The sequence below is a fragment of the Phyllobates terribilis genome, unplaced genomic scaffold (assembly GCF_046119375.1).
Source record: "Phyllobates terribilis strain yellow unplaced genomic scaffold, ASM4611937v1 Scaffold_1__5_contigs__length_1240528914, whole genome shotgun sequence".
Lineage (NCBI taxonomy): Eukaryota > Metazoa > Chordata > Amphibia > Anura > Dendrobatidae > Phyllobates > Phyllobates terribilis.
In genome coordinates, this window is record NW_027362761.1 from 97,529,390 (window position 1) to 97,673,568 (window position 144,179).

The 144,179-nt window shown below is 46.4% G+C and overlaps 1 protein-coding gene across 1 annotated transcript; it reads right to left on the reverse strand.

The window, feature by feature from the left end:
- Positions 1–8,466: 8,466 nt before the first annotated feature.
- On the reverse strand, positions 8,467–120,916 carry LOC141211698 (prostaglandin reductase 1-like). Its single transcript, XM_073664848.1, has 10 exons — positions 120,763–120,916; positions 100,151–100,268; positions 83,742–83,787; positions 78,649–78,708; positions 45,605–45,772; positions 36,679–36,796; positions 23,374–23,529; positions 20,546–20,651; positions 16,464–16,582; positions 8,467–9,627 (listed from the first exon to the last, which is right to left on the reverse strand). Exons 2-10 carry the CDS (start codon positions 100,254–100,256, stop codon positions 9,517–9,519), a joined length of 990 nt encoding a protein of 329 aa, XP_073520949.1. The 5' UTR covers positions 100,257–100,268; positions 120,763–120,916; the 3' UTR covers positions 8,467–9,516.
- Positions 120,917–144,179: the final 23,263 nt, after the last annotated feature.

The window sequence follows — 144,179 nt, forward strand, 5'->3', positions numbered from 1 at the left end:
TCGGGCCTTCCTGGAGTGTCGCTCCCACGTGGCGGTGCTGGGCCCTATCGTGCTGCTGAGCCTCCGGGCGTCTGATGGGGCCAGGAGACCTGCAGTCTCCTGCCGTCCGGTTTCTGCTTCTGGGCTTTCGGTGCCCCACAACCTCAGACTCCGGTGTCCGGTTCTTCTGCGCGTTCCTCTGTGGTGAACTGCCGTGCAGCTCCACTCCCCCGGTCTTTCTTCGTCGACGTCCTGACTTCAACTCTTCTCTGCTCTCCTTACTACTAACTAACCCCGCCTCCAGATCCCAGTTGCTGAGGAGAGGAGCTCCCCTTGCTGGTCTGGAGCCAGGAAAGTGTTGCATGCTAGCAAAACCTGATTAGGGGACCCCTCCTTGCTTCCAGGCATGGCATCACTCCCTTGTGAGGGAGGCAATGCCACTGTGGCAACCGGACTCCTGGGGTGCCACATGTGCACGTTGTGCATTTGGAAGCCCAGGTACTAGATCTAAATTAGCAGCTGGCAACACTAAAATCCATAGACAATATGGAAAGGAGTCTGCTGCTCTATGAGCAGCTGCTCACTAAGGAATATGTGGGGGAGGGAAGTAGTATGGAGCTGCAGGACAGTGTGGCAGCTAGCTGGGTGACAGTTAGAAGGGGGGGGTAGATGGAAGAGTGCCAGGAAGGCTAGTCCTGATCTGGCACACCCCAATAAGTTTGCAAAGTTGGCAGATGAGGGGGGTGTCAGTACAGGGGTAGCACTGCTGTAGCAAGGCATGTCCTCTGAATGCCGGAGGAGTCTCAGCTCCAGTAAAGGGGGAAATAGGAGAGCAGGGCAGGCCAGGCAGGTGCCAGTAGTGGAGGACTCTATTAGGGGAACAGATAGGGCAATCTGTCACAAAGATAAGGATTGTCGAACAATGTGCTGCCTACCTGGCACTCGAGTCCGGCACATCGCTGATCGGGTTGACAGATTGCTGGGAGGGGCTGGTGAGTACCCAGCGGTCATGGTGCAAATTGGCCCAAATGACAAAGTTAGAGGTAGGTGGAAGGTCCTTAAAGAAGATTTCAGGGAATTAGGCTGCAAGCTTAAAGCAAGGTAGTATTCTCTGAAATACTGCATGTACCACGTGCTACGCCAGAGAGGCAACGGGAGATAAATAAGTGGCTCAGGAATTGGTGTAGGAAGGAGGGGTTTGGGTTCACGGAGAACTGGGCCGACTTCTCAGTTGGCTACAGGTTCTACGCTAGGGACGGGCTTCAGCTCAATGGGGAGGGTGCAGCTGTGCTGGGGGAGAAAATGGCTAGAAGGTTGGAGGAGTGTTTAAACTAAGGATTGGGGGGGGGGTTAATTTTATAGGTGGGGAAGATTGTGCCCAGGTCACTATCTGCACTAATAAAGAAATTGGGGGTGGGGTTAGGACAGTCAATATAGTAAGAAGGAATAGAGGTACAGAGGGATACATAAAATGCATGTACACTAATGCCAGAAGCCGCACCAACAAAATGGAGGAATTAGAATTTATTTTGTTGGAAAATAATTATGACATGGTGGGGATATCTGAGACATGGCTGGATGAGAGCCATGACTGGGCAGTTAATTTACAGGGCTATAGTCTCTTCAGAAATAACCATACAAACAAGCAAGGGGGGGGGGGGGTGTTTATACAGTACAGACCAAAAGTTTGGACACACCTCATCAAGAGAATGCCAAGAGTGTGCAAAGCAGTCATCAAAGCTAAAGGTGGCTACTTTGAAGAACCTAGAATATAAGACATATTTTCAGTTGTTTCACACTTTTTTGTTAAGTATATAATTCCACATGTGTTAATTCATAGTTTTGATGCCTTCAGTGTGAATGGACAATTTTCATAGTCATGAAAATACAGAAAAATCTTTAAATGAGAAGGTGTGCCCAAACTTTTGGTCTGTACTGTATGTAAAATCATCCTTAAAACCCAGAATATATGTGAATCTAATGAAAACATAGAGTCCCTGTGGGCGGAAATAACGGGAGGGGGAAAAATAATAAATTACTGATACAGGTTTGTTATAAATCTCCAAAAACAATGGAAGCAGTGGAGAATATCCTCATAAAGCAAATAGATGAATCAGCGACTCAAGGAGAAGTCATTATTATGGGGGACTTCAACTACCCTGAAATACATTGGGGAACAGAAACCTGTAGTTTCAGCAAAGGTAATAGGTTTTTGACAACTATGAGAGCTATGAGAGACAATTACCTTTCACAACTGGTTCAGGACCCAACAAGATGGGGGGCACTGCTAGACCTAATATTAACCAACAGGCCAGACCGCATATGAAATATACAAGTTGGGGGTCACTTGGGTAATAGTGATCACAAAACTTATAAGCTTTCATGTATCCTTTAATAAGATGTGTAGTAGAGGGGTTACAAGGACACTAAACTTCAGGAAGGCAAATTTCCAACGGTTGAGAGATGATCTTAGTGCCATAAACTGGGACAATATCCTGAGACATAAAAATACACAAAGCAAATGGGAGACATTTATTAGCATCCTGAATAGGACCTGTGCGCAATATATACCCTATGGGAATAAACATGCTAGAAATAGGAGGAAACCACTATGGCTAAATAGAGCTGTAAGGGGCACAATAAGTGACAAAAAGAAAGCATTTAGAGAACTAAAGCAAGTAGGTAGTGATGAGGCATTAAATAAATACAGAAAATTAAATAAATTCTGTAAAAAACAAATCAAGGCAGCAAAGATTGAGACAGAGAGACTCATTGCCAGAGAAAGTAAAAATAATCCCAAAATATTCTTTAACTACATAAATAGTAAGAAACTAAAAAATGATAGTGTTGGTCCCCTTAAAAATAGTCTGGGTGAAATGGTGGATGAGGATGAGGAAAAGCCAATATGCTAAATGATTTTTTTTCAACAGTATTTACACAAGAAAATCGCATGACAGAAAACATGATCAGTGATAACAAAAATTCTCCATTAAATGTCACTTGCTTAACCCAGCAGGAAGTACGGCGGCGTCTAAAAATCACTAAAGTTGACAAATCCCCGAGCCCGGATGGGATAATTCCTGCAGTACTCGCGGGTGTAAGTAAAGTCATAGATAGACCATTATTTTTAATCTTTAAAGATTCCATAATAACAGGGCCTGTACCACAGGACTGGTGTATAGCAAATATGGTGCCAATATTCAAAAAGGGGACAAAAACTGAACTTGGAAATTATAGGCCAGTAAGCTTAACCTCTACTGTGGGTAAAATCCTGGAGGGTTTCCTAAGAGATGCTATACTAGAGTATCTGAAGAAGAAGAACCTCATGACCCAATATCAACATGGGATTACGAGGGACCGTTCCTGTCAAACTAATCTGATCAGCTTTTATGAGGAGGCAAGTTCCGGACTGGACCAAGGAAATGCAGTGGATGTTGTGTATTTGGACTTTTCAAAAGCTTTTGATATGGTTCCACACAAAAGGTTGATACATAAAATGAGAACAATGGGGATAGGAGAAAATAAATGTAAGTGGGTTAAGAACTGGCTCAGTGATAGGAAACAAAGGGTGGTTATTAATGGAAACCACTCAGACTGGGTCTCAGTTAACAGTGGGGTACTACAGAGGTCAGTATTGGGCCCGCTTCTTTTTAACATATGTATTAATGACCTTGTAGGGGGCATACAGAGTAGTATTTCAATATTTGCAGAAGACACTAAAATCTGCAGGGTAATCAATACAGAGGAGGACAATTTTATATTACAGGAGGATCTATGTAAACTAGAAGCTTGGGCTCATAAATGGCAAATGAGCTTTAATGGGGATAAATGTAAGGAATGCACTTGGGCAGAGGAAATAAAATGTATAATTATATGCTTAATTGTAAAACACTGGACAAAACGGTCACTGAAAAAGACCTGGGTGTATTGGTGGACGACAAGCTCACGTTTGGTGGCTAGTGTCAGGCAGCTGCTGCAAAAGCAAATAAAATAATGGGATGCATTAAAAGAGGCATAGATGCTCATGAGGAGAACATCATTTTACCTCTATACAAGTCACTAGTGTGACCACACTTAGAATACTGTGTACAGTTCTGGTCTCCGATGTATAAGAAAGACATAGCTGAACTAGAGCGGGTGCAGAGAAGAGTGACAAGGGTTATTAGAGGACTGGGGGGTCTGCAATACCAAGACAGGTTATTACACTTGGGGCTATTTAGTTTGGAAAAACAAAGACTTAGGGGTGATCTTATTACCATGTACAAATATATGAGGGGACAGTACAAAGACCTTTCTACTGATCTTTTGACTCGGAGGCCTGAGATGGGGACCAGTGGACATCTTCTATGTCTGGAGGAAAGAAGGTTTAATCATAATCACAGACGCGGATTCTTTACTGTAAGAGCAGTGAGACTAAGGAACTCTCTGCCGCATGATCTTGTAATGAGTGATTCACTACTAAAATTTAAGAAGGGCATTGATGCCTTTCTTGAAAAGTATAATATTACAGGTTATATATATTAGATTCCTTGATAGGGCGTTGATCCAGGGAACTAGTCTGATTGTCGTATGGAGTCAGGAAGGAATTTTTTTCCCCAATGTGGAGCTTAGTGTTTGCCACATGTTTTTTTTTGCCTTCCTCTGGATCAACATGTTAGGCTATGGGTTGAACTAGACGGACTTAGTCTTCCTTCAACCTTAAAAACTATGTTACTATGTTGCTATTTCTTTGTACCAATCCAATATGCTAGGTGGGTTTTTAAGTTTTCAAAACAGTGGGATTACCGTCCGTGCCGCTGTTAAGCAAAATCAAAGTAGGTCTTTCTTTAGAGTACCTACTGAAGAAGGCAGAATTGACAGGAGAGCCTGCTGTTGGATATTAAACAGGACACAATCACATTCCAAGGGTCAGCCTGCAATGAACCCTTCACCAAATGAAGAGTCTTATCTGTTTCCTCCTTTGTTCATAGCACACACCACCATTCAAAGCAAAGTACTGCTGCGACAGTTTACAGCTAAAAACAGATTGGGACACTCTGCTACAGTCCCAGAAACAACAAAGGTGGGAGACATGGAAGAAGTCTCTCAAGGTCTTAAAACAGGTCCAAGTCCCATATTGTTATTGAGTAAAAGCCCTTTCGGCTATTGTCAAAAGAGAAGTCCACATTTTCTCGGATATATCTACAGGGGTCAAAGCTGCAGTAGCCCATCTGAAAACCTCAGAAGGTGACAAAGTACATTGTGGATTAAAAAAGGATAAAAGGATAAGGAAGCTCATCGCAATGGGTCTCCTCATGAAGATTATGCCTAGCGATGATGGGAAGACTCAAAAGGTGGAAGTCAAAGTGATTCAACAATAGTTTTTCTTTGCCCAGTCACTGAACTTATACTGCTTCTGCCTAAGGAGGATATCACTTGAAGACATTACTATCTGACACAGCTGACGGCAGGGATCATACCCCCAGCTGTGTTACAACGTGGAACATTCACCATTTGGATTATTGGGTTGGTGTAAAGGTTTGCATGTTGCAGCCTCCATTATCTGAAGATTGGTTTCCAATTTGAACTTGGATTGTCCCATTGTGAACCACAGGTCACTAACCATAAATTTGAACTTCATAGTTACATTATTTCAGGTTTCTTTTTCTTTTTCAGGTTACAAGAACGATTGTGGACATCATCGAAGGACATTGTGTCAAGTTAGATTATCGTGAAATCTACAGATTTCAGATGGGGAGTGTCATGTCCCACGACTTGGGAAACATATACAGATGCATCTCACTAACTTAGAATATCAACAAAAAGTTCTCATTGGCTGTAAGCCATAATCACCAACATTAACAGAAATAAACACTTGAAATAGATCACTCTGTTTGTAATGACCCTATAAAATATATGAGTTTCACTTTTTGTATTGAAGCACTGAAATAAATTAATCTTTTTGACGATATTCTAATTTAGTGAGATGCACCTGTAGTATTGGTGGGTTGATATGCACTAAGGTTTGCCATCCCTTTCTGCCTCCCTAGCTCTTATGTCAGCAACCCCCCTTTTTTTCTTCCTCATTCTATGTCAGCCATCTTAGGATGCACTTGGCTTCTGATCTGGTTCAGAAGAGCTCTTTTTTACCTATTGCAGCGGTTATAGCTAGTAATACTGTAATTGCGCATAACTACAAGAAATTAGCTTGAAAAATAAACCTTCTTCTGGAATCTTCATATGCGCTTCCTGCAGTCGAGTTCAAGTGGTCTGATGATATCTCTACATGTGAGTAAGGGTACATACAGAAGCAGCCTAGAAACTGTCTCAAGCACCCTACATGGATCTAAGGCGTAACATTTCTCCTTGTGGAGAGTAACAAGTAAGACTTCTAAGCCATGCATGCTCTTCTGGGATATTAAATACATATGCAAAATGCCTCTTCAGAGGGGAAGAGGACTAGAACTCTAGTGCCACCTATTGGCAGCAGCAATCCTAAAAGTCAATATTGACCTTTTAACAAGGCTTGCCATATGACTTGGGGGTAAAAGTATACCTGAATCTCAATTTGAACCACGGAAAACACGGTCTGGCTTGTCACTCTCCACAAGGAGAAATGTTACCCCTTAGATCCCAGTTTTAAGCGTCTCACCTAGCCAAAGCAAATCTTATGCTTTGAACTAACAAGGGAAGCAGTGTCTGCAAATTGAGATTCTGCTTTGGCTTTTACCCCAAGTCATATGGCAAGGCTCGTCAAAGGGTCGATATTGACTTTTAGGATTGCTACTTCCAATAGGTAGCACTACAGTTTTTGTACTATTCCGCTCTGAAGAGACAATTTGTATATTTAAGCACCTACACTCGCAGCCTAGTTATGGAGTAAGAATATATACTTTCCTAACAGTTGTCTATAAACTAAATCTGCCCCACATTACCAGGCTGTAATTACTACTGGAAAATGATATGTGAATACATATGTCAAGAGAGACGTAGGATTGATACTTTTATTAGCGAGCGAGAAAAATTAAATTTGTAAGCTTTGAGCACAGGGGTCCCTTCATCAGGCAACTTTAGATGTTGTTGTGCTATTCTCATTCATTTGTAAAGTAATACATGGCCTGGATAGTGTCAAAACAGGATCTGCTGACTTTACATAAAAACTTCAAATTGCATCCAGCTATCCTCCTCACCTTCAACTTCTCAAAAACTCAGGTACTGTTTTTGATATATGATATGTACAAAAACTACCTAACATCAAATTTACCCTAAACCCGAAAGCCGTCCACCGTATCTTACATGGATTTCTTTGTAGATGATGGAATAGCTTTCCTTTAATACACACAGTCAAGGACTAAAATACATTCAGATCTGTTCAAACGCTTAGCGTTTTATATCTTATCCCTAAAGAACACATTCCTACAAAAATGGATACCATCCATTGGCTATAGACGAACAGATCTATCCTGAGGAGCAGCCTCCTGAATTACAAAACAGAAGGAGAATAACAGGGTGCTTCTAGTGTCACATACATAAACTAAGAAAATATTCACAGATTTACTACTACTTTCATACAACTTAAAGGAATTTTAGTCAGAAATGTTCCCCCATCACCATTAGACACTGGAACATTCACTTGTAAAAAAAAAATAATAATAATAATACACATATAATAATCTATATACACACACACACACACACACACACACGACCCTTATCCACATTTTACTTAACAAACAAACAGCCCCCATCCCCAGCAGAATTATAAAAAAAAAAATCACTGATGCATTCTCAAGTACATCCTACAATGTGGTGTACAAGGTAACCTGGAGGAACCTATATTGGGGAAATTAAGCAAAAACTACAAATCAGGATGAATCTACATAAACACCCAATGAAAGATCTGGATACATCTGTAGGAAAACACTTCTCTGGACAGGACACAAGTATGACTTTAACCCCATTAAGAGACAGGGTAATTTTTCATTTTTGTGCTTTAGTTTTTTCCTCCCCTTCCTCCAAGTGCCATAACTATTTTTCAGTCAACCTATTCGCATGAGAACTTTGTGGGACAAGTTGGTTTGTAAAATAATTTTTTTTTATTTGTGTCGCCATTTTCTGAGACTAATACCATTTGTATAATCAATTGAGCTTTGTGATCGCTTTAAAAAAAAAAAGGTGACCAAAAAGATAGAACCTTAAAATTGTGACTTTTTCCTCCCGTAAGTCTTTTGTCTTATGTATTGGTTAATTATAATTTGCTAGATCAGACTTGACAAATGTTTTTTAAATAGTTTTTATTTTTACTGTGGAAAATAGGGGCGATTTTTTTTACTTTTTCAGCTGTCTGAGCTTTTCACTATCGCAGATTAAAATTCCCTGTCTCCTTTGAAACGCAGAATAAATCCTACAAAAATAAGAAGATACCAACAATGAATTAACGGTATACCAAAATACAAAGAGAAGTTATTTAAAAACAAAAAACAGAGAAAAAAAACAAAAACAGTAGTATTGAATATACATAATCACTTTATTTAAATCATAAATGATACAGTGGTACTAAAGATGGCAGTGACTGCTGAAGGCACTGGTGACGCAGTCACTTCTCATGGACAAGCCGTGAGGCAAAAAGTCCAGGAGTCAGAGGTCAAATGCCAGGAGGGTACGTCAAAGACAAAGGGATAAGACAAACGGATAGTCAGACGCAAAGGTAAGAGTGTGGTAAGAGTGTGTCAAAGGAAAAAGGGGTAATACAAATGAGTGATCTTTGTTGCCGGACCTTGGATTTGCCTTTTGATTAGAGTATCAGAACACAGAGCTAACACACCACTGAGTAAGGCTACAACTGCCAATAGTCTACCCATTGCCGCCAGCTAAATAGCCATTAATCACTTTGAACAGGTGACATCTGGATGAAACCCCACAGACCTGGCCAGATTGGACAGCTGGGCTGTCACTCACAATACTTGATGGCCCCGCACGCCCTTGATCCCATAGGGCGGCTGAGCTGCCACTCACAGCATCATTAGGACACCGTGAGTGGTGAATCGTGACAGCACCCTGCTGCCATGGAGCCAGTGTGTGCCAACACTGGTGCATGTTCTATTTAAATGGCACTATCCAATTGACAGCAGTGTTGAAATGGCTAACAGCCATGGGACGAAATCAGCTCCAGATGCAGTCTGATGGACACAGAGATTTGGGGTGAAAGAGCTGAGCACTCAACACATGCGAGCGCCCCGGCAATCATGTACATGTATGTGATGTTGCACTAAGGAATTAAAGTCTTAAACCAACATTTTTGAAGTATCGAGAAAAATATTCCATTCCATAAATTCATAAGCTCTTTCAAGATCAGAAATATTCATGATAATCCATTGTGTTGCTGCTGTATTTGATTATTTTATGTGAATATAAAACATGTGATGTGGATATGATAAAGTTCTGCAAGTAGCCAGAAAACCCCAAAACAACAATTTATACAAAAGCCGAAATTTAAACGGATTACTACTATTATGCAATGACTTCCGATAACTAATTTAATGTATATGTGGATGACATTTAAGCTTGTATAATTGCTTTTCCAGTATTCTCTCCGTTGAGCATTCCAATGAATCCAGCCGGCATATTTTCAAAACCTTTAGTGATGTGTTCATGATATTTCACCTTGCCCTAAAAGAAAACAACATCATAACATAATTCTGTACAAATATAGAAGCACATCTTCACTGACAGTAATTGAGACATCGCTGAATCAAAGTTACCAGTTTTACTTTGTATATCCTACAACATTTGTATTATATTTGTTATTACCGTTTTGCAGAACCCCATTAATGAACGTCTACTTCTTATCAGACTATTACATTAAAGTGTAACTGATGTTTCAGGCGAACTTGCAGCAGAAGGTCGGTGTTGGCCATTAGCTTCTCCTCATTTCTCCACAGAATCTTAATCAGCACGGACTGTCATTCCCATCGCTGTATTGGGAAAATCTATCTTCACTGACTACAGATTTTACCCATGAATTCAGATTGAAAGAGGAGTCAGGCTGGAGAAAAAGTGGATTTCTCCAACTGTAATATAAATTACAAAGTGTCTTATCTTCACTTTTCATACTGATTTAGGAAGGGGGGGGGGAATTACATGAAACAATGCCTACTCTTTAAAAAGGGAACTTGTCACTTGATTCATGCTGTCTAACCCATGGGCAGCATGGATCAGTGCTTGGCAGCATGATTGTAGCCAGGTATACCTTCCCTGAAACCTTCTAGCATTTAAGAAAAACTCACTGCTGGGATCCTCAGCATTTCAAAAAAAAAAAATTGGTTTGAAGTGTTTCAGAGAAAAATATACATGGCTGCGATCTTGCAGGTAGGCTCTGATTCATGCTGTCAATGATTTGGGCATCATAAATCGTGTGACAGTTTGTCTTTAAAGAAGCACTCCTCCTCCCATCAAAATGTTTATCCTCTTAATATATTGCAGTCATCATATCATATAGCACTGTATACCTACCATTTTGTCCTTCTACCCATTTACCGTATTTTTCGGACTATAAGACGCACCGGACCATAAGATGCACCCGGGTTTTAGAGGTGGAAAATAGTGAAAAAAACTTTTGAAGCATTCTGCCCATGGATTGTGACAGCTGATGCATGCTGCCCGTGGATCAGCCAGAATGTATCAGACACTGGATGTACGACGTAAGGCTGATATGGTATGTTTTAGTCTTCCGTCTGAAATGCTGCGGCAGAGGAAAACATACCGTACTTTGGCTTCTCCTCTCCTGCTGTCAATGACTGACTGGTCTCTAACTGTACACACACGCAGGAAGAAACGCCGAAAAACAAATGTGGCTGAAGTCATACAGTCAGTATGCTGCCCGATCCACTAGAGGCTTGTATCATGTACTGGCTGTATGACTTCAGCCACGTATGGTATGTCCTCTTTAAGATCCCACAGGTATTGTGGTTGCCTTTGAGGGGCACTATAACTCCCAGCATATCCTGTAGCTCTTATGACATGCTGGGAGTTATAGTTCACCACAGGAGTGGTGCAATGTTTAATGACGTGCTTTTTCACTTTACTTTAAATTTTACTTCTACGTTATAATGCTTGCCTCTCATTCTGGACCCACGATAGGCAGGGAGCGGGGTCACACAGGCGGCTGGGGCTGAGGAGGGAGCTGTGGCAGTGAGGCTGCTGGGGCTGTGGCAGCGGAGGTGGCTGGGGCTGGGGCAGCGGAATCGGCTGGGGCTGGGGCAGCGGAGGCGGCTGGGGCTGGGGCAGTGAAGGCAGCTGGGGGCCGTGGCTGTATGAGCAGAGGGGGCCGTGGCTGTATGAGCGGAGGGGGCCGTGGCTGTATGAGCGGAGGGGGCCGTGGCTGTATGAGCGGAGGGGGCCGTGGCTGTATGAGCGGAGGGGGCCGTGGCTGTATGAGCAGAGGGGGCCGTGGCTGTATGAGCGGAGGGGGCCGTGGCTGTATGAGCAAAGGGGGCCGTGGCTGTATGAGCAAAGGGGGTCGTGGCTGTATGAGCAGAGGGGGCCGTGGCTGTATGAGCAGAGGGGGCCATGGCGATGATGGAGCGGAGTTACCCAGTAACGAGCGTCGGCAGCAGCAGGTTTGTGGGCGCAGCCATGAATTCACTATGGCCGCGCTAGACATCAGGAGGTGGGCGGTCTCTCATCCAGATCGCGCGCTGCAGTGACGTTACAAAGACGCAGGGCCGGTGATGACTGCTCGCTGTGCTGTTCTGTTGCCCCGGCCCTGCCTCTTAGTAACGTCACTGCAGCGCACGGGAGACCGCCCACCTCCTGATGTCTAGCATGGACGTAGTGAATTCATGGCTGCACCCATAAACATGCTGCTGCCGCTGCTCGTTACTGGGTAACACCGTTCCATCGCCGCCCCAGCTGCCACAGCCCCCTCCGCTGCCGCAGCCCCAGCCACCCTCACATCACAAAACTGTACATTCAGACCATAAGACACCGTCCCATTTCCCCCCATAATTTGGGGGAAAAAAGTGCGTCTTATGGTCCAAAAAATACGGTAATTCTTCTCTTTCCCATTTGGTCTATGACATGACGTGATTAAAAACTGACTAGCTGAAACCGTCAAGGTAAGGAGGCTTAGGGTTGATTGTGACTTGTAGGATTGCTGCTTCCAATAGGTGGCGCTATAGAGTACAAGTCCTCTTTTTCTCTGAAGAGGCAATTTGCATATTAAATTTCCCAGAGGAGCATTGCATGGCGAATAAGCCTCTTTACCTTGACGTGCCAGAGCTGGTGTGTCACTCTCCATAAGGAGAAACGCTACCCCTTAAAGCTCTATGTAGAAACAGGATATCTTTTTCCCTGCATGAGTCAGCACTGCAAAAGTCCCTGGCAGAGGGAGGAGGGAGCAGCTGAGTCAGGAGTTTAAGAGGGAGGAAAAAAAAAAAGACCTCCTGTTTCTACATAGAGCAGAGAAAAGAAGAATTAACTGGGTAGAAGAGCAAAAATGATCAATTGTAAGTACACAGTGCTATATAATATGATGATTGCAATATATTAAGAGGATAAAAACTTTGATGGGAGGAGTGCTTCTTTAATTTAACTTCTGTAAAGTGAACTTATCAGGTGTTTTTTTGCTCCTTAAACCTCAGTCAGCTGCATTCATGTAGGTCTTTAAAAAAGGTGTGGAAAACTAAACTGAGCTACAAGTAATAAAGGGTCTTATATGGCTTAATTGAGGTTTCTGAAACCAGTTTTTGATGTCCTTTAGAATAGGGATTGGACATAATTTCACACAAAACCTCAAAAATGGTCTGGGCAAAATTGTTGGCACCTTCAACTTAATATTTGGTTGCACAACCTTTGGATTCAATAATTGCAATCGTTTCCTATAGCCATCAAATAGCTTCTTACACCTCTCAACTGGAATTTTAGACCACTCTTTTGCAAACTGCTACAGGCCTCTCATATTTGAAGGGTGCCTTCTCCCAACAGCAATTTTAAGATCTCTCCACAGGTGTTTAATGGGATTTAGATCCAGACTCATTGCTGGGCACTTCAGAGATCTCCAGCGCTTTGTTTCCATCCATTTCTGGGTGCTTCTTGAAGTAGGTTTGGAGTCATTGTCTTGCTAGAAGACCCATGACCTGGGAGGCAAACTCAGCTTTCTGACACTGGGCACTGCATTGCAACCTAAAATCTTCTGGTAGTCAAGACAGTGCTAAAGGCAGCAAGACAACCCAAGAACATCTTCGTACCTACAGTCAAATACGGTGGAGGTAGGTTTAGTGTCCTTTTCTTCGTAGGCCTCACTCCATTTTCGGTAAAGCACATCATTCTACTATCATAGTCTCATCTATCCATTTTGGCAAACTGCAGTCCAGCCTTTTTATGTCCGTCAGCAGTGAGGTCATCCTGAGTCTCTACCAAAGTGTTTCATTTCATTCAAATGTGGACGGATAGTCAACGCTGACACGGATGCCACCTGAGTCTGCAGGACAGCGTGAATTACTTTGGATGATGGATAAGCAGCCCCAATCAAGTTCCAGACTATCCTGTGTAGTAGAAGGCAATGAACCAACAGGAGAACTCTTACAGGATGTGCCAGAGATGAGGAGAGATTGCCATCTGCTGGCCAGATGAAATCAAGTGGAACCAAGTTGTGCTAGAAGAGTTGAAGGGAGAGCAAATTCAGATGCCGGACCTGATCAGGTGAACCCCAGGAAGGATTTCCTGGATATAGAAGTCCAGACGCCAAGATACAGGAGGATTTGGCGCCAGGCTGAGTGGAGCAGACATGCTCCAGAGGGACCGCAGAGCCCAGCGCGACAAGCCTCAGCCGGAGGCCTGCGCCGCACAAGAGCCAGACACCGCCTGATATGCTCCAGACTCCTCACAGAAATGCCCTGAGTCCTGCACATGTTGGTCAGAGTCAGGACCTGCGCTCCACACTGAATAAGTTCCCAGAACCCGACTTCGCCTGTGAAAAGCCAAAGTCTGGATCCCCTTACCCCAAGGGTGAGAGCTCTTCTCGGCTTGACAGTCGACGGTAGTCTGAGAGAGGACTACGACAGGAGAGACGCACCAAAAACAGTGGAGGGATCGCGCAAGTGAACAGGGCAGTCACTTCCAACTCTCACCTACGGTACCGGGGACAGTTGGTATTAGGATTTCAGGTTGGGTGGGGGCCGGTTTGTGCGTGGGAGGCTAAACGAGATCTGATAGATTTTATCTGGAAGAGACTTGCGGCTTTGAGGGAAGAACCGATGACCCCCGCTAGGGCCATACGAAGAGAACTGGTGGTGACTCCCATGACTGGGTACATCACACTTTACCGTTATTCACCGAAAAGATTTCTTATTGTTATTCCAAGTTGTTGTTTATTACCCTGGTTACTAACCCCCTTGCAGAATAATTGTTATACATATAAAGTGGTTATATCAATCCCTGACTGTTCCCGCCTTGTTGTCTGTGCGTTGCATTCCGGCACCTGTGTTACACCTTCATTGCAACTTTTCATCAATTTTTCTCTGCCATTTACATCCAGGGAGATTAGCTACAGTGACATGGGTTGCATACTTCTTGATTTTGTTGCACAACATGGACGAAGAAACAAAGATCTCTGGAGATAGACTTAGAACCAAAGTTTTTGGTATTTTTCAACAATTGCAAGGTTATGAGGTCCTCAGACAGTTCTCTTTCTATTATGCATGCATAATGCAAAGATTGCATAATGCACCCCCTTTTATCTGGTTTCAGGAGTGGTTTTCATATTGCCCACACCTTATAAAAGCTAACCACCAAAGGCTAAACAGACAGCTGTGAGCTGATATTAATAGCCAAGGAAGGGGCCATAGATATTGGCCCCCTCAGAGGCCAACATCAGTCCTCAGCCGCCCCAGAAATGTCACATCAATAAGATGCGCCAAATCTGGTGCCTAGCCTCGGCTCTTCCCACTTGCCCTGGTGCGGTGGCAAGTGGGGTAATAGGGTTGGGGTTCATATCAGCCTTGTATTGGCAGCTGATATGAAGCCCAGGTTAGTAATAGAGAGGCATCTATAAGACTCCCCCCATTACTAACCCCATAGTAATATTTGAGAAATAAAGACACAGCCAGAAAAAAAAATCCTTTGTTTGAAATAAAAACACAATCCTTTAATAATTCTTAATTTACAAAAAAAAAACTTACCCAACACCCAATCCACTGAAGCTCTCATCTCCTGTAAGAAAACAAAAATAAAAAAACAAGCATATCCGTCACCTGTTCGCCATGATGACAATCTCAGGAGGTCCCACGGCGATCGGAATTTATAGGACAGTCACATCAGCTGTCACTGATGTGACTGCTCTACACTCGTGTGTCAGTGTATAGCCGGCTGTCTTGTAATCACTTCTGGGTCAGTGTATAGCGTCGAGCTGCTGGGAGTGAGGGCACTGGAATTCCATCAGCTGATGAGCCCCGGTAACCTCACTTACAGCACCAGTGCTGCGTGAGAATTTTCTCACGCAGCAATGCAGTAAGTGAGGTCACCAGAGCGTCATCATCTGACTGAACTCCAGTGACCTCACTTCCCACAGCTCAGTGCTATACACTGACTGGAGTGATCGCGCTCCTGTCATTGTATCGCCAGCTGCTGAACAGAGCGGTCACATCTAAGGATGTGGCTGTCCTATTCATGAGATCGCCATGGGACACTTGATATTACCTGGACTACGGTGGATAGGTGAGGATTATGGTGGTTTATTATTTTTTATTTCAGGAGACGAGGGCATGGGGAATTAGGCACTTCGGTGAGTATATGATGGTGTTTTTTTTATTTTTTGCCATGGATGAGGGCATCAGGGACAAGGTGTAGGTGAGTATGATGTGTTTTTTTATTTGAATTTCCCCCCCACACACACACACATACACACTTTGAGAACAGCGGATGAGGGACTACTGCACCCATCCAGCAGTGGCTGAGCTCGCTATTTATTATGACAGCAGGCACCGGCTGATGGTGGCAGTAATCTCATCAGTCGGTGGTAAGCTTTTTACAGCGGGTCACTGTCACAGCTGCAGGATCATGCTAACATCTGACAGCATGATCCCACAGTGCTTTGATCCGCAGTAACAAAGTTACCATCAATCAGAGCCCGTGTTTCCTGTGCTAACACGCAGATGACAGCGTGGAAAACATCCAAACAGTAACACGGACTTCCCGAAGAAGTCAGTGTTCGGGATCCGTGCCCAAACAGTAGGTGTTCGGTATGGACCCCGAACTTTACTGTTCGGGTTCGCCCATCTCTAGTAAGGAACTGTCATTAACACATGAAAGACATTTCTCAGGGAAGAAAATTGGCCATAGCAATAGATAAGCTGCCACAACATATAAACCATATTGTATTCATTAATTCAGTAAGCACAGAATTTTACAATTTATATTTGAAAAACACATACGATCCTCATGGAATTATTTAATAGAAATATTCAAAAAATTCCCTCCCCCAATTGCCAGATATAAATTGTAATTACCTCTAAAATCCATTGAAGGAGTTCTTTTTGTCCTTCTTGGTACCGATTTGCCCAGCGCAACACAATGAAGCCTTCCATGCGGAGTTGCTTAAAAAGCATAGTGGGTTGTATATAAGGCCCTGTAACAGATGCAGACCAAAATGAGACTATAGTTTACTGTATCCTACCAATCTTATTAGGTGAATTACCAAAAATTACCCAAATTTTCATGTTTCAATTCAAAATAAGATCTCCATATTTCAAAGAAAAAGCCTAAATGTGAGAGAAGTTACAAGAAGTCTTAGAGCTCAGGACAATGCTTTTTATAATGCTTTCATTTAATTCCACTAGAAAGGCAGGGGCAGACGGCTGTAGATTCTCTCTTCTGATCAAACTCGCACCAGAGTCTTGCCATGATAAAGGATCATAACTGATCTAAAACACGTAGCATATCTACATCGATTGAACTAGGTAAGGGCATGTTTTTTTGGGGATGCATACAATGTTTAATATCTTATCAAATTGCATATTTTTATGGAGGTGTGGTGGCCAAAGAAAGGCAGTTCTGATATTTTTTATGGGTTAATTATTTTTTTGTTTTGACTGATCAGACATGTGGCGATACCAAAATGTTTTAATTTTTTAATTTCTATATTTTTAAATGGGGGCAAAAGGTGGGATTCAAAGTTTTATATTTTGAACATCTTATCTCCTTGTTTTAGTTCACCCTAGGGGACTTATACTTACGATTGTCCGATCGCTTACATTATCAAATGCAGTACAACGCTGTTGCAGTATATACTGAAAATCACAGACTCCTATGGAGCTCAACCAAGTTGCAGCGATGTGGGCCACTGGCTTACATGGTAACCCCTCAATGAACCATGATCACTGGGGAGTGGATGTTGAAAACGAGTGCGGTGCCTATTAAACAATGCCGTCAAGAGATTGACAGTGGCATTTAAATGGTTAACAGTAGCAATTAAAGCTCAGTTCTGGCTGCTGCTCTTAGCCATCATCAACACACGCTGTCATCACTACAAATCACATACATTACTTGATTAAGCGTTAATGGGTTAACACAACCCTTAACCTTGGTACTGAAAATTCACAATACATTTCTCATGTACAAGCGCTGTATTTTTTTTCTTGACTCATGAAAATCTTCCACTCAGATCGGTTACTCCTGCATCTAAGATGGCCACCACAGTGGCACTGAAGTGCATTGGCAAGGTGTGACGAAACAGCTTCTAACCTTAACCCTAGAACGCATGACCATAAAAATCTACTTTTTCACATACCTGGGGCCTTTTAGGCCCGTCTGCAAATAACATGGAATAACTCAAACAAAAATGACAAACAACTATATACCTGAGGAATACCTAGAGTTTCAAAATTCTAACTAAAGTAATCTTGCAGAAAATAGAAAACAATTAACAGGGCGGGCCTGTGAGGCCCCAGGTATGCGTTCTAGGGTTAATCAGCCAGACGTTTACATTTGTTAATCCAAGAGAAATACACCATTATCTTGTTGTTGACTTGTGAATGTGTGTGTTTCTTTAGCAGGTGAAGGACAGTGACTCAGTGTTTGGGAACAATGATGTATGTGTGGCGCCCCATGGGCTGGTTGCCACAGTAGTGTTGCCTCCTTCACCAGAGGTGATATTACGCTTGGAAGCAGGAGGAGCTCCCCACGTCAGGTAAACCCCACATGCACAGACAGGTTCTGATCCCTGACCTGAAGGGGAAGCTCTACACCCTATTTTGGGGAGCTGCCTTTTCTGGCTCGGGGGAAGAGTTAGTCAGTGAGTGTGAGAGGGATGGGAGAGGGGGAGAAAGCAGCAGAGAGAAGGCAAAAAGTTCTGGGAAGCAGAGAAAGTGAAGAGCTCACCCCAGGCACCGAAGTAGAGGATGACAGAGTCCTGGATTGTACGGGCATGGCACGTCCCGGCAACCGAATCTGGGGGACAGGAGACTACAAGTTTTCTGACCACAAGCAAAGACCAGGAAGCACAGCGCAGAACTAGAACCCAGAGCTGCACCCAAGACGGCAGTACCCATTATAGGTTCGCACCGCCTGCTAGTACGGAGCTTAGGGCAGGAGTGAAGAAAAGGGACCGCGTGATAGCTCACAGGCAGCGGGGCCCGCAAAGGAGAAGCGCAGAAGGCAGGCCTCCAAACCCACCTGATGGAGTGGACTCCGATTACTTCAAGGCTGACTGGACCCTCCTGGAACTAGTGACCAGTGCCCTGGACTCCACAGCTTTTTCTGCAGTAAACGTAACCGGACTGCATTCCTCGTGTCGGTCTTCTTCTTCTGCATCTCCATGCAGCTGAGCTACCACCGCGACTATTATCACTGCTGCAGCCCTGCTCTCTGCACCCTGTTCCCCTGCCGCCATCCTTCATATAAGCTCGCTCAATCCCTGGGGGCCCACTTCATCCCCCAGGGTCCACACAGCAGCGCTGGTCATCCCTGACCAGGCACCACAGGTGGCGTCACATAAAGACTACGAATCCCCTGTAAATACTCCCTTCATCTGCTCGGCCAGGGCCACGGAGCTGGGCCACTACCACCGTGACCTCCCTGGAAGACTGCCGGCCTGGCTACAGAGTACCCTAGGCCCTTATGGCCGCTGCATATGTTACTATGCCAATTACATATTGTACGAATCTTTGCTGGCTAGATTTTATAGGGGGACCCCACGTCAATTTTTTTATGGGGACCCCTGTAATCTAGCCAGTAATGGCTAAACAAACAGCTGTGGGCTCATATTAATAGCCATGGAACATTGTTGGCTAATGGCCCCTTCTGCGGCTACTAATATCAGCCCCCAACGGTCGGCTTTCCCTCTGCTGGTTATAAAAATGAACGGGAGCCAACGTCATTTTTTTTTTTATTTTAGGCTTTGTGCCCATAATTCAGACATAGCAGCGCTTTGGACGCAAATTTTTACTGCGTCCAAAATGTTGCATTCTATTGAACGCAGATAGATCCACATTCTAGTGGTCAAATTTCTGTTGTGGAGACTAGCGACTCCACAAGAAAATTTGACATGCTGTGGTCCTGAAAGACGCACCGCATGTCAGTGTCCACGGGTGATTCTCAGCCTCTGATGCACGCATAGTGGACATTGGATTTTTAGAGTTCCCATCCACTATACTGTAACATCTGGATGCTGCGGGTTTAAACCTGCAGCGGCTCCTGATCGTGGCCACGTACCCAAACTCACCCGCAGCATGTCAATTTCTGTAGCGGACACGCCATTCTCCGCTGCAGATTTTGACCGGTTGAAGTGTCATTATATGCGGTGGATTCACATGTACTGACAACAAAAGTGCGGCATTAGAACACCGCATTTTGGACGCAACATAAATACGTTGTGTCCAAAGCGCTGCTGAGTGCTGACCGGGGGATGTAGTGGCTAGTGAACCAGCTGTGAGATGTTATTTAATGGCCAGGGAAATGTTTGCCTATTGGCACCTTCCCAGGCTAAAAAAACAAAAAAAAAACAGCTCACAGCAGCCGCATAAATTACATGAATAGAAATGCTAATGAAGATTGTGTGAATGGGAGTAGCTAACACCCAGCTCTTTTGTTTGGTGATGTCAAGGTGTCAATCAGACCTTTTCATGACCAAACAAAGAAAAGAAACACACAGACACAGTGTAAACACTTTACTTGAAATACAACAGACACATTCTTTAATCATTTAAATGAACCAATATACTCACCCCAGTTCTTATAGTAATCCAAGGGCTTAAGCAATGTCCCACCAACTTTATTTAGCTCCAAAAATCATTCATTGATGCTCAAAAACGCTTCAAAAAACGCATGCATTTTTTTCTGCCAGGGAGAGGCAAAAATGCTCAGGAAATTTCTGTTTCAATTCCTGAATGTGTGCACATACCCTTAGGCTAAACCACATTTTTCCTGTGTGGTGGGTGAGAAAGGTAGGGAAGCAGGAGGAACGGCATGCCGGTCAGAGTGGAGGAGCCTTCAGAAGTCAAATGGAGGGCCTCAAGTAGGGCAACTGTGCATGAAAAATGTGAAGGGTCACCAAAATAAAATTAAGGTAATTATTTTCTATAGTAAAAAGTACCTGATGGTGGTGTCGCATTATTATACATGGATATAGCACCACACACTGCAATTCTTCCAAATTCCTTCATTTGCGGTAGAGCAGCGTCAGCAAACTTTCCTCCAACCTTCAGTTCAGAATATAGAAGAAAAAGTGTTAATTTTATACATTCACATTTATGGATACATATCTAATGAAATTGTAATCTGAAGAAGCCGTAAGGTTATACGATTATTAATTAGTATTCAGGCTTGTGAATCTTTTTTTAAAGGATCTACCATAGTATTTACCAGTATGTCAATTAATATTTGTCAGCTGACCTATATACTGTACATTCATGATTTTCTATGCAGAGTGACTCGTTTTTCCTTCAGATAAGGCAAGGAATTACAACAGTTTACTGCCCTAGCCATAATTTTAACCCCTTAATGACCCAGCTGTCATGTGCCCCTAACAGCCACGGGTGGAATCGCAATCCACCTGCGGCTGTTAACATGATCAATGCCGCTGTCAAACTCCGACAGCGGCATTTAACATGCATGCGCTGTAAGCACGTCAAAAGACCCGCCTGTCATATGATCTCGTGGATCACCGATGGGTACACAGACGATCAGATGAAGACAAGTTAAATGAAGATAATAATACCAAAGAATTTGTGATTGCAATCATTTTCAGGAAGAAACTGAGTATTATCTGACAGAATTGCAGGGGTGCCAATACTTTTGGCCACCACTGTATATATTTTCACCCCCTTTCGCCCCATTCAAAATTAAAAAAAAAAAAACAGACACATTTGGTATTACTGCGTTCAGAATCGCCAGATCAATATAAAAAAAGAATTAATTTGATCGGTAAATGGTGTAACGAGAAAATACAAAAAAAAAAATACCAGAATTACTTTTTTTGGTCGATGCAACATTGCAATAACTGGCGATCTAAACATTGTATCGATCCTATAATGATATCAATAAAAAGGTCAGCTTGGTGCACAAGTAGTAAGCCATCACCCAGCCCCATAAAAAAAGGCTTTTTGTGTAAGAAAAATAAACAAACAAAAAAAAACTTTGGATTTTTTCTTCCCTTAAAAAAAAGAATGTATACATGTTTGATATCTGAACTCGTAACGGCCTGGAGAATCACAATGGCGGTCAATTTTAGCATTTAATGAACATGGTTAAAAAAAAAAAAACCACACACACACAGTGTAATTGCACTTTTTTTGCAATTTCACCGCACTTTAAATTTTTTTCCTGTTTTCCAATACACAATATGGTAAAACTAATGGTGTCCTTCAAAAGTACAACTCGTCCCGCAAAAAACAAGCCCTCAAATTGCTATATTGACAGGGGGGGGGGGAGGAAGTTATGCTCTGGGAAGAAGGGGAGCAAAAAACAAAAAAAAAGGTGGTAAAGGGGTTAAATAATCCTACCAAGACAGGAGTGGCATGTTGGTGCACATCCCTTTAGCTATTCATGTCTAGATATGTGGGTGCCTATATAGTAATGGAAGTGATGGACATCTAAAATATTCTACAGTTCCCACTTGTAAAATTAAACAAATGCTTACACAGATTAGATGAACATATATACACAGAGAAAGAGTGGAGGGGGTGTAGATCGTGTAGCAGGGTGGGCTCCCAAGGATACAGCGACGATGTGGACAATGAAAGCAGCCAACACCACACTTGCCAAATGAATTTAGATAGAATCATTTTTTGGTTGCTGGAAAAGCAAACATGTTAGCTCATACACACCCAGTCAGGACTGACCGGGACCACTGCGCTGCACCACTCAGTAGGCCTGGAAATAGTGACTACGATGCTATAATTTACCGAGTCGTGCACCCGCCTAGTGCAGTGACCGAGTGTTTACCTGAGACTCTGGAACAATCAAATGAAAGTCAGCAATGGCCTATTGGTAATGCAGCACAGCAGCTCACAGACTTAATGAAATGACTAACACAGTTCTCCCCAATGGTGGGTAAACAAGCACTGTTCAGCCAGAGTTGGCACACGTGGCAACGGGGTGTAAATCTCCCAAGTCGAATCCAGTTATCTATTTAGTTCCGCACTGAACAGTATCACAATTAAGGACATCTTAAGTGCGGGTAAGTGCACATCAAGATTGGATTTATAAACCGTGGTGTTCACTCCAAGAACCCCAAGGGCATGATGGGGCTTTTCCCCAGAACAACTCTGTATACTCCAGTAGATTTCGCTTTACTGCTGTGTTCTCTATAAGACACTGGTGGCTCCTGAAGCAGAGTCTGCTGGACACTGATGGCATCAAGTGGCTGTATCTGCTGGTCTAAGTTTGGTGCCCAACTCCTGTACACAAGTTCCAACAAGAGTCTATACAGAAGTAACAGGGAAAGTAGTGGCCCCTTGTGGCCAATGGTTAGTACTGTGGGCAGCAATTAAACATTCTTAATGTCTATGCAGTGGACTGCCATATACATTGTTATTGAAACAGTGCAACAGCTGTAAGTAGAATGTGAGTGTCATGCAAATGGTTAATGGTGGGTGACAGACAGCGGAATATATTCCCCATCACCTCACATTGGGCATTCCATGTCTATTGCCGATCTCACTGCAGATCTACGCAACAAAGCAAGATGGCAATGGAGAAAAATACAAAAAAAAAATGTGTGCCCACTTACAGCATTAAAGGATTTTTGTCCCTAGAAGCAGTGCAGAAAAAAACCTTCTGTACCCCTACAGAAAATTCAGGGCATATGAAAACATACATACATAGAAGTATAGAAATTCTGAGCTGTAACTCATACTCTATGGAGCCATAATGTAATTGTAATAGGAAATATGCTAAAATATTTTCACACTTTGTACTTACATTATCAAAAAAGCAGTCATAGCCTTCCGGAGAGGCCTTCTTCAGAGCTTCATCCAAGGAGCTCACTGTCTTATAGTTAAAAGCTTCATCAAAACCAATTTCTTTTAAGTATTGGATTTTGTCATCTGAACCAGCAGAGCCAACTACTTTACAACCCTAAGGAGAAAAATTGACAATTAAATGTTCCAATTATAATAGACAGTGGATAATGCACAGATAATCATTTATTAATTTTTTTTTTAAGTCTTTGCTACCATGATTTCCAGTATTAGGTTCTGTTAACACCTGGTTTTTGAATTCCACTTCTGTGTTCTATGCGAGGAGTATGCCACAAAGAAGAAGCGCTAAATTCAATAAGTGGCATGCTCTTCTTAATCATACTCCACGGAGCCCTTCATTAAGGCTGGCATGTGCAACTCCATTCTTAATGAATCGGCCCCTGTGTAATCTGATGCAATGGCCAGACAATTCAAAATCCTCTTGCAAACAGCACCTATCACCCTGCAGAAAGGCCACTCTTAACATAAGAATATAGTTTCTTTAACTAGCCCATAAAACAAACCAATAGTATATTAGACATTTCTTATTGTGCGCTTTGTGGTTGTAAGGTAAGCTATAATGAAATCCCATCAACCCTGCGATCTAATAGTGAAGCAGGATTGCTACAGAGGGTAATGCATCTCCTTGTGGAGAGTGCTATACTGGCGTAGAGAGACTTTAGCCAAGCAATGCTCACGTCCCACTAGTTAACCCCTTTAGTGACCACTAAAAAAAAAATAAACGAAGCAAAAAACGATGCTTTATTATACCGCCAAACAATAAAAATGGAATAAAACGTGATCAAAAAAGACAAATGTGAATAAAAATGCTACCACTGATAACATCATCTTGTCCCGCAAAAAACAAGCAGCCATACAGCTACATCAGCCATAAAAAAAAGAAAAAAAAGTTATAGCTCTCAGAATAAAGCGATAAAAACGTTTATAGAAATAATTTTTGTATTGTGTAAAAGCGGCAAAAAAAAAAAGATATATAAATGTGGTATCGCTGTAAACGAGGAATAAAGCTGCCTTATCAATTTTACCACACGCAGAACGGCATTAAAAAAACAATTTCTGAATTGTTGTTTGTTTATTCTGCCTCCCAAAAATCGGAGTAGAAAGTGATCAAAAAAATGTCGTTTGCCTGAAAATGGTACAAATAAAAACGTCAACTCATCCCGCAAAAAACAAGCCATCACATGACTGTCGGCCGAAATATGGAAAAATTATTGCAAAAACTAGTCTTCGTAAAAAAAAAAAAAAACACGTCTTTTAGTGTGTGACAGCTGCCAAACATAAAAACCCAATATGAATCTGGTATCACTGTAATCGCACCGACCCGAAGAATAAAGTCGTCTAATCACTTATACCGCATGAGGAATGGCGTAAAAACACCAAGGTTACTTATCGGTTGCCGGTTTTTCCTGAACCCATGACAGCACACCATGAGAGCGGGATCCGCTCCACCAAGGACAGGAAACCATATGAAATAAACGGTTGGTACCTCTCTCTCGCTTCAGTTGATTACAGAGCATTGAGAGGACCTCCAGACAAGGTTAAGACACATAACCAACACCTACAATATACAATACATAAGCACCCCAAACAAAGTGCACACCAGGGCGTGAGAAAGAGCAGGAAAACTACGGGTGCAGTCATGGGTTCAGGAAAAAACAGCTACTGGTAAGTAACCTTGGTGTTTTCCCCTCACCCATGACAGCACACCTTGAGAGAATTTTGGAGAATATGAGCACCCTAGCGAGAGACCGCCTGAAGGACCCTCCTCCCAAAAGGTGAGGTCAGAGGAGGATAGATCCAACCTTTACTAATTATAGAAGGTGGATGGTGCAGACCAAGTAGCAGCTTTACATATCTGGTCAATTGAGACGTCTGCTCTCTCCACCCAGGAGGTCGCTACAGCTCTGGTGGAATGAGCTTTAATACAGTCCGGTGACGGAACTCCTGTAGATATGTAAGCTAGACAAATGGCCTCCTTAAGCCACCTAGAAATAGTCCCCTTTGACACCCTGTGACCTTTCCTACTCCCCTGAAAGGCCAGAAACAAGGAGTGGTCCTTCCTCCACTGACTAGTCATGTCTATGTCCTGTAGCAAGGCTCTTCTAACATCCAGATTGTGGAATCTAACCTCCTCGGAGTTTTTTGGATTGCTGCAGAATGAGGGAAGCACAGTCTCTTGATTACAGTGGAATCTGGACACTACCTTAGGAAGGTATGCTGGATCTGGATGTAGGATGATCCGGTCATCATGAATTTGGGTGAACGGAGGATCAACGGAAAGGGCCTGCAGGTAACCCACCCTATGGGCTGATGTTAGGGACACTAGGAGAATGGTTTTAAGGGTGAGAATCTTTGGAGAGATAACCTGCAGGGGTTCAAATGGGTCGCCAGAGAGTGCGTTTAAGATGAAATTCAGGTCCCAGGGAGAAACTCAGAGTCCAAACTGGTCTAGATCTGGAACAGGATTTAAATGAATCTAGAGACCCACCTGTTCCCCACCATGTTGCAATTATACAGCGCCCCTAGAGAAGACACCTAAACTTCAAATGTTCCTGTAGCCAACCCCAGGTCACGCCCATTCTGCAAAAACTACAGGACATCTTTAATTGGAGCTTTATCTGATAATGGAGTATTTAAAATCCAGGAATTTTCCCCAGATTCTGCTATAAATTTTAGTTGTTATGGGCTTTCTACTACCCAATAGGGTGGAAACTAGGGGATCCGAGACCGATATTAGACGAAGCAGGGAGAACCAGGGTCTTTTTGGCCAAAAAGGGGCTATTAGAATTATCCTTACCACCTCCTCCCAAATTTTCCTCACAACTGCCGGAATCATTACGATCGGTGGAAAAGCATAGGCCTTCCTGAACTTCCAAAGGACCTGGAGAGAGTCTACAGCATAGAGATTCTCTGTCGGGTCTAGTGAACAGAACCTATTCACCTTCCTTTTGCCCTGGTGGCGAACAAATCTAGGTCCGGTGACCCACATAGTCTTCCAGCAGATTATCCAACTATCAGGTTTAGGGCCCACTCTCCTTGTCTTAAAGTGTGACGACAGAAAATCTGCCTTGTAATTCTCTACCGCCCTGATGTAAAGAACACTGAGGCATGAGAGATGCTGTTCCGCTAGTTGCAGGATTCTGTTTGCCACTACCATCAGGGAGCGTGATCTTGTTCCTCCCTGGTGATTTATGTAAGCCACTGTTGTCGGACTGTCGGACCTGACCTGGACCTGGTGACCCTGAATGTGGGGAAGGAATGGATTTCTCCACTGCCCACAGTTCTTTTAGGTTCGATGATGCCCCTATTTCGCGACATGCTCAGTGCCCCTGAACTGAGAGATCTGCCAGATGACCCCCCCCAGCCGGAGCCACTCGCATCTGTTGTAATTATATGGTCGACTGGTCTGGACCACTGCAAGCCTGAGGTCATATTTTCCCAGTTTGTCCACCATGAGAGGGAGTCCATCGTCTCTAAGGAAAGAGATAGTCTTTTCCCTAAATGTCCGTTGAAGGATCTCTGTGCTGACAGGACCTCCCACTGAATTTAGGGTCAAGCCCAGAAAGATTTGAGTCCTTGAGAGGGTTAGTTTTGATTTTTGAGCATTTATCAACCATCCCAGCTGATGAACAGTGGTCTTCTGATCTCCCTATTACCAAAAAGTCGTCTAAGTAGGGAACGATCACTATGTTTTTGATTCGGAGAAAAGCTGTCACCTCCGCTATCACCTTTGTAAACACTCTCGGAGCTATCGAGAGACCAAAAGGTAGGGCAGTAAATTGGAAAAGTCTCAGTTCCCCCTGAATGAATAGGGCTTCCCTTCGGTACTTCTGGTAGTCTGGATGGATTGGGATGTGATAATAGGCATCCTTTAGGTTGATAACTGCCATGAAACAATTGTGGTGCAGGAGTTTTACTACCGAGTTCACGGATTCCATTTTGAAAGTCTGGTTCTCCATCAGCTGATTTAGACTCTTGAGGTTGATAATGGTCCATTTGTTTTGTTTTTTTTAATCGCAAATAGGGGGGAATAAAATCCCCTTTCCCTTTGTGAATCCGGAACTTCGTGAAAGACCTGTTTCTTTACTAAATCTAGTATCTCCGACTCTAGGGCTATCTGCTCCTCCCTGGACTTTCTCCTAGGGGTGATCATGAAAGTTCGGTGAGAGATCTGACTGAAGCGTATCTTCAGGCCACTCTTCAAATCCCTGGGTGTTGAGTATTGTGATCTAATGGCCTCCCAAGCTAGGATAAAATGGGATAGCCTTCCACCGACCTCTAGCCTGGCGTCAATGGGAAGATTTTTTAGTACTGGAAGATGGTCCTCCAAACATAACCAGACTCTTTTTAGATCTGGACGCCCATCTTTTTCTTTCTCCGGGAGGGTGACCCCAGTTAAATCTCTTCCTCCGAAAGTAAGTTCTTTGTGTCCCCCGTGAACCCTCGGAAACCTCTCTTCTTGTCGCCAGCCTTCTCCAAAAGCTCATCCAGTTTTTGGCCGAATAAGAGTTTGCCGTCACAAGGGAGGGAACATAACTTATATTTTGACTGCAGGTCTCCTGGGCAAACCTTGAGCCACAGGGCTCGTCTGGCAGCATTAGATAAGTTTGCAGATCTGGCAGAGAGTTTAAACAGAATCCGCTGAGGAGTCAGCAAGGAAAGCCGACGCTGCCTGCATTAGAGGTAGATTGGAGAGGATTTTATCTTTAGGGATCTTTTTATCCTTGAGCTGGTCGTCTAATTGTTGAAGCCACACCATGAGTGACCTAGCAACGCAAGTGCCTGCTACCGCTGGCTTCAGGCCCCCTGCCTTTGCTTCCCAGGTGTGACGTAGGAAGGAGTCTGCCTTTTTATCTAGAGCATCCTTTAGAATGCCCGAATCCTCCAGGGGTAGAGATGATTTTTTGGATGATCGGGCCACAGACCCATCAACTTTAGGAATTTTAAACCAAGACTCAGAGACACTATCCTCAAAGGGGTACCTCCTTTTAGAGTATGAGGGCAACGCTCCCAATTTATCTGACTTCCTCCATTCCCGGTCTATAAGGGTCTGAATTTTAGGGTTCACCGGAAAGGAACGTCTTTTTTCCTCCAGGCCCGCAAACATAATGTCTTCCAGGGATCTGGCTGCTTTCTCCTCCCTTAATCCCATGGTTGAGCTTACAGCTCTGACCAACTTGTCCGTACCCTCAATAGGGAAACAGGGCCTACCATTATCTGATGAAGAGGATGATGAAGCACTGAGACATGGATCCTCTGACTGGGAGGATGAATCATAGTCGAAGGAGATATCCTTATGGGATCTCTTCTTCCCTTTAAGTAAACCCTTCAGGGAATCTTGTACCTCTGTACGGATTATGGACCTCAGATTAGATGCAAAATCTGGAGTACTCTCTGCTATGGTTCTGTTAATACAGCTTGCACAAAGCTGTTTCTACCAATCTATGGAAAGGGGAATTTGGCGTAAGGCACAAACCCTGTGCTTCTATTTGGCGCTACTCTTCTTAGGCTCCTAACGAATGAAGCACATAATAACTTTCCATTACTATCAAGTGACAGTCACCAAGATTACTCACCCCTGAAGTCACAAAAGGGTACCGGATTTGAAGGCTGTGGTGGAACATAAGATGGCCCTGAAGCGTCCGACACCTTACTCCTCCGGCTGCTGCTACGACTGCTTGAGCGGCTGTCTGTGTGAGGCGTCAGACTGATGTTGCTGAGGTGGAGGGGTCAGCTGCTGCTTACAGGGCGCCGCCATGTTGGATCCGGGTCCCGCGCACCCTCCCTCCCTCCTTCCCCCTCCCCCCTCCGTCACCGGGCATGCCTCTCCTAGCGTTCACCGTGCCGTGACAACAGGCGCATCCCACCCGGAAGACGTCGCTCCAAGCATGCGGCCAGCAAGGAGCTTGCAGCAGGGGGAGGGCGGCCGAAGCCCTCCTCACTGCCTGTGCATGCTCAGACACAGCTCTAGGGAACTGTGGATGGCACTTCTGGAGCCTGGAACCCAGTGCACAGGCTGGCGCCCGCTCTTCCACGCCGGAACAGACCCGGGTACAGCATTATTTTCTTCCACAGATGGTTTCCTGTCCTTGATGGGAACCTAACTGAAGCGAGGGAGACGTACTGCCCTTTTATTTCAGACGGTTTCCTGTCCTTGGTGGGGCGGATCCCTCTCTTAAGGTGTGCTGCCATGGGTGAGGGGAAAAATAAACACTATGGTTAGGGTTGTGCTAGGGTTGGGATTTTTTCAAAAGTGAAGAAAAAAAAAAAAAAAAAAAACCACACACGACGATATGGCGACTAGTGTTGAGCGCAAGTGCTCACTACTTGAGTTTGCATCGGGTATGCACAGAGTATCGCGGGTGCTTGATTGACATGCTAGAGTCTCCGCCCCATATGTTTTGCGGCTATTATACAGCCAAAAAACCTTTCGGGATTGCCTGCCATGCACGAGCGATACCCGCATGTTTTTTTTTTGGGTGTCTAATAACCATGAAACATGCGGGGCGGGGACTCAAGCATGTCACTTGAGCACCCGCAATACATGGTGCATACCCGAGTATCCGATGCAAGTTCAAGTAGTGAGCATTTGCGCTCAAGACTAATGACAAATTATTCAATATGATGACCTAATGTTATCAAATTCTGTGTCGTACCTCTGGGTTTCAAATATTCACTATACCCCTTGATAAAATTCTTGAGGGTGTCTAGTTTCCAATATAGGGTCACTTGTGTGGGGGGGCAGAGGGGAGGGGTTTCCACTATTTAGGCGCATCAGGGGCTCTCCAAACGCAACATGGCGTTCAAAAAGTCACAATGCTCCTTCCCTTCTGAACCCTGCCGTGAACCCAAACAGTGTATTTTCCCCACATATGGGGTATCTACGCACTCAGGAGAAATTAAACAGTTTTTGGGATCCATTTTCTCCTCTTACCCTTGTGAAAATAAAATGTGTGGCTAAAAGAGTATTTTTGTGGGAAAATTTTTTTTTTTATTTTCATGACCAAGTTACAGTGGTGGCCAAAAGTATTGGCACCCCTGCAATTCTGTCAGATAATACTCAGTTTCTTCCTGAAAATGATTGCAATCACAAATTCTTTGGTATTATTATCTTCATTTAATTTGTCTTTAATGAAAAAACACAAAAAGAATTGTCCTAAAGCCAAATTGGATATAATTCCACACCAAACCTAAAAAAGGGGGTGGACAAAAGTATTGGCACTGTTTGAAAAATCATGTGATGCTTCTCTAATTCGTGTAATTAACAGCACCTGTAACTTACCTGTGGCACCTAACAGGTGTTGGCAATGACTAAATCACACTTGCAGCCAGTTAACATGGATTAAAGTTGACTCAACCTCTGTCCTGTGTCCTTGTGTGTACCACATTGTGCATGGAGAAAAGAAAGAAGACCAAAGAACTGTCTGAGGACTTGAGAAACCAAATTGTGAGCAAGCATGAGCAATCTCAAGGCTACAAGTCCATCTCCAAAGACCTGAATGTTCCTGTGTCTTCCGTGCGCAGTGTCATCAAGAAGTTTAAAGCCCATGGCACTGTGGCTAACCTCCCTAGATGTGGACGGAAAAGAAAAATTGACGAGAGATTTCAACGCGAGATTGTGCGGATGGTGGATAAAGAACCTCGACTAACATCCAAACAAGTTCAAGCTGCCCTGCAGTCCGAGGGTACAACAGTGTCAACCCGTACTATCCGTCAGCGTCTGAATGAAAAGGGACTGTATGGTAGGATACCCTTGAAGACCCCACTTCTTACCCTGAGACATAAAAAAGCCAGGCTGGAGTTTGCCAAAACTTACCTGAGAAAGCCTAAAACGTTTTGGAAGAATGTTCTCTGGTCAGATGAGACAAAAGTAGAGCTTTTTGGGAAAAAGCATCAACAGAGTGTACAGGAAAAAAAAAGAGGCATTCAAAGAAAAGAACACGGTCCCTACAGTCAAACATGGCGGAGGTTTCCTGATGTTTTGGGGTTGCTTTGCTGCCTCTGGCACTGGACTGCTTGACCGTGTGCATGGCATTATGAAGTCTGAAGACTACCAACAAATTTTGCAGCATAATGTAGGGCCCAGTGTGAGAAAGCTGGGTCTTCCTCAGATGTCATGGGTCTTCCAACAGGACAATGACCCAAAACACACTTCCAAAAGCACTATAAAATGGTTTGAGAGAAAGCACTGGAGACTTCTAAGGTGGCCAGCAATGAGTCCAGACCTGAATCCCATAGAACACCTGTGGAGAGATCTCAAAATGGCAGTTTGGAGAAGGCACCCTTCAAATATCAGGGACCTGGAGCAGTTTGCCAAAGAAGAATGGTCTACAATTCCAGCAGAGCATTGTAAGAAACTCATTGATGGTTACCGGAAGCGGTTGTTCGCAGTTATTTTGGCTAAAGGTTGTGCAACCAAGTATTAGGCTGAGGGTGCCAATACTTTTGTCTGGCCCATTTTTGGAGTTTTGTGTGAAATGATCAATGATTTGATTTTTGCTTCATTCTCTTTTGTGTTTTTTCCTTGCAAACAAATTAAATGAAGATAATAAGACCAAAGAATTTGTGATTGCAATCATTTTCAGGAAGAAACTGAGTATTATCTGACAGAATTGCAGGGGTGCCAATACTTTTGGCCACCACTGTATAAACTTCTGTGAAGCACCTGGGGGTTTAAGGTGCTCACCATACATCTAGAAAAGTTCCCTGATGGTGTCACTTGTGGGGGGTTTCCACTGTTTAGGCACATCAGGGGCTCTCCAAATGCGACATGGCGTCCGCTAATTATTCCAGCAAATTTTACATTTCAAAAAAAGTCAAATGGCGCTCCTTCCCTTCTGAACCCTGCAGTGTGCCCAAACAGTGGTTTTCCCCCACATATGGGGTATCGGCGTGCTCAGGAGAAATTACAAAACAAATTTTGGAGTCCATTTTTTCCTGTTACCCTTGCGAAAATAAAAAAGTCTAAAGTACCATTTTTTGTGAAAAAAGTTAAAATGTTCATTTTTTTCTTCCAGATTCCAAAAATTCCTGCGAAGAACCTGAAGGGTTAATAAACTTCTTGAATGTGGTTTTGAGCACCTTGAGGGGTGCAGTTTTTAGAATGGTGTCTCTTTTTGGTATTTTCTGTCATATAGATCCCTCAAAAAGGGACTTCAAATGTGATGTGGTCCCTAAAAAAAAAAAAAAAAAAAATGTTTTGTAAATTTTTTTAGTGGAAGAATTAGAAATCGCTGGTCAGCTTTTAACCCTTATATTCCAACATTGTGCTGGTGTAGACATGTGGGAAATGTTATTTTATTAACAATTGTGTGACATGACTGATTTAAGGGCATGAAAAAATATAATTTTGAAAATTGCGAAATTTTCTAATTTTTTTTGTCAAATTTCCGATTTTTTTCACAAATAAACGCAAGTCATATAGAAGAAATTTTACCACTATCATGAAGTACAATATGTCACGAAAAAACAGTCTCAGAATCAGGGGGATCCGTTGAAGCGTTCCAGAGTCATAAAGTGACAGTGGTCAGAATTGTAAAAACTTGGCCTGGTCATTAACGTGCAAACCACCTTCAGGGGTAAAGGGGGTTAAGAAACCTTGGCACTGGAAAAAAGTTTTCCTAGACCTGTGTTATATGTAGCAATAAAAAGGAAAACTTAGAAACAAGAGCCAGCTAAAAATTTTCAATGATATCATTGTTAGATTTGAATTCAAAATAAGTAAGAAACAGTTCATTTCATAACTGAACCTGACAACTTTGGAAAATATGTAGAACAGTGTTACATAAACTGAAATGCAATAATATGGCATCGCGTGGTAATGGCTTCGCTGTGCTGCCAGAAATTGTGGCTTTCATCTTAAGTGATGGCATTTGGCCACCAAGGTCATATATTGTATATTATCAGAAAACACCGGTTTACACTGTTATTATATCTCCAAAGTCCACCACAAACTCGATGGCTGTCGGACGGCTCTCCCAGACATAGGAGTGCTCGTGTGTTTTTTGTTGTTTGTTTTATATGAGCGAGCAGCTGTCAGATGTGCGGCAGTGGCTCATCTCAGAGAAAAGAGGCTCAACAGTGCAACATTTCCCCACCAATAATTTGACAATGGCCCTCCTACACATTAGACAGCTGAACCTGTCCATAAATGCAGGTTCAGCAGACACTAGTCTAATGTGTATGGAGGGGACCAACAATTAAGGATTGTTTACAGGTGCCAACCTGTGGCCAGTAAATGCTTGATCCCGATAACTGCATTATGAAATAAACATTAAAAAGAATCTATCGCTAGATCAGAGGTGAGCAGTTTTTTTGCACTTATTTTATTTCCGCAGCTTCCTAGAGTATTGTTTTTATTCAAAAATCCACTAGTCGGTGCCAGATATATGGGCCTTTTACTTTAATTCGAATATTTATTGACTTTATTAAAGCGTGTTGCTCAAAGAGTAATAATGCAGGATACACACACCTTTGCCTTGTGACTGTCTTAGGTTTGTCTTCTGAAAGAGCAGTGCTGACTATTGTATAAATTATACAATATAGTCATATGAATTTTACCATGTGAAAAGCAAGTGGTTTGGAATAAATGATTTCCACAGAGGCAACGGTAATTTAATGTAAAATAAAAAGGGGTATTTTGATCAGCTGCCACATCAGTGTGGTGACAAATGGAATAGTCGCCACACACTTAAGTGTCCATCTCCATATTCTTCTATAGTAGTTAAAACCTGACAGCATCAGAAGTTATTGGAGAGGGATACACAAATGTGCACCAACCCTTACATTCATTCTCCCACTGGATGCCATGGCCGACATCACATGGCAGTATGTGGGTCAGAAGACCCCTGTTCGAGATGTGTGGTGCTCCCATTAGAATGACCTACACCAATGGCCAAAATTGTTTTAAACCTGGAGAAATACAAATGCATTTTTGACATTAAATTACTCAGAATTGTGGTATTGCAAAAAAAAAAAGTTAGTTATATTATTGGAAACATAATTTAATGTAAAAAAAAAAAAATTGTATTCCAGACGAAGCCATTTCAGAGAAACATGCATCAGGTATGACCGTAACTACATATTGATCATTTAATAACTTTATTTATTGGTTCTCTATGGGCACTACAGTGTACACTTTGCTTGGCACATTAGCTACTGACTCATCTTGATTCTATATGTCAAATATCCTTAAACCAAAATGCTTACTCTGATTCATAGAGCACAATTGAAATGTCTGATATTTGTAGGTTCACCCACTGCTTAGTTTTGGATCTATGTTTTCTCTGCTAGCTTAACATTATGTTTGTTTTAATAAAGCATTGGATTTTTTTTTTTATTACAGAAGGTGTGACCTGCAAGTTTTTTTCCTTATACTGTAAGTGTACACCTAAGTTTTGGGTTCATATAGGATATTTACTTATTGCTGAAAGCACCGGTTTTGTTTTTACTAATTTTATGAAGTTTTATAGAACAGCAAAGAAAAAAAAAAAAAAAAGCGAAAAATTGAAGAAAAAAAATATATATATTCAAACTAACATGTCAGTAAATACTTGTGAAACATTAAGCCTTAAAGCCTTCAACCTTCCCATGAAGTGAACCAAGTTTTTCTTGGGCGAGTAGGTGGGAGTTCAGGCTTATAATGAGAAACAGATTGTATTTTTGTTCAGATTAAAAATTGTATTACATTTCTGTGTTACTTTTGACTATCAAGTTTTTTTTTTTGTTTTTTTTTTAAAAAGGGCTCCATAAATTAGCAACGGCGTTAAGATTAGGGATATTTCCATACCAGTCTAGTAGCGCAATAGGGTTATCCCAAAAACACATTTTGCTAAAGCAGAAACATGACCTGGAGCAAAATATAAAGTACATGTTCAAATATAAAAGATTATGCAGTATTGGAAAAGATCACGTGCAGATGATTCAGTTTTGACTCATTTATTTAATTTATGGGGGTTTTTTTTGTTTTTTTTTCCCAGTCTCGTTAATAATACAAGTTGTGCTCACACCTTTTGCTGTTATACATCCCAATATTTCATGGATGATTCAAGGTAGGTATAATGAAATCCGAATAAAATCTTCTCCAATTCTTTTTAATTAGGGCATAATCAGATGGCCATATAAATTGGAGCGAGGTCAGAACACAGTGCATGGACTGGCAAGCGGCTCTCCTGACCAGAGCGGCTGCTTCATGTATTTCTATGGGGCCGTTACTCTTGGGTTGGGAAAGCCACTGGCGGTCTGATCTCGCTTCGATTTATAAGGCCGTCTCTCTGCGCTTTTACATACTTTATACCATAACTATGGAATAGAGACATTCTGGTCTCATTACTAGTGTTGAGCGAATATGTTCGGCATTTCAAATTCGGGTTCGTGTTTCCGACTTGTTCGCCCATGAACATCCCAGATTTGCCACGCAGATAACATCTGCGTGGCAAATCAGGGATGTTCATGGGTGAAGCAGATTTTTTGGTGCGAACAAGCAGGAACCCCGAACACAAACCCGAATTTGAAATGCCGAACAAATTCGCTCAACACTTGTCCTTACAAATGATTCTCCTCCATTGTTCCCCTGTCCAGCCAACATGGGTTTAAGCTTACTAATCTTTTCAATCTTTGAGTGATGAAAGTTGTTTTTCTTGGCATTTTAGCATTCACATCAAATTCTTTCAGTCTGTCAAACCCTCCTTGCACTCAACTACAAAACATGTTGAGACATTCACTTTCTTTGGATTCAAGAATTAAAAGACTGAGTAACAGAAGAAAATTGCCTACCACCACCTGCGATTGTGCTCCTTTTCCAGCAGATATCGGTCTGTTTTTTTTAGTTACCGAGTTTTCTTAGAATTGTCACCAAGGGAAGAATTTCTTAGCTTTTGAAGAGTTCTACCAATTTTTCTACTCATTTCTTAAGTGTATCCTTGTCAAGGAAAGCCAGGTCACACTAACCCAAGAACATTGTGCTTTTTTCCCAGATACAATTCATATAATGGAACATAAATTGTTGCATTAAATTATACATCATGTTGGCTTTCCACAGCTATATAATAATTTTTCTGGTGTTACAATAATGATGCTGTCAATAAAACATCAAAAATGCACTTTACAAAAAAAAAGAAGAGGTGGTTTCCACAATCCTGACCACTAGCATATAGCCAAACACTTATGGCATATCCCAAGGATGTGCCGTATATCTTTAAAACCAAGATTCCTATTTAAGTGTCACAGAAAAAACAGACGTACCTACCTTTAACTTGGCAATCTGTCCCACAATTGACCCGACTGCTCCAGCAGCGCAGTTGACAAGAACTACGTCTCCTTTCTTAGGCTTGCAGATTTCCAAAAGGCCAAAATATGCAGTTAAACTGTTAAAAAAAGATGCAAAATTGTGTTGATAAGTATTCATGTAAATCAATCACTGCAGGTGATCTATATATACCACAACATATGAGATTTTGAAAACTTAATTTAGTGGGATGAGAAAAGTTATTTGAAGATAGTAAAACACAAGGCTAAACTCTATTATTTGGTTCCCATTTTGTGGGGGATTATCCCTTTTATCAAAAGGTATCCAAGCTGTTGCAATTACAAGACAGCTCAAAGCATGTCCTAGCGGCAGCAATTGGGCCGATCATGTCGGGCGAGTCAAGAGTCTCCACGTATATGGAATCAGGCAGTTTAGATTTTTAACCTTGCGTTTTAGGGGAGATAAGCTGTTGCCAGACATGTCCAGCGTTCTTTGTTGTTCCTATACACAGGAATGCTAAGGCCAACAGACATGAAACGTACTACAGTCAGGATTCTGCCCCATTTCTGGTCAAGTACGAGTCTTTCTTCCGCCATCCTGAGCAACTTGCGCAAATACTTAGATTCTCATTCATTTAGGGGTTCCACTGAAGTCAATTAAGACAATGAGCATGGTGGCTCAGTGGTTAGAACTGTTGCTTTGCAGCAGTGGGATCTTGGGTCCAAATCCCACCAAGCACAACATCTGCAAGGAATTTGTATGTTCTCCTAGTGTTTGCATGGGTTTCCTCTGGGACCAGGGAGATGTATTACAGCTGGGATGCCTCTGACGCGCCCCCTGGGCCATGTTAGGCAGCGTTGCGCATGCGGGGAATACCCGGAGCCGGATCTGATAGGGGTAGTAGTCCTCGTGGCGGTGACCCGGTCCGTGCCCAGGGTGTCAAACCAAGTGGCAGAACTTAGAATAAGATGTTATAGAGTTCGACTACGCCACCCGTTGAATGCGGTTATGAAACCGCCGCTGCAGGGCAGACCGCTGAGGCCGGTGGTACGGTTGTGCAGCGTGGATAGTATAACCCCCAACGGGAGGGGTATGGCCTCAGGGCAGCGGACGTGGATGATGGGGATAGCAGAATTGCACGCGGGCACCAGGAACCACTCAGAGACGGTGCGGTGTAGTTCAGGGTCTTTACTGGTGGCAAAGGTAGACCCTCCCAGGAGTACTGGCTAGCGATCGGGGCCTGGTCAGTCTGTGAGCAGATAGGATCTCCCCTGGCCAGGCGGAGTTGTAGGCCTCCCCAACTATTGTACTCTTCCTGGCTACCTTGCTAGAAGTGGGTAGAAGTAGCCCACGTCCCTGAGTGTACCGTGTTGTGCTCACCCGTATGGCCGGTGACTCGGGGCCTTCTGGTAGCCTCCGCTCCACGCCGGCGGTGCTGGTCCCTTGCGTGTGACCGTGCCTTCGGGTTTCTTGGCCAGAGGACCTGAAATCCCCTGCCGGTCGGTTTCTGCTGCTGGGTATGGATCAGTCCCCACAGCCTCGGACTCCGTGTCCGGTGAGATCTCTTCAGTCAGGACGAGCTCTACAGCTTCCAGTCTCTGACCCCTTTTATCACTGCTCCCACAGAGCTCCTGATCTTGCTCTCCCTGTATCTGCTCCACTCCAGACCAGACTGTGTCTCTGTCTGGGACTCCTCTTCTTCCTCCTAACCCTGCCTCAGCCCCCAGTTTTTTATAGGGGAAGTTCTTCCCCTCCCAGGACTGGGCAGGAGGTGTGGCATGCTTAGGGCACCTGACCAGGAGACCTCCCACCTGCTCTCAGACGTAATATTGCTATTACTGTGGTAACCAGACCCCTGGGGTACCACATTCCCCCCTAGTAAAATTTAGTACTCCGGGACTAAACATATTTTTGAAAACATAACAGGGTATAAACAGGAACAATACAATAAGGAAAAACACGTTAGGGTGGTCACGGCGTGTCCGCAACCGGGTGCAGTTTTTGAAGCAATAAGGGTGTCCATTTCACCAAAGAACAGGGAGCCGTAACCAGGTGGGGGTCTGTCCTACCCCGAGTCTTTAGCAGTCTTAGTCCATTCCTGGGTTACGCTCCAAACATATATACAAAGAATTCCGGTTAATCCACAAAAGACACCTATAAACTAACTGGAAAAACATAATTATTTACAAGCAACAGTAAACAGGTAAATACCAATAAAACAGTCTGAACACTTTAGATCCTCCAACGTACTGGCAACTAGCCTCTAGTGGCCCTAGTAGACCTACGGAGCTTACTGACCGGTCCTAAGCTACAGGGTGTAGGAGCTGTCAAAGGTAAGCTGGGCAGCTGTCTACGGGTTCTTTGGCTCACTAGGGGCACGGCAGGCTCACTATAAGCAGAGGGTCGATTCTCCTGGTCTGCTTGCGTGGGGTCTTCTGCCTCCTGCACCGGCTGCTCTTCCAGCTCTACCTGTTTTTCCGTAGGCACTTGGGATGCTGGCTGGAGGAAGGTGAGGACGGGTACCACAACAGCGCCATTTACTTGTGTCCAAGACCGAGGGAAGTCTCCGAGTACAGTACTGACCATTTCTTCCCTTTCCTCTGCGTGTCGAGGGTTTTCTTGATCTTCTTCAGGGTTTCGTAGCTGCTCGGGACACTTCTTCAGGTGATCTCGGGAGACAATGGCTGTGGTTTCTCCTCCATCCTTACTGATTGTGCAGATTTTTGGGTTTTCATGGCTTGATGGCAGTACGGTGTACGGGTCCTTCTCCCACTGGTCGTCCAACTTGTGAAGCCGTCTCTTCCTTTTCAAGACCTGCTCTCCAGGTACCAGGGGAACAGCGGGAGCATACTGGTTGTAAGTCTTCTCCTGTCTTTCTCTTGCTTGACAGAGACTTCGCTCAACGCTCTCCTGTACTTTCCGGTACTGCTGCTGCCTCTCTGTGTCCCAGTCTGCTTCTGGTGAAGTGTCCTCGGGTGTCAGTACTCCCATATCCAGATCAACAGGCAGCTTACCAGGTCTTGCTCTCATTAGGTAAGCCGGGGTACAGTTGGTAGAACCTACAGGGATGTGGTTGTATAGGTCCACCAGATCAGGCAGTTTCTCAGGCCACAGACTATGTTCTTCCAGGGGCAACATTTTCAGAAGGTCTATCACCACCTGGTTCATCTTCTCGCAGAGTCCATTGGTTTGCGGATGATAGGGTGTTGTTCTTATCTTCCGGCAGCCATACAGAGTGCAGAACTCCTGGAAGACTTCCGCTTCAAAGGCAGGTCCCTGGTCCGTCAGCACCTGCTCTGGGTATCCGTGTGGACGGCAGAAGTGCTGCTGAAAGGCTCTAGCTGCTGTTTGAGCCGTTAAGTCCTTGACGGGGACTACAACCAAGAACCGGGAGTAGTGATCCACGATGGTTAACGCATAGACGTAGCCACTTCTGCTGGGGGTCAGTTTTACATGATCCAAAGCTACCAGTTCCAACGGCTGCCTGGTGACGATGGACTGCAGGGGAGTCTTCTGACTGGCACGGTCCTTCCTTCTTAGGTTGCATGGGCCACAGTCTCTGCACCACCTCTCGATGGTTCCTCTCATGCCTACCCAGTGGAACCGCCCGCGCAGCAGGAACTCCAGCTTCTTCCATCCGAAGTGCCCAGCTCCGTCGTGGTATGCCTCCAGTACCATAGCCGCGTCTCTTCTTGGCACCACTACTTGCCAGATCAGTTCATGCGTCCGGGAGTTAACCATTCTACGGCACAACTTCCCCTTGTAAAGGAACAGTCGACTCTTCTCAGCCCACAGTTGCTTGGTTTCCTCCGGAGCGTCTGGGTCAAGGCGAGCATCTGACTGAGTCAGCATCTCCTTCACCAGTCGGACGGCGGGGTCACTGTCTTGCGTTTCCGCCCAGTTGTAATGAGGTAAGGGGTTGAACGTAGCGGATTGCTTACCCCTTACACGGTGGGAATACTGGGTAGTCCCATGACGGTGGAACGCGGGGAGTTCAACTTCTTCCAGTTCCTCTGGATCTTCCCCTACGTCCGGTAGGTTCGGCATTCTGGACAAGGCATCCGCGTTGGTATTGGAGCGTCCTGCCCGGTATTTGATTGTGAACTCATAGTTGGACAGGCGGGCCATCCATCTCTGCTCCAGGGCACCGAGTCTTGCAGTGTCCAGATGTGTCAACGGGTTGTTATCCGTGTACACGGTGAACCGGGAAGAGGCGAGGTAGTGCCTAAAGCGTTCGGTGACTGCCCACACCACTGCCAGGAACTCTAGCTTGAATGAGCTGTAATTCTCAGGGTTTCTTTCGGTGGGTCGCAGTTTTCGGCTGGCGTAAGCAATTACCCGTTCTCTTCCCTGCTGGATCTGGGACAGTACGGCTCCTAGCCCGATGTTACTTGCGTCGGTGTAGAGGATAAAGGGCTGGCTGTAATCAGGGTATGCCAGGATTTCATCCCCCGTGAGGGCCATTTTCAGCTGGCGGAAGGACTCTTCTTCCAGCTTCTCCCATCTGAAGGGCGGCTTCTGGTTCTTGGCCTTCCTGGACTGGCCTATCAGGAGGTCCTGCATAGGAGCTGCCTTTTTGGTGAAACCGGGAATGAATCTTCGGTAGTAGCCTACCAACCCGAGGAACTGCCGTACTTCCCTTACGCTGGAGGGTCTTGGCCATTCCTTAATCGCGGTGATCTTATCAGGGTCGGGAGCCACTCCGTCAGCACTCACCACGTGTCCCAGGTACTGCACTTTTGGTTTTAGCAGGTGACACTTCGACGGTTTCACCTTCAGACCGTAGTTTGCCAGGGCTTCAAACACTTCCGCCAGGTGTTTCAGGTGGTCCTCGTAGGTTTTGGAATAAACTATAACATCGTCCAGGTACAGCAGGACCGTCTCAAAGTTCCGGTGTCCCAGACAGCATTCCATCAATCGTTGGAAGGTTCCTGGTGCGTTGCAGAGTCCGAATGGCATGCAGGTAAACTTGCTAAGTCCCATCGGGGTGGTGAATGCGGTCTTCTCCCGGTCCGCCTCTGCTACAGGAACCTGCCAGTACCCGCTAGTGAGATCCAAAGTGGAGAAGAAGTTAGCAGATTTTAAAACAGCCAAAGACTCCTCTATCCTTGGTAAGGGGTACGCATCTTTGTGTGTGATACGGTTGATTTTCCGGTAGTCTACACACATTCTCATGGTGTTGTCTTTTTTTTTAACCAAGACTAGTGGAGCTGCCCATGGGCTACAGCTATCCCTGATTACCCCAGCCTCCTTCATGTCTCTAAGCATCCCCTTGGCGTGTTGGTAGTGTGTAGGGGGTACGGGTCGGTATCTCTCCTTTATGGGAGGATGGTCTCCCGTGGGGATGTGGTGTTCTACCCCCTTTACTCGCCCGAAGTCTAACGGGTGTTTACTAAACACTCTCTCGTACTCTTGAACCACCCGATAGACTCCCTGTTTCTGGTGTGAGGGAGTGGAGTCAGTACCCAAATGTAGTTGCTGACACCAGTCCTCCATTTGTTGCTTAGAGCCGTTACCTTCCTCTGGTTGAGATGGAGGCAAGGGTTCCACGGCCTGTACAGAATTCTGGTTTATGGTGAACAATTTGGCTAGCGTGGCATACCGGGGCAGGTGTACTTCTCTCTCCCCGATATTTATGATGCGAACGGGCACCCTCCCATGGCGTACATCGACCACACCCCGTGCTGTCAAAATGGTGGGCCTACTGTCTGAGTAGACTGGTTCCACCATTGCCTGGTAATCTCTACCTCTCAGACCAATAGCTGCCCGGCACCAAATCATCATTTCACTTTTCGGGGGCATGGCAATAGGGAAAGGGTCACACATTCTCACGCTACCAATCTCACCACCGGAGAGTTCTACCTGTTGCCGTCGCATCAGTGCCCGGATCTCTTTTTGGAGCACTCGCTGCTGACCGGAGCTGGCGTTCTTGGCAACCTGCTGTAAAATGAGAATCACCTCTGCAAGACAATTTTCAATCACATTAGTTCCTAGAGTTATCTTTGGGTGACTCTCGCGCTTGTCAATGTCCACAATGATCAGTCCCTGTGCTGCCAGTTCGACTTTACCGATTTTAATGGTCACCTCTTTAAATCCGATCTGTGGCACGGGCTGACCATTGCTGGCGATGATACTCAAGTCGTCGTCAGGGTAGCGAGTTATATCCGAGTCATTCCAGTACTGCTTGAAGAGCACGTACGGGATGGTGGTGACCTGTGACCCGGTGTCCAGTAGGGCACTCATAGGAATGCCATCCAGTACCACAGGCAAGACTGGACGTCCTCCCACATATTTGTCACGCCAGTTCGATGGGCCTGGTGATCTTATTCCTAGGGGTTGGCCCTCTACCCCAGGTTGTGCCAGTTTAAAGGACAGTACCTTGCCATATGTCCGGGTTGATTGCAGCGGCGGAAGATGGGTTGTCCGTCCTCGTTGTATCGGTCGCTGGGTCTTCCTCTGGCCGGTGGGGTCCTCCTTGGTCGTCGCCACGGGATATCCTCCGGTCCGGATGCCAGCTGAATCTTCCCTGGAGTAGAAACCTGTAAAGACTGCACAGTTCGGGTTAGCGCAGCAACGCTTTTAGTTAGCTCTTGGACCTGATGGTGCAGGTCTGTATCTGGGTCATTGTTTAAAGCCTGCGCATCAGCTTCCACAGGCCCTGCCGACAAGGGCGCCGTCTCCTGGTGGTAAGTGGTAGTAGGGCGTCTGTGGGTCACAGAGCCACCTGGTGCCGGTTCTCGGAGCACCCGGATAGCTCTGTCCTTGAACTGTGCAAAGTCCAGATGAGGGTCCTGTAAGGCCATTGCCCGCAACTGGGTTCGGTGGGCATTGCAATGTAGACCCTCTATAAATTGTTCAGTCAACAACTTGTCTTCGTTTCCCAGGCCGTCAGGGTCGGCCTGCTTAATGGCTCTCAGGGCCTCTTGTACGTTTAGTGCATAGTCCCTTATATTCTCATGTGCTCGCTGCTTGCACCCGTAGAATCTAAGCTTGATCTCGGCTGAGGTACGGGTATCAAAGGTGTCCTTCAGCCGGGCTAGTATCTCTGCGACAGTCCTCTTCCTCCCAAGTGGCCAGGACTTTACCTCCCTTTGGGCTGCCCCTGTTAATTGAGCCACCAGGATGCTCACTTTTTGCTCTTCTGTGAGGGGGTACACCTGGAAGAGGCTATCCAGCTTTTCTCTGAAGTCAGTTAGGGTATGTGACTCCCCTGAGTACTGGGGTAGCCAGGCTGCTCCCGGGATATAGGGCATAGTGAAAGGCATGACCGCAGCAGCGGTGGCGCTGGCGGTGGCTGTGGCAGTGAAGCTCTCCTCTGTATCCGACATCCTCCTGCCCCCTAGTGGACCGTGGCCTACCTTGCGATGATCCTCTTCCGTAGGCCGCGGCTCTGCAGTGGATCGTCAGGGTTGAGGACCTTCCGTCGCGCTCCTGTGACGTCGGCGTCTGCTGGGCTCCTTCCAGGACCTTACGCAACGTCCGGACGTGAGGCGGAGCTTCAGTTCTCGCGCGCTTTCGGAGTCCACGCCCCTCTTCTTCCCGCGCGGCGTCCTCAAGATGGCGTCCAATGGCGGGAAAACTCCACGGATGGCGGGAACAAGGCAGAAGATGGCGTCGGATGGCGGGAAAACTCCACGGATGGCGGGAAGAAGGCAGAAGATGGCGTCGGATGGCGGGAATCTTCACGACAGGTAAGTTTAACAGTCTTTTTCAGGCACGCAGTACCCGGTGGTTGCGGGCACGAAATCCTGCCGACTATGCCAAAGTTGACGCGCCCCCTGGGCCATGTTAGGCAGCGTTGCGCATGCGGGGAATACCCGGAGCCGGATCTGATAGGGGTAGTAGTCCTCGTGGCGGTGACCCGGTCCGTGCCCAGGGTGTCAAACCAAGTGGCAGAACTTAGAATAAGATGTTATAGAGTTCGACTACGCCACCCGTTGAATGCGGTTATGAAACCGCCGCTGCAGGGCAGACCGCTGAGGCCGGTGGTACGGTTGTGCAGCGTGGATAGTATAACCCCCAACGGGAGGGGTATGGCCTCAGGGCAGCGGACGTGGATGATGGGGATAGCAGAATTGCACGCGGGCACCAGGAACCACTCAGAGACGGTGCGGTGTAGTTCAGGGTCTTTACTGGTGGCAAAGGTAGACCCTCCCGGGAGTACTGGCTAGCGATCGGGGCCTGGTCAGTCTGTGAGCAGATAGGATCTCCCCTGGCCAGGCGGAGTTGTAGGCCTCCCCAACTATTGTACTCTTCCTGGCTACCTTGCTAGAAGCGGGTAGAAGTAGCCCACGTCCCTGAGTGTACCATGTGGTGCTCACCCGTATGGCCGGTGACTCGGGGCCTTCTGGTAGCCTCCGCTCCACGCCGGCGGTGCTGGTCCCTTGCGTGTGACCGTGCCTTCGGGTTTCTTGGCCAGAGGACCTGAAATCCCCTGCCGGTCGGTTTCTGCTGCTGGGTATGGATCAGTCCCCACAGCCTCGGACTCCGTGTCCGGTGAGATCTCTTCAGTCAGGACGAGCTCTACAGCTTCCAGTCTCTGACCCCTTTTATCACTGCTCCCACAGAGCTCCTGATTTTGCTCTCCCTGTATCTGCTCCACTCCAGACCGGACTGTGTCTCTGTCTGGGACTCCTCTTCTTCCTCCTAACCCTGCCTCAGCCCCCAGTTTTTTATAGGGGAAGTTCTTCCCCTCCCAGGACTGGGCAGGAGGTGTGGCATGCTTAGGGCACCTGACCAGGAGACCTCCCACCTGCTCTCAGACGTAATATTGCTATTACTGTGGTAACCAGACCCCTGGGGTTCCACACCTCCATCACCTGAATGCTTCCCAAAAGCTAAAAAAGGATTTCCTTTTGTTAATTCTTGTAATATTGTGCAATTTGTAAAGAAAAAATAAATAAAATAATAATTACATACAACTTACCCAGGCATACCTACTGCTCCAACTGCCAGCGATTTAGGTAGAGCTTCGGGCCATTCAGAAAGCAGCGGATATAATCCTTTGCCATCAGATATAAAGTGTGTTGTCCAGCCACCTTGTGCAACATGATAACCGCCCTTTGGGAATGCAGAATTTTTACTTTCTATTACCCTAGATGAGAAAAAAATAATCTATATGAAATATCCATTCGACAAACAGTTTACAATACCTTATACCAATATTTTCAAAAGAAAAGCACTTCAACATGATTCGCTACCAGGATCAATTTTTACACTTATTGAGGACTGCCTAAACAGCAGATTTTTAGACTGTATAAATACTGTGGGTACTAGTAAAAGTTGTCTCATGAAGACAACCCCTGTACAAGTCCTGTTAGGGCATATGGATATCAGGAGAGTCCTCAGTTTGAGAGCATATTGTATTCAGAGGAAAGTCAACTTGTATGAGCAGCTATGGTTCTGGCGGACTTCAGTTGTCCTTGTATTACGTGGACAACCATTTATCTGAATAGCTGACAAAAGTGTTAGCACTAGTGATGAGCGAGCACTAAAATGCTCGGGTTGAGTAAATCGTAATGCTCGTGTGCTCCACCCGAGTAACACATGGGGAAGACACCTGGAAGCATCTGACAATATTGTTCACACTAGTGGCCTGGTATTCAGAGTATTACACCAGTTTTACAGACTCACAATAAAACATACAAAAACAAAGCTAAAATGGATTTTCCTGCAAAAAAAATAAAATAAAAATAATAATGTTAGGAAACATTCTTTCCAGAGTAATGACTTGTATATAAGGCAAAATAAATAACCTAAAGTGCTCCTCCACACCTTGGGCTATGTTCACGCGTAGTGTTTGATGCGTTTTTGCACTTAGCATTGCTTTACGGGTGAATGTTTTTTTCACCGTCGAAATGTAATTTTATAAATTTTACTACCTTATCTGGCCATGTGGTGTGTGAGACATGATCAGACACTTCCCGTTTCATTTATGAAGTAGGGACTGTGAAAGTCACAAAGCCTATTTTTTTACAGGGCCAGCAGTCGGCCCTCACTATTGTTAGAGGGCCATAAGCCAGCTATGCATAGCCATATATTGCAACTGCAATATAATGTATTCATCTGAGGTGGTCAAATTTTCTTTTTTGGTATATATTCTGTAAAAGTTTGAAACAAGGATGTCCAGCAGGCAGTCCTCACAATTTATATAGTGCCAGCAGGTGGCCTCTACTATTTTGAGAGGGCCAGCAGGCGTCTTGGGGACAGATGAGACCAAGTTAGAGCATTTTGGTAACACATCATTCAACTGTTTACTGTAAATGAAATGGGGCCTAAAAATAAAAACATAGTATTTTTAGTCAAATATGGTGGAGGTCCAAAGATATTTAGGAATGGTTGTGCTGACTCTGGCACAGGGTGCAAGGCATCATGAAATGTGAAGATTCCCAAAAGGATTTTGGTTCACAATGTAGTGCCCAGTGTCAAAGCTGGGTTTGCATCCTAGATCATGGGTCTTCCAGCAGGCAATAACCCCAAACATACTTCAAGAAGCACTATCAGAAATGGATGGAAACAAAGCAGTGGAGAGTTCTGAAGTGGCAATTCCAGCTCCAGAAGAGTCAAGTCTCCCACCACTACCTCTTACATACAGAAGCTACAAAGAAACTGCGAATGGACACATTGAAAATCAGGAAATGTTTTTAAGTTTGATTAATTTCTGTCAAATTTGGAACATTTCCACCAACTTTGATGAATTTCTGTCAAGTACGATAAGTTTCTGTTAACCTTGATTAATTTCTGAATACAGATCACCGTAAAAATTATGATGAGTGCATGGAAAACATCAATCAAGTTATGCACTGTGGAAGATATGTATGCGATCAGAATATGAACACTCATTTCCAGCTGATGATAGCTGCTTTTAGAATAGGGACAGGTGCTGGGTAACAATGGTATCAATATGGGATAGATTTTTTTTTCCCAGCACGGAGTAGAAAATAATAATCCCTGACTAGATGCCTATAAGACTCTATCCCAACTGCTATAGGTCACCCGTACATGAAACTCAGATGAGAGGCAATAATGTAGAATAAAAAAATAGATTTTAACCGGCTCTGAAGAGTTTTTTTTGGTACATGGCAGCACCAAACTGGAGGGATGCAAGCAACCCTACCCACTTTGATGAATTTCTGATTGTATTAAAGAACATGAAACTGTCAATGATTTTTGAAAAAAAAGCAATCAAGTTATTAGATAGTGTAACAGATGTATGCAACCAGAATGAACACTCATTTACAGCAGATGATAGCTGCATTTAGAATAGGGACAGGTGTTAGATAACAACGGTATCAATATGGAACATGTTTTTTTGTTTGTTTGCTTGCAGCAGCAATAGTGTAAGGCAAGAATCCCTGTCTGTATGTGTGTAATATGCATTCCATAGTGTGATATCTCACCCGTACACGAGTTTCAGATAAGAGTTATATTGTAGAATATAGAATAGATTTGAATTGGCCTTCCCATTATTAAGGAGTGGGTCTCCTATACTATTATTGCGTATGCAGTAAGTGCAAGGGCAGCCAAAAATTAGGACGCACTCCAATACCAATTTGAAGAGATGTAGTGGAGGGCCTCAGAAAAAATAAATAATTTTCCATTATTAACCCCTTAACCCCCGAGGGTGGTTTGCACGTTAATGACCAGGCCAATTTTTACAATTCTGACCACTGTCACTTTAGGAGGTAATTACTCTGGAACGCTTCAACGGATCCCCCTGATTCTGAGACTGTTTTTTCGTGACATATTGTACTTCATGATTGTGGTAAAATTTCTTCGATGTCACTTGCGTTTATTTGTGAAAAAAAATGGAAATTTGGCAAAAATTTTGAAAATTTTGCAATTTTCAAAATTTGAATTTTTATGCCCTTAAATCAGAGAGATATGTCACACAAAAGAGTTAATAAATAACATTTCCCACATGTCTACTTTACATCAGCACAATTTTGGAACCAAAATTTTTTTTTGTTAGGGAGCTATAAGGGTTAAAAGTTGACCAGCGATTTCTCATTTTTCCAACAAAATTTACAAAACCATTTTTTTAGGGACCACATCACATTTGACAGAAAATACCCAAAAGTGACACCATTCTAAAAACTGCACCCCTCAAGGTGCTCAAAACCACATTCAAGAACTTTATTAACCCTTCAGGTGCTTCACAGGAATTTTTGGAATGTGGAAGAAAAAAATTAACATTTAACTTTTTTCACAAAAATGTTACTTTAGACCCATTTTTTTTTATTTTCACAGGGGTAACAAGAAAAAATGGACCCCAAAATTTGTTGTGCAATTTCCCCTGGGCACGCAGATACCCAATATGTGGGGAAAAAACACTGTTTGGGCGCACGGCAGGGCTCGGAATGGAAGGAGCTCCATTTGACTTTTTGATTGTAAAATTTACTTGAATAATTAGCGGACGCCATGTTGCGTTTGGAGAGCCCCTGTGTGCCCAAACATTGGAGCTCCCCCACAAGTGACCCCATTTTGGAAACTAGACCCCCCAAGGCACCTATCTAGATGCATAGTGAGCACTTGGAACCCCCAGGTGCTTCACAAATTGATTCGTAAAAATGAAAAAGTGTTTTTTTTTTCACTTTTTCATTTTTACGAATCAATTTGTGAAGCACCTGGGGGTTCCAAGTGCTCACTATGCATCTAGATAGGTGCCTTGGGGGGTCTAGTTTCCAAAATGGGGTCACTTGTGGAGGAGCTCCAATGTTTGGGCACACAGGGACTCTTCAAATGCAACATGGTATCCGCTAACAAATTGTCGGCTCAAATTGTTAGCGGACACCATGTTGCGTTTGGAGAGCCCCTGATGTGCCTAAACAGTGGAGCTCCCCCACAAGTGACCCCATTTTGGAAACTATACCCCTCAAGGATTTTGTTAAGGTGTATAGTGAACATTTTGAACCCAGAGGTATGACACAGAATTTGATAACATTAGGTCATCATATTGAATAAGTTGTCATTAGTCTTGAGCGCAAGTGCTCGCTACTTGAGTTTGCATCGGGTACTCAGGTATGCACCATGTACAGCGTGTGCTCGAGTGACATGCGCGAGTCCCTGCTCCGTATGTTTCATGGTTATTAGACACCCAAAAAAAAACATGCAAGGATCGCTCGTGCATGGCAGGCAATCCCCACAAAGTTTTTTTGGCCGCGAAGCATATGGGGCGGAGACTCGAGCATGTCACTCAAATACCCACGATACTCACTGCATACAAGAGCACCCGATGCAAACTCAAGTAGCGAGCACTTGCGCTCAACACTAGTCGCCATATCGTCATCTTTTTTTCTTACTTTTGAAAAAAATCCCAACCCCATCACAACCCTAACCCCAAACCCAGCCCTAACCCTAGCCCAACCTTAACCCGAGAGTTTATTTTTTTACGCCGTTCCTCGTGCGGTATAAGTGATTAGACGACTTTATTCTTCGGGTCGGTGCGATTACAGCAATACCAGAATCATATCAGGTTTTTATGACTGACAGCTGTCACACACTAAAAGACGCATTTTTTGTAAAATCTAGTTTTTGCATCGCCATATTTTGAGAGCTATAATTTTTCCAGATTTTGGCAGACAGTCATGTGACGGCTTGTTTTTTGCGGGATGAGTTGACGTTGTTATTGGTGCCATTTTCAGGCACGTGACATTTTTTGATCGCTTTCTATTCCGATTTTTGGGAGGCAGAATAAACAAAAACCAACAATTCAGGAATATTTTTTCTTTTTTTTTTTTTTTTATTCTGTTCCGCGTGTGGTAAAATTGATAAGGCAGCTTTATTCTTCGGATCAGTACGTTTACAGCGGTACCACATTTATATAGTTTTTCTATGTTTTGCACTTTTACATAATAAAAGCAATTTTATAGAAAAAGATATTTTTTAGCATAGCTTTATTCTGAGAGCTATAACTTTTATTTTTTGGCTGATGGAGCTGTATGGCAGCTTGTTTTTTCCGGGACGAGATGACGTTTTCAGCGGTACCATTTTTATCTATATTCGTCTTTTTGATCGCGTGTTATTCCATTTTTTGTTTGGCAGTATGGTGATAAAGCATTGTTTTTTGCTTCGTTTTTTATTTTATTTTTTTACCGTGTTCACTGAAGGGGTTAACTAGTGGGACAATTTTATAGGTCAGGTTGTTCCGGACGCGGCGATACCAAATATGTGTACTTTTATTGTTTTTTTTTTGTTTTTTTTTATAATAATATTTATTGATGGGTACATTATATTTTTATTTTTGGTGGATTATTTTTTTTATTTAATTTTTTTTTATATTTTTACAATTTTTTTTTTTTTTTTTTTTTCACTTTCTGATAGTTTTTATACTTTATTACTTTGTCCCACTATGGGACTTTCACTTTTTTTTCTCTGATCGCCTGCATGGCACAGGAATGCAGCACCATCCCTGTGCCATGCAGGCTGTCAGCGCTGGACAGGGAGAAGATTGTTTGGAGATGCACTGCGCATGTCCAAAAAATCTTTCTGCTGTCTGGTGACCCGGATGTTGTCATGACGACATCGGGTCATCATGGCAACATCCTGGAAGCCACGGCAGACAGCGCTGGAAGCCGGAAGAGGAGGCGAGTATCTGCGATCACCTCCCCTTGCCACCACAATGCTGCGATCGACTTCGATCGCAGCATCGCGGGGGTTAATGTGCTGGGAGCGGTGCGTGACCGCTCCCTGCACATAGTACCGGGTGTCAGCTGTGACAATCAGCTGACACCAGGCGGTGATCGCGCCCGCACAGCCTGTGTGCGCGCGCGATCGCCATGACGTACTAATACGGGTCTGGCTCTTAAGTCCCAGGGCACAGACACGTATTAGTACGTCCAATGTTGTTAAGGGGTTAAGGAGTGGGCCTCCTAGATTTGTAATGCCAATGCACTAAGTGCATGGGCTAAAAAACAATTTACCTCTGGGGGATATACAGATATATTTTATGGAATGTTAGAGGTAGGCCTCTAAAAATATTTCCTACGGGCATTATAAACACCCTTAAAAAAATATATTATGTGAGTGTTGCATGATGGCCGCCCTGGTGATATGGTGGTGAAGGATAAGGAAAAGGAGAAGGAGGACAATCATCTGGTACTGTTGAGAAATCTGGCCCAATCCAGCCCTTTTTCATTTTGATAAGAGTAACCTGTAAGCATTTTCAGTTGACAGGCGGATGCAACTATCAGTTAGAATACCCCCGGTGGCATTAAAAACCCTCTCTGACAAAACGCTAGTGGCAGGGCATGCCAGGACCTCCAAGGCGTATAGAGAAAGTTCATGCCATGGGTCCAGCTTGGATACCCAATAGTTATAAAGGCACAGAGGAATCACAGAGAACGCTGGTACGGTCAGCAAGGTACTCCTTCAGAATCTTCCAAAACATTTCCCTCCTTGTCAAAGTAACCCGCTCATGAGGGCCTGAGAAAACTGTCCCAAATCTTTGATAGTGTTCCCATGCCTCTGGTTTGTGTCTCCCTCGTCTGTACTCCTTAGTTGTCCAAGGAACTGTGACCTCTGCCGCCAGCATTGTCAGATGGGAATTCTTTTTTAATAATTCTTCAACAAGGATCTTATGGTACTGCAACATTTTATTAAACCTCTCCACCACGGGAAGGAGAGATAAAAAGATCTCCTTGTAGCATGGGTCTAGAAGTGTGACCACTAATGATGAGCGAATTTGTTCGGCGAATGTTCGAAAGTTTCAAATTCGGCACGAATATGGCACATTCGGATTCATGATCGCAAAGGTGAGCATATTTTCTTAAAATAGGAAAAGTTTGACGAATTTGCGCGGGATCGCGAATACAGGGCAACCACGGCGTTTTGAACAGTTTTGTTAGCATAGTGCAAGTGTATGATGAGCGGTGACATGTGCCAGGTGAGTGTGGGGGCTGTAGAGAGCTTAGAACAGGTCAGATCAGCGGCGCACTGTTTTTTTCCTGTGGAGGGTAATTTTAACTGAGGAAAGAGCGGCCAGCCAATCATAGCGCAGGAAGCATCTACACTGTCCAGACATAAGGGCTTCTACAACTGGCTGCAGAAATCACATGTCCTCTCAATATAAAAAGCGGCCATGTTCAATTATATCCATGTCACTGCTGGAGACAGACGCAGCTCAGTGTTCTCCTGTGTAAAGAGAAATATTAGCTAGATAGATGGGCGCTTGTGTGGTAGTCAGATAGTGTAGATAATTTCTGGCCTGTGTACCTCTGCAACCGTGGGTGCAGCACATTTTTGATGTTCTTGTGCAAGTACTGAGATTCTGGCAGAAACAGAGGGCCCAAGCCATACAATAGTGCTGTGCACCGCTGGTATAGAGCTCCATGTCTCACTATACCTTGAATCTTTTTTTGCACTTGCTAATGTGATCAAGCGCAGTGCACCTTTTTATTTAGTGGGGTTGAAATTGTGCTCTGCACAGTCTGTAGAGTTTCTTATTGCGGAGCACAAAATGCAGGTTTTTTTTCTGTTGCTATTGTGATATTGAAAGCTGTGTGCACTAAAGTTTTTTTAGCGTCAGATACTATTTTAGTGGGAGTTGAACTTCAGGTGGTTTCAGAGTAAAAAAAAAAAATTTATATATATATATATATATATGTTTTTTCTCTTGCTACACCCAGTCCAAAAAATATTTTTTCCTGTGCCAAAAGTCATATAGTGCTATAAGCCAGCTACTACGTCAGTGGCGGTCAAAGTCAGCTGGACGCAGAGCTTATTCAGAGTAACCCAAACATATTTTTTGCTCTGAGTAAAGTGATACAGCTGTCTAGATCTGAGTATGAAATATTTTGGAGCATATATTCTTTGTCATACTGGCCTCATCCACATTCAAAAAAAAAATTTCTTCTGTTCCTAAAGTAATACAGCAGGGGACATCTCAGTTTGAAATTGTTTGGAGAATATCTCGTAGGTTTTATCGGTCTCATGCACACTAACCAATTTATTTTGTCTGTTAGTAACGTTATACGGTAGGCCATATCTTACCTTGTCATTTAGTGTCGCTGAAATTCAGGCGTGTGCTGAGCTATTGCACAGGAAAAAAACGTATTTTTCTTTAGTTAATTGCATGCTCCTACCACTGTATCTGACCAACATGGGTGGGAAAAAGAGAGGACGTGGTGAAAGGGGTAATAGGCTTGGTGTTCAAGGTGTATGTGGGGTATGTGGTAATGTTAGTGAAAGCACTACTGAACCAACACAAACAGGGCCTATCCAAAGACAACTGACAACTTATGTTAGTGGACGACCTACTGCACTCCCTTCCTTTGGCAGCCGCACAGCGATACGCCTTGTTGATAAGACCAAGAAAGAGCAGGTGCTCCAGTGGATGGCAAGCTCTGCTTCCAGTGGCTTCCTCCACCACAACATCACACGCAGTACAGTCCACAGAGGTGGCACCCCAATTACCCATGCTTCCCCCCCGCATCACAACTGCCCAACTGCCCAACTGACTGTAGCGAACCACAGATGGGCGAGTCTGTAGAAATCTTCACCCATTCTACACCATGAGCATCAGAAGTGTACTCCAAACAGTCACAGAGTCAAGGGGAGGAAAACATCTGCACCAATGCCCAAAATTTTTTTTAGCTTGGATTCGGGGCAGGACGAAGTAGGGTCCGAGCAGGTTCCTGACTCTCGTCACCAGACGTTAACCGCAGGGGAGGGAGGTGATCCCTATAAGACTCAGATACCTGAGGCTCATGCGGACTGTACTGTGCTGTCAGGGCAACAAGAGGAGAGGGGTCACTCTGAGGGCGAGGAATGGGATAACACATTGGATGATGACGAGGTTGAAGATCCTACTTGGTGTGAACCCAAAGTCACACAGCCGAGTAGCTCAACTGAGGAGGAGGAAGACGAGGAGGTTACATTTCGCCCTACGGCGCAGACACGGAGTGATGCAAGCACAAGGAGCACTGCATCCTTAGCCACAACCGTGGCTGTGGACAGCAGCGGTCATGGGTCTGCAGCTCGCAGGGGCAGCAAGGGTTGCCTAGCATGGGCCTTTATTGTCTCTGCAAAAGATGAGCCAACTCACATTATCTGCAAACTTTGCAGTAAAAAACTCAGTAGAGGGAAAAACTGCAATGATTTGACTACTACATGCATGAACGTTCACATGCTCAAACAACATTCTTTACGCTGGGAATCTTACCGTGCTGAAATGTGGACCAGCGCACCTCAGCTGCCCCATCAAACGCATCCGCTGCTTCTTCCTCCTCCGTAACCGTGCCAAGTATCATCACGCAGGTCTCCCATCGCAGAAACTCCGGTTCTTTACCTGCTCCAATCAGGCTGAGTGGCAGCCCGTCAGCTGTAACGGAAGTGGCACGCCTGCTGTGTTTGTTTCACCAAGCACACTGCATGTTTCTCAATCCACCGTAACATCTGCACCTCACTCACGCTCCACCAGTTTTTCCCTATACACCATACTCCGCCCCCTCTCAGCACCTTAGCCAGCCCTTGGTCCCGCAGTTGTGGTCACGTAAAAGATTGTTTCATCCTACGCATGACAAAGGATGCCCAATCGCCATTACTTCTCTATAAAAGCTGTGCCTGCGCTATACCAGCAGGTCGCAGACAGCATCACCCGTTCCTTGTCTAAATCTACATGTGCCAGGGTGCATTTCACCACAGACACCTGGATGAGTAAGCATGGCCAAAGGCGTTACATCTCGCTGACTGGGCGACCCTGGTGGCTGTGGGGGCAGGCGGGGAAGGGGCTGCTCAACAAATCTTGGAATCCCCAAGGCTTGCAGAAGAAACCTCTGTATTTCCCACTTCCTCCGCTGCTTCTGCGTCCTCCACCTCATCTAGGGCCTCCACCTGCCCACTCAACCTCTGCCTTAACAAGACACGCATTCCAAGGGTGCAGAGCGAATACACATCACCTTCGTACTGCGTAGTCAGGGCTCACCGTAATCAGGTAGTCTTCAAATTAATATGCCTTGGAGATCGCAGTCATACAGGTGAAGAGTTGTGGGCAGCTCTCCAGGCACAGTTTGAGCAATGGCTGTCTCCGCTGAACCTAGAGCCAGGGAAGGCCGTGTGCGATAACGGTGCAAACCTGTTAACAGCCCTTGGCCGAGGCAAGCTCGCACACGTGCCTTGCATGGCTCACGTCCTCAACCTGGTGGTACAGTGATCTCTCCGCCACTATCCTGGCCTGGATGAGCGGCTTCACAAAGTACGGAAGCTGTGTGCTCACTTCCACTATTCGCACCCTTCATGTCATCGACTTGCATCGATACAGAGGTCTTTGTCCATGCCAGTTAACAGGTTGATCTGCTTTATGCCGACATGGAAGAATTCCACTCTGCACATGTTGCAGCGACTTTGCCAGCAGCAACGAGCTCTGACGCAGTATGTCATGACATATGTAGCGTCGGCGTCCCTGCCTCCTGCTAGGCAGGGATGCTGTTCCCCTCACCTCTCCACTCTGTGCCCGGCGTCTTCCTCCCGCTCTGCTGGCAGCGCGCGCTGCTTCCCGGCCACGGTGCTTAGGGCGCGCGCGCTCCCCCTCTCTTAAAGGGGCCACGTGCGCCGTCCTAAGGAGGCCCCGGCCAATGGCCGGAGGACTTCACCATATATAAGGCACCTCCTCCAAAATGGAGGTGCCCGAGCAATGTTGTTGCAAAGCCTTCACTCTGCTTCAGCCCTCAGGTCCTGTTTCCAGTTACCTGCCAGTCACCTGCCAGATTCCTGCCTGTTACCCGCCAGTCACCTGACAGATTCCTGCCTGTTACCTGCCAGTCACCTGCCAGATTCGTGCTTGATACCTGCCAGATATCCGTTTACCTGCTTGCAAGCCTGCGGTCCGACGGTCTGCCTTCCGACACCTGTCAGTCTGTCTATGGACCAGCCTGCCCGCTCACCTGGGAGCGCTCGTCTGCTACCTGCCTGCTAGCCTACCTGAAGGCTCCGCCGTCACTTGCCGTGACCACCTGCCTGTCCAGAGACTCCTGTCTGCTCACCTGGGTGCGCTCATCTGCTACCTGCCTGCTAGCCTACCTGGAGGCTCCGCCGTCACTTGCCGTGACCACCTGCCTGTCCAGAGACTCCTGTCTGCTCACCTGGGAGCGCTCATCTGCTACCTGCCTGCTAACCTACCTGGAGGCTCCGCCGTCACTTGCCGTGACCACCTGCCTGTCCAGAGACTCTCGCCTGCTCACCTGGGAGCGCTCACCTGCTACCTGCCTGCTAGCCTACCTGGAGGCTCTAACGTCACTAGCCGTGACCACCTGCCTGTCCAGAGACTGTCCCTGTCACTTGCCGTGAGTACCCGTCCTTCTACCCAGAGACTGTCCCTGTCACTTGCCGTGACTACCTGCCCTTCTACCCAGAGACTGTCCCTGTCACTTGCCGTGACTACCTGCCCTTCTACCCAGAGACTGTCCCTGTCACTTGCCGTGATTACCAGCCCGTCTTCCCTGGGAGCCACCCGCTTCCTTACAAGGACCGCCCCCTTGTATAGTTGCTCAGAGGTTCCGCCTCCCAGACCCGTTACAGTTTGCTCGGGCCATGGAATCCGGTGGCACCCAAGTTCCCTCGCTCTCGGACCTATGTCATGAACTTTCCCGTCAGAGGTCCCAACAGGAGTCCATCCTGAGTCACCTGCGGAGTGTCAACTCTCGCCTGGACACTCTGTCTGCTCCACCTGCAACCACCGCTAGTGTCATGACTCGCAACCCGGCAGCGCCGCTGCCCACCAATACCATGGTATCCTGTCCCGGACCCCGGTTTTCTGCACCTCCTCGTTTCGGAGGTGACTCCGCTCAAGCTCGGGGCTTCATAAACCAGTGCACCCTGCACTTTGAACTCTTGTCCCACCAGTTTATCTCCGACCGGTCCAAAGTAGCCTTTATCATGTCCCACCTCACGGGGGAGGCTCTGGCTTGGCTAAATCCTCTGTGGGAGAGAGGAGATCCCCTGGTGTCTGACCTGCCAGCCTTTCTCACGGCTTTCCGGAAAGTCTTCGACGAACCCGGACGGAAGACCTCATCTGCTTCGTCTCTGCTACACCTCCGTCAAGGAGATCTCACCGTGGGCCAATATGCCATACGGTTCCGTACCCTTGCTTCGAAGCTGGCCTGGGATAACGACGCTCTGGTGTCTGTCTTCTGGGAGGGTCTGTCCGGCCATATTAAAGATGAACTCGCCGGTCGGGACATTCCTACCACTCTCGACGACTTAATAACACTTGCCACCCGGATTGACATCCGATTCCAGGAGCGCGCCAGAGAGGTTACCCGTAAGAGGAGGTTTCCACGTCTAGCCCCCACCTTCCAGAAACCCGTCACTCCCTCCGTTACTCCCCAGGCACACTCACCTGAGCCTATGCAGGTCGACCAGACCAAGATGGTCAAAACCCGTCAAGACTTACGCCGTGCCGAGGGGAGCTGCTTCTACTGTGGCAGTAAGAAGCACCGGATCCGTTCCTGCCCAGAGAGGTCGGGAAACGCCTGTGTCTAGGATCGCTCAGAGAGGTCGCCCTAGACAAAAGTAAACCCTCTCCATCTCTGATGCTGTCAGTCTCTATCACCTGCGGAGAGAACCGCTATTTCGAATTGGCTCAACTTGACTCAGGAGCTGCTGGAAATCTCATTTCTCAGTCTCTGGTAGAGAAATACCGCATTCCCACCAAACCTCTGGCCGTACCTTTATCTGTCGCCACCGTGGATGGGGGCCTCTTACCACATCCCATCCAACTCATCACCAAATCCATAACTCTGCAGGTGGGAATGCTGCATTCTGAGAGCATCTCCTTTCATGTTCTGCCTGGACTCTCTCACGCACTCTTGTTAGGCCTACCTTGGCTCCAGAAACATGCACCCGTGCTTGACTGGCAGACCGGAGAAGTCCTTCGCTGGGGACAGGACTGCCATAGGACTTGTCTAGTTCCCGTTCATCCTGCTCGTCCTTCTCCTACCCCAGTCAGTCTACCCGGTCTACCGGTTCCCTATTGGTCTTATGCGGATGTCTTCAATAAAAAAGAAGCAGAGACATTACCCCCTCATAGACCATACGATTGTCCAATCGACCTGATTCCCGGCTCTGCTTCTCCCCGTGGGCGTATCTACCCTTTGTCCGCAGCGAAGACCCGGTCCATGTCAGAATATATTGAGGAGAATCTGGCCCGGGGATTTATCCGGAAATCTACCTCCCCGGCGGGAGCAGGCTTCTTCTTCGTCAAAAAGAAGGACGGCTCACTCCGTCCATGTATAGATTATAGAGGCCTTAACCAGATTACAGTGAAGAATAAATACCCCCTCCCGCTCATTCCTGAATTATTTGACCGCCTGAGGGGGGCTAGAATCTTCACCAAACTGGATCTCCGTGGGGCGTATAACCTGGTCCGTATCCGTCAGGGGGATGAGTGGAAGACGGCATTCAACACCCGGGACGGCCACTATGAGTACCTTGTAATGCCCTTCGGTCTCTGTAACGCTCCTGCCGTCTTTCAAGAGTTGGTCAATGACATCTTCCGTGACCTTCTCTACTCCTGCGTGGTGGTGTACCTGGACGACATCTTGGTCTTCTCTCCGGACCTTCCTACTCACCGGAGGGATGTTCGTCAGGTCCTGCTCAGGCTCAGGCAGAACCACCTCTACGCTAAATATGAGAAGTGCATCTTTGAGCCGACCTCTCTTCCATTTCTGGGCTACATAATCTCTCAGACCGGCCTACAAATGGATCCTGAGAAACTGTCTGCCATCCAGAAGTGGCCCCGACCAGAGGGGTTGAAGGCTATTCAGCGGTTCCTGGGCTTCGCCAACTATTACCGCCTCTTCATACTGCACTTCTCTTCCCGAACTGCCCCTATCTCTGCGCTCACCCGTAAGGGTACTAATCCCAGAAGATGGCCGCCCGAAGCTGAGGAGGCCTTTCTTTCCTTAAAACAGGCTTTCTCCTCCGCCCCGGTGCTGCATCGTCCGGACGGCAACAAGCAATTCTTCCTAGAAGTTGACGCTTCCTCCTCCGGAGCCGGGACGGTACTTACCCAAAAGTCATCTTCCGGGAGAATGGTAACCTGCGTTTTTTTCTCCAAACTCTTCTCCTCTTCTGAGCGTAACTATTCTATTGGAGACCGTGAATTGTTAGCCATTAAGCTGGCACTGGAGGAGTGGCGTTACCTGCTTGAGGGGGCTCTTCACCCGGTAATAATTTACACGGACCACAAGAACTTGGCTTACCTTCAGAGCGCCCAGAGACTTAACCCGCGCCAAGCCCGGTGGTCCTTGTTTTTTGCCCGCTTTGATTTTGTTCTTCATTTTCGCCCGGCAGACAAAAACATCAAAGCTGACGCCTTGTCCCGATCCTTCCTGGTGTCTGATCTAGAGGAGGAACCTAAGCACATCATTGATCCCGCCAGAGTAATGCAAGTGGCTCCCGTGAATCTAAATCGTCTCCCTCCCGGTAAGACGTTTGTAACTGTACCTGATCGGAAGAAGGTCCTACACTGGGGTCATTCGTCTAAGCTAGCTGGCCACGCCGGTCAGAAAAAGACCCTCCAGCTCATTACCCGGCATTACTGGTGGTCTACCCTGCACAAGGATGTAATAGACTTTGTTTCTGCCTGTGTGTCCTGCGCCCGCAACAAAGTTCCGAGACACCTGCCTGCCGGTCGCCTTCTTCCTCTTCCAGTACCTGCTGCCCCGTGGCAGCATATTGCTATGGACTTTATAACGGATCTTCCTGTCTATGCCGGTTGCACGGTCATTTGGGTGGTCGCTGATCGCTTCTCCAAGATGGCGCACTTCATTCCCCTGCCGGGTCTCCCGTCTGCACCCGAACTGGCTAAAGACTTTATCCGCCACATCTTCCGTCTCCATGGCCTGCCCCTCCACATCGTGTCAGATCGTGGGGTTCAGTTCACCTCACGCTTCTGGAGAGCCACATGTAAGTTGCTTGACGTCACTCTGGACTTCTCCTCCGCTTACCATCCACAGTCCAATGGTCAAGTGGAGCGGATCAATCAGAACCTGACCAGTTACCTCCGGCACTTCGTTAATGCCCACCATTCGGACTGGGTGGATCTCCTACCATGGGCCGAGTTCTCTTACAATAATCACGAGAGCGAATCTTCCTCCAAATCCCCGTTTTTTGTAGTCTTCGGTCAGCATCCTCGGATCCCATTTCCCGTCTCCACCTCGGTGGACAATCCGGCTGCGGAATCTCTCGTTCGCGAATTCTCCTCCATTTGGGAGAGTACCCGATCCGCACTCCTTCAGTCGTCCGAACGGATGAAAAAACACGCTGACAAGAAACGCCTGGATCCTCCACAATTCCGTCCTGGAGATAAAGTCTGGCTCTCGTCCAAATACGTCCGGCTCAAGATTCCCTCCTACAAGTTAGGGCCTCGGTTCATCGGCCCACTGGAAGTTATCAAACAGATCAACCCGGTGGCCTATAAATTAAAACTCCCGGCCAACTTACGGATCCTCAAACCCGTGGTACTTAACTCTTTTTCCAAGTCTACAGGTACGCCTCCTGCTCCGGTTTCCGCTGAGAACGAGTTTGAGGTAGAGAACATTCTGGCCACCAAAAGGGTAAGAGGAAAAACCTTTTTTCTGGTAGATTGGAAGGGGTTTGGTCCTGAGGAGAGAACGTGGGAGCCCCGGGAGAACATCCATGCCCCTCTTATCCTTGATAAATTTCTCTCTGGCCTAAAAAAGGGGGGGCCTAAAGGGGGGGTACTGTAGCGTCAGCGTCCCTGCCTCCTGCTAGGCAGGGACGCTGTTCCCCTCACCTCTCCGCTCTGTGCCCGGCGTCTTCCTCCCGCTCTGCTGGCAGCGCGCGCTGCTTCCCGGCCACGGTGCTTAGGGCGCGCGCGCGCGCGCTCCCCCTCTCTTAAAGGGGCCGCGCGCGCCGTCCTAAGGAGTCCCCGGCCAATGGCCGGAGGACTTCACCATATATAAGGCACCTCCTCCAAAATGGGGGTGCCCGAGCAATGTTGTTGCAAAGCCTTCACTCTGCTTCAGCCCTCAGGTCCTGTTTCCAGTTACCTGCCAGTCACCTGCCAGATTCCTGCCTGTTACCTGCCAGATTCCTGCTTGATACCTGCCAGATATCCGTTTACCTGCTTGCAAGCCTGCGGTCCGACGGTCTGCCTTCCGACACCTGTCAGTCTGTCTATGGACCAGCCTGCCCGCTCACCTGGGAGCGCTCGTCTGCTACCTGCCTGCTAGCCTACCTGAAGGCTCCGCCGTCACTTGCCGTGACCACCTGCCTGTCCAGAGACTCCTGTCTGCTCACCTGGGAGCGCTCATCTGCTACCTGCCTGCTAGCCTACCTGGAGGCTCCGCCGTCACTTGCCGTGACCACCTGCCTGTCCAGAGACTCTCGCCTGCTCACCTAGGAGCGCTCACCTGCTACCTGCCTGCTAGCCTACCTGGAGGCTCTAACGTCACTAGCCGTGACCACCTGCCTGTCCAGAGACTGTCCCTGTCACTTGCCGTGAGTACCCGTCCTTCTACCCAGAGACTGTCCCTGTCACTTGCCGTGACTACCTGCCCTTCTACCCAGAGACTGTCCCTGTCACTTGCCGTGACTACCTGCCCTTCTACCCAGAGACTGTCCCTGTCACTTGCCTTGATTACCTGCCCGTCTTCCCTGGGAGCCACCCGCTTCCTTACAAGGACCGCCCCCTTGTATAGTTGCTCAGAGGTTCCGCCTCCCAGACCCGTTACAACGTATAGCTTGGGGCAACGCAGTACGGACTTGGGGCATATCACCTTTGCGGAGTGGGAACAGATTAAGGACCTCTGCACCCTTCTGCATGGTTTTGAAATGGCTACTAAACTGGTTAGCGCTGACGATGCCGTCATCAGCATCAGTTTTCCGGTATACATGCTGGAGCAAACTTTGAATAACCTGGGGCAGGAGATGGTGGCCCCAGAAGAAGAGGGGGATGCGGAAGGGATACCAATGGCTCAAATTTCCAGACTGTCATCACACAGGCGGATGCCAAGTGACGGTGGATTACAGCAATTGAGGGGGTTTGGTGATACCAGTCAAACTGTTAGTGAAGGTGCAAGAGACGAGGAACTAATGGAGGAGGAAGAGGTGATGGGCAAGCAGCTGTCAGAGAGGATGAAGAGGATAATCATCCCCTCTCGTTTGAACATGGTTGGCAGGAGGTAACAAGCATCAGTGTTACACAGCCCACAATACAGCCTGGCTTTGGACCTCCTGGATGAACCAGACATACGAGTGCCTTCTTGATGCACTATCTGTACCGCCAAGGTAGGGGGCGCTGGTGAGGCAGCGGCGCCCGGGTGTGCTGGGCCTTGCGTCCCGGCCTGTGACGTCTCCTGCTTTATGGCGCCCGGGTTCAGAGGGCACAGCGCGGGGCGGGGCGTGATGACGGTTTTTGCTGCCTGAGGCCTAGCTGGCGGCGGTGGAGGCGTGGTGTCAGGTACGGTCCCCTGGGCTTCGGGTCCCGCAACGGAGGGTGAGGGCAGGCTGGTGTTCCCAGGGCTTGGGGTGGTGGCGTACCCATTACCTGCCTCGGTCTCCGTGGCCTCCTCCGCGGCGTCGTCTGCAGCTGCCGGTCCCTCTTCTCCGCGCCCAGCGGTAAGCACTCTGCCCGGTCCCGGTGGGGTCCTCCACTGGCTGCCTTCGTGCTGCCGGGCCATCTCCTCTCTCCACCCGGCAAACACATCCCGCTACGCCCGGACCATCCTCCTGTTCAGGTCTTCCAGCGCTGCGCGCGCACTGCCCGGGTCTCTAGGCAGCTGGGCCAGCAATTCTGTCAGGCTGCAAGGTGGCTCCGCTTGCAGCAGGCTACGGGCCAGGGTGCTGGTGGAGTTCTCTGCTCCCTCCATCTCCGGGTGCAGCAGGTCCAGACTGATCCAGGCCGCACCCAGCCCCTCAGTTTTCTTTCCTATCCGCCCCCATGGGGGTTGGTCTTGGGGGCATCTGCTGACAATCACCTTCAGGGGCAGCCCCCCCACGTCGATGGACATCCCCACTGCTGCATTCATTGCTGGTGGGGGCGGACTCCTCCTTTGGCGCCATTCTGGGACCTGGCCCACGATGGGAGGCGGCTTCCTGCTGTCTTTTGGTGCGCACATAATGGCGTCCGCTCTGCCAGGGTGGGAAAAACTGATGAAGATGGCGGGAAACGGTCCAAAATGGCGTCTGATGGGGGGAATCGGCTCCGGATGGCGGGAAACGACTCCGGACGGCGGGAAACTTCTGGAAATGGCGGGAGACTTCCTTTTAAGGTACATGTGCAGTTTTCTTCAGGCACGCAATACCCGCTTGTGGCGGGTTGGTAATAGTTACATATAGTTACATAGTTAGTAAAGCCGAATAAAGACTTGCGTCCATCAAGTTCGACCTGTTAGTTCTGTAATTGCTAAAGTTGATCCAGAGGAGGCAAAAACCCCAAATGATTTAGCCAATCTTCACCTGAGGAAAAATTCCCTCCCGACTCTGAAACCAGCAGTCAGAATAAATCCCTGTATCAACCTACTATTTTATTTTATTTTTAAGTATATGCAGAAATCTGCCTGGTATCTAGAAATGCATCCAGTCCCCGCTTGAACTGGTTTAGTGAATCCGACATTACCGTCTCCTCACTCAGTGAATTCCATATTCTCACTGCTCTTACCGTAAAGAACCCCTTCCTATGCTGGTGCTGAAACCATTTCTCTTCCAGTCTTAGTGAATGCCCTCTTGTTACCGTAATATCCCTCCTTTTGAACAAATCCCGGGCAAGGTCTCTATACTGTCCCCTAACATATTTGTACACATTTATTATGTCCCCCCTCAACCTTCTCTTTTCCAGGCTGAATAGTCCTAGTTTTGCCAACCTCTCTGGGTATTGCAGTCCCTCCATTCCCTTTATTAATTTTGTTGCCCTCCTTTGTACCTTTTCAAGCTCATTTATATCCTTTCTATATATTGGGGCCCATAACTGAGCACAGTATTCCAAGTGTGGTCTGACCAGTGCTTTGTACAGTGGAAGAACAATGTTCTCATCCTTTGCAGCTATACCTCTTCTGATACATCCCATTACCCTGTTTGCCCTTACAGCAGCGGCCTGACTTTGGGCACTCCAATTTAGTTTGCTATCAATCAAGATGCCCAAGTCCTTCTCCATCTCTGAATTCCCCAATGATTTCCCATTCAGTGAGTACTGGTGACTTCCATTTTTCCTTCCCATATGTATGACCTTACATTTCTCCTCGTTAAACCTCATTTGCCATTTAATGCTCCACCTACCCAGCTTATCCAAATCCCTCTGTAGGTCTGCACTGTCCTCTTTTGTATTAATTGTTTTACATAACTTTGTGTCATCTGCAAATATTGATATTTTACTTTTTATCCCGTTGACTATGTCGTTAATAAAGATATTAAATAACATTGGGCCTAGTACAGACCCCTGTGGTACCCCACTAGTGACGCTTACCCAATCTGAGTATATTCCATTTATAACCACCCTCTGCCTTCTATCCTTTAGCCAGTTAGCTACCCACTTGCAGACATTTTCCCCCAGCCCCATCATTCTCATTTTGTATACCAACCTATTATGTGGCACGCTATCGAATGCTTTTGAGAAGTCGAGATACACGACATCCACTGGTTCCCCCTGATCTACTCGAGCGCTAACCTCCTCGTAGAAGTCAATCAGGTTTGTTTGGCAGGAGCGATTCCTCATGAATCCATGTTGGTTCGGGGTTAATAGATTATTAGCATCAAGATGCTCCATGATTGCCTCATTAATAAAGCCTTCAAAAATTTTGCCCACAACGGACGTCAGACTCACCGGCCGATAGTTTCCGGCGTCACTTTTCACTCCCTTTTTGAATATTGGCACTACATTCGCCTGTCGCCAATCAAGTGGTACAGACCCAGTCTCAACAGAGTCCTTAAATATAAGATATAACGGTCTGTCTATCACATTACTTAGTTCCCTTAGTACCCGTGGGTGTATGCCATCAGGTCCTGGTGATTTGTTTATTTTAATGTTACTGAGGCGTTTCTGTACCCCAGCTTGGGTTAGATTTGTCATACTTAGTGGAGGATTAAGTTTGTCACTTCTCATTTCGCCTGTTAGTTCTTTTTCCTTTGTGAAAGTTGACGAAAAAAATTTATTTAATAGATTAGCTTTATCCTCATCTTTCTCTATGATTTTGCCTTCATCACTTTTTATCGGTCCAATATTATTCGATTTAATCCTTTTACTATTTATATACGTAAAGAACAGTTTGGGATTTGATCTACTTTCCCTAGCAATACGTCTCTCTGTTTCCTCCTTTGCTATTTTTATTTGTTTTTTGCAGGTTCTCGTTTTTTCCATGTAACACATTAGTGCTTCCTTACTGTTTTCCTGTTTTAATCTCTTGAATGCCTCTTTTTTGCTATTTAACGCCCCTTTTACGTTCTTGTTCAACCATATTGGTTTCCTCTTATTTCGGGCCCTTTTATTCCCATACGGTATATACCTCTCGCACTGAGTATTCAGAATTATTTTGAAGGTTTCCCATTTACTATTCGTATTTCCTTGATTGATCCTGCCGACTACGCCAAAAGTTGACGCGCCCCCTGGGCCTGTGCTGTGCAGGGGGATACCCGGAGCCGGATCGCTGGTGGGATGCTGGGGGTTGTAGTCTCCGTGTGGCGGTGACCCGGTCCGTGCCCAGGGCGGTCAAACCAGTGGCAGTCTTAAGTACTAACAATGTCCGACTACGCCACCCGTGGATTGCGGTCAGTGGGGACCGCCGCTGCGCTGCCGACCGCTGAGGCTGATGTTGTTTGCGCAGCCGAGTATGGGATAACTCCCCACGGGAGGAGTATTGCCTCAGGGCAGCTAATGTGGATGATGGGAGTGATGGTGTGAGTGTCCCAGTACTGATGGTGCTGGTGCGGCGATGAAACACAGAGACTTGTAATTGCAGTTTCCAAAGCTTTACTCACGGTTGTTATTCTGGTCACTTGTGCACATGAGGGACCGCCTGAGCCGTGCTGCGTTCACCAGGCAAGGGACTCGACCAACTCCCAGGCAATTCCAGAGCGTGGCACAGGGCTCCCTTCCTTTCCTTTCTCTGGCCGTCCCCACCAGTGACCCACCTTTGTCCAGCTCTCTCGGGCCTTCTCTGGGCACGCTTATCTCTGGGTCCCTGACCCTATATGGTATGCCTTCCTGGTGGATGTAGTGAGGGGTCGCACCAAGATGTGGTAACAGCCTCCGGTTTTGGCTGAGGATTAGTCGCCTCCACCAATTTGGGTTCCGGTACCCTGCTCTGCCAACCCTTCACCCTGTATCTCCTGGGCATATGGGGTTCCTTCTGTCCTCGTGTCTCTGGGCCTTTCTCCTCTGTTCCAGTTCCTTTCTTACTTTCCTTTCCGTTCCTTCTCCTCTCTCTCTCTGCTGTTTCTGGCCTCCACTCCAGGCCTGCCTCTGGAGCTGGGCCCAGACTGAGCCACAGCTCCCTGTCAGCCCTCTCTGGCTGAGCTCCTGACTTCTTCTCCTCCTCTCTGAACTGAACACTGTTCTAAGATGGTGCCTGTGGCACCCCAGGGGTCTGGTTTCCACAGTAATAGCAATATTATGTCTGAGAGCAGGTGGGAGGTCTCTTGGTCAGGAATCCTATGCATGCCACACCTCCTGCCCAGTCCTGGGAGGGGAAGAACTTCCCCTATATAAAACTGGGGCTGAGGCAGGGTTAGAGAGAAAAAGAGTAGAGAGAGAAGAGGAGAAGCAGCTATAGGAAAGAGAGATCAGGAGCTCTGGGGAAGTCGTTCTAAAAGGAATCAGGGGCTGGCAGCTGTAGAGCTCGCCCTGATTGAAGAGTTACCACCGGACCCGGAGTCCGAAGCTGTGGGGACTAATCCTTACCCAGCAGCATAAACCGACCGGCAGGGGATTTCAGGTCCTCTGGCCAAGAAACCCGAAGGCACGGTCACACGCGTGGGACCAGCACCGCCGTCGTGGAGCGGAAGCCACTAGAAGGCCCCGAGTCACCGGCCATACGGGTGAGCACCACACGGTACACTCAGAGACGTGGGCTACTTTTACCCGCCTCTAGCAAGGTAGCCAGTAGAGTACAACTAGTTGGGGAGGCCTACAACTCTGCCTGGCCAGGGGAGATCCCATCTGTTCAAGGACTGACCAGGCCCCGACCGCTAGCCAGTACTCCGGGAGGGTCTATTTTTGTCACCAGTAAAGACCCTGAACTACACCGCATCGTCTCTGAGTGGTTCCTGCTACCCCCATCATCCACGTCAGCTGCCCTGAGGCCATACCCCTCCCGTTGGGGGTTATCCCATCCACGCTGCACAATCCTTCCACCGGCCTCAGCGGTCTGCCCTGCAGCAGCAGCTCCATAGCTGCATTCAACGGGTGGCGTAGTCGTCCAACATCTACTGCTAATACTCAGCCACTCAGTTTGACTCCCTGGGCACGGACCAGGTCACCGCCACGAGACTACTACCCCCAACAGGCCCGGCTCCGGGTAGTCCCCGCGTGCGCAACGCTACACCAAATAGGCCCAGGGGCGCGTCAACTTTGGCGTAGTCGGCAGGATTTCGTGCCCGCAACCACCGGGTACTGCGTGCCTGAAAAAGACTGTTCAAACTTACCAGTGGTGAAGATTCCCGCCATCCGGCGCCATCTTCTACCTTCTTCCCGCCATCCGCGAAGTTTTCCCGCCATCCGGCGCCATCTTCTGCCTTCTTCCCGCCATCCGTGGAGTTTTCCCGCCGTTGGACGCCATCTTGAAGACGCCGCGCGGGAAGAAGAGGGGCGTGGACTCCGAAAGCGCGTGAGAACTGAAGCCCCGCCTCACGTCCGGACGTTGCGTAAGGTCCTGGAAGGAGCCCAGCAGACGCCGACGTCACAGGAGCGCGACGGAAGGTCCTCAACCCTGACGATCCACTGCTGAGCCGCGGCCTACGGAAGAGGATCATCGCAAGGTAGGCCACGGTCCACTAGGGGGGGAGAAAGATGTCGGATACGGAGGAGAGCTTCACTGCCTCAACCCCCGCCAGCGCCACCGCTGCTGCAGTCATGCCTTTCACCATGCCCTATATCCCGGGAGCAGCCTGGCTACCCCAGTACTCAGGGGAGTCACATACCTTGAATGACTTTAAAGAAAAGCTGGATAGCCTCTTCCAGGTGTACCCCCTCACAGAAGAGCAAAAAGTGAGCATTCTGGTGGCCCAACTAACCGGGGCAGCCCAAAGGGAGGTAAAGTCCTGGCCACCTGGGAGGAGGACTGTCGCAGGGATACTAACTCGGCTGAGGGACACCTTTGATACCCGCACCTCAGCCGAGATTAAGCTTAGATTCTATGGGTGCAAGCAGCGAGCACATGAGAATATAAGGGACTATGCACTAAACCTACAAGAGGCCCTGAGAGCCATTAAGCAGACCGACCCTGACGGCGTGGGAAACGAGGACAGGCTGTTGACCGAACAATTTATAGAGGGACTATATTGCAATGCCCACCGAACCCAGTTGCGGGCAATGGCCTTACAGGATCCTCATCTGGACTTTGCACAGTTCAAGGACAGAGCCATCTGGGTGCTCCGAGAACCGACACCGGGTGGCGTTGTGACCCACAGGCGCCCAGCTATCACTTACCACCAGGAGGCGGCGCCCTTGTCGGCAGGGCCTGTGGGGGCTGATGCGCAGGCTTTGAACAATGACCCGGCTCCGGACCTGCACCATCAGGTCCAAGAGCTAGCTAAAAGCGTTGCTGCGCTAACCCGAACTGTGCAGTCTTTACAGGTTTCCACTCCAGGGAAGATCCAGCTGGCATCCGGACCGGAGGACATCCCGTGGCGTCGACCAAGGAGGACCCCACCGGCCAGAGGAAGACCCAGCGACCGGTACAACGAGGACGGACAACCTATCTGCCGCTGCTGCAATCAACCCGGATATATGGCAAGGTACTGTCCTTTAAACTGGCACAACCTGGGGTAGAGGGCCAACCCCCAGGAAAAAGATCACCAGGCCCATCGAACTGGCGCGAAAAATATGTGGGAGGACGTCCAGTCTTGCCTGTGGTACTGGATGGCATCCCTATGAGTGCCCTACTGGACACCGGGTCACAGGTCACCACCATCCCGTACGTGCTCTTCAAGCAGTACTGGAATGACTCGGATATAACCCGCTATCCAGACGACGACTTGAGTATCATCGCCAGTAATGGTCAGCCCGTGCCACAGATCGGATTTAAAGAAATGACCATTAAAATCGGTAGAGTCGAACTGGCAGCACAGGGACTGATCATTGTAGACATTGACAAGCGCGAGAGTCACCCAAAGATAACTCTAGGAACTAATGTGATTGAAAATTGTCTTGCAGAGGTGATTTTCATTTTACAGCAGGTTGCCAAGAACGCCAGCTCCGGCCAGCAGCGAGTGCTCCAGAAAGAGATCCGGGCACTGATGCGACGGCAACAGGTGGAACTCTCCGGTGGTGAGATTGGTAGCGTAAGAATGTGTGACCCTTTCCCTATTGCCATGCCCCCGAAAAGTGAAATGATGATTTGGTGCCGGGCAGCTATTGGTCTGAGAGGTAGAGATTACCAGGCCATGGTAGAACCAGTCTACTCAGACAGTAGGCCCACCATTTTGACAGCACGGGGGGTAGTTGATGTACGCCATGGGAGGGTGCCCGTTCGTATAATAAATATCGGGAAAAGGGAAGTATACCTGCCCCGGTATGCTACGCTAGCCAAATTATATACTATCAACCAAAATTCTATACAGTCTGTGGAACCCTTGCCTCCATCTCACCCGGAGGAAGGTAACGGCTCTACGAAAATAATGGAGGATTGGTGTCAGCAACTACATTTGGGTACTGACTCCACTCCCTCCCACCAGAAACAGGGAGTCTACCGGGTGGTTCGAGAGTACGAGAGAGTGTTTAGTAAACACCCGTTAGACTTCGGGCGAGTCAAGGGGGTAGAACACCACATCCCCACGGGAGACCATCCTCCCATAAAAGAGAGGTATCGACCCGTACCCCCTGCACACTACCAACACGCCAAGGGGATGCTTAGAGACATGAAAGAGGCTGGGGTAATCAGGGATAGCTGTAGCCCCTGGGCAGCTCCACTAGTCTTGGTCAAAAAGAAAGACAACACCATGAGAATGTGTGTAGATTACCGGAAAATTAACCGTATCACACACAAAGATGCGTACCCCTTACCAAGAATAGAGGAGTCTTTGGCTGCTTTAAAATCTGCTAACTTCTTCTCCACCTTGGATCTCACTAGCGGGTACTGGCAGGTTCCTGTAGCAGAGGCGGACCGGGAGAAGACCACATTCACCACCCCGATGGGACTTAGCGAGTTTACCTGCATGCCGTTCGGACTCTGCAACGCACCAGGAACCTTCCAGCGATTGATGGAATGCTGTCTGGGACACCGAAACTTTGAGACGGTCCTGTTATACCTGGACGATGTCATCGTCTATTCCAAGACCTACGAGGACCACCTGAAATACCTGGCGGAAGTGTTCGAAGCTCTGGCAAGTTACGGCCTAAAGGTGAAACCCTCCAAGTGTCACCTCCTGAAGCCAAAGGTGCAGTACCTGGGACACGTGGTGAGTGCTGACGGACTGGCTCCCGACCCTGATAAGATCACCGCAATTAAGGAATGGCCAAGCCCCTCCAGCGTAAAGGAAGTGAGGCAGTTCCTCGGGTTGTTAGGCTACTACCGAAGGTTTATTCCCGGTTTCACCAAAAAGGCAGCTCCTATGCAGGACCTCCTGATAGGCCAGTCCAGGAAGGCCAAGAACCAGAAGCCACCCTTCAGATGGGAGAAGCTGGAAGAAGAGTCCTTCCGCCAGCTGAAGATGGCCCTCACGGGGGATGAAATCCTGGCGTACCCTGATTATAGCCAGTAACATCGGGCTAGGAGCCGTACTGTCCCAGATCCAGCAGGGGAAGGAACGGGTAATTGCTTACGCCAGCCGAAAACTGCGACCCACCGAAAGAAACCCTGAGAATTACAGCTCATTTAAGCTAGAGTTCCTGGCAGTGGTGTGGGCAGTCACCGAACGCTTTAAGCACTACCTCGCTGCTTCCCGGTTCACCATGTACACGGATAACAACCCGTTGACACACCTGGACACTGCAAGACTCGGTGCCCTAGAGCAGAGATGGATGGCCCGCTTGTCCAATTATGAGTTTACAATCAAATACCGGGCAGGACGCTCCAATACCAACGCGGACGCCCTGTCCAGGATGCCGAACCTACCGGACGTAGGGGAAGATTCAGAGGAACTGGAAGAAGTTGAACTCCCCACGTTCCACCGTCATGGGACTATCCAGTATTCCCACCGTGTAAGGAGTAAGCAATCCGCTACGTTCAACCCATTACCTCATTACAACTGGGCGGAGACGCAAGACAGTGACCCTGCCATCCGACTGGTAAAGGAGATGCTGACTCGGCCAGATGCACGCCTTGACCCAGACGCTCCAGAGGAAGCCAAGCAACTGTGGGCTGAGAAGAGTCGACTGTTCCTTTACAAGGGGAAGTTGTGCCGCAGAATGGTTAACTCCCGGACGCATGAACTAATCTGGCAAGTAGTGGTGCCAAGAAGAGACGCAGCTATGGTGATGGAGGCATACCACGACGGAGCTGGGCACTTCGGATGGAAGAAGCTGGAGTTCCTGCTGCGCGGGCGGTTCCATTGGGTAGGCATGAGAGGAACCATCGAGAGGTGGTGCAGAGACTGTGGCCCATGCAACCTAAGAAGGAGGGACCGTGCCAGCCAGAAGACTCCCCTGCAGTCCATCATTACCAGACAGCCGTTGGAACTGGTAGCCTTGGATCATGTAAAACTGACCCCAAGCAGAAGTGGCTACGTCTACGCGTTAACCATCGTGGATCACTACTCCCGGTTCTTGGTTGTCGTCCCCGTCAAGGACTTAACGGCTCAAACAGCAGCTAGAGCCTTCCAGCAGCACTTCTGCCGTCCGCACGGATACCCGGAGCTGACGGACCAGGGGCCTGCCTTTGAAGCGGAAGTCTTCCAGGAGTTCTGCACCCTGTATGGCTGCCGGAAGATAAGAACAACACCCTATCACCCGCAAACTAATGGACTTTGTGAGAAAATGAACCAGGTGGTGATAGATCTTCTGAAAACATTGCCCCTGGAAGAACGTAGTCTGTGGCCTGAAAAACTGCCCGACCTGGTGGACCTATACAACCACATCCCTGTAGGTTCCACCAACTGTACCCCGGCTTACCTAATGAGGGCAAGACCTGGTAAGCTTCCTGTTGATCTGGAGATGGGAGTCCTGACACCCGAGGACACTTCACCAGAAGCAGACTGGGACACAGAGAGGCAGCAGCAGTACCGGAATGTACAGGAGAGCGTGGAGCGAAGTCTCTGTCAAGCTAGGGAAAGACAAGAGAAAACTTACAACCAGTATGCTCCCGCTGTTCCCCTGGTGCCCAGAGAGCAGGTCTTGAAGAGGAAAAGACGGCTCCACAAGTTGGACGACCAGTGGGAGAAGGACCCGTACACCGTACTGCCCTCAAGCCACGACAACCCAAAGATCTGTACAATCAGTAAAGACGGAGGGGAAACCACAGCCATTGTATCCCGGGATCACCTGAAGAAGTGTCCCGAACAGCTACGGAACCCTGAAGAGGAACAAGAAGACCCTCGACCCGTAGAGGAAAGGGAAGATATGGTTAGTACTGTGCTCGGAGACTTCCCTCGGTCTTGGACTCAAGTCAATGGCGCTGTTGTGGTACCCGTCCTCACGATCCTCCAACCAGCATCCCAAGTGCCTACGGAGACACAGGTAGAGCTGGAAGAACAGCCGGTCCAGGAGGCAGAAGACCCCACACAAGCAGACCAGGAGAATCAACCCTCTGCTTATAGTGAGCCTGCCATACCCCTAGTGAGCCAAAGAGTCCGTAGACGGCTGCCCAGTTTACCCTTGACAGCTCCTATACCCTGTAGCTCAGGACCAGTCAGCCAGCTCCGTAGGTCCACTAGGGTCACTAGAGGCCAGTTGGCCATACGGTGGAGGATCTAAATGTTCAAGCTATTTTATTAATGTTTACCTGTTTATTGTTGCTTGTGTATAATTATGTGTTTCTATTTATTTGTAGGAGTCTTTGGTGGATTTACCGGGAATCCTTTGTGCATATAGTTGGAGCGTAACCCAGGACGGACTAAAAGACTGATAAGGACTCGGGGCAGGACAGACCCCTACCTGGTTACGTCTCCCTGTTTTGGTGAAATGGACACCTTTGTTTTCCTCAAAAGTTACACCCGGTTGCGGACACGCCGTGACCACCATATGTGTTGTCTCTACCAGAACGTTATTGTTTATACCTTGTTATGTTTACAAAAGTATGTTTAGTCCCGGAGTACTAAATTTCACTAGGGGGGAATGTGGCACCCCAGGGGTCTGGTTTCCACAGTAATAGCAATATTATGTCTGAGAGCAGGTGGGAGGTCTCTTGGTCAGGAATCCTATGCATGCCACACCTCCTGCCCAGTCCTGGGAGGGGAAGAACTTCCCCTATATAAAACTGGGGCTGAGGCAGGGTTAGAGAGAAAAAGAGTAGAGAGAGAAGAGGAGAAGCAGCTATAGGAAAGAGAGATCAGGAGCTCTGGGGAAGTCGTTCTAAAAGGAATCAGGGGCTGGCAGCTGTAGAGCTCGCCCTGATTGAAGAGTTACCACCGGACCCGGAGTCCGAAGCTGTGGGGACTAATCCTTACCCAGCAGCATAAACCGACCGGCAGGGGATTTCAGGTCCTCTGGCCAAGAAACCCGAAGGCACGGTCACACGCGTGGGACCAGCACCGCCGTCGTGGAGCGGAAGCCACTAGAAGGCCCCGAGTCACCGGCCATACGGGTGAGCACCACACGGTACACTCAGGGACGTGGGCTACTTTTACCCGCCTCTAGCAAGGTAGCCAGTAGAGTACAACTAGTTGGGGAGGCCTACAACTCCGCCTGGCCAGGGGAGATCCCATCTGTTCAAGGACTGACCAGGCCCCGACCGCTAGCCAGTACTCCGGGAGGGTCTATTTTTGTCACCAGTAAAGACCCTGAACTACACCGCATCGTCTCTGAGTGGTTCCTGCTACCCCCATCATCCACGTCGGCTGCCCTGAGGCCATACCCCTCCCGTTGGGGGTTATCCCATCCACGCTGCACAATCCTTCCACCGGCCTCAGCGGTCTGCCCTGCAGCGGCAGCTCCATAGCTGCATTCAACGGGTGGCGTAGTCGTCCAACATCTACTGCTAATACTCAGCCACTCAGTTTGACTCCCTGGGCACGGACCGGGTCACCGCCACGAGACTACTACCCCCAACAGGCCCGGCTCCGGGTAGTCCCCGCGTGCGCAACGCTACACCAAGTAGGCCCAGGGGCGCGTCAGTGCCCACCTTATATACCTCCCTCTATGTGTGAGCCCAGGTGACTAGCAACCAATGGGCTCCTATCTATGCCCAGAGACCCTCCCCTATCTGCTCCTACACCACTGGGTATTCTACCCCCTCCCCACTCCAGCCAGGAACAGATGCTGTCGTGCCTGCACTTCTGTCTAGTGGGAGCACCGTTGAGCTGTCCCTCGGAAATGGGGTGTGTCTGATGCATGCAGCCTACTGAGTCCTGGTCCACACTCCATCCTTACCCAGGAGTGGAATATCACACCTCTGGTTCGAGGTGCAATACCCCTGTAGCAGCCGAGCCCTCGGGGTGCTACACCTCCCTCCCTCCCTCCTGTGCTGCTGTCATCGCTATACATGTCACCTCTCCAGGTTGGGTCAGTGAGTTCATCTTTCACCACCTCGTCTTCCACGTACGCACCCTGGGCCTCCTCCTGACTTGCTGGCAATTGTGTCTCATCATCCACCTCTTGCAACAGTAGTTGCACTTTTCCACCGTCGCCTTCATGTAACAGTGTCTGCCCAAATATACGGGCATCGCTATATGCGATCTCCTCTTGCCCAGCTTGAAGCGGACCGAGCGAGAGGCCAGAATCTATAAATGGAAAAAGTGAACAGCTCTTCGAATGTCCAAGTGTGGGATCACTTGTCTCGGGGCACTTGGCATGATGGGAGGATCAGGGTGAGGAATATGTGGTTCAGACTCACGGCTACTGAGACTGGACCGTGTGGAAGATAGGGTGGTGGCAAACTGACTGGAAGCATTATCTGCTATCCTACCAACAACCTTTTCACACTGGTCTGGCTTCAATAGTGGTGTGCCAAGCCCCCCTAGAAAGTGGGACAGGAAGCTAGGTTGACATGTGGGTGCTTGTTGTGCTCCCTCAGCAGGCACAGTTTCATCTTGCCCACGGCCTCAGCATGCACCATCACATCCACTTCCTTGTCCCTTACCACGCGCCTAGCCCATTTTAAATGGAGTTACATTTTTTGTAAGCTGCAAAATAGTTCAGGGTTATTACCGCAGTAATATTTGATCACATCTGATGACCAATTTTTATAAGCAGTGCCGGTATAGCAATGCTAATGGTCAGCGACCAAGTGTGGATGTGTTTTCAATGCACAACTGCCACACTTGAAATGGAGTATAATTTTTGTCAGCTTTCAAAAAAATTCAGGATTAAATACTGCAGTAATATTTCACCATCTGAGATGGACAAGTTTCTCTGCATGCACAATACAGAAATGCTATTCAAATCAACCAAGTCTGGCTGTATGCTGCCAACAAGCAAATGGAGCAGTAAAAATGGTGTATAATGCATTTCACCAAAATTATCAGGATTAAGATCAAATAGAATATTATTAGCCCTGATATCTAGTGCTATTGATACGAGTTCCAGCAGCAGAAAGAACGTGCAATGGACCCTATTCTGTACTATACTAGCTCTCCACAAACTCTGCCTAACTATTGCTGCTATCAACAGGATTAATATTCATCAGAATGAGCCCTTACAAGGACTGTTAGTGTAGATTAATAGTGGTGTGGAATCTGTTTAAAATAAGCATCAATTCTCTCCATCGTTCAGTTGCAGCTCTCCCTACTCTGCCTGTTAGACAGGTAGACTGACGAGCATACGGTCCGGGTCTTATATAGACCCGATGACGCTATGCTGCCAGCCAATCACTAATGCCACAACCAACATGGCTATGGCACTACAGTGATTGTCAGGCAATCCCTGCATGGTAAATTGGCTGCCTAATATACGCCAAACATGCGGAGCAGGGACTCGAGCTCCCGCCCGAACATTCAAAAATACTCGCCAAGTAAAGAGCATCTCGAGCACTGATGCTGGGGCTAGAAACAAATAGTGGCAAGCATGCTCACTCATCACTAGTTACTCGAGATTAACGAGCATGCTCTGGTGTTTTCCGAGCATCTTCGGCGTGCTCGAATGTTATGTTTGAGTCACTCTGTGTGCATGATTTGCGACTGACAGTTTTAATGCATGTAAGGAATGCCTAATAGTCGCAAATCATGCACAGGAGAGACTTAAAACATAACATTAGAGCACGTCGCAAATACTCGGTGAGCACCTGAGCATGCTCGCCAAAAGGGTTAACAGAACATGCTTGCTCATCACTAGTTAGCACCCTTGAAATTGTTCCAGAAAAATTGAAGTTTTTCTCCAAGAAAATAATTTCAATTCACATGTTTTGTTATCCACATGTTTATTTCCTCTATGTGTATTGGAACACAAAAAAAAACACAACTAAAATTTACTCTAATGTTATAGTCTCTAAATATGATCTTAAGAAAAACTGAAATGCATGATTTGGGATTTGATCAGTAAATATCAATACTTGGCAATTTCACTAACATTTTGCCTAGGCTAGTTAAAGACAGGCAAGATCTACTGTATAATGAGCTATGAACATTTGTGTATTCTATACTAGACATTTATAAAGGGAATGACACTTTAAATAAATTTTAACCTCAAACCAAAAAGTAATTTCAAGACAAAAAACACTTGTCAGGGATTTCCAAACTGCAATGAGTACCCTGAGGAATGAAACCACTGTTTCTGAAATGCGTAGGATATTGGACCAACTCACTCTCTGCAGTAGTATTGTGACGTCACGCAACGCTGCATTAGTGAGGAATACTAACGAGATTCTGGAGGTACTCCACCTACGAATGAGAGCTGCCGTCCAGAGTGCCATTTGTCAGACTGACATACCCAAGACTGTCTAATGGACTGAAGGCATTTCACCATTCCGCAGGATAGGGCATCAATGCATGATCGGCCGAGGTCCTGCACGTGGCAGCTGTTATTGGTGCCGGCAGCCTTAACGGCGGTACTTGGCCGTCCATCTGTAGTGCCCGCAGCAGGGTACTACACATCTGCCTCCCATGCAATTGAATAGGAGGCGGATGTGCAGTAACAAGCGCCGGCCTCTATAACTTGACTGCCAAGCACCACAGGTTAGCACTTCCGGCCTGCGGCCGCCGCTGGCACGGATAATGGCTGATCAGTGGGGTGCCGCATGCGGGACCCCGGCCAATCATATATTGATGCCCTAATATCATTAATCTGCCCTGTGCCCGCGTTGAGAGCCCCACTGCCAGGAGGAAATTAATTTTTTTCCTCCTGGCAGCCTCCAGCTTTCAGTCCTAGGGGTGGGCTGGCACAGCTTCAGTCACCACTCAGTGTACAGTGAGCGGCGGCTGTAAGCATGCTCCAAGACTGGCTGAAAGCCAGCTCTGTCCTGATGTACTGCTGAGCCTGCTGTCAGTCAGTGCCAGGGACTGGTTACAGCTGCATCTCACCATTACTGAGCGATGACTGAAGCTGGTCCGCTCACTGAAAGTTAGAGCCTGCCAATAGGAATAAAACTCATTTCCTTCGGCAGCAGTTCAGCGGCCACGTGGCGTCAGACCGCAATTAACCTGCAAGTTAATAGTGTTTCTCCCTCCCCCCCCCCCGCCCATGACAGGTTCCTTTTAAACTCCGTTAAAAGGTCTAAACTACTTTTGCAGATTTATAAGTATGCATTATAAAGAATGAGTGAAATACATTACCTCGCAACTTGGGATCCCATCATTACATCCCCTTCCTTCAGATGCCTCCTACTATATGGCCTGTCAAAAAGAAAATGGTTAGGTTACTGTCTGATTATTCAAAACACACCTAACTTTTTTTTTTTTTTTTAAAGTGCATTTGTATAGCATTTAAAGACAAAGCCCTACTCTGCTTGATGAATTGGGCCCCTTGTCCTTAAATACTATACAAAAAATTATGATACATATATACACACACTCCCAGACAGAAGTTATGTCGCTTATCCACGTTAGGTAAATAAAAGCTTTTAACCGGACGTTAAATTCATCCATTGGTTTTATAAATCACTCTTTTGAAAGCTGAAGCCCTCCCAAATTTGGTTTAGGTTAAGAAAATAAATTGGCATCAATGCTGAAATATTGATCATTTAATGAACACAGAATGGTCAGATTTTGGCAAGACAAAAGTTGTGTCACCTGGTCATATAATGCACCCAATCCTAGTTTACATCCTCACCAGTGCTCAGTAAATGATTGGTTAATGAATGGTTAATTAGTGGGTATGTATAAAAAGAAACCCAGCACCCCAGACCTTCACTTGAACTGCAACTTGAGCTCTGACAACATGCCAAAAATCCACCCTGTGACCAAAGCCTTGATTATCAAGAGGCTGAAGATCAGAACCACTGCAGAGGTGGCTGGCACCTTTAAGGTGTCTCAGCATCAAGTACAAAGAATTAAAAAAAGATTTGAAGAGACTGGAGAGGTGTTTGACAAGCCCAGGTCCGGCAGACCCCGCAAGACAACTGCTTAGGAGGAACGTTTGTTGGTTAGAAAATCCAAAGCAAGTCCCTCTTCCACTGCAGCAGAGCTCCAACAGGCCTGGTCACCTCAAGTCCCTGTGTCAACTAGAACAGTTTGTAGGATTCTGTCTCGAAATGGCCTCCATGGTCGAATCAGTGCCCAGAAGCCAACACTAAACAAAAGGCAAATAAAAAAACGTGTGGCATTTGCAAAGTCCCACAACCTGCTAAACAGATGGACGGTGGAAAAGTGGCAGAAGGTGGATTTCTCTGATGAATCTTCAGTAGAATTACACCACAGCTGCCGCAAATACTGCAGGAGACCTACTGGAGCCCGTATAGATCCAAAATACACCAAGAAAACAGTTACATTTGGTGGTGGAAAGATCATGGTCTGGGGTCACATTCAGTATGGGGGTGTGCGAAACATTTGCAAGGTGGAATGCAATATCAATAGCCTAAAAGGTCAAGAAGTATTAGCTACCTCTTACATTCCAAATCATAGAAGGGGTCAAATTCTGCAGCAGGATGGTGCTCCATCTCATACATCCATCTCTACAACAAAGTTCCTCCAGACAAAAAAGATCAAGGTGCTCAAGGACTGGCCAGCCCAGTCACCAGACATGAACATCATTGAGCATGTTTGGGGTAGGATGAAAGAGGAAGCTTGGAAGACAAAACCAAAGAATCTAGATGAACTCTGGGAGGCATGTAAGACTGCATTATTTGCTATTCCTGATGACTTCATTAATAAATTGTATGAATCATTGTTGAACCACATGGATGCAGTCCTTCAAGCTCATGGAAGTCACACAAAATATTAAATATGACTCTAATGGCACCACAACTTCATTCACCAATGTTATGCAACATATATTTGTATTTTAACCCCTTAATTACCGGGGACGTATTAGTACGCATATTTGCGATCCCCCCGTTCAGTGAGGGCTGCTGCGCTGAGCCCTCACTGAACGGAGCACATGTCAGCTGATTCTTACAGCTGACATTTGCCCGCAACAGCCGTGGGTGGAATCGCGATCCACCCGCGGCTGTTAACATGTTAAATGCCGCTGTCAATCTCTGACAGCAGCATTTAACGCGCGCTTCCTGGTAGCGCGTCATAAGCACCGCCCACCGGCGACCCCGTCACGTGAGCGCGGGTCGCCGATGGGTGGGCATGACAACCCAGGGTCTGCAGCAGACGCCTGTGGTTGTTATGATCTTGTCGCTATGAGCGCCACCTAGTGGTAGGCGCTCATAGCACAGGACCATTTCTGCTGCATGCAGGGGACCTGCTCGTCCCCTGTATGTAGCAGAGGCGATCGGATAGTTGCTGCTTCTAGTCTCCTATGGAGACTATAGAAGCATGCAAAAAGTAAAAAAAAAAAGTTTTTAAAAATATAAAAAAAAATAAAAAAATATAAAAGTTTAAATCACCCCCCTTTTGCCCCATTCAAAATAAAATAATAAAAAATAAACCCCACATACACACATTTGGTATCGCCGCGTTCAGAATCACCCGATCTATCAAAATAAAAAAAGAATTAATCCGATCGGTAAACGGCGTAACGAGAAAAAAATTCTAAACGCCAGAATTAAGTTTTTTGGTCGCCGCAAAATTGCAATAAAATGCAATAACGGGCGATCAAAACATTGGATCTACCCCAAATGTTATCAATAAAAATGTCAGCCCGGTGCGCAAAAAATAAGACATCAACGAGCCCCAGATCACGAAAAATGGAGACGCTACGGGTCTTAGAAAATGGCGCTATTTTTTTATTTTTTTTTTTACCAAATTTTGGAATTTTTTTTCACCACTTAAATATAAAAGAACCTATACATGTTTGGTGTCTATGAACTCGTAATGACCTGTAGAATAAGAAGGGCAGGTCAGTTTTAGCATTCAGTGAACGTGGTAAAAAAATAAATAAAAAACAACTGTGGTATTGCACTTTTTTTGCAATTTTACCACACTTGGAATTTTTTTCCCGTTTTCCCGTACAGGATATGGTAAAACTAGTAATGGCGTTGAAAAGTAAAACTCATCCCGCAAAAAATAAGCCCTCACATGGCCATATTGACCAAAAAATAAAAACACTATGGCTCTGGGAACAAGGGGAGCAAAAACGAAAATGCAAAAAAGGAAAATGCTCCGGGGCTTAAGGGGTTAAGATAATTATTTGTTTGAATCACATTACTTTCTGTGGGCGACAACTTTTGTCTTGCAAAAATCTGACCATTCTGTGTTCATTAAATGATCAATATTTTAGCATTGATGTCAATTTATTTTCTTAACCTAAACCAAATTTGGGAGGGTTTCAGCTTTCAAAAGAGTAATTTATAAAACCAATGGATGAATTTAACGTCAGGTTATAAGCTTTTATTTACATAACATGGATAAGCGACATAACTTCTGTCAGGGAATGTATACATATATACATACACACACACAGCTAAAAAAAATAAAGGGAACACTCAAATAACACATCCTAGATCTGAATGAATGAAATATTCTCATTGAATACTTTGTTCTGTACAAAGTTGAATGTGCTGACAAAATCACACAAAAATCATCAATGGAAATCAAATTTATTAACCAATGGAGGCCTGGATTTGGAGTCACCCCCAAAATTAAAGTGGAAAAACACACTATAGGATGATCCAACTTTGATGTAATGTCCTTAAAACAAGTCAAAATGAGGCTCAGTATTGTGTGTGGCCTCCACGTGCCTGTATGACCTCCCTACAACGCCTGGGCATGCTCCTGATGAGGTTGCGGATGGTCTCCTGTGGGATCTCCTCCCAGACCTGGACTAAAGCATCCGCCAACTCCTGGACAGTCTGTGGTGCAACGTGACGTTGGTGGATGGAGTGAGACATGATGTCCCAGATGTGCTCAATCGGATTCAGGTCTGGGGGAATGGGCGGGCCAGTCCATAGCTTCAATGTCTTCATCTTGCAGGAACTGCTGACACACTCCAGCCACATGAGGTCTGGCATTGTCCTGCATTAGGAGGAACCCAGGGCCAACCGCACCAGCATATGGTCTCACAAGGGGTCTGAGGATCTCATCTCGGTACCTAATGGCAGTCAGGCTACCTCTGGCGAGCACATGGAGAGCTGTGCGTCCCTCCAAAGAAATGCCACCCCACACCATTACTGACCCACTGCCAAACCGGTCATGCTGAAGGATGTTGCAGGCAGCAGATCGCTATCCATGGCGTCTCTAGACTCTGTCACGTTTGTCGCATGTGCTCAGTGTGAACCTGCTTTCATCTGTGAAGAGCACAGGACGCCAGTGGCGACTATGCCGATCCTGGTGTTCTGTAGCAAATGCCAAGCATTCTGCACGGTGTTGGGCTGTGAGCACAACCCCCATCTGTGGATGTCGGGGCCCTCATACCACCCTCATGGAGTCGGTTTCTAACCGTTTGTGCAGACACATGCACATTTGTGGCCTGCTGGAGGTCATTTTGCAGGGCTCTGGCAGTGCTCCTCCTGTTCCTCCTTGCACAAAGGCGGAGGTAGCGGTCCTGCTGCTGGGTTGTTGCCCTCCTACGGCCCCCTCCACGTCTCTTGGTGTACTGGCCTGTCTCCTGGTAGCGCCTCCAGCTCTGGACACTACGCTGACAGACACAGCAAACCTTCTTGCCACAGCTCGCATTGATGTGCCATCCTGGATGAGCTGCACTACCTGAGCAACTTCTGTGGCTTGTAGAGTCCGTCTCATACGACCACGAGTGTGAAAGTACAACCAACATTCAAAAGTGACCAAAAGATCAGCCAGAAAGCATTGGTACTGAGATGTGGTCTGTGGTCCCCACCAGCAGAACCACCCCTTTATTGAGGGTGTCTTGATAATTGCCAATAATTTCCATCTATTGTCTATTCCATTTGCACAACAGCATGTGAAATTGATTGTCAATCAGTGTTGCTTCCTAAGTGGACAGTTTGATTTCACAGCAGTTTGATTTACTTGGAGTTATATTCTGTTGTTTAAGTGTTCCCTTTATTTTTTTGAGCAGTGTATATGTAATTATATATATATATATATATATATATATACACACACACGCACAAACTATCAGAAACTATTACAGAGTTTGTATAAGCAATATGGTTTCACTGTGGTCCACAACCTGTTTCCAGCATTTATAATATTACTTGTTCTAGTCTGTATGTGGCTAAAATAGAAGCTGCATCTTCCAAAGGGCCACAAACACCCTAGAACTGAGTAATTACAAAAGAATGATATTACAAGACTTTATGGAAGGGAAAAAACATGTTACTATAATGATTGATGTCATTTACCTCATATATGGGTCTACACTCCAAAAGACTGTTTCCAGCAGAATTTCTGAAAATGGGTACATAAAATTATTTAAAATTCAATTACAAAACATGCATAAATAAAAGGTCTATAGATAAAAATAAGACTAGGCGATGTGGAGACTGCGGTTTTATCAGTTAATGCATTTTAAAGTTCACAGACATCAGGACAAAACCCACATAAATGTGATTTATATAGAGTCACTCACTACTTTACCAGGAAAAATTGCTGTAATTTCTAAAAGACGATCTATCGTTCTGAAATTTGGACTGTACAAGCCTTGGTTCATGAGAAACTGATGTTTTACAGCAGGTTTTGAAAATGTCCATTGTTAGCATCCAAGCAACGTTCCATATTGTTGGGGGTCATAGCCTGAATTTCTCACTGCATGTGTAGCACACTGAGGATTCGGCTGCTACAGGGGTATTGCACCTCAAGCCAGAGGTGTGGTATTCCACTCCCGGGTAAGGATGGAGTGTGGAACTGAGCTCAGTAGGCTGCATGCACTACATACATCCCATTTCCGGGGGACAGACCAATGGTACTCCCACTAGAGAAATGTGCAGGTACGACAGTGTCTGTCCCTGGCTGGAGTGGGAGGGGGGTGGAACATCCCAGTAGTGTAGGGGCAGATAGGGGGAGCAGTCTGGGTAATGCTAGGAGCTCATTGGGTGCTGGTCACCTGAGCTCACACATAGAGGGAGTATATAAGGTGGGAACCATCTTAGAACAGGGTCTTTTGTAGAGAAGTCTTTGTGCAGAGTCAGAGGAAGAGAGCAGAGGAGAAGAGCAGCTCCAAGGCCAAGAGAGAGAGAGAGAGAGGAGAAAGAAGGACCCAGAGGGGGAGAAGAGAGAACTCCAAAAACCCAGGATTAGATCAGCGGGTGAAGAGTTGGCACAAGGGTACCGGATCCCAAGCTGGTGGAGGGCACTAATCCTCAGCCAGAGACCGGAGGTCGTGGGCAGGATCTGCCACGACCACCCACTAAATCCACCCGGAAGGCAGACCAGGAATAGGGTCAGGGAACCCAGAGACAAGGGTTTACCAACAAGAGGCCCGAGGGAGCCGGACTTAGGTGGATCCCTGGTGGGGAAGGCCAGAGAGAAGGAACGTCAGAAAGGGAGCTCAGGATCACGCTCCAGAATTACTTGGGAGTTGGCCGAGTCCAGGACCTGGTGGACGCAGCACGGCTCGGGCGGTCACTCAAGGCCGGAGTGACCAGAACAACAGCAGTAAGTAAAGACCCTGAACTGCACAGCCCGACTCTGAGTCTCATTACCATCCTCCCTGCACCTCCACAACCACCATCCTCTACACCTGACCCCCTGAGGCTATACCCCTCCCGTTGGGGGTTATACTATCTGAGCTGCACACACATCACCAGCCTCAGCGGACCCTGCTGCAGCGGCGGCCGTATTGACCGCAATTCAACGGGTGGCGTAGTCGACATAAAAGAACATCTAGTAACATCTATAAGGACTGCCACACACTGAACTTGACACCCTGGGCACGGACCGGGTCACCGCCACTCGGAGACTACAACCCCCATCTGATCCGGCTCCGGGTATCCCCCAAACAACACTGGCCCAGGGGGCGCGTCAACTTTGGCGTAGTCGGCAGGATCATTGCCAACCCGCCACAAGCGGGCATTGCGTGCCTGAAGAAACTGCACATGTACCTTAAAAAGAAGTCTCCCGCCATTTCCAGAAGTTTCCCGCCGTCCGGAGTCATTTCCCGCCATCCGGAGCCGATTCCCGCCATCAGACGCCATTTTGGACCGTTTCCCGCCATCTTCATCAGTTTTTCCCGCCCTGGCAGAGCGGACGCCATTATGTGCGCACCAAAGGACAGCAGGAAGCCACCTCCCATCGTGGGCCAGGTCGAAGAATGGCGCCAAAAGCGGAAACCGCGCCCACCAACAGAGACTGTGATGCTGGAAGTGTCCATCAGCGTAAGAGAACTGCCCCTGGAACTGACAATCAAAAAGTTGCCCCGGGACCACCCTAAATGTGGGCGGAGACAGAACAAGAGAGCAAAGATGGGTGTCGCCTGGAGGAGTCTGGAGAGAGCGCACCCGGAGACAAGAAGTCTGGAGAGGAGTCCAGAGACAGCCTACCCGGAGATGGAGGGAGAGACAGGCAGCACCGACCCAGTGGTCAGGAGCCTGCTACAAGCCACAACCCCACTAGGCCTAGTGGAGGTCCTGGCACAGCTCCCCCGAGACCGGGAGTGTGCACAGACTGCGCTGGAGGGCCTCGCACGGAGGATGGCCCGGGTGCAGCGAGAGACGTTGGCGGAGTGGAGCCGAGAGATGGCCCAGCGGACCGAAACCCGTCAGCGGAGCACGCCACCCGAGACGAGGAGACAGACCGCCTCTGAGGATGGTGCAGGAGGACTGAAGGCCGGAGACAGCGCCGAGAAGGGAGCTGAACGGACGGAGGCAGGTAAAGGGGACGTCTCTACCCCGAGCTGGGAAACCGCGTGCCTGCCCCAGCTCCCCGTCGCAGAGCCCGAAGTTCCCCCTGCCGTGCCCGTCGCTGCATCGTCACCGCCGCCGACTAGGCCTCAGCCGGAAACCGCGGCCGCGACCCCTGTGACGTCACACGCCTCGACCTCGAGCGTGGCCAAGCAGGAAATACCATCAGCCTGGTCGCAAGGCCTAGTACCCCCGGGCGCCGCTATTCCAACAGCGCCCCCTACCTCCGCGGAGCCACCGGCCTGGTCGCAGGGCCGAGTAACCACGGGCGCCGCCGTTCTTACGGTGCCCTTTGCCTTTAGGGTGCCCCAAGCCTGGCCGCAAGGCCTGGTCAACCCGGGCGCCGCTACCATCAACGCGCCCTCAACATCTAGAGTGCCGCACCTGGGTGAAAATCTATTTGCCCAGCATACGTGCCCGGATGGGCAGCCCTTTGTATGGCCCCAGGAGTACATTCAGCTGGAACTCCAGAGAGCAAGGCCCATGTGCGAGCCCCTGATTCCGGCTCCGAAGCCTGTAAAGAGGACCTCGCCCCCGCTAGAGGAGGCACAGTTTGAGTGGGACCCCACCGGAGGAGACCTCATGGGGTTCACTCAGGAGACTCGGGCGGCCGCAGCGGAGCGTGCAGAGTGCTGCCGGCAGCAGCTCGAGGTCTTCGAGAAGGAGCGGAGAGAGAGGCGGGTCCGGGAACAGCAGATGCAGATAAGAAGCGCGGAGCAGAAGAGCCGGACCAGGAGGAATCCCCGTGCAGCTCATGGTCCCCGTACCACTGTGATAAAATTCAACATGCAGCATGGGTGGGACTTCATTAGAGACCATCATACCCCCGGCGACGTCTTTGTAACCCGCAGAGACGTAGAAAGCCATCTGCCAGAGGGACACAGAGGTCGTGACCTGTATGTAGGGGACGAGGTCACCTTCACCCAGCACAAGTGTGCCAAAGGACCCTACGCCCTCCATGTGCATCGCCTGACGGAGGAGGAGCTGCGGTGTGAGGAGGAGCAAGAGGACCCGGACGGGTCTGAAACTGAAACCAACCAACAAGAAAGAGCAGGAGGACGCCGTCGTTGAAGTACGGTAGAGAGAGACTGTATAAAGTTGCCCGTCGGGGTACCAAGAACTGTTGCTGATTTAAATATGTCCCCGTTGGGACAAGAGTGAACTGTTAACCCGTGTGTCCCTATTCCCATTACCTGGCCGAGGACTGAGAGCGGCCATACCTCCCCTTGTATATAGTTGCGCTTCCTAAGGCGCCCCCTACCGGTTTTATAGGAAACCATTTTCTTTAAGAGACTGTCGCGCTTTTCCCGGTCACAAGTTGCACCGTGGCCGGAGGAGCAAGAGTGTTTACAAGACTGTTATTTATGGAAAGTTTTATATGGAAAAGTTTATGCTGATGATATATATGACGTTTTATATGTTTATATGTTTATGTTTATGAAAAATAATTGTATGTTTTGGATGTTTTTGTCTTTAACAGCCCGAGGACGTGCTGTGATTTACCAGGGGGGAATGTAGCACCCTGAGGATTCGGCTGCTACAGGGGTATTGCACCTCAAGCCAGAGGTGTGGTATTCCACTCCCGGGTAAGGATGGAGTGTGGAACTGAGCTCAGTAGGCTGCATGCACTACATACATCCCATTTCCGGGGGACAGACCAATGGTACTCCCACTAGAGAAATGTGCAGGTACGACAGTGTCTGTCCCTGGCTGGAGTGGGAGGGGGGTGGAACATCCCAGTAGTGTAGGGGCAGATAGGGGGAACAGTCTGGGTAATGCTAGGAGCTCATTGGGTGCTGGTCACCTGAGCTCACACATAGAGGGAGTATATAAGGTGGGAACCATCTTAGAACAGGGTCTTTTGTAGAGAAGTCTTTGTGCAGAGTCAGAGGAAGAGAGCAGAGGAGAAGAGCAGCTCCAAGGCCAAGAGAGAGAGAGAGAGGAGAAAGAAGGACCCAGAGGGGGAGAAGAGAGAACTCCAAGAACCCAGGATTAGATCAGCGGGTGAAGAGTTGGCACAAGGGTACCGGATCCCAAGCTGGTGGAGGGCACTAATCCTCAGCCAGAGACCGGAGGTCGTGGGCAGGATCTGCCACGACCACCCACTAAATCCACCCGGAAGGCAGACCAGGAATAGGGTCAGGGAACCCAGAGACAAGGGTTTACCAACAAGAGGCCCGAGGGAGCCGGACTTAGGTGGATCCCTGGTGGGGAAGGCCAGAGAGAAGGAACGTCAGAAAGGGAGCTCAGGATCACGCTCCAGAATTACTTGGGAGTTGGCCGAGTCCAGGACCTGGTGGACGCAGCACGGCTCGGGCGGTCACTCAAGGCCGGAGTGACCAGAACAACAGCAGTAAGTAAAGACCCTGAACTGCACAGCCCGACTCTGAGTCTCATTACCATCCTCCCTGCACCTCCACAACCACCATCCTCTACACCTGACCCCCTGAGGCTATACCCCTCCCGTTGGGGGTTATACTATCTGAGCTGCACACACATCACCAGCCTCAGCGGACCCTGCTGCAGCGGCGGCCGTATTGACCGCAATTCAACGGGTGGCGTAGTCGACATAAAAGAACATCTAGTAACATCTATAAGGACTGCCACACACTGAGCTTGACACCCTGGGCACGGACCGGGTCACCGCCACTCGGAGACTACAACCCCCATCTGATCCGGCTCCGGGTATCCCCCAAACAACACTGGCCCAGGGGGCGCGTCACATGCTCTGAGTGCCTTTAGTGTTCTTGGCTTGTTAAGGGTACACCCGACCTTTCAAATGCTCCCAAAGGGAAAAAAAAACAAAAGCAATAACGAATTCTTTTCTCTTGATCGGGCCCCTTCAATTCCTGAATGACAGTGACTCTGTATGTGAAAACACGACCCTTCTAGAAGGGGGCTGGAGGCATGGGAACCTAGAAGGAAGCCCCACATGACCGGGATTGGCCAGGAGGGTGCAATTTTTAAATCCCAATGGTCGGGATTGGGTATAGGCTTGGAGGGGCTGGCATTTGGATGGGGGTGGGGTAAAGGGGGGGAGAGGTATAATAGGGAAAAGTGCGGGAAAACGGGCAGTCCAGGGAAGAAGTCATTGAGAGAAGTTCTGGAGCACTGATTAAAAAAAAAAAAAAAAAATTATTTTACCTTTCTAATTGCTGGGACACTCTTCTCGCTATTATGGAGTCTGTGGAGTCCCTTATCGCCAGGCTGAGGGAGACTGCCAGATCCAGGCAAGGAGGGTGGCTTGAGGCCCAGCTGGGCGGACTTCTGGGGAATGCCGGAGAGGAAGAATCCCCGTCGGGTTTGGGAAGAAGTGCCAGGAGGATGCGGCCCCCCGAGAGGCTTTCCCTGGAGATGGTTGGTAGGGGCAGCAGGCGCAGGCTGCGGAGCCCCTCAGGGGACCCTGTGTCCGGGGAGCAAGCCGGCGGAATCCCCTGCCGGCGTGCCCGCCGCGGCAGGAATCCGCCCAGCCGGTCTGCGGGCTCCCCCTGCATCGGGTCGCGGTCCGCGACTGAAGTTCCCCGGTCCGTCGTGGTGCGGCCTCCCCCGTCGGCGCGCCGCAGTACTAGAGCCCAGGCCGCGCCGGAAGCAAGGCCCGGGCCGCAGACGCGTCATCCGGGGGGCGGGGCCTCACCGGAAATGGGGACTACGTCACTTCCGGCCCCGGAGACAGACGAAAGGGACGCACAGCCAATGAGCGGCGGGCGCAGGGACACGCCCCCCGCTCCAAGATCCAGCGGCGATTCAAGACACCGGTTATTCAAAAGAAAAAAGGGCGGCAATCCTGCAGCGGGGAACGGAGGGAACACCAGCGCGGCAGGCACACCTGGCGACGTTCCTGTCGGGGTGCCTGCCAGACAGACCAGAGGGCGCAGACAGCAGCGGAGCTACACGGGCAGGCAGCAACAATTCCAGGACCTGCTGCCTGGCTCAAGTTTCTCCAGGGAGAGGGATGTAGCGGCGGGCAGCAGCACGGAGTTGCCTGGCAGTTATCCACGGACCAACACGGATCGGGCTGGTGAGTCCGGGTCTAAAAATCGCGGAGGTGCACGGTCGGCGGTGAGGACTGGAGGACGAACGGCGGGGAGGTTGGCACAGGCTCGGGTCCCCCCTGGTGACGAGGAGGCCAGGGGCGCGGGCCTTGAGCAGCAGGGGTCGGTCGGACTGGATTATGGAGAAGAACAAGACGAACCAAGGACTCATCAGGACTCGGGGAGTACGGCTGGCGGGGACACAGCACCTGCGCAGCTTCGTGAGTATGCGTCTATGTATGGTTTGTCGCCCACGGGGTCTGTAGCGGATGGGTTAGGTGATAGGCAGGTGTCTGGGCCCAGCAGGGAAAATGGTAGGGGAGGTAGTGGGTCAGATGTAAGCGGGTTTAGGGATTTGTTGGTTAGCATGTCGCGCATTCTGGTGAGAATAGACGGCAGGGGGGCCATTCAAAGGGGGTTGTCACCGGCGGGAGCTTGGCTACCTAGTCAACCAGCGTTGTTGCAGGTGGGGAGCGAGTCGGCCAGGTCGGCGGGGTGTACAGCTGGGACACCTTCTGGGGTGTCGGTGTGTGTGCAGACAGAAAAGGAAAATGCGAATAGTATAAAACTGGATGATAGGGCGAAAGGGGAGGTATACGTGTGCTTTGAGGGGCCATTGGGGGCGCATTTAAAAAAAGAGGTTAAAGAAAAAATTTGGCGGGACGAGTATGTCGAAATTTTTTCCCTTCTTCCGTTGGAAAAGTTTAACCTGGATAAGGGAAAAAGGGAAGACAGTAAAAAAGAGGAAGAAGAGAAGCATAGGTGGAGGTTGATTCCACAGACGTTTGTCAATTGGTTGCAAGCTTTTGCAATAATGGCTAGCGTTATTGGAGAAAAAGCTCCTGATAATTGTTCGGGTTTGTTTTGCTAACTTGATGCTATTGGGGAGGCTCATAGGACTTACGGGGGTCAGGCATGGTTACGATATGACGAGCAAATTCGGCAGAGGAAGGCAGTCCGCCCTGAGATCAGATGGGATCAAAAGGACATTGGTTTGTGGCTGAAGGTTATGGCCCCAGTGAGGTATGGGTAGTCCTTTCACGGGAGCAGCAGTAGTGGTAACCAATCAGCAGGACAATGGGGAGGTAACCAAGGGGCACAAAGCACTAAGAAGGAAGTGGGAACTTGCTGGCAATTTAATGACGGCCAATGCAAGTACGGGACCTCCTGTAAATTCAAACACGTGTGCTCCCATTGTAATGGAAGCTCACACGGAGCATCAAAATGCTTTAAGAAGGGTAAGGGAAAGCCGACAGTGGGTACCGGTCAAAGGGTTGACTCCGGTGAGGGTGCACGCGATGGCCCCCTTTCTAAGTAGGTATCCGGATCAGTCAAAGGCTAAGGTCATTTCGGATGGGTTTTTGGAAGGTTTTAGAATCCCTCCTCCTGAGCACGAGGTCCCCTTTTCACTAAAAAATTTGACGTCGGCTTCCCTTCATCCGGATGTGGTTAGCGTGAAGTTGGCTAAGGAGGTGGAATTGGGCAGGATGGCGGGACCGTTTCGGGTATTACCTAGCAGCAGGGTGATTATCTCGCCACTGGGGGTTGTGCCCAAAAAAGAGCTGAATAAGTTTCGTTTGATTCAGCATTTGTCGTACCCGAAGGGGCTCTCGGTGAATGATGGCATTGCACAGGAATTATGTTCAGTTGAATATACATCATTTGATGCGGCGGTGCGATGGGTACGGCGATATGGGTCAGGATCGTTGCTAGCCAAGACGGATATCGAGTCGGCTTTTCGGTTGCTGCCAGTTCACCCGGATAGCATCCCGTTGTTAGGTTGTTTTTGGAATGGGGCATATTACATGGATAGGTGTTTGCCAATGGGTTGTGCAATTTCGTGTTCTTTGTTTGAAACGTTTAGTACCTTTTTGGAATGGGTGGTGAAGGACCTGGCATCAGTTAATTCAGTCATTCATTATTTGGATGATTTTTTGTTTATAGGCCCTCCGCAATCGTTATTGTGTAGGAATTTGTTAGGTACTATGGTGTGGGTAGCGGAGCATTTTGGCGTACCATTGGCAAAAGAAAAGACGGAAGGCCCTTGCACAATCCTAAGTTTTTTGGGCATTGTTATTGATACAGAAAGGATGGAGTGCCGGTTACCTGAAGATAAATTGTGTCTGCTCAAGCAGGAGGTCGATAGAGTCGGGAGGTTGCGCAAGGTGACCCTGAGGGAGCTACAATCGCTGTTGGGGCGCTTAAATTTTGCATGCAGGATTATGCCAATGGGCAGAATTTTTTGTCGCAGGTTGTCAGGCGCCACAGCAGGAGTGCGTGGGGCTCATCATTTTATCCGCCTAAATAAGGAACACAAGGAGGACCTGAGGGTTTGGAAGTTGTTTTTGGAAAGCTATAATGGCAGGTCATTAATCCAGTAGGAGTTTGTAAGCAGTTTTGATTGTGAGATTTTTACAGATGCTGCGGGAGGTGCTGGATACGGGGCCTACTGGAAAGGGCGGTGGAGTGTTGGGGCATGGCCGATTGGGTGGACGGAGAGGGGACTTACGAGGAACCTGGCGTTTTTGGAATTGTTCCCTATTGTTGTTGCGGTTACTATTTGGGGGGAGTGTTTTGCCAACAGGAGAATTCGGTTTCATTGCGATAACATGGGAGTGGTGTCTGTCATCAACAGCTTGTCGGCCTCGTCCCCACCGGTTATTAGGCTGCTCAGGGAACTAGTTCTTTGTTGTCTCAATTTGAACGCTTGGATTACAGCGGTACATGTTCCAGGTGTACAAAATTCTATAGCAGATGCCTTATCTCGTTTTCAGTGGGACCGTTTTCGGGCGCTAGCACCAGAGGCAGGGGACGTGGGTCAAGAATGCCCTTCGCATTTGTGGCAACTGGTCATGGAGGAGCCGGACGGTTAATAAGGGAGTCCATTACGAGGCAGACCTGGGCATCATACGAGGCATCGTGGCGAGTATGGCAAAGTTGGATTCTGGAGTGGGGTGTGGTGGAAGGTGAAGGAGATAGAGAGATGGCGGTGTTGTTTCTTGTGGGAAGGGCAGCAGAGATTGGATGGTCTGTGTCAAAAGTTGGTAAATTTGTTGCAGGATTGGCATTCGGTTTTAGATTACAGGGGTTAAAAGATGTTACAAAATCGTTTTTAGTGAAGCAAGCACTTAGGGGCTTTAGGAGAGGAAGTAAAGTGTTAGATAAACGAAGACCGGTGACTTTTAGTATTTTAGAGCGGTTGGGTTTAGTGTTGGATAAGATTTGTTGTTCAGTTTTTGAAGCCACACTGTTTAGATTGGCTTTTTCATTGGCGTTCTTTGGCGCACTAAGATTAGGTGAGTTGGTGGCACCAAGTAGGAATAAGGTTGGGGGTTTGTTTGCTGAGGATGTGAGCGGTCGGAAAGGGGGCATCGAATTTTGGATTAGGAGGGCGAAGATGGATCAATTGGACAGAGGCAAGCTAGTGGTATTGGGTGAGGTTAATGGATCTTTTATTTGTCCTAGGAGATGTTTAATGGCTTACTGGCAGGTTTGGTCGGGACGTAAGGGCCCATTATTGTGTCATAAAAACGGAGAGTTTTTGTCACGTTTTCAATTTATTGCGGTATTTAAAAAAGGGATCCGGGAGTTGTGCCTTAGTTCCGAGGTGTACGGGTCGCATTCTTTCAGAATCGGTGCGGCGTCAGAAGCAGACGGTTTGGGTTTAGGAAAGGATGTGATAAAACGCATCGGGAGGTGAAGTTCAGATCGTTATCTGTCATATGTACGGCATTAGGTATGCGGAATGGTGGTTTTTATTTTGTCCAGAAGTGAATACCCCCTTTTTGGTTGTCTTATTGCAGGTGACGTCCCGTTATTAGTCTGGATTCTTGGACACTCTTTCGTTCATTGGGGGGCGCTGCGGGCGGATGTGAGGCCAAACGGTAGGCAACTGGGTTTTAGCAGAGAGCAAGTGGTGGTCCGGTGGCTGGGTTTTAGAGGGATGGTATGGAGAAGGGTGCTGCCTGAATTCCATAAGGCGGCTCGTTTGGACCAGGCGCCGGACATTTTGGTGGTGCATATGGGGGGGAATGATTTGGGGGTTCGGCCAGTTAGGGAATTGATGAGGGATATTTGAATTGATTTTTTAAGGTTATGGACATCTTTTCCTGGGGTGTTGACGGTTTGGTCTGACATTGTGCCGAGAAAAAATTGGAGGGAGGCCAGATCAGTGAAGGGCATTAATAGGGCACGAGTAAAGTTGAATAGAGCCATAGCAGCTTTTGTTGGTAGAAATGGGGGTGTAAGTGTTCGGCATCTTGATCTTGAGGCAGGGGTTGGTGATTTTTGGGCAAAGGATGGGGTGCACCTGAACGATATTGGGATTGATTTATGGGCATTATCTATACAGGAGGGGATTGAGAGGGCTTTGGCAGTGTTGGGGCGCTCACGAGCCTGAGGTGGTCAGGGCTGTTCGTTTGTGGCGGGGGGTGGGGTTCTTGGAGTTGGCACAGAAGTGTCGGTGGGAAAGTTATTGGAAATTTACAGGCAGTGGCTTGATTAACCGGGGTGATCTGGCATTTGGTTTTTGGGGCTCTGGACGGGGTTTTACCCTGGGAGCTTTTTGGTGCCCTTGAGCTGGTGATGGACGGCTGAGGGTAATACGGTGGTTCGATTTCGGTTTAGTTATGCCAGATCTAATGTTTAACTCCAAGAACCCTCCCTTCTTATTTATTTGAATAATAATGTTTATATGTTAATGTTGTTTGTTAATAAAATGGCCGCTGTGGCCAAATTTATCCAAAGAAATTACAGGTGCAGTGTTTTTATTTGTTAAGGTACTTGAGGTCGGTAAGATGGGGAGGGGTCTTACAGAACTATGGAACCCGGGTTGGCCGTACACGGTCATGACATGTAGAATACAACTTGCCTGTCTCCTGGTAAAGCCTGTGCAACAATTTACATGGAGATGCCAGAAGTCGCAGTTTCACATCTTAAGTTGTTTCCTCAGACATTTTCGGACGTCCTCCATCATGCCTATCCAGTAGTGTTGCTGTATGTTCCAGCTTATTCACCAATGAGAGAATACATGATTTGGTTGGTGGATTTCAACCTCCAAACTTCTTTAAAAACGCACTTTGGCACTTCTTAACCCCTTTCTGACATGGTCAGTATTAGTACATCCCTGTGCCTATTGAACCAGGTACGTACTATTAAGCTGTGCGGGGCGATTGCCACTGGGTGTCAGCTGATTTTCACAGCTGACACCTGATACTGTGCGCCAGAAGTGGTCCCGCACCTCCTAGCACATTAACCCCAGGAAATGCTACGATCAGAGGCAATCACAGCATTTCCGGGGCAGACAGCGGTAAGAGCGCCCCTCTTAACTTGTATCCGGGGGTCCCGTGCTGTGTGCGCTGGGCCCCGATCGTTGCAATGTTGACCCGACGTAGTCATGACGACATCCGGGTCACCAGGCATCAGCAAGTTCGTGCACTGAGCATGATCTACCTAACTTGTGTCTGCAGGGGCTGACAGCCTGCATAGCATAAGGATGCTGCTGCATTACTATGCTATACAAGAAATCAGCTTGCAAAAAATGAAAGTCCCATAGTGGGACAAACTGTAAAAGTAAAAAATAAATAAATAAAAAAACAAAAACAAACGATGCTTTATCATACCGCCGAAGAAAAAAATGGAATGAAACGCGATCAAAGAGACGAGTGTAAATATAAATGGTACCACTGAAAACGTCATCTTGTCCTGCAAAAAACAAGCCGCCATACAGCTCCATCAGCCAAAAAATAAAAAAAAAAGTTAGTTATTAGAATAAAAGTGATACAAAAAAGTTTTCTATAAAATAGTTTATCGTATAAAAAGTGCCAAAACATGAAAAAAAAAAAAAAAAAAAGAGATATATATATATATATATATATATATATATATATATATATATATATATTAATGTGGTATCGCTGTAAACGTACTGACCCGAAGAATAAAGCTGCCTTACCAATTTTACCACAAGCGGAAAGGCATAAAAAAAAAATAAACATTTTTAGTGTGCGACAGCTGGCAAACAAAAACTCAATATGAATCTGGTATCGCACCGAAGAAAAAAAGTCATCTAATCACTTATACTGCATGAGGAACAGCGTCAAACTCTAGGGTTAGGGTTGGGATTTTTTTTTTTTTTGGGGGGGGTCTGTCACTGGCGCATACCCAAGTACCCAATGCAAACGCAAAGCACTTGCGAGCACTTGCGCTCAAGACTAATGACAGCGTATTCAATATAATGACCTAATGGTATCAAATTCTGAGTCGTACCTCTGGGTTCAAAATATTCACTCGACCCCTTAATAAAATCCTTAATCCTTGAGGGGTGTAGCTTCCAAAAGGGGATCACTTGTCGGGTGTTTCCACTGTGTAGGCACATCAGGGGCTCTCCAAATGCGACATGGCATCCGCTCTCGATTCCAGCCAATTTTGCGTTCAAAAAGTCAGTGCTCCTTCCCTTCTGAACCCTGCCGTGTGCCCAAACAGTGAATTTTCCCCACATATGAGGTATCGGCGTACCGGAGATATTGCACAACAGTTTGTGGTCCATTTTCTCCTCTTACCCTTGTGAAAAAAAAAAAATTGGGGGCTAAATGAATTTTGTAGGGAAAGTTTGCTTTTTTATTTTCACAGCTCTACATTATAAAATTCTGTGAGACACCTGGGGGGGTTCAAGGTGCTCACCACATATCTAGACAAGTTCCCTGAGGGGTCTAGTTTCCAAAATTGTGTCACTTGTGGGGGGTTTCCCCTGTTTAGGCACATCAGGGGCTTCTCAGATGCGACATGACGTCCGCTAATTATTCAAGCAAATTTTACATTCAAAAAGTCAAATGGCGCTCCTTCCCTGCTGTGCACCCAAACAGTGGTTTTCCCCCACATATGGGGTATTGGCAGGCTCAGGAAAAATTGCACAACAAATTTTGGGGTCCATTTTTTCCTGTTACCCTTGCAAAAAAAAATATTGGATCTAAAGTAACATTTTTGTGAAAAAAGTTAAATGTTCATAGTTTTCTTCCACATTCCAAAAATTCCTGTGAAGAACCTGAGGGGTTAATAAACTTCTTGAATTTGGTTTTGAACATCTTGATGGGTGCAGTTTTTAGAATGGTGTCACTTTTGGGTATTTGCTGTCATATAGATGCCTCAAGAGTGACTTCAAATGTGGTATATACACACACACACACACACACACACACACACACACACACACACACTGTATATATATATAATAAAGATGTTTCCAAAATTGTGCTGATGTAAAGTAGGGTTTTAGGAAACACTAAAAGAAGTCAAGATAAAAAAATGTGGTACTCAGTAAGGGTCATTTTTTTCAGACCAAGCAGAGGGAAAAAATTATGGAATCACTCAATTCTGAGGAAAAAATTATGGAATCATGAAAAACAAACACACGAAAGAACACTCCAATAAATCACTAGTATTTTGTTGTGCCACCTCTGGCTTTAATAACAGCTTGCAATCTCTGAGGCATAGACTTAATGAGTGACAAACAGTACTCTTCATCAATCTGGCTCCAACTTTCTCTGATTGCTGTTGCCAGATCAGCTTTGCAGGTTGGAGCCTTGTCATGGACCATTTTCTTCAACATCCACCAAAGATTTTCAATTGGATTGAGATCCAGACTATTTGCAGGCCATGACATTGACCTTATGTGTCTTTCTTCAAGAAATGTTTTCACAGTTTTTGCTCTATGGCAGGATGCATTATCATCTTGAAAAATGATGTCATCATCCCCAAGCATCCTTTCAATTGATGGGATAAGAAAACTGTCCAAAATATCAATGTAAACTTGGGCATTTATTGAAGATGTAATGACAGCCATCTCTCCAGTGCCTTTACCTGACATGCAGCCCCATATCATCAATGACTGTGGAAATTTGCATGTTCTCTTCATGCAGTCATCTTTATAAATCTCTTTGGAATGGCACCAAACAAAAGTTCCAGCATCATCACCTTGCCCAATGCAGATTCGCGATTCATCACTGAATATGACTTTCATCCAGTCATCCATAGTTCACGATTGCTTTTCCTTAGCCCATTGTAACTTTGTTTTTTTCTGCTTAGGTGTTAATGATGGCTTATGTTTAGCTTTTCTGTATGTAAATCCCATTTCCTTTAGGCGGATTCTTACAGTTTGGTCACAGACATTGACTCCAGTTTCCTCCCATTCGTTCCTCATTTGTTTTGTTGTGCTTTTCCTATTTTGGAGACATATTGCTTTAAGTTTCCGGTCTTGACGCTTTGATGTCTTCCTTGGTCTACCAGTATGTTTGCCTTTAACAACCGTCCCATGTTGTTTGTATTTGGTCCAGATTTTAGACACCGCTTACTGTGAACAACCAACATCTCTTGCAACATTGCGTGATGATTTACCTTTTAAGAGTTTGATAATCCTCTCCTTTGTTTCAATTGACATCTCTCATGTTGGAGCCATTATTCATGTCAGTCCACTTGGTGCAACAGCTCTCCAAGGTGTGATCACTCCTAACGCAGGTGTTAGTTTTGGAAATGAAAATGTACAGGGTGAGTCCATAATTTTTTCCTCAGAATTGAGTGATTCCATAATTTTTTTCCTCTGCTTGGTCTGAATAAAATTACCCTTACTGAGTACCACATTTTTAATCTTGATTTCTTTTAGTGTTTCTTAAAACCCTAAAGTTGCCATTTGAAATGACTTTAGTTTTGTGCCATGTCTGTGATCTGCTTTTTTTCAACAACATTAAACAACTGAATGAACATCCTCCGAGCCTGGTGATTCCATAATTTTTGCCAGGGGTTGTAGGAATAGTTATTAACCATTTTGTGTGATATCTCTGATTTAAGGACAAGAAAAGTCAAATTTTGAAAATTGCAAAATATTCAAATTTCCAATTTTTTTCACAAATAAACGCAAGTCATATCGAAGAAATGTTACCACTATCATGAAGTACAATATGTCATGAAAAACCAGTCTCAGAATCAGTGGGATCCGTTGAAGCATTATTACTTATTATCTAATAAAGTGACAGTGGTCAGAATTGCAAAAATTGGCCTGCTCATTAATGTGCAAGCCACAATCGGGGATAAAGGACTCAGTTTTCCAAAAAAATTTCACAATGAAAACACCTCCTCCAGACTATCTGTACATTGCTAAATTAAGAACAAATTCGGCAGGAGTGAAACGCAAGCGCCACACATAAGCTACACAGAAAGTCTATCTCGTAATGAGACAGCCAGTGGGGCAAAAAATTGGCAAGACCACTCAGCGCGAGGATGTTTCACGTCGCTGAGGTTCATTGCACTCACTTCTCATGAGCCAAAGTATGTACAATCCAAATTTCAGTAGGGTCAACAGTCTTTTACAAGTTTCGGCAATTTTTCACAGGTAAAGTATCGAGGGAATCACCCTGTACACTGCCAATAATCTGGGAACAAAGATCAAGCAAACTAATCAAAGGGAGGCTCGGTTCCTGCTGACTTCTCCACCCTGACTCTGATTGACTGTCAGGTATCTACCTATTATCCGATAGCAGCTTTTAAAAAGGGAACCCATATGAGCCAACTCATTTTACTGCAATTAAAGGCAAGTGCTGGCTGTATAACACAACCGGCACTTGTTGCAGGCTCAGCATCTAAGACCCATCTATACATTTTCATCACATGTCAGGATGGGATTAATGGATAGATTATGACAAATCCATAAATTGGATGTCATTATAGCTTGTGATAAATGCAACAGAGCTTCCATTTAACATATGTCGGGAGCTTTTAAAGGGCGTATGTGTTATGTCATGTTCAAATTGTGTTTAAGTGTATGATATCCAAGAAATCCTATATGGAGCACTCTCCTGGATAACTATTTTATATAAAATTTGGTTACATTACCTCCATCTTGCAATGGTGGCAGCTCTTTTTCTATAAGCTTGAAATCCTCAGGCTTTGGTGCACCATCAAAGTGCTTCACCATTGTCCAGGACTTGGATACAACCATTTTAATATTAACCTGTAAAAAAAAAAAAAAAAAGAACACACACCACCTTCAAGTTTACTGAAATTGCTAAAAACTGGGACTTTGTATAAAAGTACTAGTCAAAAAATGGAACAACTGTTGTATCAGGAGAGGGGGAAAAGAAAAGGTTTGAAGACAAGTCTGCAAGCTTCAGGTTTCTTATTCAAGGTTGCTTCATTGTACTGTGCATGCCGAGCACATCAAATTCCTTCTCAACCACATTGGTAGGGGTACGCCTATTACGAAGACAACATCCGAGAGAGCAACGGCCTTTCTCGATTACATGAGTTTGTGTGGTCTCTGTGATACGTTCTAATTCACGTTAAACAAATTTTTGTGAATAAAGAAAGTCTTGCAGCAAGAAATTAATATCCCCCCCCCCCACCCAGAGGGCAGAGCTAAGGATGATGGTGGTTATTTTACAGCTTACTTTAACCCCTTTCTGACATGATGCATAATATGTCCCTGTGCCCTGGGCCTTATAGACCAGGTACATATTAAGCCTCATGGATCGCACCCGCACAGCCTCTGATCGCCACCAGGTGTCAGCTGATTCTGACAGTTGACACCCGGCAGTCAGTGCCAGGAGTGGTGCCCGCTTGTTGCCATGGTGTCCCAATTTCCCTCAACTGTACCACGGTGACCCTGGGTCACCAGGCTCTAGCAAGATAGATTGATCATGCACAGCGCATGATTAAACCATCTTGTGTCTGCAAGGCTGAAAAGTGATAAGGTATAGCAGTGAGCCGGCACTGCTATACCTTATACAGGTGCATCTCACTAAGTTAGAAGATCATCAAAAAGTTAATTTCAGTTCAATACAAAAAGTGAAAATCATTATATAGAGTCATTACAAACAGTGATCTATTTCAAGTGTTTATTTCTATTAATGTTGATGATTATGACTTACAGCCAATGAAAACACAAAAGTCTTATCTCAGTAAATTAGAATAATTAACAAAAAAAAACACCTGCAAAGGCTTCCTAAGCATTTACAAAAGGTCCCTTAGTCTGTTTCAGTAGGCTCCACAATCATGGGGGAAGACTGCTGACTTGACAGATGTCCAGAAGGCAGTCATTGACACACTCCACAAGATCCCAGAGTTCCAATTTTCATTTGGAAATCAAGGTCCCAGAGTCTGGAGGAAGAGTGGAGAGGCACACAATCCAAGCTGCTTGAGGTCTAATGTGACGTTTCCACAATCAGCGATGGTTTGGGAAGCCATGTCATCTACTGGTGTAGGTCCACTGTGTTTTATCAAGACCAAAGTCAGCGCAGCCATCTACAAGGAAGAAAAGAAGACCCACTCTCCCTAGCCCCGCAAGCTTGACTCTGATCTGTCCTTCAAATGTCAGATCCAAGCCCTTTCCACATGCTGCGGACTCCAACTCCAAAGTATCTCGAGGATCCACACATTCCTCAACCATGAATGTAGAAAATTACCACTGCACGCCCTCATCTCCCGCCTGGACTACTACAAGCTCCTGCTCTGTGGCCTCCCTTCTACTACTCTCGCACCCCTCCAATCTATCCTATACTGTGCTGGCCGATTAATCCACCGGTCACCCCGCTATAGCCAGGCTTCTCCCCTCTGTCAATCCCTTCGCCGGCTCCCTGTTGCCCAGAGACTCCAGTTGAAAAGCCTAACTTTGGCATACCAAGCAATCAAAAACCTATCTCCTCCATACATGTGTGACCTAGTCTCCCTGTACTAGTAGCTGCACGCAACCTCCCATCCTTCCAAGATCTCCTTCTCTACTTCCCTCTTATCTCTTCTTGTTACGATCACATACAAGATTTGTCTTGTGCATCTCCGCTACTGTGAATTGCTATACCCCAACACATCCTACAGTGTAAACCTTGAAAAGGAAGCTGAAGACCCACTTCTTGTGACAAGCGTACAATTTGCGGTAAGCCTCGCTCCAGCATACCGCTGCACAACTAGCTGTACCCTGACCTACTGTATCCTCACTCATCGCTTGTAGATTGTTTGTGCTCCCTCGTGGGCAGGGTCCTCTCTCCTCTTGTACCAGTCGGTGACCCCTTTTGACATGTAAAGCGCCACGGAATAAATGTTGCTGTAATAATTATAGTACTTGTACTCTGGGTCAATTGATGGCCTTTTCTACGTGTCTACCCCCAATCTGATGTGTTTTGGCAGCTTTTAGGCCCGCTTGAAGGTTCTGTGTATGTGTTTTTTTTTGTTCCCCCCCTTCCACCACCATTGAATCCTATGGCGTTCGGTAACATTGGGCGAATAGTGCAAATTACGCGATTGTAATCCGAATCAAATATTGAAACATTCGCTCATCTCTAGTCAGGTCCAGAGAGGTAGATCTGTGTGTCATCAGCAAGGAGGTGATACTGAAAGCTGTGAGACCATGAGCTGTCCCAGGCAGAAGGTGTAGATGGAGAAGAGCCTGAGTCCTACAACTGAACCTTAGGGGACACCGACACATGGGGGGGGGGGGAGGGAGATGTGGAGGTGGTGTGTGAGTGGGAGACACTGAATGTCCTGCCGGTTAGGTATGAAAAGATCCAAGACAGGACCAAGTCTGTGATGTCGAGAGATGAGAGTCTGTAGTAAGAGGGTATGGTTTACTGTGTCGAAGGCAGATGACAGGTCTTGGAGGAGGAAGACAGTCTGGCTTGGATTAGGCAGTTAGTAGGTCGTTGGTGACTTTAGTCAATGCAATTGCAGTGGAATGGTGAGGTTGGAAGTCTGATTGTAAGCCGTCAAAGAGGGAGCGGGAGGATAGTTCATAATAGACGTGTTGATTCAGTAGTTTGGAGGCATAGGGGAGAAGCGACATGGGGCGATAGCTAAACATAGGATGGGTCAAGGGAGGGCTTTTGGAGGATGGGTGTGATCAAGGCATGTTTGAATCATGATGGGAAGATGCCAGTTGTTAGTGACAGGTAGAAGAGGAGGGTTAGGCTTGGGATGAAGATTGTGGTACAGTTTGGAATGAGGTGGGATGGTATTGGGTCAAGTTCACAGGTGGTGAGATGTGATTTGGAGAGTAAAGATGATCTTCTGTGATGGCGGAGAAGCTGTTTTTGGAGGAGGAGAGTTGAGTCGTTATGAGAGAAAAGGGGCTGTTAGGGCAAAGCTTTTGCTTAAGTCCCATGTTGTCAATATTCTGGTTGAAGAATGAGGCTAAGTCTTCAGCTGAGATGAGAGGAGAGGGAGGGGGAGCAGGTGGACAGAGGACAGACCTGAAAATACTGAATAGCTGTTTAGGGTTGTGAGACACGGGATATGAGAGATGAGAAGTAGGTTTGTTTTGCTGCAGTGAGCAATTGTGCAGTATTTTGAAAACTTCTGTTACTGGACTCCACTCCCTTTCTTTAGCAGTAGCACAGCGATATGCCTTGTAGATGAGGGGCAGGAAGAACACGTGCTCCAGTAGATGACAAGCGCTGTATTAAGTGGCCTCTGCTCCTCTTCCTCCACCTTAATATCACACACAGTACAGTCCTCAGAGGTACCACCCCAATTACCCTTGTTTTCACCCACGTCACAACTCTCCAACCAGCCAACTGACTGTGGGGAAGCACAGATGGGAGAGTCTGCAGAGCTGTTTACACATTCTATTCCGGGGCATCAGAGGTCTGATCCAAAGCTTCACAGACTAATGAGGGAGAAAGCATGTGTAACGATGCCCAAATTCTTTTTCAGTTGATTTGGGTCCGAGAAGAATCCAAACCATCGTCACCAGACGTTAACCCCTGGGGATGAGCATGGATGGGTTGGAGAAATAAATAAATACACACCAGAACATCCAGAACATGGAGAACTAAACTAATACACAACAGGGGTTGGAAGACGAAACTACTAAAGTTGGAGAACTAAACCACTAGACAGCAAGTGTTGGAATCCCCAAGGCTTGCGGGACAAACCTCTGTACCTAACACTTCCTCCAGTGCTTCTGCATCCTCCACCTCCTCTAGGGCCTCCACCTGCACCCTCAACCTCTGCCTTACTGAGACACGTTCCAACAGTGCAGAGAGAATCCCCCCCACCTCCGTACTGCGCAGCCAGGTCTCACCGCAATCAGGCAGTGTTAAATATAATATGCCTTGGAAATCGCAGTCATACAGCTGAAGACTTGTGGACAGCTCTCCAGGCCGAGTTTGAGCAATGGCTGTCTCCACTGAACCTGGAGCAAGGGAAGGCCATGTGTGATAACGGTGCAAATCCGGTGGCGGCCCTACGCCGGGGCAACCTCCCACACGTGCCTTGCATGGCTCACATCCTCAACCTGATGGTACAGCAATTTCTCCGCCACTATCCCAGTGGATACGATGCGCTGCTGCAGAAATCACTTAAAACTATAAAAATGAGCAGGATCTTTTGTATAGAAGCCAGACTACTAGACAACGAGCCAACTCCTTCATAATAATAGAGGCCACCTTCTTCTTAGCTTGCTGGTACTTTTCTGTGGGAATGAGCTTGTCTCCAACCAGCCAGGAATATACAGTGAATGGCATGCCACGGTTTGGTATTAGCACCCAGTACCGGAAGCAAAGCCATCCACAATTTCTGTACTTCAGTAATTTTATTTGGTAGATTGGCTGAGCAAACAGTTTCTTACAATGGAGCTGAAGACACTGAGTGGCAGTGGGTGCAAGTTTTCCAGCATGACCTGTTAATTATTGTTAGATATCAGAGTGAGAACATAACTGGGCTTTGCCAAGGTGCCATATTGCTTTTTAAGTCTTATAGACTCTGCACTTGCGGCCTTACATTCTACAGGATGGTGGGGAAGGAGACAGTAGGTCGTGGAGTTGCATTAGCTCTGGTAGTGTTGAGGTGAGGTGGAAGCGAGGCAATGGCAGGCTGTAGGCTGTCTTGAAAAGATGGATTTTCAGGTTGCATCTGAAGGATCCGAATGTGATGGCTAATCGGACGTGTTGAGGCACAGAATTCCAGAGGATGGGGAATATTTGGTAGAAGTATTGGAGGTGATTGGGTGAGGAACCAATAAGTGTGGAAAGAAGGAGGTCTTGGGAGGACCGAAGATTATGGAAGGGAATATATTGGGAGATTAGTTCAGAGATGTACGGAGAAGAAAGGTTATGGATTGCTTTGTAGGTCAGTATTAGTAGTTTGTACTGGATACGCTGGGCAATTGACGGCCAGTGAAGGGAACTTATCAATTGCAATCTTATGGATTTCTGGAGCCAGGTTCTCTGGTGGGCCCTGGCTTCTCCTTCAGGAGAGTTCATAGCGCAAACCTTGAGGCTGCTATGGGGCTCTTTAGTGGGAGAGAAAGATGGTCCCTCAGAATCAGATCTTCTGCTGGGCCCAATGTTCTTCAGTCTGACACTGCTTCTCGGTGAGAGTTGTATTTCACCACAGCCATATTCTTTAGCTCGGTTAAAGGACTGGCATATAGGGAAACCGTATCTACTCCGGCTGACATTTCTCCCAGGAAGTCCTCTAATGCAGCTTGTTGCATAAGCAATAGCAGCCCGTCCAACATCAGCTCACACTTCTCGGTGGTGCTTAGTCACAGACAAAGATCTTTCTTTATGCTTTGAATTTAATCACTATAGAGTTGCACAATGGCCTGATCTGCAATGCTTTTTGAGAAATAACGTGCATAAGCAAAGACACGGTTTAGGTCACTGAAGGTCTTAAGCGAAACTCATACAGCTTTCCCACAAACAGAGAGGGGTATCAAGACTTCCAAGACTTCCCTGTCCTCCCAAAGAGGACAACTGTCCATGTTCTCCTCCTCATCATCCAATCTGCATTGAGATGAGGCTGGGCTGCATAGTTCCTTGCTCCACCTGCAATGCCTCCTCTTTAACTGTGAGCACCAAGCATTTCAGTAGACAGAAGTGTGATGGTGATGCCAATTATGACGTCATCGCCACGCACCATCTTGGTGGAGTCCTCAAAGTTTTGGAGGACAGCACAGATGTCAGACATCCATGCCCACTCATCAGTTCTTATGTGTAGACTGACCTGAATGCCGATGGGCGTGCTGAATCTGGTACTGAACAACTGCCATCTGCTGCTCACAAATCCTTCCCATCATCTGCAACGTTGATTTCCAACATGTGGTGACATTGCACAACAGTCGGTGAGCTGGAAGCTGCATATGCTGCTAAAGCACTGCCAGGGTGGCAGAAGCTATAGCTGACTTTTTGAAATGGGCACACACGCGTTGTACTTTCACAAGCAACTCTGGCAGATCTGGGTAGGTTTTGAGAAATCGCTGAACCACTAAGTTGAGCACATTTAGTGCTCTCTCATTACTAATGTGTACCCCTGTATGGAGAACAATATCAGCACCGAAAAATTGAAAGATGAAATATAGCTTGCTTTATATACCACGGTACTAAGAAAACCAATTTCAATTATATCTCGTGCACCCCTGTGCCAAAAATATCTGCACCAAATAATTAATTTCACTAGAGTAGAACTAGTATAATGGTGACCGACACCTCTCCCACTACGGCCAAACCCAATAGACGGAGAACCAATCAGGAGTGTTCACATTTTAATAAATTAGGGCCTAAAACCACCCAAGTGGCATCAATTTCACTAGATTACAAGTAGTATAATGGGGATCAGCATCGCTTCCACTACAGCCAAGCCAGTAGATGGAGACCCTATCAGGATTCTCCACATTTCCAAAAGATAGTGGCAGACACCAGTAAAGTGGCATCAATTTCAGTACAGTAGAAATTGTAGAATTAGGAACGACACCTCTTCCACTACAGCCAACCCAGCAGATGGAGACACAAGCAGAACTGTTCACATTTAAAAAAAAAATTAGAGCCTAAGACCACCATTTCCGTGGCCTACAGATTGGAGATGGTGGAGTTCAACCTCTTAGCTTTGTCATGTGTAGGAGTAAACAATCTTTTAAGTGACCACAACTGCGGGACCGAGGGCTGGCTTCAGTGCTTAGAGAGGGCGAAGTACGGTGAAAAGGACAAACTGCTAGACCGTGAGTGAGGTGCAGGCGTAGATGTTACGGTGGATTGAGAAACATGTGGAGTGCTCAGTGAAACAGCAGGCATGTCAGCTTCAGTTACAGCTGACGGGCTCTCACTCAGCCTAACTGGAGCGAGTATACAATCGTAAGTTCTGCGGTTGGAGACCTGCGTGACAATACTTGGCACGGTAACAGAAGAAGAAGAAGAAGCAGCAGATGCGTTTGATGGGGCGGCTGATGGTTGTTTATTGAAAACCAATTTTGAGTTCATCATGTTTGTGTACCCCTTTGTGGAGAACAATATCTGCACCAGATAATTTCACTACAGTATAACTATACAAATAGATGGAGACGAAAACCTCTTCCACTACAACCAACCCAGCAGATGGAGACTCAATCAGGAGTGCACCATCCTCTCCAGTCCTTCACTATGTGTCAAACCTGTACTGTGTTGTGCTGGTGCACAATCTGGACTAAAAATTGTGTGAAAGGACTCACAGAAATTGCTTCTGGCACTTACACTGTTGCTGCTGCTAATATTTTGGTGTTGACGAATTGACGTGCCGGAGGTTGGAAGTGTAGAGCTGCGATGAACTCTGTGTGCCTCACTGCTGGCTTGAGGAAAACCTATCTTAAGGTTGTTCAAAAAGCGTGTTTTGGTACTCCAGCATTCGCGGGTCCCTTTCCAGGGCAGGAAGCATGTGGCAAAATTTACTCTTACGTGGATTTAACAGAGTGGCAACCCAGTCGTCAGCACTATTTTGAATCCTAACTATACGGGGATCATGTTGCAGATAGTGCCGCAAGAATGCACTCATATGTCGGCCTCTTTCCTGAGGTTCACGCCTATGCTGTGCTGGTGGCTGGGTAACAGTGAGGGGATGATTATACTTTTCATGTTCTGACTGTTGCTCGCCCATCAGCTCTTCCTCTTCCACCTTCACTAACAGTTTTTCTGGTATCACCAACCCCCCCACCACCTCGGGACCCTGAGATGTCCAATAGTGTATGACGTTAGTGACAGAAGAAAGTATTTTTTTAGTGTGAATGAGGCCTGTATAACATAGATATGCTACAAACAATTTCAAACTCAGATCTACCCTGCTGTATCACGTTAGTCACAGTAAAAAATAGATTTATTTACTCAGCATACAGCTGAATTTCACCGCCACTAAAATAGCATGTGGCTTTTAGCAAAGTACATCACGTTTGTGACAACAAAAAAACATTTGTGGACTGTGGCTAACAGACAAAAATCTATTTTTTTTACTCTTAAAAAAGCTGAATTTCACCCACCAAAAAAAAAAAAAAAAAATGACAAACTGGGCTAACACAGCTTGCACTATCACATTAGCAAATACAAAAAAAAAAAAAAAGAAACCCGACACCGCTAAACAGAGGCCAGAAGGAGTCCAGAGTAAGGCTGGTTTCACACATCTTGATGTTTCTGGTACCAAAAGAAGAAAAAAAAACAACAGTACTGGAGAGGTGTGTCCGTGTGCACCTGTGTGGCAACCGTGTGCCGCATCAAGAGCACACGTACTGGTGCCTGGAAATCAGTGTACAGTTAGCGCTGTTCCCAAGTGCCAGGTGCTGAACACTGCCCTCATCATTGTCCCCTGCGATCAGCGTGAACAAGGGGCAATGATGACAGTAGTATTCTGCTCCTGCTATCTCCCGGTGCAAAAGTATAAAAAAAATCCTTATACTCACCTGTCTGAAGATGTCCCTGGCTGTAACCCATCTGACTGCTCATGCCGATGAGCCGGAGGAGAATGGCTCGCTCCAGTGAGCGGGCCCCGGAGCTGCGCTCAGCGAGTGATGTCCTGTTACTCAGGGCACCACTCGTGACATGACACCACTTGCTGAGCACAGCTCCGGGGCCTGCTCACTGGAGCAAGCCAGCCAGTTTTCCCAGTGTGAGAAGTCAGATGGGTTACAGCAGGGGTGTGTCACGTTTTGCGGCCCGTGCAGTGCAGAAAAAAAAAAATAATAATATTGACATGTCAACGTGTTTTGCCCACAGACACGTCCGTGGAAACACACTGACATGGGCACAGACCCATTCACTTGAATGGGTCTGCGTCTGTATGCGTCTCCTGTACGGGTGGAAACTGTTACCACACGTACCTGACACCCTGGCGTGTTATAGTAGACATGAGTGAATGTTTTGATGTTCGGTTCGACGAATAAACCTGAACATCCCAAAAAAAAAAAAAAAAAACCACACTCACCTTACAGCTAATTCCCGAAGCCATGGACACCTGCAATAAAAGGTAAAATAAACAAACCTCATCCTCACCTGTCTGCCATAGTCCATATACAGAGTGTCCCACGACAATCTCAGTGATAGCACGGCAACATCCGGAGATGTGACCATCCTATCAGGTAGCAGGTGATGAGCGCTATGGCCCCTGCAGTGTATTGCGAGAAGCTGCCGGTACTGAGGTCACCGGAGTTCAAACAGCTGAGAGTTCCGGGACCTGACTTACGGTATCGGTGCTGTGTGGGAATTTTCCCATGCAGCTCTGATGCTGTAAGTGAGTTCCTGGAGCTCTCAGCTGTTTGAACTCAAGTGACCTCATTACTGCAGCGCAACACTACACACTGACAGGAGTGATTCCACTCCTGTCCGTGTACAGTGTTGTCTTCTACAGCAGTCACACAAATGATTGATGTGGCTGCTGTAGAAGTGATCCGGATCGCCGTGGCACACTCGGATTACATCATGGCGGCACACAGGTGAGGATATGATTGTTTCTTATTTTTGGTTTCTTACAGGAGACAAGGGATTTGTGGATTATGCAAGTAATAAATACATTCATAAAACAGTGTGGATTTTTTATTTAAATAAAAGACTTTGTTCTGGCCGTGTCTTTATTGAAAAAAAAATGTTGTAAACCTTATCACAGGGTTAGTCATGGGGGGCGTCTTATAGACGTGGTGGATTCGCATGTACCATATATGTGGTGGATTCGCATGTACTGACTAAACAAGTGCGGCATTAGAACGGAGGGTTTTGGATGCAGCGAAATTGATCTCATAGAATCATAGAATGGTAGAGTTGGAAGGGACCTCCTGGGTCATCTGGTCCAACCCCCTGCTCAAAGCAGGATTCACTAGATCATCTCAGACAGATGTCTGTCCAGCCTCTGTTTGAAGACGTCCATTGAAGGGGAACTCACCACCTCTCGTGGCAGCCTGTTCCACTCATTAATCACCCTAACTGTCAAAAAGTTTTTTCTAATATCTAATCTGTGTCTCCTCCCATTTAGTTTCATCCCATTGCTTCTAGTCTTTCCTTGTGCAAATGAGAATAAAGATGATCCTTCTACAATGTGACAGCCCTTGACATATTTGTAGACAGCTATTAAGTCTCCTCTCAGTCTTCTTTTTTGCAAGCTAAACATTCCCAAATCCTGCAACCGTTCCTCATAGGACATGGTTTGCAGACCAGTCACCATTCTGGTCGCTCTTCTCTGAACTTGCTCCAGTTTGTCTATGTCTTTTTTAAAATGTGGTGCCCAAAACTGTACACAGTATTCCAGATGAGGTCTGACCAAAGAGGAGTAAAGACCGATAATGACTTCACGTGATCTAGACTGTATGCTTCTGTTAATACATCCCAGAATTGTATTTGCCTTTTTTGCTGCTGCATCACACTGTTAACTCATGTTCAGTCTATGATCTATTAGTATACCTAAGTCTTTTTCACATGTACTGTTGCTTAGCTCTATTCCTCCCATTCTGTATATGCTTTTTTCATTTTTATTGCCCAGATGTAGTACTTTGCATTTTTCCCTGTTAAAAACCATTCTGTTGGTTGCTGCCCACTGCTCCAGTTTATTTAGGTCTTTTTGAATCCTCTCTCTCTCTTCTCTAGTATTAGCTATCCCTCCTAGCTTTGTGTCATCAGCAAATTTAATCAGTTTACCCTCAATTCCTTCATCTAAATCATTGATAAAGATGTTGAGCAATACAGGTCCCAGGACGGAGCCCTGTGGTACCCCACTTGAGACATTCATCCAGCTGGATGTGAAGCCATTTACAACCACCCTTTGAGTCCGATCACTAAGCCAGTTATGAATCCACCTAACAGTTGCCTGGTCCATTGCATACTTGGTCATTTTTTCAATAAGGATGGTGTGAGATACTTTGTCAAATGCTTTGCTGAAGTCAAGATATACTATATCTACAGCATTTCCCTGATCCACCCAGTCAGTGATTCTGTCATAGAAGGAAATTAAGTTAGTCTGACATGACTTGTTAGTTACAAACCCATGCTGACTCTGGTTAATCACTTCATTCTTATCCATATACTTACATACATGTTGTTTAATAATTTGTTCAAAGATCTTTCCTGGTATAGAAGTCAGACTCACCGGCCTATAGTTCCCTGGGTCCACCTTCTTCCCCTTTTTGAAGATAGGAACAACATTTGCTCTTCTCCAGTCTTCTGGGACTTCTCCTGTTCTCCAAGAATTTTCAAAGATTATGGAGAGTGGTTCTAAAATTTCTTCTACGATCTCCTTCAGTACTCTGGGGTGTAATTCATCTGGACCTGGAGACTTGAACTCATTTATGTTAGCTAAATATTCCCTCACAATCTTTCTGTTTACAGATAACTTGGATTCCTCTATTCCTTTAAAAGGACAGTGAAGATCAGTTGATGTTACATTTTCTTTCTGAGAGAAAACAGATGCAAAATAGGAATTAAAAAGTTCGGCCTTCTCAACATCCTCTCTTACCATTTCTCCATTTTCATCCTGTAAAAATCCTATAGCATCTTTGACTTTTCTTTTACTTTTGACATACCCCCAAAATCCTTTTTTATTGCTTTTGACATCTCTTGCAAGCCTTAATTCATTGTCAGCTTTAGCTAACCTGATACGTGCCCTACAGGATCTGCAGACTGCATTATAATCTTCTTTAGATATGCCTCCCTCTTTCCATTTAATAAACATTTCTTTCTTTCTTTTTAGCATGTGTTTAAGTTCTGTGTTCATCCATCCTGGTTTCCTTAAATGCTTCCCATTCTTCCTACTTTTCGGGATTGTTAACGATTGTGCTTTGAGAATCTCATTTTTAAAAATTTCCCATCCTTCCTGGACATTTTTGTCCTTAAGGACATCCAGCCATTGGATCCCTCCTATTCTCTTTCTGAGTCTCTTAAAATCTGCCTTTCTAAAATCTAACCTTGAAGTTTGAGTCTTCACATGTCTTCCTCCTCTAGTTATCCAAAATTCTATAATAGCCTGATCGCTGCCTCCTAGGGTCCCAGCCACCTTTACCTCCTCAACCATTTCCTCCCTGTTTATAAGGATTAGATCCAAAGTAGCAGATCCCCTTGTTTTCTCCCCTACCTTTTGGAAGATAAAGTTGTCAGCAAGAGACGATAAGAATTTGCTTGACCTGTTAGTTTTACTTGAGAGAGATTCCCAACAAATGTCTGGATAGTTGAAATCTCCCATGACCACTACGTTATATTTTTTGGAGAACTTGGTCATTTGATACATAAAGAGTTCATCCATATCTTCAGCTTGCCCAGGTGGCCTGTAGTAAATGCCTACAATGGTGTCCTTTCCGTTGTTCTCTCCTTGTATTCTTACCCAAACAGTTTCCACAGAACTGCCAGTCTCTGAAGCTTCAATCTCTGTGCAGATATACGCTTTTCTAACATACAATGCAACACCTCCTCCTCGTTTATCAAGTCTGTTTCTTGCAAATAAGTTGTATCCTTTTAGCCTTTTATTCCAATCATGTGTATCGTCCCACCAAGTTTCAGTGATTCCAATGACATCATATTCCTTTTCCTGCATTAGTAGTTCCAATTCTCCTTGTTTGTTGCCCATGCTTTGTGCATTTGTATAAAAACATTTTAGTTTGTGATTGGTTTCTCTTCCTCCCATATTTTTATTATTTAAATTGTTTTGTCTTTGTTCTTCCTTTCCACTTCCAGTAGCAGAGATCTCAATAGTATTTGTCAGCTGTATTGCTTTTTCTGGCCTTTTGCTTCCCTTCCCACATTGTTCTAGTTTAAAGCTCTTCTGATGAGTGTAGCAAGGCGACTTCCAAATACATATTTTCCAGTCTTCGTAAGGTGCACCCCATCTCTAGCAAGTAGTCCATCGTATAGGTAATTCATTCCGTGATCCAGAAATCCAAATCCTTGTTGACGGCACCATCGACGTAGCCAGTTGTTCACCTGTAGAATCTTATTCCACCTCATTGTTCCATGGCCATCCACTGGGAGGATGGATGAGAAGACCACCTGCGCTCCCAATTCTTTCACTTTCTTGCCAAGTCTTCAAAGTCACTGCAGATGGTTTCCAGGTCCTTTCTTGCGGTGTCATTTGTCCCCACATGTATTAGCAGGAATGGGTAGTGATCTGTAGGTCTGAAGAGTCTTGATATCCTGTCAGACACATCTTTAATTTTTGCTCCTGGAAGACAGCACATTTCTCTTGAGGTTATGTCTGGTCTGCAGATAGCGGCCTCTGTTCCTCTTAACAGGGAATCCCCCATGACCACCACTCTCCGTTTTTTCTTCACAACATTCTTCTTTCTCCATCCAGGAGGATTCTGAGGGCTTACAAGGTTATTCATTGCTGGCAAAGTCTTATTTTGCTGTATTTCTTCATGGTTCTCCTGTGTGAGAGCCTGGTACTGGTTCCTGAGCAGTATGGGTGCTGACTGCCTCTCGATCCTCCTGCTTCTGTGGGTCACATGCTTCCATTCCTCTGTTTCGTCAGGTGCAGTTCGAATTTCTTCTCTTTCTGAATCATGAAGAGATAATTCTGCTCTGTCTAAGAACTCTTCACCTTCCTTAATGATTTTCAAGGTAGTTAACCTCTCTTCTAGATTTCGCAACTTTTCCTCCAACAGGGACACAAGCTTGCATTTCTGGCATGTGAAGTTTGGCTTTTCCACTGGCAAGTCTGTGAACATGTAGCAGGATATGCAGCTCACCAAATGGCTCCTGGACTCTTCCATGTTCTTATTGTTAATGTTCTGAAAACAGTGAAAAAAGCTTAAAAAAAAAGCTTAAAAATGCGCGCGCCTACCGGCGCGCGGTTTACCGATGTCCTCTTTTCAGCTCCAACAGCCAAAATCCAGTGTTCTTTGAGCTCGCGGAGACTCTTCACTTACCCCAAAATGCAGTGGGAATATGCAAATTATCTCCTCAGGACTCCTCCCCTGGTTTACCGATGTCCTCTTTTCAGCTCCAACAGCCAAAATCCAGTGTTCTTTGAGCTCGCGGAGACTCTTCACTTACCCCAAAATGCAGTGGGAATATGCAAATTATCTCCTCAGGACTCCTCCCCGGGTCTGACAGTAATCCAAGGGTTAGGGCATGTGCACATGATCCGGACAGGCAGCGTTTTGGACGCAGTATACTTTATGCTGCGTCTAAAGCGCTGCATTCTATTGAACGCAGGTGAATCCACATGTGTTCATTGAACCATGCGGATTCACCACATTCAGTACATTGTACTGATCAGATTTCTCTTGTGGAAACTAGCGACTCCGCAAGAGAAATTGCCATGGTGAGGTCCTGAAAGACACGCTGCATGTCCGTGTGTGATTCGCAGGCACAGATAAACGCATAGTGGACATGGGATTTCTACAAATCCCATCCACCATGCTGTAAAATCTGGGGATGCGGGTTTGAAGTTGCATGCAGCGTCAAACCCACAGCGGATCCTGATCGTGTGCACATACCCTTAAAGCGATGTCCCACGTTTCTTTTTACAAATATCGTTATTTAGCTCCAAAAACAATTCATTGCTGTATAAAAACACATCCAAAAACTCTGCAGCAAAGTGAATGAGAAGTGTGAAGTGTCATGCACATATTGAGTATTTTTTGACTTGCAGATTCGGTGCACAAATTAATCAGCATGTAAATTCTCTGAGCTCCAGGACCTCACTTACGGCATTAGTGTTTCGTGGGAAAATTCCCACACAGCACTAATGCCGCAAGTCAGGTCCCGGAGCTTTCAGCTGTTTGAACTCCGGTGACGTCAGCCAGCAGTTTCTCGCGATGCGGTAGCGAGCACACGAGTATCGCCGGCTGCCGGATAGAACGGTCACATCTCCGGATGTGGCCGTGCCATCACTGAGATCGTTGTGGGACCCTCACTATATGGACTACTGTGGACAGGTGAGGATGAGGTTGGTTTATTATTTTACCTTTATTCCAGGTGCCCATGGCGTCGTGGATTAGCTGTGAGGGGAGTATGTTTTTTTTTTGTTTGTTTGTTTGTTTTTCTGTTTTTTTTTTTACAGGGGATGAGAACATTGGGGTCAAGTTGCAGGTAAGTGGTAGGCGAGTATAATGTGTTTATTATTCTTATTTAAACTCTTTTTACTTTCACTGCGCAAGCATGCTGATGAGAGATTACTTCTCCCATCAGCGGCGCTTGTGTACATTGACAGGAAGCGCAAGATGGGGCTAGTAGTCCCATCAGCCGGCGCCTGTGACCTGCGGTAAGCTTTTTACCGCGGGTCACTGTCACAGCTGCGGGATCACACTGGCACCGGTTAGCTTCATCCTGCAGCACTGTGACCAGCGGTAGCGATATTACCGCTGGTCACAGCTGCTGATTCCCGCGCTGTCAAGCAGATGACAGCGTGGGAAACCAGGGATGTTAATGTTCGGGGCCGACTTTTGCACAAAAGATCGGCAACCTGAACACGAATGTGCCATATTTGTTCCGAATTTGAAACTTGCGAACATTCGCCGAACATATTCGCTCATCTCTATGAAAGAGGCCCTAACTCTGCTGCCTCATTAGAGTGAATGGATCCCTCGGGGGTTTCATTTGAATTATGTCACTCAGATTTAAATGGAAACCCCAATATCAGTACTTAGCGTAGAGCACAGGATAAATGGAAACATTTTACATAACATTTTGACTCACAATAAAAGCAAGTCCCCACTCAGGTCCATCATCTGTTAATCGAAATATAGGGGGATTCCACTTTACTAGTAGCACAAAAGGCTCTGGAAAAGCGAAATGGCTCTTACCCCCCCCCCCTCCAAAAGAAATTCAGCAAATTATGTGTTCCCAAATACAAATGCCCACTTCCTTTTTGAGCCCCACAGTGTGCCTAAACCAGTTAGCATCCACATGTTATACATTTCTGTAGCGATGGGAGTCCACCTAATTTACGAGTGCATGTCTCCAGAAACATGAGCTGGGCATAACGTACTGGTCACTACAACGGCAGTTTGCAATTTTCACTCATCGCACTGCTGCTTGTTTCTGGAAAACACCCATGTAGTTACAATCCTCACCACACCTGTAGATAAATTCCCAAAGGGGTATAATTTCCAAAATGGGGTCGCTTGCATGGGGATTCTGCGCTTCTAGCACTTAGGGTCTCTGTATATGGAGTCTGCATACTATTCTAGGAAAATCTGCGCTCCAGGAGGCAAATAGCACTTGGTCCCTCCTTAGTCTCGCTGTGTGGCTAAGCAGTACTGTATAGCCACATATGGGGGATTTCTACATTCAGCAATTGTGTGACAAATTTTGGTGCCATTTTTGCCCATTTCCCAGTGTGAAAATGTAAAATCTGGGGCTAAAAATATAATTATTCTTCCTTCACCGCCCAATGGTGTAAAATTCTGTGAGGCACATGTTATGTCAACATGTTCACTACACCCCTAGATGAATTCATTGAGAGGTCTAGTTTGTAAAATGGGGTTTTGCCAATGTGACATGGCACAGTCAAAGCAGCTCAGCAAAATATGAACTCCAATATGGCACTTCAAAAGTAGTGTTCGACCACATATGGGGTATCTGCGTGCACAGGAGAAATTGCAAATTTTGGGGTCCACATTCTCCTGTTACCCTTGTGAAAATAGAAAAATTGGGGCTAAGAGCATTTTTGTGAAAAAAAATTCCTTAAGGGGGGGGTCTAGTTTCCAAAATGCTGTCATTTGTGGGATGGGTTTCCACTTTTTAGGCACATCAGGGGATCCTCAAACGCGACATGGCATCCGCTAATTATTCAAGCAAATTTTACATTCAAAAAGTCTAATGGCGCTCCTTCCCTTCCGAGCCCTTCTGTGAGCCCAAACAGTGGTTTTCTCCCACATATGGGGTATTAGCATGCTCAGGAAAAATTGCACAACAAATTTTAGGGTCCATCTTTTCCTGTTACCCTTGCAAAAATAAAAAAAATTGGGTCTAATGTAACATTTTTGTGAAAAAAGTTAAACGTTCATTGTTTTCTTCCACATTCCAAAAATTCCTGTGAAGCACCTGAAGGGTTAATAAAGTTCTTGAATGTGGTTTTGAGCACCTTGAGGGGTGCAGTTTTTAGAATGGTGTCACTTTTGGGGATTTTCTGTCATAAAGGCCCCTCAAAGTCACTTCAAATGTGATGTGGTCCCAAAAAAGGGTGTTGGAAAAATGAGAAATTGCTGGTCAACTTCTAATCCTTAAAAAAAAAAAAAAATGAATGTTTCGAAAATTATGCTAATGTAAATTAGACATGTGGGAAATGTGTTATTTATTAACTATTTTGTGTGACATGACTCTTTGATTTAAGGGCATGAAAATTCAAAGTTTGAAAATTGAGAAATTTGTTAAATTGCCGTTATTTTTTTGTTTGTTCCCCCCCCCACAAATAAAACGCCAGTCATATCAAATAAGTACAATATGTCTCGAAAAAAAAAAGCAATCTCAGAATCAGTGGAATTTATTGAAGCATTCCACAGTTATTACCTCAAAGCGACACTGGTCAGAATTGTAAAAATTGGCCTGGTCATTAACGTGCAAACAGCCTTCGGGGGTAGAGGGGGTTAACCAAAGTCAACACATGTTAACATTTTGCAAGTCATTCCTATCTGAGCTGCTGCACCTCCTACATAATAGAGTTAATCATTTAACTTCTACTCAGTCTGACACTGCATGAGGGCTCTTTCACACATCAGTGTGTCCAGTATGTGTGGTGACAGTTTCCACTAGTACTGGAGACACTGACAGACGCAGACCCATTCAAAGCTATGGGTCTGTGCACGTGTCAGGCTATGTTCACATATCTCTCCCCCCCCTCTCCACTGCGGGAGCAGACTACTATTCCCAACATTGTCCCTTGCTCATGCTGATGACAGCGCGAGCAATGGACAGTGATGAGGTCAGCGTTCAGCACCCAGCACTTGGGAACAGTGCTAACTGTACACGGATTCCCAGGCGCCGGTACGCGTGCTCCTGATGCGGCACAAGGTTTCCACATGGACATCTCCGATACCGGAAAAATCAGGACGTGTGAAACCGGCCTAAAGATGAGCTCTGACCTGTTTAACGGGTCCTTTAACAATAACGACCAATCCTTGGAGATTGGTGGTGCGCTAATCCACACCAAGCAACAGAGCCAGTATGCTCCAGCAAGTACTGCACTACCCTTCATTGTTTACCAGGCTCAACTCTGAACCTTTAGTAGCTGCTGTATGACGGCATTATCATTTATTTGAATTGAACTGAGCTTTAAAAGGGGTTGTCTTTCTCAGAAGAAAAGTCTGCAGTCACTGTAATTCCCAGATCGTGACAGACAGTGTGCTCCCAAAGCAGGTGTGTGGTCACATACCAACTAAATGCTTGCGCTTCACACATTTATCATCTCTTCAGTGAAACAGGGCAAGACTAATTGTCATGTGACCACAAGGGCCACCTTGACTTTTTTTTTCTGGACAGTTTACCAAAAAGATTTACAGATAGACATTATTTTGATTCAGAAACTTCGGAAAACTACAAGAAATCATTAAAATAAGTAATACATGTCTACAGCCCATAATTCTGATCGGAAGACATGTGCTATATTCACTATAAAATGATAGTTACAGTAGCCGTTAGCCATACAAGTTATTACAGCTTCAAAAAAAAAAAAAAACTCCTTTATTTTTTTTTTTTTATACGGACAGAGCAAAAAAAAAGTGTCTTATTTTTACAGACTGTCCTGGAATTTGTGAATGGTTGACAACTCTAGTGACCACAAATAAGGAAATTGCTCACATTGTCACGTTATGGCACACCCGCATGGAGAATCGCACAATCATGCTTCAGTAGTCAGCGTCTGGAGACTTTGCCTGACAGCTAGATGCATACTAAAAGTATCAGTGCTTGATGAGCAATGACTAGATTAAATATTTACAGCCTAGCCTTACAGAAAGACATAATACTATGAGGGAAAATGATTTTAGATAAAGACAAACAGGCCACAGTTTGACAATAAGGCTGTGTGCCCACGTAGCGTTTTACAAGCGTTTTTGATGCGGAATTTCCGCAGCGGAAACGCTTGTAAAATGCTTGGTAACCCGCACCCCATGATCCCCAATGGGTTTCCGCAACTTCTATGCACATGCTGCGGATTTTTCCGCAGCGTTTATGCCGCGTTCAAAAATCCGCAGCATGTCATTTAATTTTGCGTTTCCGCAAGCGGAATTGCCTTTGTCCAATGCATAAAAAACGCAAGGCAATTCCGCATGTGGAAAACGCGTGATAAACGCGCGAAAAAAGCGCGATAAACGCGTGCGGAATTCCGTATGCGTTTTTCCGGGAGAGGACTTGCATTTATGCAGCAGAAATTTTCTGCTTCATAAATGCAACGTGGGCACATAGCCTTAGAGGAAACCCACACAAACACGAGGAGAACTTGAAACGTTGAACTTGATAGATCTACCGTATATTTTTTGTCAATATATGTAACATTGAAACTCCGTGGTGGAATAAAGATACTCTTAAGTGTAAAGAAGGAAACTTATCCTTCCCTTTATTTGGATTGAATTCTTGTGGATAAAGAGCTTTATTTATTCAGCCTGCACTATTAATGGTGGGCAGCACTGCTGCTTTGGAGTCCTGGGTTACAATCCAATCACAGACAACATCTGCAAGGAGTTTGCGAAGGTTTCTACCGGGTACTTTGGTTTCCCCCCCAACACACCAAAGACATTCTGATGGGGACCTCATGGTCACAGTGATGATATAATTAATGTTGAGCGAACATTCTCAGATAAGGGGTTATCCGAGCACGGGTGTCTTCGGCGAGCTCGAAATACGTTAGCATCACTGCGGCTGTGTGTTAGGGAATCCCAGCATGTGTTGCGGCTGTCTAACAGCGGCGACGCAAACAGATTTTTCGAGCACGTCGAAGATACACTGCTCGCTCCTGAGCAGGCTTGGATAGCACCTTATCCTAGCATGTTCGCTCAACACCAATGATAATGTATGTAAAGTGCTGCAAAATATGCCGGCAAGCAGAATGTAGAATAAGGGTTTGTGGTTAGTTAACTGCATAGGCCAAATGTACACTGTTCGGCAGCACACAGTCGGATTTTCCCTATAAACAAGTCCATGACCTTTTTAACAGATAAAGCTGAAAGTATGGCTACATAACCGATACAGTGTAGTATAGCATATGGATATAGCTGTCCCTGTATACTAAGACTGTGGAAGGGGCAGGTCCCTAGTAGTGAAAATACCACATTACCGTCAGTGCTTTCTAGGAATCTGTCCATTTACCTGCTGTCAGTGATCTTGTAAGGGAAGCCGTGCAGCTGATATCACCACCTCCTGACTGGTTACTGGCCAGGAAGAAAGTCTGCTTATAACTCCAACGCCTGCCATGATGTGGCCCCTCCTTTCATAAAGCTTTGCAGCTGCTGCCTTACATGAGCAATGGCTTCCCCCTCTAAACCCTCCCTACACAGAAGAAAGGCAGCATTTTCACGCTAGGGACTGAACAAGGCTTGTATAAGGCGAAGAAGGTTTTTGTGTTAAGTGCAGCTTTTATTCTGAAGTTACAGGACAAGACGTCCTTAGCAAGATATTGTACAATGTGTAGAAGTCAGGGGTGGATTAAGAGTATCCAGGGCCCTGGGCAGTTTATACGGAATGCCCCCCCCTCCCCACACACACACACACACACACACACACACACACACACACACACACACACACACACCTGATGTATCACATGACTTGTCACATGTTCCCCCTTTGATAGATCATGTGATAGTTCATGTGAAATTAATTCTGCACAATATTAATATATTAATTATAATTATTTTTTTATATTAATTGTATGACTTAATATTGAGCACAATTAAGTATGCTGACATCCCCCTATGTATGTAGGGTCTCATACTGTATAATATGAGCTTTCACATAATCCTCCTATACACAGCAGGAGGCCGCACGGCGCCCCCTCGAGATACAACAGGAGGCCGCACGGCGCCCCCTCGAGATACAGCAGGAGGCCGCACGGCACCCCCCCCAGATACAGCAGGAGGCCGCACGGCGCCCCCCCCCAGATACAGCAGGAGGCTGCACGGCGCCCCCCCCAGATACAGCAGGAGGCCGCACGGCGCCCCCCCCAGATACAGCAGGAGGCCGCATGGCGCCCCCCCAGATACAGAAGGAGGCCGCACGGCGCTCCCCCCAGATACAGCCGGAGGCCGCACGGCGCCCCCCCCAGAAACAACCGGAGGCCGCACGGCGCCCCCCCCAGATACAGCCGGAGGCCGCACACACACAAACAAACATATACAGACATATACAAAGACAAATACATACACGCATAAGCTGTGTGCCCACTGTGCGTTTTTCAAGCGTTTTTGCCACGGAATTTCTGCAGCGAAAACGCTGAAAAAACGCTTGGTAATACGTGCCCCATGGTCTCCAATGATAATCCGCTGTGCACATGCTGCGGAAATTTCCAATGCTGATTATCATTGCAGAAAAAAACGCAGCATGTCCATTAATTTTGCGTACACGCAGCGTAATTGCCGCCATTGACTTGCATTGAATCGCTTAATATCCGCATGACTACATGTGCACATGCGGATATTAAGCGATTCAATGTGCGGATGGTACCCGGGTATTGAGAAGAGGAGGCTCTCATCCAGACCCGGGTACCATAGTACCTGTAAAAAAAAGAATTTAAAATAAAATAAATAAAGATTATACTCACCTTCCGATGGCCCCCAGTCTCCTCAGCGATACGTCCGGTCTGTTGTATGCGTCGCGGTGGTGTGAAAGGACCTGCCATGACAGGTCACACGACAGCTGACATCGGCTGTCGCGTGACCAGTCACATGACTAAATTACGTCATGAAAGGTCCTTTCACACCACCGTGAGCCGCCCAACACACCGGACGCATCGCTGAGGAGACCGGGGGCCATCGGAAGGTAAGTATAATCTTTATTTTTTACCATTCTTATTCTTTTTTTTAACTATTACTTGGTCACACTATATATTCACTATATATTCACTATATATTCATATTCACTTTCTGACTCCGGAGGGTGTGGACATGCCTGTCTGCCTCTCTGCTAGATTGTGGAGACAATACGGCGCCGGACTACTGGCAGCCCATTGCAGCAGTAGAAGCTTCTACTTTATTTCAGTTACAGTTTTGTTACAGTTATTTTATTTTATTATTTTATTTTATTTTATTTTCTTACCTTCTCTGGATTGCAACGTTCCTGTATACTCGTCTATTGGGGATGGAAGATACAACACTTCCCACACTATCAACTGCTGCTGGGCACACAGCACGAGATCTGCACCTGGATCTTCCTCCACCACTTACAAGTCTCCTGCAGGTACAGACACTCTGGGGCACGCAATACGGACCATCTCAGCTAATGCTACTGAAGGATGCATGCTGCTACCCACAGCCTGTGACAGAGATACAGCCATATGTGAGCGGTGGAGGTCACTGCATACGATCTGCCATGGAGAGGACTGGTGTGACGGGTGGAAACAATGACGGGATGGTGGACCCTAGGTCTGTTGCTAAACGAGCAGTGTATTCTAGGGATCGTCTTCTGGAACTGCGCAGGATAAAGTCTTCTCCAGCAGTGGCAATACGGAATGTTCCACGGGAAATAAGGAGACCTTTCAGAGGCTGCAGAGCAGGCAAGAAGATCAAGTCCTGGAGGAGAAGGTTTAAATCAGTGGTCCCATCCATTATCATGGGTAACGTACGATCGCTGGGAAATAAGTCGGATGAACTGCTGGCTCTGAGTAAGACCCAGAAGGAGTTTAGGGAATGCAGTCTCATGTGCTTTACAGAAACCTGGCTGCATGAGGAGGTCCCAGATTCATGTGTCTCGGTACCAGGGTTTCAAATGGTTCGGGCTGATAGAGAGAGAGTTAGATGCGGCAAGAAAAAAGGTGGAGGAGTGATACTCTACATTAACAACAGATGGTGCAATCAGGGGCATGTAACTATTAAGGAGAAACATTGCTGTCCAAATATTGAACTGTTAGCAGTGGGTCTCAGGCCTTACTATCTGCCTAGAGAATTCACTCTTGTTATTGTAGTTGTGATGTATATACCACCATCTGCGAACCCAGAGGCTGCTGGGGATGTGTTGTCAGGGGTGATGGCCCGGCTTCAGACTAAACACCCAAACTCTCTAACTGTAATTTCTGGGGATTTCAATCGAGTAAAGATCTTATCTGCAATACCAAAGTTCTATCAATATGTCAAATGTCCTACACGGGACAACAACACACTGGATCTCCTCTTTGCTAATGTTAAGAATGCTTATTCATCGGCTGCATTACTCCCTCTAGGGAAATCTGACCACAACCTCATACTATTGTCTCCTGCTTACCAACCAGACGTCTGCAAACAACCAGTGACAATTAAAAAGATAAGGAAGTGGTGTCCAGCAGCAGAGGAGGCATTACAAGACTGCTTTGATTGTACAGACTGGGAGGTATTGTGTGCCATGAAAGAGAATTGTGATGTTAATGAGATTACTGGCAGAGTTACTGATTACATCAACTTCTGTATGGACATTGTAGTACCTGTTCAAGAGATTCGGTGTTATGCAAACAATAAGCCATGGATTACAAAAGAGTTGAAACATTTACTAAACATGAAAAAACTGGCTTTTAAAAGGAAGGACAAGGAGGCATTGAAAATTATATAGCGAGACCTAAAGGGGAAAATTAAGATTGCCCATGAGGCATTCAGAGTTAAATTAGAAAATCAATTTGCACAAAAAAGCTCCAGAGAGGTGTGGGCTGGAATGAAGCTAGTGACTGGGTTTAAGGCAAGGTCGGAGCAGGGGGGTGGTGGACTTAGAATGGCTAATGAAATGAATGAGTTCTTCAATAGATTCAGCAATAAAGGTGCGGTAGCAGCAGGGAAGGGGGAGGAGGCCGGGGAACAACTAGCTAAATTAACAGGGGGTGAAATAGATCATTTCTCGGTCTCCAAAAATGACGTGAGGGACCAGTTTAGTAAGCTGGCCATTGGCAAAGCAGCAGGGCCTGACGGTCTCAGTCCACGTGTCCTCAGAGTGTGTGCAAATGAGTTGTGTACTGTCTTCCAGCATCTCTTTAACCAGAGCTTACAATCAAAGAGAGTACCAGTGCTATGGAAGACTTCCTGCCTGGTGCCGGTTCCCAAGACTACCTTCCCCGCTTCCCCGGGGGACTATAGACCGGTGGCCTTAACATCGCATGCGATGAAGTCCTTGGAGAGAATAGTACTTGCTCACTTGTGTCCGAGGGTGATGGCGCATACTGATGCTCTTCAGTTTGCGCACCGGCAGGGACTGGGGGTGGACGATGCTGTAGCGTATCTGCTACAAACAGTACATTCCTTTTTGGACAATGATGGAACCACAGTGCGTGCTTTGTTCTTTGATTTCTCTAGTGCGTTCAACACATTACAGCCACTCTTACTGCGTGGAAAGTTGATTAAAATGGCGGTGGATGAGGGACTTGTGAATTGGATAATTGACTACCTGTCGGATAGGCCACAGTTTGTTAGGTGGGGGACGGCTACATCAGATAGTGTACTGAGCAGTGTCGGAGCCCCGCAGGGAACAGTGCTGTCGCCATTCCTCTTTACATTGTACACAGCTGACTTTCAGTATAAATCAGACCGTTGTCACCTCCAGAAGTACTCGGATGACTCTGTGATAGTTGGCGGTATTGGGAAGGACCAGGATGAAGAGGAATATAGAAGGGTGGTTGCGAACTTTGTAGTATGGTGCCAGGCTAACCATCTAGAACTAAATGTTAAGAAAACCAAGGAGTTGGTGATGAGCTATGGAAGGTGCAAGAAGGTATGCCTACCTGTTACCATTGACGGTCAGGATGTGGAGATGGTGGACAGTTTCAAATATTTGGGGGTTTACCTGGATAGCAAGCTAGACTGGAAGTGCCACATGGAGAAGGTCTACAAGAAGGGGATGAGTAGATTGTACTTCCTAAGGAAGTTAAGGTCGTTTAATGTGTGTGGCAAAATGCTTGAGGTGTTCTACCAATCCATTGTGGCTAGTGCCACCTTTGCGGCAATAATTTGCTGGGGTAACAGTGTGCATGTTGCTGACGCCAACAAGCTCAACAAACTTATCAAGAAGGCTAGCGCGACGGTGGGCCTACAGCTTGGGACTTTTGAAGAGGTGGTAGAGGATAGGATTAAGAAGAAGTGCAGAGCTATAATGGGCAACAACGCACACCCACTTTATGAACTGTTTGCGAAACAGAAGAGCACATTCAGCAATCGCCTAATACGACTAAGGTGTAAAAAGGAAAAATACAGGAAATCGTTTGTTCCAACAGCTATGGAGGTGTTTAACAAATGTCTGAAAAGCAATGTCTAAAGCATTCCAAATGTTATGTTATTATATGTGTCATGTTCGAGATCTGTGTTCTGCTGCTGTAATACCGCAATTTCCTCCGGGATAAAATAAAGTATATCTTATCTTATCTTATCTTATATGCCGGTTGCATGGATTTATATAGTGTGACCAAGTTGTCAAGCACTTTTCCAAGTGATGCTAAAATCGCTTGGAAAAGTGCTTGATAACCCGCATGCGGAAATGCATGCAAAAACGCTTGACAAATGCTTCTACCTGGCGGGAAAAACGCATGTAAAATCTGCATGCGTTTTTCCTGCCAGGGAGAAGCGGAAAAAATATGCAGCATTTCTGCATCGTGGGCACATAGCCATAAACACATTTGAAACACAAAAATACATATAAACAGACATATCATACAATGATATCTGCACACATTGACACATCACTCACCGTCCCACTGCTCGGCTCCAGTCGTCCAGCTCCTCTATGGTGGTAAGAAGCAGTGCAGGGCACACTGCATGACGTCACGCTAGCAGACACTGCCGCGCACAGGACCGTGTCTTCTAGCTGTGATGCGGCCGGGCCAGCACACGTGCGCACGCACGATATGCAGATATGCGCACACATGCACACGGTACGCAGATTTGCGCACAGACACATGCATACGTACATATCTTATAAACACATAAAACTGTCCTGTCCAGCAGCTCCTCAGGCATGTCTCAGTGCAGGGCCGCCGGCATGTCACAGACATGGCCCTGGACCATCAGAAGGGCCCACTCGCCGTTGGGGCCTGGGCTGCTTCTACAGCATCTGTGTAGGACCTCTGGCGCTGCTTGATTGCCGGCACTTCACCTGACATGGCCATGCGCTGTGCGGTTGTGTCTGGTAGTAATGGCGCGGTAGGGGCAATACACAAGCAGAATTATAGGCGCAGTGTCGCCCCTGCCGTGTCATTAATACCAGACACAGCCGCACAGCTCACGGCCATGTCAGGTGAAGTGCCAGCGGTTCTGCACAGGGGAAGCAGCCCGGGCCACGACAGCGAGTGAGCCCCTCTGATGGTCCACAAATACATAGATATAGATACGTACACACACACATACACATAACACACACACACTGCACATGGACTTACCCTTTCTGTTCATTATGCAGGTTCTTCCATCTTCTCTGTGGGGCAGCCTCCCCTCCTCTTGAGGCCCGACTGCAGAGCTCTGGTGTAATTGCAGGGCAGGAGGGGGAGAGCGGAGAGGTAACATTCAGAGCAGGGGAGGGGGCAGGGAGAGCAGTGGCCATGCTGTAAGCTGGCTCTGTGCTCTGCTGGAGGCCGGAGCAGGTGGGCGGAGCCTCCTCTCCTGCACTTACACAGTCAGCAGCTGGTGAGTCATCCTCGCAGAGCCGCCGGACACAGCAGAGCAGATTCCATCTTCCGACTCCCGGGCCCTCCTGTCACACATTATAATGAGGTCAATCCGGCCACAGGCCCCTGGGAGCCCCGGGCCCCATGGCAGCCCCGGGCCCAGGGCGGTAGCCCGGATTGACCTCATTATAATCCGCCTATAGTAGAAGTACATTTTCTGGGCAGAACTGACAAAAAACTCCGGTGAAATCAAAATGCTTGTGAATTTTATATGTGCACACAAATAGGACGCATTGCATCTACTTGGAGTCAACTCACACACTACAGGTAATATGCCAACAAATATTGCTTAACCCCTTCACCACACAACCTGTTTTCTCCTTCCAGACCAGGCTAAATTTTACAATTCTGACCACTGTCACTTTATGAGGTAATTACTCTGGAACGCTTCAACGGATCCCCCTGATTCTGATATTGTTTTTCGTGCCATATTGTACTTCATGTTAACGTGCAGATTTGGCTGTTATGGTTTGCGGGTGCCATGTCACATGGACAGACCCCCTGAGGTGCCAGAACAGCACAACTCCCCATAATTGACCCCATTCTACAAACTGCACCTCTCAATTAATTCATCTAAGGGTGCATATTGATACCATATGTGTGTCACAGAATTGTATACCATTGGGCGGTGAAGAAAAAATAATTTCTGTATTTTTCGGATTATAAGTCGCAATCTCCCCCCCCCCCTCAAATTTGGGGTGGGAAATGGGGGTGCGTCTTATATTCTGAATTGTAACAAAGAAAATGACGGCACTTCCACTATAAGAAATAGATGTGAACAGGTGCTTACTAAGAGGAGCTACCTCCGTAGCACTCTGTAACGCTGAGTATGTGAATATGAAGTATGAAATATGAATAGCATTACTGCTGTAGAAAATAAATGAAAAATATTTTAAACATTTTTTTTGCGCGTGTAAATATGAAGTATGAAATATGAATAGCATTACTGCTGTAGAATATAGAAATAAATGAGAAATCTTAGCGCATAAATTGGCCAATTCATGTGTATCTGACAGCCGCGATAAGGCGTTTCTCGATGTCAGGACCTAACAATGTGAATACCTCTCTAAGGGACATCCATCTGCTTACGTGTGGGAAAGTAAGATCCTGATGCAATTAAAACCACCTGCGGCATGGGGGTGGAGTGCTCAGTCAAAGCTTAAATCTATATTCTGAATTGTACCTGCGGTGGAGCGGGGTCCCAGGGTCACTGCTGCCGGAAGCTTCTGGTGGCGGTGGAGGCTGGAGTGGGGCGAAGGCTGCAGGCCCCATGCTGGTAAGACAAGGTGTTCGGTGGTACACCGGCAGACATTTTGTGAAAGCCCGGAGTCCTGCACTTTTCATACTCTTCTATGTGGTGGAGTCCAGAAAAATGGCCACCGAGATCTCAATTGTGCATGCGCTGCCTCTGGCGGCCATTTTCCCAGAGTCCACCGCATCAGAAAAAGTATGGAAAGTGTGGGACTCCGGGCTGTCACAAAATGTCACCGAACACCTCATCCTACCAGCCTGGGGCCCACAGCCATCGCCCCACTCCTGCCACCACCGAACACCCTGTCCTACCAGCCTGGAGCCTGCAGCATCTCCTGACTCCTCCAGCAGCGATCCTGCCTCCTGGGACCCTGCTCCACCTCCTCTAGCCCCCAGGTAAGCTACCCCAAAAGCGGATTATAACACGCACCATTTTATTAAAAGGTAATTTTTCCCTATTTTCCTCCCCTTCACGACCTTTGACATAAGTTTACGTCATGGTCGGATAGGGGTTCATGACCTATGACATAAACTTATAACAAAGGTCGTGAAGGGGGTAAAGGGATTCTGTAAGTAGGATCAATACCCTTAAGCAGTCAATATGGTCATGTTTTTTTAATATGTAAATAAACTGCTAAGATCTATAGGCGGCACGTAGATCTCGTCCATACCTTGTTTTACAAGAAAGGGGACATTCCCATTATGAAACATAGAAACATGTAGATGAAGAGAGCAGATTGTCAGTTATTGTCACTACATGTCTCACTCTGCTAATTCCTCTTTTTCATTTAAGATAAACTCTGGTGGCAGATTCTCAGGGAGATCTATGTCCGGCCCAGAGATCTTAACAGCTCATTTACATATAAGAAAAACGCGTATTTTTCTGGAATAAGACATTGGATCGTAGATATCAAGGTATCATTTTATTCAGCTTTTTAGGACCTCCATGCCCATATAGACAGGTTAGGAGGGTTGATCCTACTTACAGTTTCCCTTTAAATCACATCTGGGGGCTTACTGGAAATGCGGTTTCAGCAAGAAAATGAAGTTATATTCCACTGCATCCACTGGTTTCCTTCGGAGCAATGATAGGGCTGTAACAGTCATCGCTCACTACACAGTGCTGTTAATCACTCACCCTGCACCCTGATTGATAGCCTGCTCTGAAGCATATGTATGCAGCATGTATGTGCAGTGTGTGTGTCTGCACCGATCCGATGGCTGGAATCGATAAAACTTTTCTTTACTGTAGCAGTGCTTCCTGTAAACCTCCCAGACATGATTTAAATGCCATTTACATGTTGAGTAACAATATTCTGTATCTGCTGGTAAATAGCATTTTTGGAGGATTATTTTACTATCAACTCACTGAAGCACAAAGAGGAAGTGTGCGGTTAGGTTTTGAGTGGCACAGAAATTGTGACAGAGGAGCTACTAAGGAATCTCCCAGAAAGTTGTGTAAAGTATTGCAAGGACCCACTCACTATTGAAATTTGCACATCCTGTGTTTCTGTTCAAGGTGCTGCCTCTTGTAAGGACATTGGTTACATCACCATCAAATATATTGCCATTTAAAGGGAATCTGTCAGCAGGCTTTTGCTATTTAATCTGAGGACAACATGAGCAAAGGGTTAAAACACTGAATTCAATGATGTGGCACTTATTAGGCTGTGTGTTGTTTACTTACAATGAAGGTTTTATCAGTAGGATATTATCGTTGCTAGGTCTAGCTGGCTTTTGCCAATTTGCCCAACCACTCCCCCTCCCGTGATAAGCAGCTCACTGTCAATAGATAATGTACATAGAGAGCCTGGTGTGGGCAGGGTCAACTTTCTCAGCTCTGCTGCATTCTACATCTAAGAACTTTGATTGTGTCACAACTGCTCATACAGTAAATTAAGTGATACATCGTTGGAATCAGGGCTTCTTTTCCTACATTATGTTGCTCTCAGATGAGGTAGCAAAAACCAGGTGACAGATTCCTTTGAAAAGATTCTGATCATCTGTCTCCCATGTAAGTCTACAATCCTTCCACCAGAGTGGGTGCACCAACTCCACTCCCTCATCTAGGGCAATCATATATTAAATTATATTTAAAGAGTGTTACAGCAGCGCCGGCACCCCTGCACGGGTCCCCTTTCTCCCCCTGCAGTGACTGTGGCGTGTTAACTTACCAGTCCACACTCCTCCAATGTCCTCACAGCACACAGGTCTCCTGGGAGTGTGCTTAGGGCACGCGCTCCCTGCCTCTTAAAGGGCCAGTGATCGCTGCTAAAAACGTCCCTAGCCGAAAGATGGGAGGCGTTTGGTATATAAGGCATTCTCCTCTATTGGATGGTGCCTTAGAAACATTACTCAATCACTGTATAGCCTGCTTGCTAGTTGTAAGGTCCTCGTATGCACTGATCCTGTCTGCACCTGTTCCAGTCCTTCCTGCTGAACCCATACCCGTATCCATCCTGCCCGTGCCTAGTCCTGTTCCTGATCCGCTTGAACCTGCACCTGTGTACCTGCACCCATGATCCCATAGCTGGCCATCCTGTATTCCTGTACCTGTCCTGTCTGTGCCTGATTCCTCATCTGCCTACCAGCCATATCCCTCCTCTTTAACCAGTTCCTTGCTGGTCCTGCTTCCCTGCCCCTTTTGGGGTCAGCTGCCTTGGCTCCGGTGTCCGTCCTGAAGTAGCGCCAGGCGTCCATCTGGAGCCAAGTCTAACCCCACCATCAGGGGATCTAGCAAAGAGTCAGATGTTTGCCTAGTTACGCCCTTCCAGGCTCTCCCCACACCGTGGCAAAGTGGTTCCACAACCATGTGTGTAACAAAGACTTGCACCACCAAAAACTAATGGACCTTGTTTTTTTTCATAGTGTGTTAGAACTGCTTGGTGACTTCTATTATTCATTTATAGGAGGGTTATCTAATATATAATGCAAATTTAATGTTTAAACCATACAGGCAGAATAAAATATTAGAAGATTTAAGTGGAAACAAAGAACTAGACCATCTTTTGATAAGCTACATTTTTTTTTATCCAGACAGGCACAAAAGGCAAAAAAAAAAAACAACTAAATGTTTGCACAATTCACTCTTTTGAATTTTTTTTTATGCATGGAAAGTTGCTTAGAGGAAAGAAGAAATTCTCCCTACTTGTTTTGTGCATTAGTGACTTATTGCTAAGGTGTGGCCTTTTACTAAGACAATCACCATGACACTGCAGTCAGATTGTAGTTCAAAGTTTAATTGATATTGCAAGATAATTATTCGTTTCACGATTATCTTGTGTAAACAGGTTGCCGATCTGATGAACTCGTTCACAGGGTGAAAAGCAATGGCCCGGACTGCTACCTCCAACGGGGCTCAAGGGAGGGCCTCATGACTCAGGATGTTTGCTAGGCCTAAGATTTGGGTATTAGAGGGTTAAGTGTAGGAATGAACATGAAGAGGGAAGTTTAAGGGAGGGGTTATAGGAAAAAACAGGGATATGGGGCTTACCTGATTGGTGGAGGGGTTAGTATTCAGGAAGGGGTACTTAAGGGCTTGCCTCTGGGGGATGGTCATTCTCTCTGGTGGCCTTTGTATCCGGAACATCCCGCCCCTATTTTAGTTCTTTCTTTAATTTTATAAAATTTTATAATTTGTCACAGCGGTTGGCGTAAAAGGAGGGGGGTTTTGAAGGAAGTTGGTTGCACTGAAGGACTGGGGAGCCCAGTGCAGGGATGGGCGACTCCCATCGGGTTTAAGGGCTTACAGAATTGTAAGAGGGTCCCTACTGAGCTGGGTCTCAGCGGGACATTTGGTTACGGGCAACATTCAGCTTGGGCCCCCGAGCCGGTGCGGCGCGGCTGAGAGCTGATGTGGTGGAGCTGTTTCATTGCAGTTTAAGAATGGTTGTGGAACCTTTAATTCCCCCTCCTTTATGGTGGTCTGTTTTATTATGGAATTTATTGTTTATTGTTTGATATGTTTTGATATATTTTATTAAATTAATTGAGGCAGCTGTGGCCTTTATACCCAAAATCACGCAGTGTGTGTGTCTTATTTTAGCCTCCACATTTGGATCCTTCAGACGGAACCTGAAAACCCATCTCTTGAAACAAGCTTACAACCTGCCATGACCTGGTTTGCTGCCACCTCAACAACACCAGAGCTACTGCAACCCCCCCAACCTACTGTCTCCTTCACCATTCCTGTAGAATGTAAGCCCACAAGGGCAGGGTCCCCTTCCCTTCCCTTTTTACCAGTCTATCATTGTTAGTTTTGTTTACTGTAAGTGATATCTTTATTTTGTATGTAACCCCTTCTTATGTACAGCACCATGGAATCAATGGCGCTATATAAATAAATAAATAATAATAATAAATAAGGGGGGAAGGTCTAGGCAGTTTGTGCTGCCAAATAATTATTAGGGCCGGTTAGTCACACATTCCGAAGTTGTAAGGTACACCAGTGAGATAGTCGTGGGCGAGCTGTGGCCCCTGCTCGCTCTGACACCCTACAGACAATGTGTGTCCTCCCTCTGATGTGCTGTGGTGTATGTGGTGCTCTCCACTTACTTCAGACCATCCGGTCGCGTGTGTCTCCAGGCATTTCTCTTCTGGAACCATGGCAGCAATAAATTCAGAGGACACGAGGTTCTTAACCATAACTGGGACTTTAGTTGGGGAAGAGGAATATGTACAATTTTATAGGCAGATATAATGGATAAGGCCCAACGGGTAGTCATCTTCCCCACAGGTACTTGATACAACTTCAGCCCTGGTTCCCTCTTTAAGTGAAGCATATATATTGCTCTATTCTCCAGCCCTAGAGAATCTTCCTCACCAGTGACAGTATATCCGGATCCTAGTTCTCCCCACGTCCTAGCCTTGAGTCCTTGTGCCCCCGGGTCCTCAATACCTCTGTTGAGTTTCTCCAGCCGGCTACAAGGACTCTTGTGTAGGGAATCTTCGCTCTGGTGGTCCTACTGTCTTGGGTATGGGGCTCACGCCTACCCTAGCAGCCATTATATTCAGGCAGTTCTCAGTCCAAGCTCTCACTGACTCATCACTTCCTGCTTCTAAAAACTAAGCAGAGATTTTCCTAATGTGATCACCCTCTTTAGGCTGTCCTCACACACAATTAACTCTCTTCACTGTCTGTAATACTGTTGGCAGACTTAACCTGTCATCTGTACCCGGGACAATGGCATCTTGTGGCTGGTTACCAATACTACAGCCCACAAGGAAACATTATCAACAAGGCATTTACTCACATCTTATGCCTAACCAAAGCACTGGGTTCCCCTTTCCTCTACTGGGCTGGATTATCACAGCTAACCCCTTAACTGGACCTAACTGCAGCCCAGAGAGATTTAACTGTTGGGAATATTCTCCTTAACCCTTTTAGTGCCAGAGGGAAGCTACTTCCTTCCCCACTACTACAAAGTCATGATCTTTTCTGCGTGACAAAAAAATCATCATTCTCAGGGCAGCATCGTCCTGTGTAAACAGGACTCACACTGCTGAGAACTATGGCAGCTGTATGGCAGCCTATGCGCACTGAGCGATCAAGTATAGATCGTTTGGTGTACATCACTTACTTTTGTCTGTCTGTGTAAACAGGCATTTAAAAAACCACTGATCAGTAATAGTTTACCGAGCAGCAGTCATATCTTGCCGCTGGTCAGTCCATGAAAATGGACCTTAAGTTACACTTTGTATATAAGCAAAGTATCCATGAAAAAAATGCTGCTCTGTTCACATCATGTTTTACCTAATGGTTGGCGTATACACCCGGAAAGCTCCTGCCATATTAGATAACCATATCTGAAGGGATCTATATAGTCGGCAAAAGGATTATCCTGTTGGATCACTATTTATCAGTATTTTTTTTTTTAGTAGACCATGCTGTGCCGCTGCCATACTAAGTTGAACAGAGAAGAAAAGGGATTCTGAATGAATTGTATTATGGCCATCATGCATACCTCCCAACTTTTGAAGAACAGAAAGAGGGACAAATCATAATGCAAATTTTGGCCACGCCCCTGGCCACACCCCAATCTATGCTCATTTACCATTTCTTTCTACCCTGGCAGGAGGAGACGTCAGGGGGGCAGTGGCAGTGAGAGAAATTCAGATGCCTGAGACTGAAGGGCGTAAACCCAAATCTGGGACTGTCCGCTGTATCTGGGACATTTGGGACTAGAGATGAGCGAATCAATTCATGGGTCTCTGGTCCAGTGTGCAGGTCAGTGGTAACTGGCGGCCGGATGTAAGGCCCGCAAATCTCTTACCATTCCCGGACTTGCTTTTGATTAGTCAGACGTCATCTGTGCGTCCTGCTCATCTCTAGTTGTGATCTATGGATTTATTTTTTGTTTCTTCATTCACAGTCGTAGGAGCCAGAACTTTCTTATCTTTATGTAGCTTCAGTACATGACATGCAGCTTTTCGGGGTCTGTAAGGCCATGTTCACACGTTGCATAAATACTGTGTTTTTGTTTTCTGCAGGATCCGCACCAAACTACACAGTAACAATTTTCTCTGATTATTGCATTTTTGATGCGTTGTTAGTGCAGATGTGAAGCCGTGTTTTTTATAGTACAGAAAAGCTTTGATTCTGTACTTAAAAAAAATACCTGCAGCTTCTTAGATGCTTTTTTATGCTCCACATAGAAGCCTGCAGTGAAAAAACACCAAGACCGCAGTTCAGCAGTGTCTTTAGACGCACAGTGGGCGCAGTTTTCAAGAAATCGCATCCAATTTGCTTGAACTGTTAAACAGCAGAATTTCTGTGCAAAAAAAGCAGCAGAAAAAATGCACCATTTACGCTACATGTGAACACGGTCTAAATGTCTAATCAAATTAGATGTGATTTAATGAAAACTCCACCCTCAGTGCATCTAAAGATGTTGCTGTACTCTGCGGTTTTGGTGCTTTTTTTCTCTATAGGCTTCTATATGGAGCCTGAAAGAAACACAAGGAAAAAAACGCCCTTCCAGTCTTAAGTGCAGAATCAAAGCTTTTCTGTACTATTAAAATAGCATTAAAAAAACGGCTTAACATCTGCAACAAAAACATATCAAATATGATGGAAAACGCATAAAAGAAGAGCAGCAAATATGCAATAATCAGAGAAGATTGTTATTGCGTCGTGTGGTTGGGACACCTGCAGAAAGCGTGCAGGGAAAAAAAACAGAAGAAAAAACGTAGAATTTACGCTACGTGTGAACACCGCCTCAGTGTTACATTTTTATTACATTTTTTATGGGTTTAATAGAAAAAAATATCAATCACGCCTTTTTTTATGCCTTTTACCGACTCCCATAAATAATCTGATCGATGTGTTGTGTGGGTCATTATGATTACATGGACACCAAATACATCAATGTTATTTGCCGATTTGTGATGTTTATTATTTTTAAAAAAAGCTAATTAATACTGTCATACTTGTAATTGTTTTTCATTATTTTTTAGTAATTTTATAGGAAGAAAAAAAAACTTTTATTCTCCCTCTAAAATACAGAGACATACATCATTACATAGCAGTGTATTTTTATCTCTTTGTAATCTGCCTGTCAAGTCAGGGCCTGCAATACAGATCCAGTATCCAAAATTCTCCCAGTTATATCACCAATTCCTGTGACTCAGTAACTTTACCTCTTGCCTGTAATGTTGGAGGTTGTAGGTTTGAGACCTGGGGAGACTCACAAAAAAAGAGAAAATTACATTTTTTAATTGCTTTTTATTATTTTTAGTAGTTTTATAGGAACAAAAAAATTGACTTTCTTCACCTCAGGATACAATTACAAAGAAATACATTGCTATATACAATGTACATGTATGATCTTCTTCTGGGTTCACTGCCTGCAATACATCTCAAGATTACCAAATTCTCCTATGTTTATTGTTATGTGCTGTGGCCCCTAGCCAGAGCTGCCACTGGAGAACATGGAATTGTGAGTTTGAGTCCTGCAGAGACCTAATCACAGAAGAAGATGTGTGAATATTATGATTTAATTTATGTCAGTGCAGAGAGATGAGGAGGCGCTACAGAGCTATGAAGACGTCGGAGAGAGGATGAGTAATAGAAGCGGAGACTGAGACCTCAAATTGGGACAGTCCTGTTATGCATCATGTATAAATGGTGTCACAGGGATCAGCTCCCTCAGCAAACCCTCCCCCCTCCTCCATCTCACTGTGCTATAAAGAATGTTGTGTTCATTAATGTGCCTTTGCATTAAAACTGTGCTGTCCTGTACTACTGGGAAAACTGTGAACTGCTGTGCTGCTATAGAAACTGTACTGTTTGTCACTGGAGCCAGTTGCTGATAAGACTTAACTTGCACTGGCTGTGTGGCTTCTTATTAAATGCTACTGTTCTACCGAGGACTCTTGTCAAGTGTGTCTGGTCAGCAAGTGAAACAACCTACGTGTGTGTGCCTGAGGGTCAATACCCCTGTGTGCCTGGGAGAAGCTGCAGCACATGGTCTATGGTCGCCCTGAGTGACGGTTCCCCCAGGATTCCAAAGAATTCATGTAACCTGTCTCGCCCTTATTTGAACCTAGCAGCGCGTGTGTGTAACATTGGTGGCCCGTACGGGGAATCCTGAGTGAGAATTAGTATGTAGAGGGAGAAGAGGAAAAGTCTGGAAAAACACAGCCGCACAGCACCTCAATTCAACTCTGCTACACCAGTTAAAGGGGACCAGCCCTAAAGAAAAACTCACTAGCAGCAATGGATGTGGAAATACAAATGGACAGAATTAGTGAGCTGCTTCTTCAGTTAACCTGTGAAGAATTGAGAACAGTAGCAGAACATATAAAGATGTCAGATGAACAGATTTCTAAAGCACACAACCGCAGGCAACTGTTAGCTGCCATTAATGCAAAAATGGATGAGCTGGGGGAGAAAGAAGATGAAGACGTCATGGGGACATTCCTCCAGGAACTAACACAGTTTCTAACCAGGTTGAAGTTGGAGGATGGAGGGGAGGCACCAATTACCAAAAGAGGGAATCTCTGTCCACAGACTGAATTGAAAGAACAATTCAAAGCCCTAACAACAGCCTGCAGGAATCGACCAAAACCTCTGAACGGGTGACAGACTCAGACAGGACCTTTAACCTGCTCGTGTTAAATGAATCAGGGAGACAGTCCTCTCTAACACCACAAATCACCATAAGGAAAGAATTCAAGATCCTGGGACAGATTGGAGAGTGTGAACAGAAAGAGAGACTGTCTTATATGAACTTGTTGCACCAGATCGATGCTGGCTTATAGAAAGGCTACCAGCCAGATGAGATCGTTGAGGGGGTGGTGAAAGCGATCAGCCCAGGACTGAACCTCTGGAGTATGCTAGAAATGAAGAGTCAACTGACCTTGCAACAGCTGAAGATGATTTTAAAAGGGCACTATAAAGAAGAAAGCACTTCAGAATTGTTCTACCGACTCATTAACCTCTCACAGAAAAATAATGAATAACCCCAAAGTGTCTTGTTCAGAGCAATTGAAATGAAGGATAGACTGTTGTTTGCATCCAGAGATGTAGAAGCAGAAGAGAAGTTTGATGCTGGACTAGTCCAGAACAAGTTCTTGAGGTCATTGGGAACGGGGTTAATCAGCAAAGACATCAAGTTGCAGCTGAAACAGTACCTAGAAGATCCTGGCATTCTGGACGAAGTCCTAATAGAAAAAATGAATGAGGCAGCTAGTTTGGAGTCAGAGAGCGAACAGAAGTTAAAGAAAGGCTCTGCTCCTAAAATTACCAAAATGAGTCAGCTGAAGTTGGAGACTCCCAGTGGCCAGTCCGAAGATCATCATGGAGACTCTCCAGTGCCGCCTCAGAGCGAACCTTAAATCACCAACAAAAGCGAGAACCGCCAGCGCTGACTGGGAGGAAGTAATAGGAGAACTGCGAGCCGAGTTGATAGGGGTGAAAAAGTTCATTTGTTCCAGGCCAGAACTTGTATCCCTCAGACCCAGGAGTGGGTTCCAAAACAGAAGATACTTGGCTTGAGAAGCGTGCCATTTATCAAATCAGAGTACGGTGTGTGTCCACTGTCTAAAATGTGGTGAGGAAGGACATCATGCCAAGGAATGCCAATGGTCACGGTCGTTTGGGTTAAAAGACAGGAGGTTGCCAGTGCGGGGTGACTGGTAACCGCGACACGGAGGAGGCCCCAGAAGCAAATCCAAATCTCACCAAACCCCAGAACGGCGCAAGAGGTAAAACGGCTGCATCAGTACTATCCCCAAGTGTGTTGCCGTCTAGAACAGCTGCAAGAGAGACAGGGGCATCAGTTACTTAATGCCCAGTGTGGAGGTCAAATGATGTACTCCTGGGAGGAGGATTCCTCGGTCAGTAAAGATAGCCTCATCAGCCTAATCGGTGAACAGTGCTTTATACAGTGCTAGCTAGATGGACTCTTGGTAAAAGCACTGTGGGACACAGGAGCCCAAGCGAGCCTTTTAAATGAAGGATGGAGAAGGCGCTACCTGCCACATACCTGCCATTGGTCGCTAAAAGAACTCTTAGGACCAGTGGAACTCCACTGCAAAGCTGTCAACCAGACCGAAATCCCTTTCATAGACTGGGTGGAAGTGACTTTCCAACTGAAGAACAGCAACACCATTGAGATTTTGGTACCTTTTCTCGTGACCAGTGATCAGAAAGTGGCAGAGGATCCTATCCTGGGTTATAATGTAATCAGTGAGGTCATCACGAAACACAAGTCAGGGACGCTGGTGGTGGATGCAATTGCCACATCATTTGCCATACCTAGCGCCGCGGCGGAAAATGTGATTCATAGAGTAAAGAAAGCACAGAATACAATGGACCTAAAAGAAGTCAAGGTAGGCTGGCGCCCAGCCATCATCCCTGCAAACCAAATGGTGGGGGTGAGGTGTGTAGTCCGGGTAGAACCGGAAAGCAGAGTCCAGAAAAGACTGTTTGTGCCAAAAGACTCCTCAGAACTTCCAGAAGGCCTAGTTCAAGGTGAGACTGTGCTTACGATTCCTACTGGTGGGTTTGTTTGAGTGATAGTACCAGTGATGAATACTACGAAACACAAAATTAGACTGGAATCAAAGACTGTGTTAGGTCACATTGAAAGCATTAAAACGGTATATCCAGCCAGTGTGAGACCCACCCAGGGGTCTACAGTGAATTCAGTCTCCCCACAAAGGAACAGGAAATGCCCAGGGGAAGAAATTGCATGACCCACCTCAGAGTCCTGAGATCCCCCAGTACCCCTGGAACACTTGTGTGCTGATGATCGAGCGGTAGCAAAACAGATGCTGAGAGAAGAGTGTCATGCATTCTCCAAAGATGACTCTGATATAGGCTGTTGCAGTTGAAAATCAATTTGAAAGACACGACCTCAGTAACCAGAATTTACATGTCTGTGCCGAAACCATTACACCGTGAAGTGAAAGTCAAGAGGAAGTCAGTCTGAAAGCAATTGAGAGCACTACCCAAGCAGTACAAGCTTATCAGGAGGAAGACACACCATTGTGGTGTCTGTTGACGGTGGAAACCACCATAAAAGCGGGAAAACAAGATCACCCCCTGTATATTCAACAACTACCAAAAGGGAAAATCCGTAGAGCACACCGGGAAGATCAGATAATTGGTAGAATACTACTTTATGTGGACCAAAATCTGTTTCCAAGACCTAATCAACAGAAGTTGGGTCCAAAAGTCGAAGTCGTCTTATTCCTCTCCTATTGTTTGTGTTAGGAAAAAGGACGGTATGTTGAGACTCTGCTGTGATTACCGGGAACTAAACTGAAAGTCAGTACCTGATCGGCACCCAATACCAAAGATCCAAGATAGGCTATCCAGCATATCAGGAAGTACTTGGTTCTCTGTCCTCAATCAGTGTAAGGCATACCACCAAGGGTTTGTCGAAGAGTCCAGTAGACTCTTGACAGCATTCATCTCACCATGGGGATTATATGAGTGGATCCGCATACCGTTTAGGCTCAGTTCAGCTCCAGCAGAATTCCAGAGGAGCATGGAGACATGTTTAGAAGGATTCAGGGATGATATCTGCTAGCCGTACTTGGATGACAATGTGGTACACAGCAAAACTTTAAGGGAGCATGTTGAACACGTGAGGACCGTATTACAACGGTATCAACAACACAGAGTTAAATTGACCCCAAAGAAGTGTGCACTGTTCAAAAGGCAAGTCCGATTTCTAGGGAAAATTGTGTCCGGAGAAGGATATACCATGGACCCAGCAGAAATCGCTCCGGTACTGGCCTTAAAAGACAAGCGGCCCTCTACCGTCGGGGAGTTGACGCAGATATTAGGATTCCTCTCCTACTATCGTACTTACATTCGGAACTTCTCCAGGATTGCCGCCCCGCTATACCTCCTCTTGGGGGGGACGACAGAGATGACAACACCCACAGAGAAAAAGAAGAACGCTGGTAGGACCGGGAAGAAACGGCGTTGTGTCTTTTAAGCCCAACAGACCTTTCTCTGGACAGCAGACCACCAGGAGGTATTGGAAAAACTAGTAGACTACCTGGTAAAACCACCCATCTTGGGAAATCCTGATTTCAGTTTACCATTTGTTCTTCATTGTGACGCTTCTCAAGTTGGACTGGGAGCTTCCCTGTATCAGAATCAAGATGGAAAATTGAGAGTCATTGGTTACGGTTCTAGAACATTGACAGACGCCAAGAAGAATTACCATCTACATTCTGGAAAATTGGAGTTCCTGGCACTGAAATGGGCAATCTGTGAACGATTTAGAGATTATCTCTACTACAGCAAAGAGTTTGAGGTATACACTGACAACAACCCTTTGACCTATGTCCTTACTACAGCCAAACTGAATGCAATGGGTCAGGGATTGGTCACTGAACTAGCTGAAATCAATTTCAGCATCAAGTACAGGCCAGGAAAATGCAATGCAGATGCTGATGGATTGTCAAAAATGCCACTAGAGCCTGAGGAGTTCATGCAAGAATGCTCAGAGGAAGTCAGTCTGGAAGCAATTGAGAGCACTACCCAAGCAGTACAAGCTTATCAGGAGGAAGACACACCATTGTGGTGTCTGTTGACGGTGGAAACCACCATAAAAGAGGGAAAACAAGATACCCCCTGTCTATTCAACAACTACCAAAAGGGAAAATCCATAGAGCACACCGGGAAGATCAGTTAATTGGTAGAATACTACTTTATGTGGACCAAAATCTGTTTCCAAGTAAACGGGAGAGAGATAATGAGTCACAAGCAATATCTGTTTTAGTTAAAGAATGAACAAAGCTCTACCTCAGTGAAGACGGTATCCTGTATCGTAAAGGAGGACAAAACCAGCAGTTGGTTCTACCCAGAGTATTCCGTAGGTTGGTCTTCAAAGAACTCCATGAAAACATGGGACACCTGGGAGTGGAAAGGACAACCAGCTTGATCCGTGAACGTTTCTTCTGGCCGTACATGTAGAGAGATATTGAGAGGTACGTGACCAGGGAGTGTGGGTGTCTGAAAGATAAACGTCCCAACACATGAACCCGGGCACCTATGGGCAACATCGAAACTATGTATCCGTTTGAGATGGTCTCAATAGACTTTCTACATCTCGAGACGTGCAAGGGTGGTTACGAATACATCTTGGTGGTGATGGACCATTTCACTCGATTTGCTCAAGCATATGCCACCACCAATAAATCAGGTTGAACAGCGGCAGAGAAGATCTTCAATGATTTTGTTTTGAGGTTTGGGTTCCCTACGAGGTTACACCATGACCAAGGAAGAAAATTTGAGAACCAGCTCTTTGCCAAGCTAGGAAAGTACTGTAGAATTCAGAGATCCCACACAACAACCTATCACCCAGAGGGTAATGGACAAGTGGAATGTTTTAATCGGACATTATTGTCGATGTTGCGCACTTTAACAGCTGATGACAGCCCAGTGTATGAAATCCGATTGGAAACGGGAGACAAGTAAACCAGAATAGTCCATCAGAATTTACTTTCCCTGTGATTATCTCCTACCACAACAAGACTTCCCAAAAGTAGACCGACATCGTCCGAGATTGACTAAGGGACCACCACAGACTGAAGCTCCGGAGGTGGATAGTGACCTTGAAAGTTCCGATGGAGAAGAACACACCATTGTATTTCTTGGACCGGCAAGGAGAGGGATGTACCATCCTCAGGAGAGTGAGCTAAGTCCTGAGGCTCCAGTGTTCATACCAAGGAGTACAGATGAAGTCCAATTCAGATCTGATGATCAAACACCAGCCCCGGTCCGATCGACACTCAGGAAAAGCGGAATTACCAAACCGTGCGGAAACAAGCGACTCAGGAGAAGTACAGGAACTTACAGAGGCAGCTCCAAGAGCATCTGAGGAAGCACGGGAAATGAGTGCGGCAGAAGAAACTTCTGTGACCGAAGAACCCGTGGTCTCTGAGAAACAACCCACTAGGAGGATGTCGACTCAAGAAGTGAGGAGGCCCGTGATGCTGACGTATGAGACACTTGGTGAGCCGAGTCAAGTGCCAAGGACTGTCGACTGGAAACAGGTATCTCTGCCTGCGGACCAGGTAAGCCCACTTGAGTGGTATTCACCACTGAGAGGCAGTATGGAAGATGTTGCCTACTGGAAAGACTTGTTTTCATGCTATGATTTTTCTTAAACGACTTTGTAGAAACAAAGAACTGTTAAAGTATAGATAGAGAAAGCTGGTTGAAGACGTACGAAAAGCTCCAGCTGAAGAGATGCTGATTGTTTTAATTGTGTTCATTGTTTATTTCTTACAGGCGTCCTACAAGAAAAAGGTCGTAAAAATAGGTTGTTATCAATGTTTATGAACGTTATACCAATTTGGCAATGCCAGTTTGTATATAAAGCTATCCAACTTTCACCACTGTCTCAGAATTGGTCAGATTGACCAATTAAGACGAGTGTCGAGGACAACGTTCAAAAAGGAGGGAAGAGTGTGACATGCAGAAGTAGTGCTGTTGCAGAGTGTGTCAGTCACCAGTAGTGCTCTTGCTTTAAAAGCATTCAGCAACTATTAGAAGTAACACAAGCACATGAGCCAGGAAGTATTGTGCTCCAGAAGCATCCAGCAACTAGAGGGGTTAACACAGTCACAGGAGACAGGGAGGGTTTTAGCAGAGCCTTAGGGGGATTGTGGAAATTGTTTACTGTCTGGCTGGAGCTGAAGAGAAAAGTGGTGTGTGTGTTCTGCATCTGACAGAAGCCCCCTGCAAGTGAAAAGGATTCAAGTCAGGAGTGAAGCTCAGCACAGGTCAGGTAGAGTTCCTGAACTAGCAATGCAGAGTATTGTCAAGCAGAAAGATAAGGACTGTAAGAAATGGTGTCACAGGGATCATCTCCCTCAGCAAACCGTCCCCCCTCTTCCATCTCACTGCGCTGTAAAGAATTCTGTGTTCATTAATGTGCCTTTGCATTAGAACTGCAATAGAACTGTGCTGTCCTGAACTACTGGGAAAACTGTGAACTGCTGTTCTGCTAAGGTGCACACAGGTGCTCTGGTGCACATCTGTAGATGACAAATTTTTCACTTACGTACAGTGCTAAACATAACAATAGAGGAAGGACTAAATAAAGGACGGGGGCTATACATAACAACAAGGGATGCTATGGAAGAGAGGAAAAAAATTTCCTTATGTACAGTGCTGAACATA

What these genes read in the sequence shown, in the direction of transcription:
- LOC141211698 (XM_073664848.1), bottom strand. Translation starts at nt 100,256, where the DNA reads ATGGTTGTATCCAAGTCCTGGACAATGGTGAAGCACTTTGATGGTGCA. An exon ending in ATGGGATCCCAAGTTGCGAG is followed by an intron (nt 45,773 to 78,648) that starts GTAATGTATTTC and finishes TTTCTCATCTAG; the next exon opens with GGTAATAGAAAGTAAAAATT. An exon ending in TCCTTCAATGGATTTTAGAG is followed by an intron (nt 9,628 to 16,463) that starts GTAATTACAATT and finishes GTTTTCTTTTAG; the next exon opens with GGCAAGGTGAAATATCATGA.